Source organism: Heterocephalus glaber, unplaced genomic scaffold, assembly GCF_053883595.1.
Source record: "Heterocephalus glaber isolate CG9 unplaced genomic scaffold, H.glaber_assembly_v1.0 deba00001610, whole genome shotgun sequence".
NCBI lineage: Eukaryota > Metazoa > Chordata > Mammalia > Rodentia > Bathyergidae > Heterocephalus > Heterocephalus glaber.
Window position 1 is genome coordinate 15,354,968 of NW_028258381.1, and position 139,709 is coordinate 15,494,676.

Below are 139,709 nucleotides of genomic sequence, written 5' to 3' on the forward strand. Positions count from 1 at the left end.
GTGGAGCACTGTACCCAGGAGTGACAGAATGCATATTATTTCCCCGCGCATACGGAGCATTGCACTATCTGATCATATGGCTGAGCCGTAAGTTTTGACACGTTTTAAAAAGATCAGAATTATTCAGATCATGTCCTAGGAATAGAAAGGAACTTTTTTACACTTTTAAGGGTAGCTATAACAATTTTTTTTTTTTTGTAGCACACGCCTGTAGTCCCAGCACTCTGGGAGGCTGAGGCAGGAGGATCACGAGTTCCAGCCCAGCCTGGGAAATTTAGCAACTTAGCAAGACCCTGTCTCAAAGTAAAAGAATAAAAAATTTAAAGGGTTTGAGATGTAGCTCAATGTGAAGTGTGAAGGGCGTTTGTTTTCTTTCTTTTTGAGAGGAAGGTGTTAGGGTTAGTTACTGGCCAAGCCACTTAATTGCCCAAGCTGGGCTTAAATCCACGATCCTCCTGCCTCTGCCTGCCAGGATCACAGGTGTGTACCACCATGCCTGGCTGGGGAAAAAACAGAAACCTTCTTAATCATGAAATATTAATAACTCCTCCCCCACTGAGGTTCAGAATGAGATGAGAACACCTACAGTCATCCCTACACCTCTAGGCCCCCTCATCCCTCCTCACCCACAGGGACACATTTCCCAGGTCCCCAGGTAGGTCTGAAACCACAGATAGTACCAATCCCTATAGATGCTATTTTTTTTTTCTGGCTTTTTGGAGACAGTCTCACTATATGTTCCAGGCTGGCCTTGAACTCACTATGTAGTCCAGGCTGACCTTGAAGTCAGGGTGATCCTCCTACCTCAGCCTCCCGATATAGACTCTTTCTTCCTCTATGCCCTGCAGCATTGCATACTCCAGAGCCAGTCTGTCCCTTGTAGTCAATGCCCGGTCCTCCTTTGTGACACTCATGCTGTAGGGCCATTATTAAGTAAATGAGGGTCACTGGACACAGCTGATCCATTCACAGGGACAGTTACTGAGGGACTGGCGGGCAGCAGCAGTCCAGCACTGATGCCTGGATAAAGGGACAGGAAGGAGTAGCAGGTGGCCACACTGCTGACTGAGGACTGTGGGCCACACCTCACACGCTTCCCTTGTGCCACCCCCTGTCTGCCTGAAAACAGTGGCCTCCACATTGGTCTGTGTTTCTGGTTGTCTATAGGGAGGCAAGTCCAGTCCCAGTCAGTCTGAAATGTCCTGGTGGGGACAGTGACATCACTTCCTCCTCCCAACCCTGTGCCCTTCTACACCCCCAGGGCCCGAACCCGGCCACTTCCCCATGGGCATTTCTCTGCCAGGAGCCAGGGCTGCTCCAGACCCCTCACCACGTGCTCCTCCAGGTCCCTCCACTCACCCCTTCCTCAGTTGCCGCCCTGATGCTGCATCCCCAGAGACCCTGACTCTTTCCTGCCTTGGTGACTGTGCCAGGCTGCAGCTCTGTCCTCTGCAGTTCCCTGGCCTCCAGGCCACATCTGTTCTGGTGCTGTCGGACTTGTGGGGGGGAACCTCTCAATCCTATACCCCAAAATTGAGGTAATTTTGCTGTCCCACGCCAGCTCCTTGGGATGTTTCTCTCCATTCCAAGGGCTACCAGGTTCCCAGTTCAAAGCACCCTTCCTATCCTGCTGTGGGGAACACGAGTTGGCCACCAGGTGAGGTGGCTGGGACTGGGGTTCCAGGTGCAGGGCAGAAAGGGTTTGGCCTACCTGCGGTGACTCCTCCTGAGGTGGTGGCAGGGCCAGGGAGTGAGAAGGTGAGGATTCAGAGGGTTCCTGGGCCTGCAAGCTGGGGACCAGGACCTGCCCAGCCCCTACAGACCCCAGGGACCTTTGGGAGCCAACATGGAAGGAACTTGTGCTGCAGGAGCCTTGGAGCTGTGGGGACGTGAGAGGCCCAGCCTGGTGACCTAAGGTCAGGGCCACGTCAGAACCTAGCTGGCTGCTGTCATGCACCAGTATGACTCTAGGCCCTGGGGCCAGTGTGTGACACTTTGGCTCAAGTCCTATGCCCACTCAGGCCAGAGATGCAGGGGCGAGCTGGACCAGGCTACAGCCCAGCCTGCTACAGACACCGGCGGGGTCTTTTACAGGTGCCTGGCACCAACACACATCATGGCCTTTTTCTTGGGCTCCCGAAGGGGCCCTGCATCCTTGGCGGCCGGCCAGGCTGGGGTATGGACACAGAGGCGGAGCAGGGACCAGGGAAAGGACGGGGTGTGGGGTCTAAGGGCCAAGGGCAGGTCAAACACAGGCCGGAGCATGGCAGAGCCCACTGTGCCCTCAGATTGGGGGTCCTGGGGCTCATCCATCCTTCTCCCCAGCCACTGGCCCTGCCCCGTGCCAGGGCCTCTGGAGTCAGTGTCATTGCTGGAGATCCTGGGGCCCCCCGAGAGTGACTGGAGGGGCTGCAGAGTGGCCTGGCTGGAAAGGCTGCTGTCACCAGGGTCCAGAGTTGCCTAGCAGGTGGTTTTCTTGTCATCCTGGATTTGGGCCTCCTGCAGGCAGTGGTCTAACACTTCAGTATGCAGAGCCTGGATGGCATGTCCGGCACACAGGAAATGCTGCTTAGGCTGTCACCTCAGCTGCTCCTGTGCTGTCCCGACTGCACCCGGCCTGCTGCTTCCCATTGTTGTGGTGGCAGAGATGCTGGTTCGTCCCTGAGCCCGGCCTTCCCGGTGCCATGTGGCCACCATCTCCTCCTCTGTGCTCTGCCAGGCTGTCCCCAGCGGGGGGCAATTTGGGTGCCTTCCAGCTTTCTTGGTTATAAATAGCGCTGCCGTGCATATCTTTATCACAAACTCCTTCTTCCCCTGAAGCCCTGAGAAACAGAGCCCCCGGGCACAGGCAGCCAGGCCTCCCCAGCTCCTGTGCCATTCTGCGCCGTGTGCCTGGACACCGTCTCCTCAGCTCGCTTCCCTCAGGCCCCATGGACCTTCTGCTCAACGTTTCTCAAGTTCACATACAGAAAACAAGCTGTAACAAAAGCTAAGGGAAAAGGCCACCAGTGTTCATGAGCTTCCCACACCCTGGAATTGAAAATCTCCTTGTGTACCTGGGGCTGGGGGAGATGGGTGGCCCTGGGGGCCAGAGAGGCCCAGCCCTGTCACCTCATGAAAGGAGTTTGGTTTCTTTGCTCCCCTCTTTCTTAACGCTTTCATTGACTTGTTTAAAAAAAAGTAGAATGCAATGAATGTATTAATTCTTATTATGCGAAGCTCACCATGGTGTTCACATTTATCCTGTAGTTTTAAAAAACATTTTTGGAGTCGATGTAAGTGATTTACACTTATATCCAGAACAAATTCCACCTCGCCTCTTTTTCCCACCTCTTGGTAGAATTCGCATGGTTCAGTTCATCCCTTGCTATTGGCCGGGAATTAATTGGACCAGTCCCCTGTCCCCAGGCACCCAAATCCCCAAATACTGAGGTCCTGTCTATAAAAGGGTGTAATAATTGAATAATACCTGCACAATCCTCCCATCTACTTAAAATCACCTGGAGATTGCTTCTAATACCTAGCACGATGTAAACACTGTGTAAATACTTGTTATACTTAAGTATTGCGTGGGGAAAAATGACAAGGGAAAATATCTGTATGTGTTTGGTAGAGACATAATTTTTTCCCGGATATTTTTGATCCAAGGTTGATTGAATCTTTGGATTTGAAATCTTCAGAATCAGAGAGCTGGCTATATTCTTTCATAATCTGTCCTTTTTTTTTTGCCTCTTTCGTTGCTTACTTTTCTGGTTTACTTTTGTTACTGATCAGACTTGTCAAAGAGGTGTCTATTTTGCTGTTTAAAAATTGGGAGAGGGGGCCGGAGATTTAGCTCAGTTGGCACCGCGCCTGCCTGGCAAGCACATGGTCCTGACTTTGATCCCCGGTACCAAACAGTAACAACAACAACAACAACAACAACAAAAACCTGGGAGAGGGAAACCAGGTGTGGTGGGGCACCCCTGTAATCCCAGCACCTGGGAGGCTGAGGAAAGAGGATCACTGTGAGTTTGAGACCACCCTGGGCTACATAGTGAGTTCAAGGCCAGCCTGAACTACATAGCGAGACCATGTCTCAGAAATCCAAAAGAAAAAAATGTTGGGAAGGGGGACCTGAAAGGGTAGCTCAGTTGTAAAGGGCTTTCCTAGTGTGCATAAGGCCCTGGGTTTGATCCCAGCAGGGCAAAATAAATTTTAAAAAGTAGAAAAGAAAGTTTTTCAATTGGTATCACCAATTAGCTGTTTGCTTACTGTTTCTATCATTCATTTCTGTTGGTGCTGTCAGACACCCCCTTTACCTTGCTTGGAGTTATTTTGCTTATGTTTTCCAGCTCTGCGAGCTGTAACCCTTTAATTCTTTCTACCTCGTTCGTCCCCTGATATATGAGCACTGGCCACGCTGTCTATGCTGAGTATGGCTTCAGCCCAGGCCCTGGCTGGCCATACAAAATGGCCTCACTTGCGTCTGTTTCTAAGCTTCCTTTTGCAGTTATTTAAATTTCCTGCTGAGTGGATTTACTTGGCTTTCCTTTAGTTATTTTGGCTTAATTTTTATACCATCATCAATGATTGTTGCATTTGTAGAATATTTTGAGATTTCCTTTGTCTCCTAATACTCCCTCCATTGCTAACACTCTTCCATGTGGCCGAGAAAAAAATGAATTTCCTGTGCAGAAGAGCAGTATCAAATACATTTTGTGTAATTTTTAAGTCGATGTATAATTTACCTCCATAATCACATGAAAGGCACATGTAAATTACATTTACATAAAATGCACTGGTTTTAAGTGTACAGTCTGCCAAGTTTTGCATAAACTATACACTTGTGTAGCCATAAAAAAATAGAAAACATTTCAAAGAGAGTCCCCTGAGCCTGTCTCATCAGTTCTAGGACCCCTTGGCCCTTCGCAGTGATGGCCAGCAGGGTGACTTCTGTACCATAATTACTGCAGGGATTCCGCAGGCCTGGGAGCACGCCACGTGGGTTTTCTGTGTCTGGCTTCTTTTGTTCAGCTTTATGTCTGAGCAATTCATCCACATTGTAAGCGTATCAGAATCTTTTCTTTCTCTGCACCAATTTGTTTTCTGCAATTCTGTTTACAGACGTTTCCGTTGCTCCTGAGTTTTAGCGCTATGAATAGAGCTACTATAAACGTACTTGCACACACTTTTTTCCCTTTTTTGGGATGTGCTTTTCTTTCTTTTGGGTAAATACCTGAGAGAGAAACTGATGGTTCATAGGGAAAGTATCTGTTTAGCTTTATGAAAAAATTGCCGAAGTTCTCCCCAGTGGCTGCCCCAATCCTTAGCGTTTGCACCTGTAGTGTCAGCCACAGGAAGCGCAGCAGCCTGCAGACACGAGCTCTGATCACGAAGCCCAAGCCCTGGAGGGACGAGGACCTCCATGTGTCCCTAGGAGGCTCCTTCACTTGCTCAGTGGTGCCTTGGCAGCTAAGTGCAGCTGCATGATCAGATGCTGGCCGGTGGGGTCACAAGGCAGGAATCCGACCCACAGCTGCCATCACCCTGCTCATCTCCGTCCCTGGTTGGAACAGGGATGGGATGACTGGAGCCCCAGGGAGGGGGTGACCCCCAATACCAGGGCAGAATGCAGAAGGAGCTGAGGCCTCCTAACCACCATGGGAGGGCTCTGTTCATCTCGGGTCAGCCCAGCGACTCCCCAGGCCTCTGTGACATGCAGCCTTCGTGTGTGCGGTGGAAGCATGGGACAGCATGGGAGAGGCTCTACTGCAGGTCTGATCCTGCAAGCATGCAGTTTCCATGACGACAGTCCCAGCATGTCCACTGTGAGGGGAACAGGAGCTCGAGCTGTCCCCTGCCCCCTCCTGGCCATTGCACTGGCTCCCCTGGCCCAACCACTCCCTGCAATGGAGAGGCCTAGGTTGGGGGCTGTGCTGGGACTGTGCCTGGTCCCTCCAGGAGGGTGGAGGGGACACCAACCAGAACAGGCACAGTGGCTCAGATAGGAGGGGTCCACCTTGCTAGGTAGCCAGTGGCCTAGGTGGGGTGTGGAGAGGTGGTGCTGAGCTCCCGCCTGGAGGGACTGCATACAGCTGTTCTCAGTTCTCCTCTGCCTAGGCTTCACCATCTCCAGACGTGGGCTGCCCACTTCTGCCTGGGGCCTGATGAAAGGGAGCAAGTCTGGGGTTCCCGCCTGCCCCGATGACTGGCAGGTTCTCCATTTACCTGTTGGTTGTCACAGGGGCTCAGATCCCTCAGGGGACTTAGGTGCAGACAAAACATCCACAGGGCACAGCGGCGTCTCTGCTGGCACTCCTGTCTCCACTCTCTTCCTGTCTGGCCTCAGGGTCTTTGCACGGCAGCCTCTCTTGCCAACACCCTTTCCTCTTGCCCTCTCCTCGTGGGCCACTTCCTGTCACTCAGACCTCAGCTTCCACGTCGCCTTCCATGAACACTCACTCAGAAAGCACAACTTTCCCCTTCATACCTTTGGCCTGCAGTCGACTGTGGCTCAAAGAAGCTGTGAAAAGCCCAATGGTGGGTAAAGGGGCACCATAGTATAACCAGTTTCACCCATGCCTGACTGTTTTTTGTTTGGTTTTTTTGGTACTGGGGATCAAACCTGGGACCTTGCACTTTCGAGGCAGGTGGTAGAACCACTGAGCTAAATCCCCGGCCCTTGCCTGCCTGTTTTACTGTTGGTCTGGGGTACGAGCCCCGCAGATGCAGCTACCTTGTCCATCTCCTCCCGCCGTGGGATCTGGTGCCCAGGCACAGCTGGCAGAATTGGCACACAGTAGCTGCACAGGCAAGACTGGGGTGATGTGAGCATAGGAGTGCGGTTGAAGGCACGAGCTAAGAAAGCAGATCATAGACAAGCTCTGTGATCCATGGCCAGTCAGTTTCTCCATGCCTCAGTTTCCTCATGTGTAAGGGGAAGAACTGATCGCCCCATCTCCCTGTTGGGAGGGTCGGAGGAGGCAGACGGTGGACCTTAGAATAGTTTCTGGGGCATGTGGTGAGTGCACTGCAAACTATAGCTTTCGTCTTCGAGTTGCCACTGCCCTCGCCAGCACCACCACTCTCACCAGCGCATCACTGTCACTACCACTGACTACCATCGCCACCTCCATGATCACCAGTACTGTCACCAGCACTGCCACTACCAGCAGCACTGCCATCAGCACCTTATGTGCCTGCCACGGTGTCCTGAGTAGGCTGCCATGTCCAGGGCCAGACGATGGGGACCAAGGGACTCAGGTCTTCCTGGGCTTGGGAGAGGTGGGGCAGTGACATTTCCCCATGTGACAGCAGCCCCTGGAGTTGGGGGACAGGGAAGGCTGTGACTTTCTTTGGAAGAATGAGCCCCATGTGCAGCACTTTTGGCTCTGCAGATGTGATGCTTGTTGCCATGGTGACTGTCCTAACAATAACCTCCCAGAACTGATATTCCCCACAACCGCCCCAGCTGCCACCTGGGAGGGAGAGCCCTCCTTGCTTATGACAAGGACAAGGTGGGAGGCAGAGCTGACATGGGGGTGGGGGCGCAAGAGGACCTTCCTGAGGGGCAGGGGGAGGGCCTCTCTGACCAGAGTCAAAGGCAGGTGCAAGGGCTCCTGGGGACTGGGACCAGAGTCATAGCTGGAGACCTGTCACTGAGACGGAGGAGGCCTCTGGGGCTGGCAGTGGGGCCTGGGCAGAGATCCCGGCCCCCGGGCCGGTCAGGCAGCTTTGCATCCTGCCTTGAAGGTTTCAGTCCAGAGGAGGGGCCGTGGGGTCCCAGGGGCTAAGAGTAGAGAAGGAAGGAGCACCCTAAGGACTCCAACTTTTTGTGGTCCTGGGCAGCCTCCCTGCCCTCTGAAAGATGACCTCACAAGGCCACCCAGCTGTGCACAAGTCTTCGGCCACAGGAGGCCATGTGAGTGTGTGAATGGGTGTGCACTGTGTGTTTCTGTGTACATTTGTGTGTGTATGACAGTATACGTATATTTGTGTGTATGTGTGTTTGTGGGTATGTGAAAATAAAAGGCATGGGAAACTGGGGTTTGAGTCCTGGCCACCTGTGGGCTGTGTGACCATGGGCAGGTTACCGGGCTTCTGTCTCTCTTGTCCCCTCTAGTAAAACGGGGGTAATAATAACAGGATTGAGAAGTACACGAGGAAATCCTAGTAAAATGGATGCAGGCACTGTCCTCAGTCAGCTGTTGCTGGGTCCCAGCACTGTCCCAGCTGGACTCCTGGTGGGAGGTGTGGCTTGCTCTCCTCTAGTCAGACACAACCGAGAATAAACTGCCTGTCTGTGGCTGGCCAATTGGGGTGGCCCAGGGTTTCCCATGTGTCTGTTCCCGGGGCTGAGGTGACACCAGGGTGCCAATGGGAGCACCCCTCCTGCCTGGCCTGCTATGCCCAGTGGAGGGGGGGGGCCCTTTGGCTGCTCAGCTGGGGACTTCTGCCTGGGCCCCACCCTGGGCCCCGGGGGAGAGGGACTTTCGGCCTGCAGCCTTGTGCCAAACGAATCCCCTCTGGGAAGGGTCCAAGAAGCCTCCTTTTCTGCTCCCTGAAGGATACTTCTCATGGTCCCCAGGGAGCCCTGGGCTGAGGGCCAGGCCGGGAATCTGCCCCTGGGCGGCAGCAGCAGGCACATCCACAGCTGGCTTGATACTCCTCCTCTTCCTGGCCTCCAGGGCACTTTCAAGAGGGGCTTGGGAGAAGGAGTGTGGAGTGGATCCTCCTCTTCCAGGACTAAGGGAGGGCAGGCAGCTGAACCAGGCCCAAGGGACCCGTGTGTCCCCTATCTGGGCAGGCTGGCTGTGAGCTCTCACGTCCACAGTCCCTCCCAGGGCAGCCTGTTTCCCTGGCTCAAGGCCTGTGGGCCTGGACTGCAACTGTCCATTCTGGGGACCCCAGGGACCCCAGCCACCCGTCCTAGGAGAAGCGAGGAAGGGACTGGGGCCATGGGGAGGGAGCCCAGCCTGGGAGGCTCCTGAGCGCTGGGGACCGGGAAGGGTATGAGGAGCCAGTCTTGGGGAGGGCGGCACAGGAAGGCCGGCCCCTGCCTGTGGGCTCTGGTTCCTCTTGTCCTGGCGAAGGGGGGTCCCTGTGCACGGTCCCCGGTGAGCGGGGGAAGGGGGTGCGGGGCTCCAGGCGCTGGCGGGCCGTGGGTGGGCCCGGGAGCCGGGCGAGCGCGGCGTGCGGGCGCAGTGCGGCGCGGGCGCGGGTGTGCGCGCGGGGTGCGGGCTCAATGCGCGTGCCGGGCGAGGGTGCGGGGCGGGGCCGGCGGCGCCCGCGCTCCCCGCGCGTAGGTGTGCGGCGCGCTCCTGGCGGGGACCGAGCGCGCAGATCTCGCGTGCGCTCGCCGCCCAGCCCGGCCCCCGCCCGTGCAGCCACCGTGCCCGCGAGCGGGAGCCGTGTCGCCGCCGCCGCCCGAGCGCCGCTGAGCGCACGCAGAGCCCGCCGCCGCCATGGCCACCACGGTGACCTGCACCCGCTTCACCGACGAGTACCAGCTCTACGAGGACATTGGCAAGTAAGAGCCGCGCGCGGACAGGGGGGCGGACCGGCCCGGCCCCCACCCGGCCTGGGTCCCGCGCGCGGCCCTGACCGGGACTGGGGCCGCAGCAGGTGTCGCCGGCGCCGGCAGACGTGACGCATTTGCGGCGGGAAGGTCGCGGCGCGGAGGCAGGAAGGGGGCGCCCGGGGCGCGCGCGGTTCCCACACCCGGGCTGTGGCAGGGGCCGCTCCTGCCAGGGTCCCCTGATTCGTCTGGAAGCAGAAATTGAAGAGGGGGGGCGAGATCGGGTAGCCCAGGCCAGGCACCCGGGCAGGGAGCAGGGCGCGGCGGGGACCCGCGTGGCTCCTGGTTTGGGGACCATCGAGGCAGGTGGGGGGCGCATTGGGCGGGGACAGCGAAGGGGCGCGAGGGCGGCGCAGGTGGCCGTGGGGAACAGGTGCCTGGCGCGGCGCGCGTCCGAGGGTCCCTGTGTGCCCGCGCCGAGTCGTCTGTTCTGGGCAGGTGACTGCCGGCCTCCCTTGGTGGCCTCGGACCCGGGGGCGCGCTCCCTTGCCTCTCCTGAGAGGCCTCCCCTCGCTCCTGTCCCTGCTGCGCGGCGGGGGCGCTGGCGCGATTTCCTCTTACACATCCACCAGCAAATCCGTTTTTTTCCTTTACTAAAAAAGCGCCTGGTGCACCCTTGTGGTGGCGAGGGACGCTGATCACTGGTCCCCGAGCATGGCCGGCGGAGGGCTGCGGGCGCCTTCCCTTTGCCTGCACGTGCAGAGGATTCGGGTCAGGACCTGCGTGGAGGGAATCGGAACTGATGGTCGGGTGTGGGGCCCGGGGCACCTGGCACCTGGCACGCCGCCGGTCTGCCGGGGGCCTCCACCCCGTCTAGACTTTGGCTCCTCTCGGTGGACCTCGGAGACGCGGGCCTGGAAGACCTTCCCAGAGCTGCCTGGGGCTGGCTAGAGGCCAGTGGGGAAGAGGGCGAGGGCTTAGGAGTCCTCAGGAGGGGATGACCCCAACTTAGACTCTGTGCCCTCCGTGCGGGGACAGGTGGCTCTAGTGTGTGTGACAGGCTCTCTGAGGAGGGCAGTGGGGGTCTCTCCCTGGGAAGCTTCTAGGCATCTTCTCTGTGTGCCAGGGCACAGGCTCGGACTGACCACCTAGTTGTCCTCCCAGGAGCCCCTCTCTGGGGACCCAGCAGTGGCCACTGCCACCTACATGGGAGAGGAGGCCAGGAGGGTGACTCTGGGCAGGGACAGGTGAGGGGCTGGCAGCAGCTCCCCAGGCAGCAGACAGAAACTTGTGGGGAGGCCGCACTGTGCCAGGCGAGAAGTGAGGCCTGGCATCCAGGGCCACTGTGATAGGGACAGGAACAGAGGTGTCCCAGCTAGGACAGTGGCTCCCCCAGCAGGCTCCCATGCAACCTCTGATAGGCACTTTGCTTGAGGGGATGGGGCACCTGATGCGGCCCCCAGGTCCTGGGCCATGAAGCCTAGTTGTTGACAGCCCCTGCCTGGGGCACAGTGGTGTTGCTTCCCAGCCCCAGGTGGACTTGTCCAAGTTTATTTAAAGCCACAGCCCTGGCACCATGTCAGGATGAGCTCCCTTCTTGGCCGAAGGGCCAGGTCATGGCCACAGCTGCTGGCTGGTCCCCTCCCCTGCCCCGTCCTCCTGATCTTCCCCTGGGGCTGCCCAGGGCAGCTGTGGCAGGGCAGTGAGCGTCCTTCCTTGCCCAGGAGCAAAGCAGGGGGGCCCTCAGCCGGTGTGGACCAGCCAGGAGTGCCGTTTATGCTGCTTTCATTGCGTGGATTTAAAAAACCTCACAATTCTGTGAATAATAAAAGAAACATTGCTGTCTCTTCTACCCAGAGGTGAAAACCTGTTCATCATTTTGGCTTTAAGTCTTCTTTTTAAGTTATAAGATGTAAAGCATTCTGCATAAATACTAGCCTGTTTCCTGTGCAGCTAGGCATATGTGCCCTTCCTTACTGGCTGTGTTTGGGACATTTGCAGACAGATGGAAGTGGCCACACAGATGTGCAGAATTCTTTCATCTTTTCTTTGAAGTTTCTGTGAAAATCCAGACCAGGTTTTCTCGCTCAGCCTCGGCTTACTGACCCTGCTTGCGCCTGTGCGTGGTGACCTCAGACCCCGGTGGCAGTCCGCAGCGGGAGCCCGAGTCATCCCTTCCACTCTGGGTGGAAATTTGGGTTTGCCTTCTGCTTTCCACTCTCCCCTGCACGTGGCCATCACTGTGCATGGGTTTGCTGGTGCAGGATGAGAGTTTCTTTGGTGTTTATCCTTGGCAGGGGCTGCTGGAGGGGTCCGGGCCACTGTGGCCAGCTCTGGCCATGTAGGGGACACCCCTGCCCCAGCCCCAGTGCAACATGTGTGTGTGGTGGGCAGGAAGCTGCCTCTCATTGTGGATTCAGGCTTTTACTTTGGGGGAGTTGATGATCTCCTCAGAGGAAGGCAGCTCCCCTGAGGTTTTGGATGCAATTCCAGCGGTTCACGAACCCTTCCTGATGGGGGGAGACCAGGGCCGTGGCCCATGTGGTCTTAGCATCTAATGGGTGCTGATTGATTCAAAGGGTTGATTTTATTTGATGTAAGCTGTCCAGGAAGGGACTCCCCAGCCCTGTTTACCAATAGGCACCTGAAGCTCTTTGTGGGGAGGTTGGCAACTTGCTCACATCCAGGCAGCAAGGAAGAACTCCGACCTCCGCCCAGCAGGTCTCCTGCCAGGCTTCACATGGGCCCAGAAGTGACCTTGATGTGTCCTTGACTCCATCCAGCGCCCTTAGTCAAGTTGGTGGAGAATGCCCCGTGTGCTGGTGTATGTGACCCGCGCCGTGCTGGGGGCAGCGCTGCCTGCTCTTGGTGCTTTCTGTGAAGGGCCTGCTCTAAATCGCCATGGCCTGCTAGGTAGTTAATAGATAAACTCAGAAAATCTGAGCAGATCGATTTTGGAGTCTCCCTAGCTCTGAAGGCGGTTGCCAGGGAAGAGAGGAATCCGTGGAGGAGGAATCTGGTGATTGCGGTCGTGTTTGTTTTCTCCCTGCCTCCCTGAGCACACCTGGCCTTCCTGCCTCAGGGCCTTTGCCAGTGCTGTCTCCATGCACACCTCTGCCTCCCCAGCCCTGACCCTTGCACTGGGCCTCAGCCTCTGAGAGGAAGGGGCTGTGGCCCTGCCCAGCTGAGTTCACGGGCAGGCACGGGATGAGTGGAACCTGAGCCTTGGCTGTGGCCTGGCTCAGAGGAGGCCAGAGTCCTCCTGGTCTTGATTCCTTAATGTAGGGTAGGTGAAAAAGAAGTCGCACGTGCCGAGGTTGCTGGCAAGATGCGCATGAAGGTGCTGCTAGTTTAGTTACTATTTAATGGTATTTTTATACCATAACCTACTTTGCTGCAAGCTAAGAATACATCTGCATGCTTGTACCGGACTCTTTCTTTTCTGGTAACAGTTGCTAGCAAGGACTTTGGTGGTGCTTGTTATATGAATGCGCTCGGTGTGTTAGGTACCAAGGTCACCCCAGCTGACAGGAGACTGTGGCCGGTAAAGGTCGCACAGGGTCAGGATTTGACTGCACAGTCTGCTCCTTGGCAAGGCCGAGGAACCTCCTCTGTTCTGTGTCTGACAGCGCTATTCCTCTGCTGGCTGCCTTGTGGAGGGCTCGTGGTCTATGCTGACCTCCTGCTCCCAGGCCCAAGCTGGTCCTCTGGCTCCTGCAGCTCAGGGCACTGCCCACAGCTCCGCAGGAACGTGGCTTTATCCACACCGTCTCTCCATGACAACTAACGCTTTGACCCCATTTGAGACCAACAAAGCTTGAAATTTTTATTCGATTAAACAAATTACTAGGACAATGTAGTATTATCATAAAAAAAGAAGTAATAGAGAAGTATGTGCCAGAAAATGTGACCTTTTACACTCATGTTCCTCACCCCCTAGCGGAACTGGAACTGTTTATTTTAATGTCAGTATCAGGATATGTGTGTGAGTGTATATGTAAATACACATACAAGTATTTATCCTGTTTATTTGTGTGTGTGGGGGGGTTGAGACAGTCTCACTGTGTAGTTCAGGCTGGCCTTGAACTCATGGAAATCCTCCTGCCTCAGGCTCCTGAGTGCTGGGATTACAGGCATGTGCCATCATGCCCAGCAGGATTTATATATGATTTTAAAACACAGATGCATCACCATGCATAAGACCCTGAAGTTTGCCCAGATGCTACTCCAGAAACACCCCCTACCAGTGACTCTTATGTGCGTGGGCTGCTAGGTGCTTAGCAGAGGTGTGTTTGCACACATTGGCCATATAGTATTTTCAACACCAAAATTTAGGACCTGTCCTCTGACAAACAGCAGAGAGCGAGAGGCCCCTGTGTTTGAAGTCTGGGCATGATGGTAAGTGGAAGGCCATTTCTCAGTGGCCGCAGGGTTAGGGTGCAGAGGTGCATGCATGCCTGCTGAGGTTGAGGTTGGTATCACTGAAGGAACTGAGGGATATATTCCTGCCTTTTTTCTCTCTGGAGTTCTGCAAGAATGGATGGAGGGAGATGCAGAGCCTGATTTTCTTCTTCTTTAAAATAAAAAATACACGTCTTTTTCTAATACTCCTTGTTCTCTTATTCTTACTCCATTGACCTTTTAAAAGCCTGGATGGAGCTACCTTGAAATTAAAAGTAATTTCATAGAAAAGACCATGCAGTGATAAATGTGAAAACTTCATCCTCAGCTGCTGGGGACCTATGCTTTACGGATTGGCGTAACAGTCCTAAAAGATCCTACACAACTGAAGTTAGGAGTCTTTGTTCAACCAGGTACGAGCTTTGGTTGAATTCTAGAGTGGATCATCGACAGCCAGACTGCAATTGGACAGTGTTTTATGGGTGTAGTGGTGTCCACACTGCCACCACGGTGCTGACCCCACCCTGAGCTGCATTGAGCCCGAGAGGGATGGAATGCTCTGTTCTGTTACCGTGCACATCTGGCAAGTGCCCATTTCTAGCACAGCATGGTAGAGCCCCCACCTCTCTCCCTCAATTCGTCCAAGTGCTTGAAACAATGCCCTGCACACAGTGGGCGCTCAGCAGTGGCTCAGTGACAACCCAGGCCACTCAGGCCTTGCAGCTATGGCCCCTTCCCAGAGCAGTGGCACACCTGCCCCATGCAGATGAGGGACCTTGACAGTTGCCTGGGGAGCCTGCTAGCCTTGCCCCCCTGGTGCAGTGCAGCTGGAGGGCTGCCAGCGTCCTCATGCCTGTCCTGGAACTGCTTTCCAGGAGGGCTGAGCATCCTGCCAGTTTCGTGATGAAGTTCAGCACTTTGCTTCTACTCGCTGTTGAGGGACAGCCCAGTTCTCACAGTCTGAGACTTTGACAACCTGTTTGCTAGGGGCTTTCTGGGTTGAGTAGGAGCAGGACCTGCAGGAGGGGTTTGGAAAAGCTCCCAGCTGGCTCCAGGGACAACTGCAGGGGCCTGAGGCCATATCTTGCCTCTGCCTGCACCCCACATCCCTCACTTCCTGCAGGGCCTCACTACTAACTAGAGAGGGAATTTGCCTTTGTTTTCTGTGTGCTCACAGTGACACTAACAACTCCTCCTTGTCTGGAGCTGAATGTTTGGATGTGAAGTGTGGCCACGAAGGGGAAGGGTAGATGTAGCGTGATCAGAAACTATGGTGAGGGGCCGGGGATTTAGCTCAGTGGTTTTGCCACCTGCTGTGCAAGCGCAAGGACCCGAGTTCGATCCCCGGTACCAAAAAAACCCCCAAAAAACAAAGCAAAACTATGGTGAATGTTTAAATCTGAAACCAAATGGATTACAGTAAGAGACACATTGCCGTGGCTCTCCCTAAAATACTCCACCTCACTTAAAACACACTTATCCCATCATTCTTGCCACTTTCTGAAGCAGTTCTAGAAGTCCTCTTTTATGAGTGTCTTTAGTCGTGCTGTCATGGCTGCTTCAATGTCCTGAATCCATTAAAAACTTTTCTCTTTCAAGGTCATTTTGACTCTGGGGAAGAGCCAGAGTCACACAGTGCCAGATCCGGTGAATACAGTGGATGAGGACATAGCATCATGTTTTTATGAGCTGCCTTTCTGTTGGATGGCATTTGACAACAGCATTTACCATATTTTTGATCACATCTTGGAAAGACACTCACAAAAGAGGACTTAAGAACTGCTTCAGAAAGTGGCAAGAACAATGGGATAAGTGTGTTTGAAGGGAGTAGAGAGTGAATTAGTAACTTCAAATTTTCCCACAAAAAATGGCCAAGGTCCAGATTACTTCAGTGGTAAATTTTACCAAACATTTAAAGAAGAATGAGTACATGTTCTTCACAAACTCGCCCAAAATAGAAGAAGAGCACATTCTTCCCTGTTCATTTTATGAAGTCTGTAATACTCTAATACCAGAACAAAAACATTACAAGAAAACTCAGACTAGTATCCTTTATGAGTACAGATACAGCATCCTTAAAAAATACTAGTGAGGCTAATCCTAGCCACATATGAATAGGACTATACATTATGAATAAGTAGGACTTATCCCATGTCCAGAAAGCAACCTGACTTGGTTTAACATATAAAAGCACTTCATGTAACCGGGATTTAGCTCAGTGGCACTACACCTGCCTGGCAAGCGTGAGGTCCTGAGTTTGATCCTCAGTACCAAAAAAAAAAAAAGCGCAATTTATGTAATACACCATATTGATAGAATAACAAAGAAAGTACATGATCATCCCAACAGATGAACAAAAAAGCATTCAACAAAATCTGTTACTCTTTCATGGTAAAAAATGCTACAAACTAGGAATTGAAGGGAATTTGTTCATCTGACAAAAGACATTTATTACAAACCCTACCTAACATATTTAATGGTGAAAGACTTCTCTCTAAGATCAGAACCAAAGCATGGGTATGTATTCTCTCCAGTGCTATCCTGCATGATAGAGGGGTTCTAACTAGGGCTGTTTGGCAAGAAAAAGAAATAACAAGATTGGAAAAGAATAGGTAAAACCACTTCTGTTTGTAGATGACATGATATTTCTTACAGAAAATCGTAAAGAGGCCGGGGATTTAGCTCAGCGGCAGTGCACCTGCCTTGCAAGCACAAGGTCCTGAGTTTGATTCTGGGGGAAAAAAAAAGGAGATAAAAGAAAATCGTCAAGAATCTACTAAAAAACTATTACAATGAAAAAATATATTGACCAAAGTTGCAGGATACAAGATCAGCATACAGAAAATCCATTTATTTCATTAACCAGCAATGTTTTGTCTCAAAGTAAAACTAGGAAAAACAATTCCATTTAGAGCAGCATCTAAAGGAATAAAGTATTGAACGTTAAATTTAAAAGATTTATACTTTGACCATTAGGTAATCTCAATCTTGGTATACCAGGAAGAACAACTGATTGGCACAATTATGTCACCTTGGCTAAAGTAGTGCAGTCGGCAATAAAGTAGCATCAAACACAGCCTAGAAGATGACAAACTGTGGTAACTATTAATTTGCCACCTTTAGCCATATGAACTAGATTTGTGGTTATATAACAAAATCTAAAACCAGTAAATAAGCCCTCAGCATGGTGATATTACCCTTAGGGGAGAAGATTTAAAAGGGGTAAGGGGGAAAAAATAGAGAAATAGAAGAAGAGGAAGAGATTAGAAGCAGGGCTGGAGCACAAAAGAAGATCACACAAACTTTGGGAAACTGATGAAGAAGACAAGAGGGAAAGAGAGAACAAAGAAATAAAAACAACAGAACAACAACAAAAGTAGAAACTATGTTCACACACATATAAAAACAAGAGCAATTAAGAAAAAACAAAACAAGAAGAAAAATCAGAAAAGAGAAAAAAAGAAGGTAAGAAAAAAAAAAGAAAAAAAGTCCAATTCAAAGCATGTCTCTGCTGTCACTGGTAGACAACGTGGGCAGACAGAGTCCAGATCTGAGTTGATTAATCCCAGCAAGCCAGCTGTAGCTTTACGGTGGTGTAGTGGATAATTGCAGCAAGCTTGTACCTTTAGTTCCACTGAAGTTCAGGCTGGTATCTGGCTGTGAGGATGGAACCAGATTTTTTGAGTCTGCAACAGTCCATGTGCCTCCTGCTGGCTTGACCTTGGCTCCCTGACCTTCTGCTGACTTGAACTCTGCACATTCACTGCAACACTGGGAGCCACTAGATGGAGCCAGCCTGCAGCTGCTCTGAGTTCTGAGCTCAGTTGGCCCCTATCCAAATTAGCTACTGGCCGATTGCCCCCTCCTAGGTGATGTCTGAACCTGAATAATCACCAGGTACTGCAGTCAGCTGTGTCCACTGCTCCTTTCCATTGCTGCATTTTTCTGTGGAGGCCTTTGGGGTCACCAGTAGTCACTGTGCACCTGCAGGTTTGACCCACCTTTCCCACACTGGGAGTCCAGGCTCAGGGAGAAAGCACTGCCTGCCACCTTCCTTTCCTTCATTGACGCCTCTGTCTTCGCTCTCCCCATGGGCTTCAGTTCTTACTTCAGATCCTTCCTGGGTCCTGGGGACCCACTTTCCTCCTCATGCCACTATATTTCAGTGCCCTAAAGGATTTATACTTTTAAAACTACAAACCACCACTGAGAGAAATTAAAGAAGACCTAAATAAACAGAAAAGTGTCCCATGTTCATGATGGAAGACTTATTAGATGGAAGTGTTCTCCAATTGAAATTGGCATACAGATAAAAATTCCAGCTTTTTTTTTCTATTTTGCAAAAATTGGCAATTTTAGTAAGAAGAGATCCTACTTGTTGATTGTTTGTGGTAGTTCATGGGCAACTGAGGTTTTTTCATAAAATCTTTTCTGACACCAATGTCTTCAAGAGTTCTACCTAACCTCTCTTCCAGTCGATTCAGCATTTCTATTTTAATATTTAGATCTTTAATCCATTTTGATTTTCGTTTAGTGCATGGTGAAAGATATAGATCTAGTCTTAATCTTTGACAATTTGAAACCCAGTTTTTCCAGCACCATTTATTAAAGAGGCTATCTTTCCTCCAGTGAGGGTGTTTGGCTCCTTTATCGAAGATAAGATGGCTGAGCATGTCTGGAGTTGTTTTGGCATCTTCTAATCTGTTCCACTGGTCCTCCAGTCTGTTTCTTTGCCAGTACCATGCTGTTTTTATCACAGTAGCTTTGGAGTATAGTTTCAAGTTGCTTCTGCACAGGAAGAGAAACCACCAGCAATGTGAAGAGACAACCCACAATGTGGGAAAAAATTCTCACCTACTGTTCCTCAGACAAAGGCCTACTATCTCGAATCTATAAAGAACTCAAAAAGATCAGACCTCCCAAATTTAAAGACCCAATCCAAAAATGGGCATCTGAAATGAACAGACATTTCTCAGGCAAAGAAGTAGAAATAGCAAATAAACATATGAAAAAATGTTCACCATCACTGGTCATTAGAAAGATGCAAATGAAAACAACGCTGAGATTCCACCTCACTCCAGAAGGAATGGCTGCTATCATGAAATCAACCAATAACAAATGCTGGCAGGGCTATGGGGAAAGAGGAACCCTGCCCCACTGCTGGTGGGAGTGTAGACTGGTACAACCACTGTGGAAATCAGTGTGGAGATACCTCAAAGAACTAGGACTGGAAGCCCCATTTGACCCAGCTATTCCCCTGCAAAGAATTAAAAGAATCATACCACAGTGATACATGTGCACCCATGTTCATAGCAGCACAATTTGTAATAGCTAAAACTTGGAAGTAGCCCAAATGCCCATCAACTGGAGACTGGTTAAAGAAAATGTGGTTTTTTAATAAAATGGAGTGCTACTCCTTCATAAAAAATGAGAAATTAGAGACATTTATAGCTAAATGGATGCACATTGAGGCGATACTCTTAAGTGAAGTAAATAGGACACACGTGTAAATACTAAATAGTTTCTCTAGTGTGAGAAACTGAAAGTGTAAATAAGGACTAAAAGGTATAATAGATAATGTGAAATAGGAAGAAAAGGGGCAAAGGGGAAGGGGAACTGCGAGGGGTAGGGGAAAGGAAAGAAGGGAATGGAATTACTATGAGAAAATGAAAAAATGGAAACAAAGTCTTTGTAAATAGGGGGGAATGGAGGGGTTGAAAGGAGGGCAGGGGAAGGGGGAAAAATAACCAAGAGAGATTATGTAAAGGTGCAAATTTCCAATGATGAATGTCATTATATTGTATACCTAAAAGGTACCAATGATTAAAATGAATAATTGATAATGCAAAATAGGAAGAAAAGGTCCAAAGGGGTAGGGGAAGGGGAAAGGAAAAAAGGGAAAGGAAAAATTTTGAGAAATGGAAAAAAAGGAAACAAAGTCTTTATAAATAGGGAAGGGAAGGCAGGGGATGGGGAAAAAATAAGAACCAAGATACATCATGTACAGGTACAAGTTCCCAATGAGAAATGTAAATGTATTGTTTACCTAAAATGTGCTAATAAAAGAATTTAAGGGGAAAAAAATTGGCAATTTTGTCCTAAAGTTTACATGGAAACCCAAGGGACACAGAATAGCCAAAAGAATCTTGTAAAAGAAAAGCAAATTTGGAGTGCTCATAACTGCATAGCTATAGCAGTCAAGACAGTGTGGTATTGGCAGAAAGATAAGGACATGGTTTAGAGGGATAGATTGAGTCTGGGATAGACTATGGATCTATGGTCAGCTGACTTTGACATGAGTTCCCAGAAAATTTGGTGGGGAAAGAATAAAGACCACTCAACAAATGGAAAATTGGATATCCACGTGTGAAAGAATGAACCGGGACCCATACCTACTGCCTACAAAAATTATATCCAAATACATCATAGACTTACACAAGGGTACTAGAGCCATAAAACCCTTAGAGAAAAACATTGAAGTAAATCTATGTGACCTTGGGTTAGGCAATGATTTTTTTTAGATATGACACTCAAAGCATAATTAAGAAAAGAAAAGCAGATAAACTGGATTTTATCACCATGATAAACTTTTGTGCTTCAGAAGACAACATCAAGAAAGTGAAAGAATAGCCTGTAGAATGGGACTAATTATTTGCAAATCATGTGTCTCCTAAGGAATTTGTGATTGGGACATTTTAAGGACTCCTGTGACCTAACAGTAAAATAGACACCCCAGTTAGAAAATGGGCAGAGGGTCTAAACAGATAGTTTGCTAAAGAAGTTGAACCAGTGGCCAGCAGCTCCTGTAAAGATCTTTGCTAGGGAAACGAAGATCAAAAGCATGGTGAGACCCCAGCTCACTGTTACTGTGAGGGCCATTAGGGCAACCACTGGAGACGTGCGGAGGTGTGGCCATGGGAGAGAGTACCCCGCTCCTCAGCGTCCCCGTGGGACATGGAGCCATATCCACGTGCACTTTGTCCATAGCTTGCTCTCCATGACAACCTAAACCTGGAAACCACTTGAAGGTCCATCACCCAACACAGGGGTAAAGAAATGCATTCCGTCTGTACAGTGGGATATTTCAGGCATAAAAAGAAGTGAAATACCAATCAGTACTGACCTGTGCTGCAACATGAGTGGACTTCCAAATACTGTGCTCAGCAAAAGAAGTGGGTTTCCATCCCTCCTCTCTTTTTTTTGTTTTGGTTCCGGGCTTCAAACTGGGGACCTTGAGCTTGCGAGGCAGGCGGCAGAACCACTGAGCTAAATCCCTGGCCCAAGAAGCAGGCTTCTGAAGGTCACATGTTGTATGATCCCATTTAGAGGAAATATCCAGAACAGAGAGATCCTCGAGGCAGAAAGTGAAGCTGGGGACACAGCAGGGAAAAAAGGTGGGAAGTGACTGCTGATGGAAGGAAGTATGTGGTTTTGAAATTTTTACTATCAGTACTACTACTATTACTATTTTGCATTGTGGAAGATTGAACCCAAGTCTTTCACATTGTGCTACATTCCCAAATATTTTTTTTTAATTTTTTGAGGCAGGGTTTCACCAAGTTGCTAAGTTGCCTAGGCTGGGCTTGAACTTGTGATCCTCCTGCCTCAGCCTCCCAGAGTTCTGGGATTATAAGTGTGTACCACTCCACCCAGGTAGAAGTTTGTTCTTGCAGGGATGAAGTATCATAAACTCAGGTTGTAGTAATGGCTGTAGAGCTCTGTGAATATATTAAAAGCCACTGGATTATATGGGCTAAACGGGCAAGTTGTTTGCTACATGAATTGCAGCTTAGTAGATATTGAAGAAAATGTAAACTCTGCTTAGAAACAACAGAAAGCACCGCCCTCATTGAACTTTGACCTGAGCACATGGGTTTCTTTTTCCGGGACAAGGTGGCGCTGTCCACGCTGCTCTAGGCAGTCCGAGGAGCAGAAGGACTGTACGTGGTGAAGGGCCCACTTTACAGAAAACACAGGATTTCCAAGCTTTCTCCACTGAAGAGACCTGTAAACAGTGACGACCCAGTAGCAGTGAAAATGCATGCATCTCAAGTTGTGAGCTCTCAATACAATCCCATTCCTCACCAAAATGAACCTTATTTGCCAGCGCTAGTGGTCCATGGAGTATTTTCTTGTTACTTTGAAAAAAAGAATTCAAGTTAATAAATGCCAAAGAGGAATAATGGTATTAGATAGTCACCATTTTGGTTTTTGTTTGTTTGTTTGTTTGTTTTTTGGTACTGGAGATTGAACTCAGGACCTTGTTATTATCATTTTGTAATCTTAAAGAAATCATGACTTTGGGCCAGTGGTTCTCAAAGTTTAGCATGCATCAGAATGGGAGAAATGCAAGTTAAAACTATACTTAGATACCATCTTACCCCAGAAAGAATGGCTGTCATCCAAAAAAACCTACTAATAACAAGTGCTGATGAGGAAATGGGGGAAAGGGAACCTTTCTACATTGTTGGTGGTAATATAAACTAGTACAACCACTATGGACGTCTATGTGGAGACTGCTCAGAAAACTAAAGCTAGAAATTCCATTTGACCAGCTGTCCTCCTTCTAGGAGTCTTCCAGAAGACATATTACAGGAATACGTGTACACCCATGTTTATAGCAGCACAATTTATGATAGCTGGATCTTGGAAACAGCATATATGTCCATTAACAGATGAATGGATAAGGAAAATGTGGTATTTATACACAGTGGAGCACTACCCTACCATGAAAGATAAACTTGAAGCATTTGTGAGTAAATGGATGCAACTTGAAACTGTAATGTTAGGGAAATAAGTCAGACACACAAGCTCATATATCACATGGTTTTTCTTATATGAGAAACACTGTACACGCACACACACACACCCACACACGCACACATGAATACGGAGCAAAATAGAAGAGAGATAAATAGGAAATAGGGAGAAGTTCAAATACTTCCCCAAATTATATATCTGTTGTTTTAAAAATATTTAATACATATACTAATTTTATTTATTCTATAAGTTTATCTTAGTTCATTGAAAAGAAAGTTTTGTTATTAGTTTCTTTCTTTTATTAGTTTCTTTTTTGTAAGAATATTTTTGGTTTATGTCTTGTATTCTAAGTAGCTACTTTGAAGATAACAATGCACGGTATATTAACTATTGTTATGAGAAATTTTGAGAGGCAGGATATATCATGTACAGGTGCAAATTCTCTATGATGAGTGCTACCATTATGTATGTCTAAAATGTACCAGTAAATGTTTTGCTAAAATAAATAAAAAATACTGCTGCTTTAAAAAAAGAACAGAAAGCTCTCACACGTGGGTCTCAACATCTGAAGAGCTGAAAAATGAGTTTAAAAATTAACGATCACCAATACCTATCCCAGGCCCGGTGGCCTTGCTGCCAGAAGGGTCACAGTGGCCAGGCCTGTCCTTTGAGCCTGCATCTGCCGCCACAGACAGAGCCACCATGCGAGGCCACCTGACACAAAGCCTCTGACCCTCGCCTGGTGACCAAGTCTCCAAACTTAGCGTGGCCCTGGGCCTCTACTTGTGAGCTCAGGGCAGGGTCGAGTTCCCTCCCATGGGCTGGCGATGTCTGGGGCTGGGCAAGGTGACACAGGCCACACTGTCCTTCCCAGAGGCTGCGTCCCTCTGCAGGTCCTCCTCCAGGTCCCCTGTAGAGGCCCAGCTTCCAAACCTGGCCACTGGGGCCTCACCCCACGTTTGGGCTCCCTTTCCTTCGTCCCTGAGGACTGTCCCAAGCAGGGTCTCCTGAGCAAGACCGGGGCTGGGCCTGACCTGCTGCAGGATGAGGTGGGCCGTGGGGTCCCCTCACCCCAGCCGTACCCTCTTTTCCTCCTCTGAGGAGGCTGGATCAGCATCCTGCTCTGGCAGAACAACTGCTGTGGGGGGACGTCCAGGGCACAGGTGTGGCTGCCCTGAAAGGCACCCTGAGATCAGGGAGATGGGCAGATGGCGCGAGCACCACTCTGTTGCCCAGAACCCCTGCCAGGTGGTGGGACAGAAGAGGATCACCCAGGGGCTGCCCGTCACCTCAGGCTGGCAGGAAGTGCTGCCAGCCAAGGGCCCTGATTGTCCCTGGACTTCCCGGTCTGCCTTTCACAGCAGTGAGGGCCCACCTGGCCTGGCCCCCTGTGGCCCCTTCCTGTCCCCTGCCATAACGAGGGCCTGCAGGGGCTGCTGCCCCCATCTGGAAGCCCTGACGGCAGTCATAGCCCAGGTGCAGCGGAGGTCGGGTGCGCTTGATCTTACATCTCAATTTCCTGATCGACATTCACCAGCTTTGGTCTTGACCAGTGGCCTCATGACAGACATCCCCAAGTGGCCTCTGCTGGGGGAGCCGTGCCACACTGTCCCTGTCTCTTGGCAGGATGGCTCCAGGTGCCTTGGGTGGGGAGGGCTGGGGGGACAGGGCTGACTGCCCCTGTGTCCAGCTTCAGGGGATTCAGAGGGGTGTGGTGGGGGCAGAGCAGCCTCCTGTCAGCTCATTTTTGTTGTTAGTCACCAAAGGCTAAGGTTTGATTGGCCACCTGGTGCTAAAGGAGTCTTTAAAAACCTGGAATTGAAACCAGGGCCTTTGCACTGAGTGACATTTTTTTCTTTGAGACAGTCTCGCTAAATTGCTGAGTTCCCCAGACTCGGGATTTGAACTTGCCACCCTCCTGCCTCAGCCTCCGGGAGTGCTAGCACTACAGGCCTGTGCCACCACGCCTGGTTGAAAACTAGATATTAAAGACAGGATTTCAACTATCTTCTTCCCTCCCTCCCTCCCTTCTTCCCTCTTTCCCTTCCTTCCTTTCTTTTGGAAGCAGAGAATTGAACTCGGGGTCCTCTGCACTGAGGTACACCTTCAACCCTTCTTTTATTTTTTATTTTGAGACAGGGTTCTTGCTAAATTGCCCAGGCAGGACTTGAACTTGCAATCACCCTGCTGCAGCCTTCCTGAGTGCTGGGATTATAGGTGTGCACCACCATGCCTGGCTGCTTCCTAATGTTTCCAGCAGTATGGTCACATACCCTACCAGGACATTAAAAAAAAAAATAGTGCTAATGTACATGTAATATAAAAGTTACAATCCTGTTTGTAAGTGTGCATTTCAATGTGGTTAAAAACACACACCTTGGGTGGCTGAGGCGGGAAGATTGCTCGTTTGAGGCCAGCCTGGACAACTTAATAAGACCTTGTCTCGGGGGAAGGGGAGGGGAAGTAAAAAGAATGAAGATGCATTATGCACATGTGCCGACTCCCTATGAGCAGTGTAATCACGTACAGCAGACATGGACTAATAACAATAAAAGTTAGGGGAAAAAAGCACTCAGAAGGGCGGGGGTGGGGTAGCTTGGTGGTAGCACTTGCTGAGCAGGCGTGAGGCACCTGGGCATCTGGGTTCCATCCTCAGCTTTTCTGTACAGATGTGGTCTCGTTCCGTCTCCTGGTCTGCGGCATCTTCCCCAGTGGACACGTTGTCCCTGTGAAAGCCTGAGGCCCTGTCCTCCCCAGCCCTGGCACCCCCTTCTCTGTCTCTGCCTTTGACCCTGAGGCCCTGTCCAAGTGGGTTGTCCGGTGCTTGTCCTTTGCAACTGTCCTGTCTCACTGGCATGGCGACTGTGCGGGCACGCTAGTATGGCCTGCGTCAGAATGTCCCTCCTGAACAATAGCCCATTGTGTGTGTGGACGCACTGTGTGTATCCATCCATACATCAACCCACACTTGGTTAGTGGAATTCCACTTCTCAGCCATTGTGAATAACACTGCCTTACTCGTGGGTGTAAAAGGACCCTTTTTTTGGAGACAGGGTCTCCCTATGTAGCCCAGGCTGGCTTTGAACTCACTGTGTAGCCCAGGCTGGCCTGAAACTTGTGGCAATCTTCCTGCCTCAGCCTCCTGAGTGCTGGGATGACAGGTGTACATCACCATGTCTGGTGTAAAAGAACATTTTAAGGGGCATGATAACTGGTTCCATCTGCTTGTGTGGCTTATCGCCATTGTGTGGTGTGGCCTGAGGCTGCACGTGATACCTGCGAGTGTGTGGGTCAGGTAACTTCCTGGGTCACTTCTGGCTCCTGTGCTGCTTGGGTGGAAACCACATTTGTGTCCTCCCAAACCTGCTGCAAAGCATGTCTTGGGTGTGAGGTGCCCACAGGCTGGGACCAGGACAGGCCCAGCAGACTGTACGGAGAATAAAGCAAGAGGCATAAACTCTGATCCATCAACAAAAGCTAAGTCCTGAAAACTTCACTTGACAGGGAACTGAACCAAGTGGGCACCGGCGTCATACGTGGTTCTGGGGGTTGAGTTGGGAGCGTTCACATCCCCCACCCACGGCTAGCAGGTGTCACATCTGCTCCCCTTAGTCCTCCATGAGCCACCATGACTGTGACGGCCACCCTCTTCCTGTCCCTGTGTGGTGACTTCCTGCTGTCCTGCCCTGTCAGGAGGGCACAGCAGGCTTGGAGCACTGCCTTTGAGGTGGCTGCTGCTGTCACTGTCACTGTCCTCGTCCTTCTGTGGGAGCCACTGCTGAATCCCGCAGCCGTCTTCTTCCGGGTCAGTGCACTGGGGACATCCACATCCCCCACAGGGTCCCATGACACAGGCTCTGTGCAGAATGCACCTTCCTGCCGCCATGCTGCAAGCCAAAGAGGGGAGGCCGAGGCTGCTGTGGGGGGTGCAGAGCCTACACTGGCCAAGAGCCCACCTGTGCCCCTGCCCAGGGTCACACGGATGTCTCATCTCCTCCCGAGGTCCTGCTCCCTGCCCTGTGATGCAGGGGGAAAGTGGGATGCAGCAAGGGCCCTGCAGCTGCTGGCTCAGAGCTCCAGTTCTGGGGTCCCCGAGAGTGCCGGGGCTTCCTGCCAGGCCTGGAGCTCAGCTTCAGTTGCAGCTGCTCCAAGGGGGCCAGGCCTGGCTGTGGTGAGTCCATGCCCCTTTGGAGGTGACACAGGAGACATGTGTGGTTGTGGTGGGGGCCCGTGTGCAGGATGGGCAGTGTTGGGTCCTGGCTGAGGACACAGCCACTTGGGAGGGCACTGCCCACACTCCATGTCTCAGTGCCCTGGCTGGACCCCCCTGGTCCTACCAGACCCAGCGGGTGGTGGGGACTGATGCCTGGAAGAGGTCCCCAGCCCTGTGTGACAGCAAGTGGGACTGGCCTCGGGTCACCTTGCAGGACCTGCTGGGGGGACAGGGTAGGAAGGAGGGTGTGAATGTGAAGGGAAGGGACTCAGGCAACAGCCTAGCCCCCCTCTGGCCCTTGGGGCATGTGACCCTGCCCAGGCAGCGCGGCACCTTCATCCTTCAGGGCTCAGATGGACATGGGGACAGCAGCTGCCCCACACCAGTCACTGGAAGTGTCCTCACATGAGCACAGCCCCCTGTGAGTTTGCACTCAGGGACATAGAAAAGACACAACTCTGTCCTTGGAGCATCCACCTTCCTGCTGTGGGGGCAGAAAGATGTGGCTACTCCATGACCCAGATGCTCTGTGCATCACAAGGCCATGGAGCCAGGCACGGTGTTGGGGCTGCAGGCGGGGTGGAGTGGTTCCCTCTCCTGAAGGTCAGCAAGGAAGTCGCCCAAACTCTACCAAAGTATGGAAGCAGGCTGCAAGCAGGCAGCTCAGACAAGGACTGAAGCTTCTGGCTGTAGAAAGAACACAGATTTGACAGAGTTGGTGATGTTGCTCTTCTGAGGCCCTCAGGGGCTTCTTCAGGTGACCAAAGTGCTGAAGCGGCCACCATGCCCAGACTTGCACCCAATGCCCCTGTGCCAGGGAGCAAGGCCCAGGCGGCAGCACCCATGATCCTCCGAGGATGGGGTCAGACTGGCCATCTCATGGGGCTTCTGTAGGCATCAAAGGAATTTCAGAGCTGTGACCAAGCTGGAACCTCATCTGGTGCCAAGGGACAGATGAGAGAGTCCACTGTGGTCTGCTGCACCTCTACCTGCAGCCCACACCTGCTTCTGTTCACACCGCCCCAGTTCACACCTCCTCCTGCAGCTCACACCTCCCTTCTCACACTCTCCACCTTATCCTGTGTGGCCGCTGTGTGATCAGACCCTCAGCTGGGCAGAGCGGTTTTATGATTACAGATAAACTCCTCTATAGAGTCCCATGTATCCCTTCACCACCCCACTCCATTTTTGTATTTTAACTAGATTAAGGAGAAAGATGTGTTACAATTGATAGACTAATATCAATATGTTATTATTGTTTTGGTGCTGGGGATAGAACTCGGGGCCTCATACACCCTAGGCAGTTATACATTAATTTAAACCCATAGTCCTTACATTAAGGTTCGTTGGTGTTGTATGATCTCTGGGTTTGGACAAACGTATAATGACATATGTCTTCACTGTGGTATCATACAGAGTGTTTTCACTATCTAAAATTCTTAGTGCCCCTCCTGTTTACCCACCTGTCTTCCCCCCACCCCAAGCCCTGGCAACTCTCTGTCCTCTTTTCCAGAATGTCCTAGTGGGAATTGTGCTGTATGCAGCCTCTTCAGATTGGCTTCTTTCACTAGCATTAGACATGTAAGGTTCCTCCTTGTTTTTCATGGCTCAATAGCTGCTCATTTTTTAACTGCATACTATTCCATTGTCTGGATGTGCCGCATTTAATTTACCCATTCGTGTATAAAGGACATCTTGGTTGCTTCTGAGCTTTGGGAGTTATGAATACAGTTGCTGTAAAGATTTGTGTTCAAGGGCCGGGGATTTGGCTTAGTGGTTTCGCCACCTGCTGCGCAAGCACAAGGACCCGAGTTTGATCCCCAGTACCCAAAAAAAAAAAAAAAAAGATTTGTGTTCAAGATATGGGATGTAAATTTCCACCATATTTGAGTAAATATTGTGGAGTGCAATTGCTGGGTTGTGTAGGTTGAATATAGGTTTAATTTTGTAAGAAACCACCAAACTCTTCCAAAGTGAAGTGCCTTTCTTTGTTCTTGCCATCTGTGAGTGGCTCCACATCCTCACAAGCATCCAGTGGCATTCAGGTTTGGGTTTTGACCATTCTAGAAGGGGCATAGTGATGTCTCTTTGTTGTCTTAACATAACACAGTGAGCATTCATAGGCTGCCATCCATATAACTTCTTTGGTGAGGTGTCTGTTCAGATCATTTGCCCATTTTAATCTTTATTTATTTATTTATTTTTGGTACTGGGGATTGAACTTGGGACCTTGAGCTTGCAAGGCAGGTGCTGGAACCATTGAGCTAAATCCCTGGCCCCATTTGACCATTTTTAAATTGGGTTGTTTTGTAATGTTGAGTTTTAAGGACTTTTTGTATATTTTGGAAACCAGTCCTTTATCAGATATGTGTTTTGCAAATATTTTTTCCAGTCTGTGGTAACTTATCTTCTCGGTCTCTAAACAGTCTTTCATGGCACAGAACTTTTAAATTTTGATTAAATTCAAGTTACCATTGTTTTCTTTTGGTATTGTACATAAGGTTCATCATCAAACCCCAGGTCATCTAGATACTCTTTTATGTTATTTTAAAATATATTTTAAAGAACTTTATTGTTTCACATTTAAGCTTATAATCCATTTTGAGTTAATATTTGTTAAAGGTACAAAAGAACTGTGTCTAGAGTCTTCTTTAAAAAAATAGGGATTGTGGGCCAGGGATTTAGCTCAGTGGTTTTGCCGCCTGCTGTGCAGGCGCAAGGACCTGAGTTCGATCCCCAGTACCAAAAAAAAAAAAAATGGGGATTATATTGATTTTGTAATTCCGTTGAGTAGTCCTCTCAACAATGGTGAATCATCTAATCCATGCATATGAGATGTCTTTCCATGTATTTATGTCTTCCTTAATTTTTTTTTTTTGGTACCAGGGATTGAACCCAGGTCCTTGCGCTTGCGAGGCAGGTGGTGGAACTTAATTTTTAATTTTATAATTTCTTTCTTTCTCTCCCTTTTTTTCCCCATCAGTATGTCCAGTTGTTCCTGGAACTCAGACTTTGTTCTTTTTTCCTTCAGTATTGTTTTGGTGATTCTGTATCATTTTCCTCCCCATGTAAACTTTAAAGTAAGTTTGTCTATATCTACAACATAACTTGTTGGGACCACCTTTAATCTGTAGATGAAATTGAGTAAAAACTGACATTCTGACAGTAGTGAGTCTTCCTATCCATGAACATGGGGCACCTCATCATTTAGTTTGTCTTTATTTTCTTTTATCAGAGTTTTGTAGTTTTCTAATATGGATCCTGTACATACACTGTTAGATTTGTACCTAAGCATTTCACTTTTTGTGGAGCTAAAGTCAATGGTGTTATGTTTTCAATTTCAAATTCCAGTTGTTATTGCTAAAGTTGACTTTTGAAATTTTTTTTTTTGGTGCCAGGGATCGAACTTGGGACCTTGCACTTGTAAGGCAGGAGCCGGAACCACTGAGCTAAATCCCCTGCCCCATTGACTTTTGAATATTAACCTGATGTCCTACAACCTTGCTGTGATCACTTACTAATTCCAGGAAAGTTTTTATTGTTTTTTTGGGAGGGATGGCTTCTGCATAGAAACATAATTTGCTTATAGTTTTATTTTTTCCCTATCTGTGTACTTTTTATTTTCTTTTATTTGTCCTATTACATTAGCTAGGACTTCCCATAGGAGGTTGAATCATAGTGGTGAATGGGGGCCTCCTTGTTTCTTCCTGATCTTGGTGGGAAAATATCCACTTTATTACCATTTAGTGTGATGTAAACTGCAGGTCTTTGAATATACATATATATTTACTTAATAAGTTGTGGAAATTCTACTCTCTTCCTAGTTTGCTAAGAGGTTTTTATTGTTATTTTGATTTTTTGAATCATGAATTTGTGTTGGATTTTATTAAATGGTTTTCCCTATAACCATATGTATGATCATGTGAGTTTTCTTATTTAGCTTGTTGATGTAATGAACTATATTAATTATATATTTATTTTTGGGTGTTGAGCCAGCCTTCCATATGTGGGATAACTCCCATCCAATCATGGTTTATAAATCTTTATATACATTGTTGGATTCAATTTGGAAACATTTTGTTGAAGATTTTTAATTTTTTTGTGTGTTGTTGAAGAGTTTTGAATCTCTGTTCATAAGAGATATTGATCTATAGATTTCTATTTTACAAATGGCTTTATCTAGCTTTAGTATTAGTATTATGCTGGCCTCATAGAATGAGTTAGGAAATGTTCCCTTTGCTTCTATTTTCAGGAAGAAATTTTAGAGAATTTGTGTAATTTCCTTAAATATCTGGTAGAATTCACCAATGAATCCATCTGGGCCTGACACTTTCTGTTTTGAAAGATTATTAGTTATTCATTCATTATTAATTATTTCATTGAGAGATACAGCCCTAGTCAGAGCATCTGTTTCTCCTTTAGAATGTCTTTCAAGGAATTGGTCTGTTTAATCTAAAGTTATCAAATTTGTGGCCATAGTATTTTCATAGCATTTCTAATTATCCTTTTAATGTCCAAAGGATGAGATATGATGAGTCTGCTTTCATTTCTATTATTGATAATTTGTGTCTTTTTTTCTTGTTAACCCAGATAGTTGTTTTTCAATTTAATTGATTTTCTTTTGAAGAACCACTCTTGGCTGTTGATTTCCTGTATTGATTTGCCATTTGTAATTTCATTGATTTCTGCTAGAGTTTTTATTATTCCTCTGTTTCCTTTGGATTTCTTTTTGGTTTCTTAAGGTGGAAGCTTAAATTACTGATTTTAGATTTTCTTTTCTAATATGTGCATTTAATGCTAGAAAATTTTCTGTAAGGACTACTTTCAGTGCAATTTGGATACATCCCTTCTTTTTTTTTTTTTGGTACTGGGGATCAAACTCAGGGCTTTGCACTTGCAAGGCAGGTGGTGGAACCACTGAGCTAAATCTCCAGCCCTTGGATACATCTTATTTTCATGTTCACTTAATTCAAAATATATATTTAAAATTTTTAAATTTTATATTCTTTTTTTGAACCATGTGGTATTTTAAGTTTGGTGTTTACTATCCATGCATTTTGGACTTTGCCTGGTATCTTTCTATTATTGATTATAGTTTAATTCAATTGCATTCTGAAAGCATACTTTATAGGTTTTCTACTCGTTGAATTTAAGGTGTGTTTATGGCCCAGAATTTGTTCTGTCTTGGTGGATGTTAATGTGAACTTTGGAGGAATGTGCTGATTCTGCAGTTGTTGGCGGGAGTATTCTATGGGCAAATGTCCCTTAGGTCTGGCTGATTGGTGGTACTGTCTGGGTCAGTGGTGTCCTTCATGACCTCCTGCCTGCTGGACCTGTTTCTGAAAGAGGGAGCTGAACTCTAGGCTGTGCTGGTGGACTTGGCTAATTCTCATTGCACTTCCACTGAAAGTTCTTGCCTCATGCACTTTGATGCTATGTTGTTAGGTGCATACTTGTTTAAGATTGTTATGTCCTTTTGGAAGATTGACTCCTTCACCATTAGGTAATATCCCTCCACAATTTTGCTTGTTTTTACATGTTTATCTGAAATTAATATAGCTACCCCAGCTTCATTTTAATTAGTGTTGTTATGATATATCTTTGTCCATTCATCTACTTTATTTTTATTTTTATATTTATTTATTTATTTATTTTTGATATCGGGGATTGAACTCAGGACCTTGCGGTTGCCAGGCAGGTGCTGTGCCGCTGAGCTAAATCCCTGGCCCCATTCATCTACTTTAAAAAATTGTAGTAAAACACACATAATATTGCCAATTTAACTACTCAAAATAAAGGGGTGGGGATTTAGCTCAGTGGTTCTGCCACTTGCCTCACAAGCACAAGGACCCAAGTTCAATCCCCAGTACCAAAAAAAAAAAAAAGCTCAGGTAAATATGATAAAAATAATATTTGAGTGTTTACATCATACTATGCATTGGTTTTTGATTTTTACAAAAGCTCTTAAAAGGTACTGTTTTCATCTCCGTTTACAGATGAGAATTTTTCTCAAGATCACATAATTTGCAAATGGCAGAGTCCAGAGATGGACAGTGAATTGTCAATACAAACTATTGGCCCTATAAGCTATTGTTTTCTCTAAGTTTACGCAAATAATTCATTTATTTATATTCCAATGTATCTAGTCTTTTCATTTATTTTTTTCTTATGTATCATATACCTAACAAAAACTTAGCATTTTTCCTTTTTTTCTTTCCTGTTAGTGGAGATTGAACTCAGGTCCTTGGCCCTAAGCTAGATCCCCAGCCCTTTTTTTATTTTGAGTTGGGGGTCTCACTAAGTTGCCCAAGTTGGGCTTAAATTTGCATTCCTCCTGCTTCAGCCTCTCAGGATGCTGGAACTACATTTTGACCATTTTTAAGCATACAGTTTGGTGACGTTAACTACACTCATGTTGTCATCCTTCTGTCGTCACCAGCCAAGTCCCCAATTTTTTTGTCTTCCCCAGCTGATTTGCTGCACTCAAAAAACACTCCACATTCTTTCCTTCCTCCAGGGCCCAGGAACCCAGTTCCTCTTTCCCTCTGTGAATTGGTCTCTTCTAGATCCCTCATATAAGAAGAATCTGTAGTATTTGCCCTTATGTCCTATAGTATAGTATCTGTTAAGTTCATCTACATTGTAATGAATGTTAGGATTTCCTTCCTTTTTTGTGGCTGAAGAATATTTCATTGAATGCACATACCAGCACACTTTGTGTATCCATTCTTCAGTTGATGAACAGGTGGCTTGCTTCTCCCTTTTCGCTCTTAGGAATAATGCTGTTATGAATATTAGCCAGGCATGGCTATATATTGGCCCAGGCAATATATTGGTACATGCCTGTAATGCCTGCACTCAGGCAGAGGCAGAAGAATCACTGTGAGTTTGAGGCCAGCCTGGGCTACATAGTGAGCTCAAGACCAGCCTGAATTGTATAGCAAGACCCTAGCTCAAAAAAAAAGTATTGTTACACAGCTAACAGCTTTAGTCTATGCCTTCGACTCTTTTGGCCTCACCCTTTGGTCATTCTGTTTAACTCTGTGAGGAACTGCCAGAGTCTTTTCACAGTGGCTGCATTGTTTACATTCTCACCAGCAACATGCAAGGGCCAAGTTCTCCACCTCCTCACCAACACTTACTTCCAGTGAGTTTTTTTCTTTTAATTTAAAAAAGTTTTGTGGTAGTCTTCCTGAGAGATGTGAAGTGGTATCTCACTACGGTTTAAGTTGATTTCCCTCATGCCTAGTGGTGTTGAGCATCTTTTTGTGTACTTGTTGGCCACTTGATATCTTCTTTGGAGAAATGTCTGTTCACATTCTTTGCTTCTTTTTAGAATTGGCTTTTTGATTTTTGTTGTTGACTTTTATGAGTTCTTTTATAAAAATCACTTAGATACATGGATTGCAAATATTTTTTCAATTCTCTGTGTTGTCTTTTCACCCTCTTGATAGTCCCTGATGTTCCAAAGTTTTGTATTTTGGTGAAGTTCAGTTTATCTATTTTTCTTTTGTTTCTTGTACTTTTTGTGTCATATCTAAGAAATCATTACCAAATCCAATACCATGAAGATTTCTACCTATGTTTTATAATTTTAGCTTTTAAATCTAAGTCTTTGATTTAGAGTTAAGTTTTATATATGGGTAAAATAAAGGTCCACCTGTATTCTTTTGCATGTGGATGTTCAGCTTCACCAGCATCATTTATTGAAAAGACTGACCTGTCCTTTCCCTATTGAATGGTCTTGGCACCATATATGGGAGAGTTTATTTCTGGGCTCCATTTCACATGTATGCAGGTGTGTGTGTGTGTGGTATGTTGAGGGCCAAACCCAGAACACCAGGCAGACACTACCATTAAACCATACCCCCAGCCCTTTAAGGGTGCAGTTTGGTGACATTAGGTACATTCATGTTGTCATCACCAGCCACACTTTCCCTTGTATTCTGTTGATCTGTCATTTTTTTGTTCAGGACTGGAGATTGAATTCATGACCTTGTGCTTGCCAGGCAGGCGCAGTGCCACTGAGCTACATCCCCAGCCCCTGTCATCTTTTCTTACACTAGTACCATATTGTTTTATTTTCCCATATTGTTTTGATTACTGTAGCTTTGTAGTAAGTTTTGAAATTGTGGAATATGAGTCCTACAACTTTGCTCTTTTTTCCCAATATTATTTTGGACATTTCCTGTCTCTTGGGATGCTATATAGATTTACAGAATAGATTTTTCTATTTCTGGGGTGGGGAGAACCATTGGGAATTTGGTACATTGCTTTGAAAAATACCATGCCTTTACTCTTAATCTATTTGTGTCTTTATATTTAAAGTGGGTTTCTTGTAGGGAGCATAGAGTTGGATTTCTAAATCCAATTCAGTGTTTTTGTTTTTTTGGGTACCGGGGATCGAACTTGGGTCCTTGTGCCTGCACAGCAGGCAGCAAAACTGCTGAGCTAAATCCCCGGCCCTCAGTCTTTTTTTTAATTGATGTATTTAGATTCACTGACATTTAATTACTAATATAGTGGGTTAATAGCTATCATATTCGTTGTTATTTTCTGTTTTCCTTTTTTGTCTTTATTTTTCTTCCTTCTGTGGCTTAATTGGGGATTTTATGAGATTTTCATTTTCTCTGCCCTCTCAGCATATCAGTAATTCTCCTCATTCTTTTCTCCCTCCTCTTTCTCCTCCTCTTCCTCTTTTTCCTTCTCCCCTTTCCTCTCTCCTCTTCATCCTCCTTGGCTCCTCTCATCTCCATCTTCCTCCCCTCTATGGCTGCCTCAGCTTATGATGTGCATTTACCACAATTCCAAGTGCCCCTCAACAACAGCTGCTTCCCAGAGAGTGAAGTAGTGCAAGGTCCATATGGCATTCTTCCTAACTCCTCCCTCTCCTGTATAATACTGCTTCCTCTCTCATGTCCACAGGCTGTAATCCCCAAACACATGATTGCTGGTACAGTATTTTGAAGAAGCTGTTATCTGTTAACTCAATAAGAATAAGAAAAAATATTTCACATCGTCTTTGCTTATTCCTTCTCTCCTTTACTCTGTAATGATCCAGGTTTCCAACCCATGTCATTGTCTTTTTGGAAGAATTTCTTTGGACATTTCTACCAAGGCAAGTTTAGTGTCAATCCCCTCAATTTTTGTTGGAGAACACCATTATTTCTCCTTTACCCTTGAAGGATAATTCTACTGGTGATAGAATTCTAGACTAGTGGTTCTTTCAACACTTTGGATATTTTATACTGTTCTTGTTTGCAAGCTTTCTGAAGAGAAGTTCTGATGAGATTCTTATCTTTGATCAAATATAGGTAGCATGCTTTTTATTTGTGGCTTCTTTAGAGACCTCTTTGCCTTTGACTCTCTGCAGTTTGAATATGATAGTCCTATTTATAGATTTTTGGGTACATATTCTGTTTGGGATTCTCTGAGCTTCTTAGCTCTGTGCTGTGGTATCTGTCTTTAATTTTGGAAAACAGTTATTATTCAAATATTTCTTCTATTTCTTTCCTCCTTTTTTTCTTCTTCTTCCAGTATTCCCATTACATGTATGTTACATTTTTTTGTAATTTTTCCAAGTTCTTGGATAATTTGTTTGGTTGTTTTCATTCTTTCTTCTCTTTGCATTTCTGTTTTGGAAACTCGGTTGGCGTTTTTCCTTTCAGTATATGGATGTCATCAAAGGCATTCTTTATTTTTGTTGGTGGTCTTGATTTCCAGCCTTTCCTTTTTGTTCTTTCTTAATGTTTCCATATCTCTGCTTTCATTCCCCATCTGTTCTTGCACATAGTCCAGTTCCTCCATTAGAGCCCTTCACATATTAATCACAGTTGTTTCAAATTCTCAGTCTGATGCTTTCAATATATCTGCCACATCTGAGTGTAGTTCCAGTGCTTGCTCTGTATTCTAAGACTGCTTTTTTCTTTTTGTATGCCCTGTAGCTTTTTGTTGTATATGGAAGTTGGATATGATGTACCAGGTAAATGAAATCTGGCAAAGAGGCTATCAGAAGTGGTGGCGGCTGGGGGCGGTGGGGAGAAAGCATGCTGTAGTCCTGTGGTAACTCTCAGCGTCTACAGTCCTGTGGTCAGTGTCACTGAGTTAGTGGGCCTATGCCATCAGGCTGTGATTCAGTCTCTCTTTTCCTCCCCTTCTGTGGACAACTAGGAGGGGCTGAGATTGAGTATTTCCCATCTCCTTAATGTATTGGTTCTGATTAATGAGCATCTCCTGAGGGCAGTCTTTGTTCAGAAGAACAGAATGCTCTGTTGTACAGTGGTGCCTCGGATCACAAACTTCTTCCTTTTGGTGGATTCTTCATCATTGGAAATGTCAAATAAGTTGTCGTGTTTCAACTAACTGCTGGTAAGATTTCTCTGATTTGTGGATCTTTCTTGTACCCCCTCGGGGAAAGCTTTCTTCTAGGGCTGCTATGTCTGGGGCTCCTTCAAAAGCACACATTTCAGTGATAAAACAGTAATGCAAGCAATCAAGTTCCCGACAGCAGCACCTTTTCACTCAGGAGCCCACACGGTCGCACTCACACGTGCATGGACCACAGCAGCTACAACACCATGCTGCTCCTCTGGAGGCGTGGGCGGGCTCTTTGTGCGGATCACAAACTTCTTTCCATGATTCTGGTCACAAACTGAATTGGACAAGAACTGATCGTATTTCCCCATAAGTCAGCATTGAACCATTGAATTTGATTTGGTTCATTACCAATTCGATTTGCAACCAGAATCGTGGAAAGAATTAAGTTTGTGAACTGAGGTACCACTGTATTTAAAAACGAATACATTTTCTTTATCCATTCATTTGATAGACATAGAAATACTGTTCTGCCAAAGTCTTTTGTAGGAAAGTGGATGCACCTTGAGGTACCTTGAGTGAAATAAATCAGACCCCCAAGCTTCAGTATCACCTGGCTTCCCTTATCTGAGAAACCCAAAGTGTAAATAATTTAAAGAGTAAAATAAAAGATGGCTAATAGGAAACAGGGAGATAGATCTTTGGCAAATGGGAAGGAGATCTAGAAGTAGAGGGAGAGGTGTTCTAGAGGTAGAGGAATTGGGCTGGAAGGAAAGGGGAAGGAGAAATAAAAAGAACTAAGATGTGTTATGTCCATGTACCAAATCCCCATGCTGAATGTAATCATTCTGTACTGCAAATGTGTGCTTTCAACAAACCAAAATAAAACAAAAAAACCAAGGATTACCTTCTGCTCCCTCTGCCTGGAGCCCTGGTTTTTCCCCCAGTGGGGCTCCTGGAAGTGAACTCTGTAACGTGTGAATGTGCCCGATCAGGCAGGCTGAGCGCCCTGGAGTTTCACCTCTTGGCTGGGCCGTGTGACCCCAAGCCTCCAGCTGTCACCCCCTGGAGTTTAGGTTTTCTCCCCACACTGTAGGAGGGGTGTCTCTGTGCCCTGTACCTGCCCACCCCCGTTCCGGATGCAGTTTTCTGTGACCTCAGTTCTTTGGTGGCCCCAGGAGCACTGTTGGTACCACTGTGTCCCGCGTGTCTGTGAGGGAGGAGAGTCAGCTGCCAGGCTTCTCCTGTGGGCCCAGAAGACATCTGTGGCTTTGCTTTTCACATCCTGGTCTTTGCAGAATACCACACAGAGCTCACTCTTCAGGGTGGGGCGGGGCTGGTGCCTGCTGTCCTAACATACAACACAACCTGGGTGTGATCCTGCCCTGCACGCTGCTGTCCCCAGCCCTCGGTGCACAGCAGGTGAGGGCGTGGGCCTCAGGCTTTCTTTGCCATAAACTGCCTTGTGCTTCCTCCTGCCATGGTCCCTGTGGCATAGCCAGGACAGGAGACCTACTCAGCCCACCATGGAGATGGTGTCCCCTGGGGTGGGGGGATTCTAGGTCACCTGGAGCTGGGGAAGAGAAAGGAGCAGCAGCCAGGAGCCAGGGCTGCATAGGGTGGGTGCAGACACAGGGCTGGCAGAGCAGGGCCTCCTGCAGACATGGGGTCTTTCCAAGAACCCTGGGTGCATGCCTCAGGAGCCCTCTTGCTATACTATGCATACCCTTCAGCTATCTGTCAGTGCTAGGGACCTGTGTCCTGGTTGTCTCCATTTGTTCCTCCTGTCCTGCTGTGAGGATGGACAGACACCTGCCATGTCACTATGGGGGCAGGGAGGGCCCTGGAAGAGAGGCAGAGAGGCAGAGACTGGGGTATCATTTCTCAGAGATGGGAAGGACTTGCTGGTGCCAGAGGGAAGGCGTGAAACTACTGTCCTGGGATGCCCAAGGGTCCCAAGTGTGGCAGGGATGGGTGTCGGTCCCCAGGGGGGCATGGGGCTGTGAAGTCCTGCGTGGTCATGGCTCCGGGTGAATGTCACACTGCTCCCATGTCTTGTGTTGATTGCCAGCACAGGGGAAGAGCTCCAAGGCCCAGAGAGGTAAGGGGTGGCTGTACCTCATGGCCACTGCGGGGTGGCCCGCAGCACAGACAGCCACGCTAGAAGCTCCTGAGAAGTCCTGCAGTGCCAGGGGAAGGACAGAAGTGCTGTGTCACCAAGGATCCCCTGATTCTTTGCCCAGAAAACCCCTTTGATACCTAACGTCTGTTGCATCCAGAGGAGCGGTGGCAGCGGAATGTAATTTGGGGACTATTTCCTTGCTGCAGGCAGTGGCAGATTCCGCAGGCAGAATTGGGGGCCCGCATTGTTATGGCTGAATCACATTTCCCTAAAGCTGTATGTGAAACCCTGGCGCCCAGTTCTTCAGAACACGAGCCTATGTTAGGAAAAGCGCAGTTGCAGGTGCAATTAGTCAAGTTAGGATGAGGCCATACTGATGTCATCAAAAAAGGGGGAACCGAGCAGAGACTACACAGAGGCCCCCACATGTGACCGTAATGGCAGAGTGCGGCACTGACCACCTGCCAAGATGGGGGAAGCGCAGTTCTCCCCCCAGTACTGGAGATTGAACCTTCATGCCTTCAGGGCCTTCACAGGGAGCTTCTTTATTTTGTAATTTGAGACAGGGTCTTGTGAGTGGTGAAGTTCCTCAGCCTCCTGGAGTGCTGGGATGCCAGGTGCTGCCACACCAGCTAGAAGTTTGTTCTCAGAGGGATGAAGTGCCACCCACCATGCCCAGCTCTGGGGAAGCTGTGTGAACTGAGGCTAAATGTAAAAGGGGAAAATGAAACAGAAGCCCACTGTCAGCGCTTGAGTACAGCCGGTGATAGTTGGGTGTCGTCTCACCCATGACCCTGGAAAGGCTGGGAGGTCGCAGGCAGGGGTCCGATTCTGGGGAAATACTGAGGGGAAACAGCAGAAAAGGAGCGGCAAGGACCCTAAATGTGTGAGAACACACCCCTCACTGGCACGGGGGACGGCAGGACCAGGGCGATCACCAGCGGCCCCTCAGGTTAAGAATGACAGTGACTTCACTGTGTTCCTCAGCTGCAGACGCTGTAGACGCAGGAGCAGCAGAACCGCAGCCCATCCACGGGAGAAGACCCTGCAGTAGCCGCAGCACTGTGTTTCACGCTGAAGTCTGTTTCCACCAGATTGGTTGGGTCACTGATAAGATCTAGAAGGGCAGGCACCTGTCACCCTAGCTACTCTGGAGGCTGAGGCAGGAGGATTGCATGAGCCTAGGAGTTCAGGGACAGCCTGGGCAACATAGCAAGACCTCACCTCAAAATAAACAAAGAAATACACCAGGTGTGGTGGTGTGCACCTATGATCCCAGCACTCGGGGAGGCTGAGGCAGGAGGATCACAAGTTCCATCCCAGCCTGGGCAACTTAGTGACTTAGTGAGAACCTGTCTCAAAAGAAAAGTAAAAAGAGGTGAGGATGTAACTGTGTGATAGTCTAATTCTCAGTACTGCAGTAATAATAATAATAATTATTATTATTAATTATTAAAATACAAAAAGCCCTCTCTTCCTTCATTCTGCCAGAGTTCATTGTAATCAGAGGTAGGAAAGCTTTTTTTTTTTTTTTTTTTAAAGCTAACACACAGACAAATAGGAACTTGGTTACGTTTTTAAAAACAAAAAAGCCCTTGTTGTCCCCACCTGGGGCTGAGCAGCCAGAGTGGCCCGGGTGGCCTGAGGCTGCCCCAGAAGAGCTGGGCAGTGATTCACAGCAGGAAACAAGTCCCCCGGCCCTCGTGGGGCCTTGAACAGAGCCCCACATGGGAAGTGTCTGTGTGCACAGCACGCAGAAGGTGGGGTCTTTGCTTTTCCTCAAGGGCCCTGGGTGTCCCTGAGCCCCGAGCTGGCCAGCGGCCTCTCTGGAGATGAACAGGGTCACTGGCACGGCCCTGGGCCATTGAGGCAAGTGGCTCCTCCTCATCCTGCAAGCAGACGTGTCTCAGGGAGACCACAGTCTGCCGGTTGGGTTGTGCAGGTGGTGAGCCGCCCTAGCCAGAGGTGGCAAGGACTCTGGTCAGGCCACAGAAGGGTCCGAAAAGCCCAGCGTTCCCAAGGAGGAAGCGGCCAGCATGGATACAGCGGAGAAGCTGTGGAGGCGGCGTCCCTTGGGGGTACCGTGTGCACCTGATCCAGCTCTCCCGGGGCCATGCTGCCCTGGGCACCGGGACTGGGGCTTCCTGCAGGTCCCCTCATCCTATCCAGGTGTGGCCCTGGAGTGAGTGGAGGGGTAGTCATTGTCCCTGCTGACGAAGTTCCTGGTGCAGCAGAGGAGGGTGCCAGAGCAGGCTCCCCGGTGACCCCATCTTCACCGGAACGGAGGCCCAGCTGAGAGGCCATGATAGGCTGTCCCCACCCCGTTTCAGCCACAGGTGAGATCCAGAGCCCCCCTCCTCCAGCTGCAGCCTGCAGAGGCCGTGCTGGGCAAGGCCCTGTGCTTCTCCATGGAAGGTTGAGTGACAGGCTCTGGGGACGGCTGGACAGTGGGAGCCACAGATGGCCACAGGTGGAGGTTCTGGCGTGGCGCTGAGGCTCCTGGAACCCTGGGGCCAGACACTGGCTCTGATGGGAGGAGCCACCTGCCCAGCTGCCGTGGGACCCGCCCCTTCCTCCTGGAGACCTACCCCCGTCTGTACTGCACTAACCGCTCCCTGAGCTGTCAAGATGCCTCCTGGGACCGCAGATCCCGCTGTAAACGCAACAGCCTTCTGGGCCCTCAGCAGGGCAGGGGCTCAAACAGCTTTGGCTCCATTAGCTTTGTCTGGCCTTAATCCCCCATTACAGGGTTGGTGCCCTGGGGTCTTCATGATCTGAACAAATCGTTTTCCCCCAGTTTTGATGGCATTGTGAGCCTGAACTTGGGTTCCTCTTGCCCTCTGGTCACCTACAGTGTTCAGGTCACTTCTGATTCCTGTACCCCAGGCTGAACACTGCCTGCCACCAGGACCCAGGGTGGGCATGTGTGGAGGGGAGGAGAGGAACAGGCAAATGTGTAACTGTATCAAAGTAGAGAAATGAAGCTGAGACTGTGTGAAAGCTATGCTCCTTTAGAGACCCTGCTATTTCCGTGGGGTCTTGAAGGATGCATAGGAGTTGGCCTGTGGCAGGACAGGCTGTGTTGTCCCCTATGACTGTGAATTCAGGCGAGCAGGAACTGTGAGTCCTGGCAGGGCGGTGCTGGTGCTGGCCTCCGCGTTCTTGGAGATCCTGGAGATTCAGGCCTGCATGGTGCGTGGTGAATGTGCTCATGGTCCCTTCCGCCACTGGGGTGAGGGAAGCAAAGACAGCCAGGCAGCAACTGAGTGTATGCTCACTGGCAGCACAGCACGTGTCATTAGGGGGTACCATACCCAGCTGGACAGAATTATTTACTTTTCCAGGAGAGCAAATAGTATGTCTTTTACACGGATTCATCTCAACAAATTGTAGTAAAAAAGAAATCGTGTTTCCTGTCCTAGATGGTCTCCCTGTCTGGGTCCCCGCTGTGCTGGGTAGGGGGCCAGGCCCTCTGGGGTGCAGGGGCAGAGGGCAGAGGAGACACCCAGGGTGGCCAGCTGCCTGGACCCTGCCCCCTGCAGACCTTATCAGGACCATGAGTCGCTTTGACCCACATTCCCGAGCTCGCACCTAGCCTGCAGGTGAACCAACATCCCTCAGCCCCTCCCGGGCCTCCCTGCCTCTGCATGACTTGGGGACGGTGGGAGACCACGGGGGAACCACCCTCTGGTTCAGCGGCTGAATTACAAAAGCACCTTCCTCCCTCTAACACCAGCCATGGGTCCCTGTGTCCGGCTGCACCGATTCCATCCACTTGCCCTCTGAGGAGGACTCACTGGGTTCCATAGACTTGGCATGAGCACCCTGGGCTGGACCCTGAGTCCAGCTGACCCCAGGACGTGGGGCCCACGGTTGAGGGGGGCTGGAGGGGCACAGGCCTCTGAGTATTTCCAGGGGATTAATCAGCTCTCTCCCCCATATCTCTGTCCCCCTCCCCGATTTCCTGCCTAGGGGGGCTTTCTCCGTGGTCCGCCGCTGCGTCAAGCTCTGTACTGGCCATGAATACGCTGCCAAGATCATCAACACCAAGAAGCTGTCGGCCAGAGGTAGGTGTGTGTGTCCCGAGGGCCGAGCCGGGCAGGGTGGTGGCTGGGGGACTCCGGGGACAGGCTATGGCCAGGGCACCTGAGGGACACGCCATCACTCCTGGCCAGGGTTTGTGGGACCCCGCCTGGCCTCCCCATCCCTGGTCTGCGACCTCTCTATCCTCGAGCTGAGAGGACGGTGCTCTCGGTTCAGTGCTGCTGCCATCCTGCCGTCAGGGGGGAGCCCGTGACTTCCAGCCTCAGGTGGCCGTGGGGCAGCGCTCTGTGACTGATTGAGGTGTGCTGGACTTGAACCTGGGCCTTCACAATGAACTGCATCCTCAGCCCTTTTTTAAAACTTGTGATCCTCCTGAGTATCTTGGATTACAGGTGTGTGCCACTGGGCCAAGCTGGAATCTTCAGTGAGTCTTTTTTTTTTTGAGATGCTAGAGATTGAACCTGAATCATCCCCAGCTTTTTTTAATTTTCATTTTGAGACAAAGTCTTGCTAAGTCATTGAGTTGCCCAGGCTGGGGTCCAAGTTGCAATCCTCCTGCCTCAGCCTCCTAGAGCGCTGCATTCACAGGCCTGCAACACTGCACCTAGTTTAATGGAGTCCTCTAAGTAGGGGGTCAGCAAACACAACTGCCCTGAAAAGGGGCAGGTGGGGCCAGCAGGTACGGAAGGAAAGGTCCAGCACGGTGCTGGCCTGGGTGGCCTTGTGGAGCAGACTGGTCTCTGCCCCTTCGGGGGTGGTGTTCTGACCTGCAGGAACCACAGCAAACAGAAGCAGAAGGTGGTCTACAGCCTGCTCCCTGGGGCCCGGACACAGCTCTGAGGGTGGGGTGTGGGCCCAGGCCTCCTCATCCCCAAGGTGGGGTGTGGCTGAGTTCAGTGTGGCAGGGCAAGGCGTGGAGCAGGCAGCCACCTCAGTGAGATGGCAGTGCCAGCGTGTCTGTCACCTCCCTGCCCCCCAGGACGCAGCCAGCAGCTCTGATGAGCACCTGAACCCGCATCTAAGCAAACTGGGACAAGGGGCTGGGCCCCCCCATCCTGGCCGGGAGACAGGGTCCCTCAGGGGGGCTGAGAGCTGCCTGCTGTCTGCGGAGTCTGTAGGCCTTGGTCAGGCAGCCGGGCCCACCCTGCACAACACACTGAGCCATGTACTGGGCCGTGGGGGCAGTGGGTGTTTCCTCTTCTTGGGGCCTTCTTGGGACCCAGGCTGGAGTCCTCCCGCCCTGGCCTCTTCTGCCTCTCAGCACTGAGTGTGCCTGGGGCTGGTCAGGCCCCACACTGGGCTCCTGCTCACCAGAGTGTCGGGAGCAGGGACACAAGTTACCAACTGCTCTGGATGGGGTTGTGCTTATGGGTGTAGGTGTCTGTGTGTGGACAGACGTGTCTGTGTGTGCATGGCGAGGTGTCTGCATGGGCAAGCACATGTGGTGTTGACACAAATGTGCGCGTGTGTGAAGGTGTCTGGCACAAGTGTGTGCCTGTGCACGTGGAGGTGTCTGCATGAGTGTGTGGGCTGTGTGCATGACTGTGACTGGAGATGGCTGTGCACAAGGTTGTGTGCATGTGCAAGTGTCTGCATGGATATGTGGGAGTGCCAGTATGCACACAGTGTGTGGCTGAGGTGCGTGTGTGTCGGTCGGTGTGCATGAGTATGCTAGTGTGCAAGTGGAGGTGTCTGTGAGCAAGTGTGTGTATGGGGTGTCCATCAACAAGCATGTGCATGTGGAAGCATCAGTCAGTACATGTGTGTCTGTATGTGGTGTCTGTGTGCACAAGTGTGTGTGCAGAGGTGTCTGTTGCCTCGTGCGTGTGCATGAGTCCATCCATCCATGAGCACTCGAGTCCCTGAGCTTCCGGCCAAGCGTGGCGCTGTGGTGGTGCACTGGGCTCTGCAAGGCCCTGGGCTCCCGCTCAGGAGGATGCTTCCGGTGCCCAGGGAGCCCACTCCGCCTGAGAGTATCAGGGCTGGTGTCCTCTTGGTGCTGAGGCGCCTGTCACCCGGAGCAGCAGGCAGGGCTACAGGGCCTCTGCGTGCCCAGAACCGGGGGACTGTTGAGTCTAGGCTGCGGGATGGGCACAGCCGTGTGTGCTCCCCGCCCCTCTGCCTGGGGTGCTATGCAGGGGTGTGGGGGACCTAGGCCTCAGAGGGCAGATTGCGGTGGCTTGCTGCCGATTTGGGGCCAGGTGTGGAGTCCTGCCCCTGTGGCCACCACTGACCATCTAAGGGGTGGCCTTTTTGTCCCTGCACCCAACCCCATTCCCCCCTCCCCTCCTGAGTCAGAGGTGCCCCATGTCTGCTCCCCCAACCCAGGTGTGACTGCAGCCCCCTCCACCTCGGAGCCAGGTGACCCTTGTGCGGCACTGGCCTCAGCTTGGCCCTGCCAGGTACAGCTCCTTCTCTGCCAGGCCCAGGGGACCTGAAGGGACAGTGCTTGCTGGGCTAGAACCAGGCGTGTCCATGCTCTTTGGAGGTCGACACTGGTGGGGACGCAGTGGGACACATTCCCAGGTCTGGGGGAGTTTCCGTGGAGCTGCACTGCCGGCTCATCTGCCCTTATACTCCCTCCTGCTCCAGGGTGTGTCCCTGAGCAGCCGCCTCATCACACCTGTGGTCCTGATGTGGCCACCAGCTATAGACTGTGGCACAGCCTCAGACCTGGCACCAGAGACCCGAGCACCGGAGCCAGCGTCCCCTGGGGGCGAAGCCAGCACTGGCCTTGCCTTCACTGCAGGGACCCTGCCTCAGTCTCCCTCCTGTGCGACCAGGCTGCCTGTGGGAGTTGGTGGTGACAGAGCTGGATGGTCCTGGGGTCCCCAGGGGACGACGTGAGGTGCTCCCCTCCTGGTCTCCTTCAGCACAGAATCCTGCGTCGCTGTCTACCTCAGACCAGGGCTCTGTCCTCTGCCCTCTGATGCCAGGTCACCTCCCTTAGGGACCCCGGCTCCTCTGACCCCCAGATCCTGGGCTTTGGTGAGGGCAGGCGACCCTCACCTCTGGGACCAGTCAGTAGGCTCAAATTTGGACCAATCCCAGCCCTGAATTTAGGCAAATCAGCAGGCTTTAATATGGACCAATCATAGGACTGCAGGTGCTTTATAAGCAGCAACCCACCCCCACCCTTCCTGGTGGCCCTGCTGAGAGAGAGGCCTTGGTGAGCTGCTGAGCCCCCACATGGCAAAGTGAGCAAGAGCTGCAGGGTCCCTCTCCACATTCCACTGTCCTCCCTGGCCAGGTGACCACGGCACCTTGCTTCTCAGGACCCCAGTGCTCCTTCAGCTGATTTCCTCGAGGTCTCCCCACCCCCGCAGCCCCACGTCCAGCTGGCCCAAGTTCTGTGCTTCCTCCTCCTATAATAATGGGGTCGGGGCTTCTCTGTCAAGACCCTACAAGTGGGTGGGAGGATGGGGACCCAGACAGCAGCACAGGAGGGGATCCCCTACCCGTCTGCCCACCCCTGAGGGAGTCCAGTACAGACGTGGGGCTCTCCTCTTCCTCGGGCGTCCCCAGGACTGCAGGGTGTGCTGTGTCCCCACACTGGCTGCGTCCAGAGCCGCCCAGGGCCCAGGGGAGACGCATGGATCCTTGAAGCCTCGGCTGCAGGAAAGAGGTGGTGGTGACGGACACAGAAGGACCACAGCCTTCTCGTGGCTGCCGGTGCTCAGTCGGACCCGCTACGCCAAAGACAGTAGCAGTTGGATTTTAAAATTTAATACTTAATTAAATAGAGGATTGTGAGACATTCAAAGTCTGAATGTACTGAATAATTAGTGATTATTAAACTACCGCTAACAAAAGCAGTTGGAGGAACATTAATTGACTGGAGGTAGAAAGATCATTAGGCATGTGAGTCTTGTTAACCCCCACCCCCCACTGTCGCACGGAACGGCTTCTCCCAGGGCGGGTTTCAGGCCTGCATGGACAGCTGCCCTGTGCAGAGTGAGTGGGTATCAGGCCCCAGGCAGCAGGTGCTCAGGTGACCCCTGGTTAGTGACCACACGTGGGAGCCCCCAGGGATGGGATGAGCTGAGCCAGGGATGAGGGGCTTCAGGCCTCACCTGCACCCTCCCACTACGGGCCTTGCCCTGGGGTGATGGGAGGAGCTGGAGTGGGGAGCCTGTACTCCAAGAGGAAGAAGCTGGCAGGGGAGGCCTGCACTCAGCCCAAGCCTGCCTGTATTCAACCTTTGAGCTGCAGCCTGCGGAGCGCCTGCCAGTGGCCCTGCAGCCCAGATTGACCCCTACCCAGGGGAATAGAGTGCAGTGACAGGATCTGCAGAACTGGGTTAATAAGGACAGCCCTGCAGTGCTGGGCAGCTGAGCATGCGCAGGAAGCCATGCCTGTCCTCCCGGGGACCCTCCTGCCCCCTCCTGGCTGTGCCTCCTTCCTCCCCCTTCAGCCCCCATGGCTGGCAGGCTAAGGGAACTGTCAGGAAGCGCAGGATGGGGTACCCCCTCTGAGACCCGACCATCCTAAACCTGTAACTGTGGTTCTGGCGCCAGGACTGGGGTTTATGGGGCGGCCTAAGGCACTCTGCTGCCACTGCTGAGGGAGTTAGAGGGGAGGTGGGTCCCAGGGGCACCCCGAGACCATCCTAGGGTGAAGCCTGGCATCAAGAGGAAACCAGGCAGGGGCTGCCGGGCTTAGCAGCTTGGTTCAGTGTCAGATAAACATGAAAAACATGGAGTATGAGTGTGTTCCATATTGGGACACATGGGTGTGCTTATACTAAAACATTACTTTTAAACTTTACCATCTGAAGTTCTGATTTGCCTGGGTGCCCCATGTTTTATGTGGCAGGAGGCAATGAGGTGGTGGAGAGGATGGTTTTGTTTTGTTTCTTTTTTTGGTACCGGGGATTGAACTCCGGTCCTTGTGCTTGCAAGGCAGGCGGCGGAACCACTGAGCTAAATCCCGGGCCCTAGGATGTGTTTTTATAATAGGTTCGTAACTCAACCGGTGACATCAAAGCTTTCTGGAAAGAGGCCCCGGAGGAGAGTAGATGTCGGGGGGCAGCCATGGGTGTCCTGGTCTGGGGGCCTCCCTGTGATGTTGGGGAGAGAGGCCCCCTGAGTTACCTGCTCACTGGCTCTGGCTGTGGGTGTGAACAGTTCCAAGGACCATGGGCGGCGTGGGTGCAGCCTCAAGCTCGTGTGCCCTGGGACCCCTGGGTGCAAACGTGTCCTGACTGTGCAGGAGCCGTGTCCACCCCACTGGGCAGTGGAGGGCTGGAGGCAAGGGGCCCTGAGCTGGCGGGACTGGCCCTGCTATCAAGAACCATCCCCGAACTCAGGGCCTTCCTGAGGGTCAGCTTGCTGGCTGCTCTTGTCACTCACCTTGGGGCTGAGGCTGGGAGGCTGAGCTTCATCACCTCAAGACCTCACAGGAGGGATTCTGGGCGCTCCTGCCTCAGTCTCCTTTTAAAATGGTACAAGGTTGCCCCAGTGCTGCCTGGATTCTGAGGGTGATGCTACCCACCCAGAGGGCCCTGAGACCACCCTTGCCCACCCCCACCCCAAGAAGTGGGCAGCTGGGATGCAGGCTGATGGGGACTGGGTCACCTACCCCTCTGTGGCACTGCGGAGCTGGGCCTGCAGGGCCTCCTGGCTGCAGAGCTGTGAGGTGGCTCAGGCTGGGGGGGGTGTCATGAGGGTGTCAGAGACTAGAACAGCCCTTGAAGGGTGAGGGAATTGCGAAGACCTTCTGTAAAGTAGCAGATGGTTCGAGGGCTAGGCTGCAGGCACAGAGTCTCAGTGGCACTGTCATCAATCAGGTGAGGATGCTTTTTAGCTTGATTCAGATAGAAATTAGGAGTCAAAGTGCCATTGCAGGTCTCTGTGACTAACAACTTCAGGTATTATAGCTCTTTCTTAAAGCAACTGCTGTCCGCACTATTCACAGGAAGGCTCCTGGGGACTTTCTGGGACCACTGGAGTGAAGCTTTATTTGAACAGGACCTATGATGCAAGACAGCAGAGTACACCAGAAGAAGCCCCCCCCCCCACCAGATCAACCCAGGAAGGGTGGGGGTGGGTTGCTGCTTATAAAGCACCTGCAGCCCTATGATTGGTCCATATTAAAGCCTGCTGATTTGTCTAAATTCAGGGCTGGGATTGGTCCAAATTTGAGCCTACTGATTGGTCCAAATATGAACCTGCCTCTTGGTCCAAATTGATCTAAACTCAAGCCTTCTGATCTGACCTGCTGATTGGACCAATTTCAGTTCTATTGCTTAGTTCAAATTTAAGCCCACTGGGGTCAGGGTAGACACTGTGGGAGCAGCTGTGGGGTCCAGGACTGAGGAAGTTATGGTGGCAGAGACAGGAGCTGTGGAATTGATGGGACCAAAACCAGGGAATGGTGAGGAGGGCTGACTATGCTCATCACCGCTTATTGAGGTTTGCGGAGGTCAGGGGAGTCAGTCGTGGGCCTGGCCCCTTCCCTAAACTCTATCACTTTAGGGCTGGGCGGTTTCCCCGCTGCTTCTGCAGAGAGGGAGGAGACCTCCTCTCAGGCTGGCCCAGCAAGCCCCAGGGCTGTCCCAGTTCCTCCTGGGGACTGAAGGGAAGGGTGTGACTGCTGTCAACTGGACCACACCCCCTCCTTTGTCACAGGAGGAGGGGAGGGCTGGCACTTCTGTCTCAGCAGGGTCTCCTGTTGTCCCTGTCTCTTCGCTGGTGTAGAAAGGCTTTAAAAGGTGGGCCGCAGGCTGAGCTGGGCCCCTTGGTGACATCCAGGCACCTGTCCAAGTGCTGGCAAGGACGGGGCATGTGAGCAGACCGGGGGCAATGCAGTGGTTAGGCCCAAGGTGATGGGGAGGAGTTGGGGGCAGCAGTGTAGCCTGGCTAGACTCCTGAGTCCTTGTGAGTCTGGGTCTGTTTTCGGGATTAGGGCTGTGATGGGTGGATCCTGCACCCAGTGGGCCCGGGCCGAGAATGTGCTCAGCCTGTGCCTCACTTGGGGCACTGGGGTCATGGTGCCGAGTCCCCTGCTGTCCTCAGAGGAGGCTGGGTGGTGGTTGTGGAGAGGCAGCATGGGGACCTGTGTGGGGGAACCTCCGCCCACCCTGTGTAGACTGGTGGGAGAGGAGAGAGCTGAGGCAAGGCCCCCACGCCACGATTGTCTCCACCTGGCATTGACAGAACTGAGGCCTAAACGGCCCCGTGTTGAGGGGACTCTCCTCCCAGGGGTGAGGGACCAACGTTGCAGCCAGCGTTGGCAGAGGAGTTGGACGTCAGATCACAGCCCCAGGCTCGGAGGCGCCGCACCACGAGGGCCCCCTGCTGGCTGCTCTGGATGGACTGAACGTGCAGGGCTGGGGGTGCAGACTTTTCAGAGCAGAGAAGTGGCCCGGTGCCCACCGAGGGATGTGTTTGGTCCATCTGGATAATCTCTTGGTTTGCGGGAAGCCACAGCGCTGCTCAGGGACCGCTGGGCTCATTGCCTGGTCCCGGGTGAGGAGAGCGTCATATCCGTGGAGACATGAGGTGGGAGGGTCATGGCTGAGCCTCTGTTTCTCGGATAGGAAAGCAGCACACCATTCAGGCCTTAACTTCGGGCCGAAGCCTCGGCCTCACACCAAATGCCATGCTTGGCCGAGTGAGCCAGAGTTCCAGGCCACATCTCTGCCTGGAGATGGTTCTCAACCTGAAGAGAGTGCTGAGAGGGGATGTGACTGCTGGGACAGTGGCCCCATGGAGAGGCAGCAGTGGAGACCCCCGCCTCATGGCCCCGGTGTAACCACATGTGCCCGAGGCCTGCATGCTGGGTCCTCGTGTGACGCCTGTGCACCATGGGGGGCGATGTCCCCATGCAGGGGGCAGGGTGCACCCCACAGGGGTTGTCCCGTCCCTCAAGAGCCTTGCGCCCTCTGTTTGTCCCAGTGGGGTGGCAGGCAGCTGCAGGACAGGCATGCAGACACCTCCCCTTGGCATGTGGCTGCTGGCTCCCACTGTCGGGCTAATTGCTGGTTGCCTCTTTCCTTCTTAAAACAAAACACACACCGGAAGCCACAGGGAGGGCCACCCTGTACCTCCTCAGCTGGCTGCAGAGCTCCCCCCTCAGGAGGTAGCTTAAACTGACACATGCTCTTAGGGACCCCATGCTGGACCAGGGGGAGGGGAGTGTCTGTCCCCACCTCCCACCTCCTCGTCACCTCCACCTTTGCCCCCCCCATCTCCCTGACACCCTCGGAGAAGCCTCGTGGGAGGACCATGGGGAGGTGGCCCCTGGCTCCCGCGGTATGTCCAACCCTGACAGGGCCCAGCCCCACCTCCACCTGGCCGCCTTGCAGCTGTGCCCACTGTCTGGAGTGGCCTTGCCTGGGGGGTGCTCTCCAGGAGCTGAAAACACAGTGCAGAGGTTTGGCTTTGCAGTGGGTTCAGTGCTTCAAGGGGCCTGCTGGCTGTGATAAGGACACCCGAGCCATCCGAGGTTCCAGAAATCTCTCAGGCCCCTGGGTGGTGCAGGTGGCTGAGGCAGGTGGGAAGGAGGCAGAACCCACCCCTCCCCTCATGTGACAGTGCGGTCACCTGGGCCGACAGCCCGGCCCCGTGCTGAGGGTACAGGAGGGATCCTGGCCCCACTGCAGCTGCAGAGTTGGATGGACACAGGCCCAACTCCTTGGGGATGGGTACAGCAGTGCGGGACATGGCACCTACCCTGCCCTTTTAACAGGGAAACTGAGCCCCCCAGAGGGATTCAGATGTAGCTGAAGACCTCTGGTGCTAACAGGGCCTGTGGGGGCACTGCAGCTTCTTGAAGTGACAGGGCCCACTGTGCCCCAGGCACTGCTCAGACCCTCCACACAATAGCACTTAGAGTTCAGCACAGCCCCACGCCGTCCCTGTGGATGGGGAGGGGCATCACTTGTCCCAGGCCATGTGGCCGCAGGCTCAGGGCTCCTCCTGGGCTTGGGTCCCCACAGTCCCAGGGCCCAGGACTGGGTGTGCAGACAGCGGGAGGCGGGCCCTCCCGTTCATGGGCCTCTGTCTCCCCTTCCTGCCCTGCTCTGCCCCGCCTGGTATCCTCCTGTGACAGCCTGCAGCTGGCAGGGCTGGGTGCCACCCACGCTCCTCCTGTCCCCTGCTCGCTGGCTCCTCTCCCTGCCTCCTCTTGCTGCCACCCCCTCCCCTCCCTGCTGTGAGTCACCCTGCCAGGGAGGATGGCTTCTGTGGGCGGGGAGCCTCTCAGCTCCACCCAGACGCCCTCTTGTCTCTGTGGAAAGGAAGAGGAAGTGATGGAGAGTGACTGGAAGAGATTTACCAAAGGGTCCCCTCAGCTTGTCCTCTGGGGTTGTGGCCATGGCCTCTGGGTGCTGTTCACACAGGATGTGGGAGTCCCCGAGGCCACTGTGTCTTGGGACATTGAAGGGGGCTGTCCCCCAACCCCAGCCCTCCACACCTGGCCTCTCAGGGCACGCTTGGAATTAAACAGGTTGTCATCACCTGTCGCCTGCGCAGAGCAGATGGTGCCATTATGTGGCAGGTGCTCCAGGGCAGTCACCACTGTGTGCCTGCGCCTTGGCCTTGCACAGCTTGGGGCAGCCCTGCCTGACGCCTTTAAGGTGCCAACGCCATGACAGCCCAGAGATGCTCCCACTCCCCTCCTTGACTCCTGGGTGCCTCAGGCCAAGCTCTCCAGGGCCTGTGGAGCAGCAGTGGCTGATGTTGGGGGGCTGCGACCCTGTCCCTGAAAGCTGGCTTGAGCTGAATTGATGTGATGGCCAGGCAGGCGTAACCCAGAGTGTGTCCTTCCTGTGTCACCACAAGTGGCTTGCTGTGGTCCTGCTGCTGCAGGTGGGCCACCAGAGAGTCAATGAGGGAGAAGGGTGGTCTTGTCATCCGGCTGTCACCTGCCCTCCCGTGTCTCCCCTTCTTCCAAAACACTGGCCTTGCTGTCCCCATGGAGGCCATGTTTGTAGCAGTGGATGGGCCTATGCTGTGTGTGGAGGCCACTGCCACCCAGCAGCCTGCAGTGGAGACCTTGTGGTGCTTGTCTCGGAGCCCCCCAGTGACCAGAGGCCCTGGAGGCCCTTGTGAGCTACAGGCTGTGCCTGGTGCTTGGGAGCCACCGACAGCCCTGCGTGAGTCACTCGGGTGGTTGGCCGGGGTCAGCTGGGGCCACCACCCCTCCCTTGTCCCTCTGTGACCTGAGCCTCTCACTCCTAGCCCTCGGCGTCACACACGAGGCTGACCTTGTCCCCCCCAGGTGCAAGCAGATGGCCGGCGACCAGTGCTGCGCATGCACTGTGCTCCTGGGCTCTGGGATGTGGGCCGAATCACCTAGAAAAGCTTCCGGCCTCGGCTTTCCCCGAGGGTGGAATCTCGGGGCACTGTGCTATCATTAGAATCCAGGCAGGCGGATGGATAATTGCAGGCTCTGATCTTTGAGTAAAATTGTTTTTGGTATTTTTTTGTTTGGGTTTTTTTTTTATAAGCGCTCGGATGGTGTAAATGAATGCTGTAGTCTATCTGTGGGCTGCGTCTCTGGTAGGAGGATTAAATAGCATGCGTTTCCCCGAGTTTCTCTGCACCAGCTCCTCCTGGGCAGCAGGTGTGTGGTGCATGGTGTGTGTATGTGTGTGCCTGTGTGTGTTTGTGTCTGCCACAGTGAATGAGCCCGTCACCCTCCGGCCTGGTACCAGCCCACACATGTGAGCCTCGTCACCTTGGGGTGTAGTTCTCTCTGAGCCTGAGCTCTGGAAGTGGCTGCACCCAGGGCTCGCTCTCCACGCTTCACATCAGTGTGGACACCTGGCTACTTTGGGGCCACCATGAGCACTGCCCTGTCTCCAGGTGCCTCAGACCCCACTGTGGCAGGGACTTGCTTGGTGCAGATGAGGAAATGGGGTGCAGCAGCACCTCGGGGTGGGGCCCATCTCCACCCACCTGGGGGCTCTGAGTAGCTCCAGGTGGGTGCCAGGCCCCTGCAGGGAGGCAGATGGGAGCAGGCGTGCAGCACAGGGAGGATGAGGGCCTGTCGGGGGGCAGGAAGGAACACCTGCTGGATGCATCCCAGACAGGTCGGCCGCATGGCTGCACAAGCAGCCTGTGTCCCTAGACCACATTACTCGCGCCCCAAGGCAGCTGAGCCCGGAGTCAGCCAGACCAGGTGGACAATTTTCCCTGTGCACTGCCAGGGACCGGAGGCTGCAGCCCGGGCTGAACGCCTTCTGAGCGTCCTGAATTGGAGCCCGCTCTTCCCTTGCTGATGGGCTGTGGAAGTTCCCTTGGGGAAGGCGGCTCCACTGGGGCTCGGTAGGCATGGTTAGCTGTCTTTCCTGGCGGGGGGGCTGACGGTGTGGGGGTCCAGGTCTCAGCGGGAGGCAGCAGCTGTCCTGAGTGCTGAAGATTCGCACTTTTCCTTATAATCCCCACGAGGGGTTGTGCCCCGGGGATGCCCCTGGTCATCCACCTGTTTCCACCCGGTCCTAACAAAAGCCCAAACTGGGTGATCCTTTGGGTCACCTTTCCCTTGGGGATCACCTTGGTGGCTGGGATATGCTCCCACTGTGGTATGGCCACGCTGCTGTCCCCCTTCACTCACCCATGGGTTCTTGGTTTGCTGTTGCACATTCTATCTCCCTGTTGTGCACATTTTAAATCCTCCTGTCAGCTCTGTGTGAGATATGAAAGTTTTGACTGATAAGTTGCGCCATCCTCTGGGGGTCTCGTGGAGGGACTGCCCGAGAGGCACTGGCCTCTGGGACCTGGGGCCCAGGTGGGCAATGGCCGGCTGTCTCTGTGTCTCCCCCTCCCAGAGCCAAGCAGAGCATTGGGGGAGGAGGAGGGGGGGGCTCAGAGCTCCGGGGTCACAGCCTCACCCTGACTTGGAGGACACACTGTTATGCAGACCCCACTGCTGCCTTAGAAGGACAAATATGCGCTCAGCAGAAAGCCCTGAAGAGATGGAATTAGGGCAGATCACACACGGGCACTCTGTCCTGAGTTACACGGGAACTTTCAGCCCTAACTTTGTCCACCCGCTGCCACCCCTGGCCATCTCTGCCCTGCGTCTGCTGCTTGTCCCTGCCCAGCGGTGCTGGCTGATAGCCTAGCAGGGCCCACACCCTGCCTCTCCCCTCTGCACCAAAGCCAGCTGGGTATGTGCCCCAGATTCCAGGCAGCAGAGGGCGTGTCCCTCAGTTCTGGGGTCTCCACCATCCTCTCTCAGTTGGCAGTGGCCGCACACCCCTGTGGGCCTGTCCTGACACAGTGGTCGTGGGCCCAGCTGCTGAGGCTCAAGGTGATGTCTTATCCTTTTGTGTCCCCAGATCACCAGAAGCTGGAGAGAGAGGCCCGGATCTGCCGCCTGCTGAAGCACTCCAACATCGGTGAGCGGCCCCCAAGGAGGGCAAGTGGGCATTTTTGAGGATGTTCATGGGGTGTTTTGAGTCCAGAAGCCGGGGCTGGTGGCCTGTCCACTAGCTGGGCACACCAGGAAGAGGGGGCAAGTGAGCGACCTGGAAGCCCCCTGCCTGCAGCCAGGTCAGATGGAAGCGAGCTGTACTGTGCTGCAGTGCGCCTGGAAGTCCTGGACCCCAGGAGTCCAGCGGCATAGCTACCAGTCTCCTTCCTGCAGCCGGGCTCAGTCCTGGGTTCTTGGAGCTGTAGGGATCCCATTGGAGATCCAGGAGATCACCTGGGATCTCCCAGGCGCTAGGTCCTGCCACCCTCACCTCCCAGGTTTCCATCTGAGGGTGTGCACTCATGCGCCTGTGTCCCACTGCCTGTCCCCCCAAGCTCAGGCCTTGCCCACACTGGGGGAGCACTGGAGAACCTTGCGTGGTGACTGCCCTCCCCTGTGGAGCCCCAGGGGTGTGGGGATTTACCAGCCCTTGGAGCTCCATTCACTTTTGCCAGGATGGCACTTAGAAAGCTGTGTTTAAAAGGGACACCAGGGACACATCGCTTCCAGCCCAGGCGCCAAGGGAAAGAGGACTGTCAGCCCCTGGTGTGTGGCGTACCGGCTGTTCGTGGGATGTGTGTTGTGGTTAGTTCTTGAACAAGACGTCTCCCTGCCCTGGCTGGATGCCCGGTATGGATCTGGGTTGGTTTCAAGCAGAGTCTGGCCTGAGCTCTGAGCCTGGGCCTGGGAGCAGTGACCATGGGGGTCCCCACCAGAGCTCTGTTCCAGTCAGGGCTGGGCTCGGGAACAGCACGTTCTGGAACCCAGAAGTGAGGGTTCACGAGGAACCTTCTTTGTAGATTGGGGTTCTCTGAGGGGCGGGAGGAAACTTGTAGGGGAGACGGCAGGGTCCCTGCCTCAGGAGCCTCACTCCAGGGCCGCCAGCCCCACCTCCGAACAGAAAGCTCCCTGCAGGCCGCCAGGCACTGAGAGCAAGAGCCCCGCTGGCCAGGCTGGGGCAGGAGCAGCCAGTCTTCACCTGTGCCAGAGGCCTGTGCCTGGCTCCCTGTGGGACCTGCAGGAGGCAGGGGCAGTCACGCCAGAAGCCCCCGCCTATCTGAGGCAGCTGCATGGAGTGGAGTGGCGGGGCCAGGGGCCTAGGGCCAGGCCCAGCTCCAAGCTGAGGCAGACCCTTGTTTGTGGAAGGAAATGTAAGAGCCCCCCACTTCCTGAGGTCGTTTCCTAGTATTGTGGTCATCTGGGGTACAGCAGAATGACCCCCAAACCTATGCCAGCCAGCACGGAAGACCCCAGCTTCTGTGTGTTCAGGGACGTGGCGATGAGTGGGACCGAGGGGAGAGTGCATGCGAGCCCTTTGTTCAGGAAGCCCTGGGAGCTTCCAGGCAGCAGCAGTGGGTCCCATGGTCCCCTTCAGGGCCCCGTCCAGGGATCAGCCCAGCTCCTAGAGGCCCCGGATTCTCCCCAGAGGAGCCTGGCTGGGGCCAGAGCCTTCAACAGATGCACATAGCAGACAGAGACAGAGACAGAGGGACAGTGAGAGACAAAGGCTAGGAGGAGTGTGAGGTAGAGAGCTAGGGAGAGAGAGACAGGAAGTACAATAAATACCTTTTTAAAATGATGACAAAGTGTACATAGTATTAGTCGTTAAATACACTCACACTGCAGCGTACCTGTCGGCACTGTCTATATCCAAACCTTTTTGTCTTTGGAACAGAAACCCTCAAAGAGACTCATGAAATGATCTGTTCCCATTAACCAGACTCCCCTTCCCCCTCCCTGCACCCCTCTCTGGCCCCGGAACCCCCTGTTCTGCCTCTGTCTGTGAATCTGGCCACTCTGGGGACTGTGTAGGAATGGATTGTATAGTGTGTGTCTCTTTTGTGGCTGCTTATTTCCCTCTGTATGGTGTCCTCGGGGTCCACGTGTGTCATATGTTTGCCAGTATTTCTTCCCTTTTAAGGCTGATTAATGCCCGGCAAGGAGGTGCCACATTGTGTATCTGTTTGTCCCTTGGCCGTTGTGAGCAGGGCCTGGTATGTGAGTCCCTGCTCAGTCTTGCGGATCTACACCCAGGAGCAGGCTGGCTCGGTCCTAGGAGACTCTGGGTGACCTCCAAGGAACCATGTGCCTTTCTGTGACAGTCCAGGAGCTGACACTTTTGCCTGGTCAGTTCAAAGCCCACACACAGGAGGCCAGGGAAGTTTGCATGTGTTTTCTACCCACCACGACCAGCACAGAGGTCGTGGGCCTGGTGTCCACTGAGGGGCCCAGTGTGAGTGGATTCACAGCTGCCTGAGCCCCAGTTACACACGCGGGCCTGCTGGCCGCCCCAGCTGCTGGGCCAAGGGGACACTGAGGCAAGGGTGGTTCTCTGTTGCTCAGGGATGGAGGAGGCTGGGCAGTCGGAAGGTGCTGGGCGTGGCCTCAGCAGCACCTGGTACAGGGCGAGGGGCTAGACCTGGCTGGGTCTCAGAGCCAGGGCACCATTGCCTTCGGGGCCTGGGCCCCAGGTTTCCATGGTGTTCTGCAGTAGCAGAGTCCCCGGGGGAGAGACCCCAGCTGGACAGATGAGGGCAGGTGTGGCCCTGCTATGGGCCTGACTGCCTTTGGGTCCCCTGGAATAAAGAAACCCTCAGGTGGCCAGGGATCCCAGGTCAGGGCTACAGCCCCTGAGAGTTTGGTGACGGGGTCCTCAGCCTTAGAGTCCCCGGGGGTCCAGAGTCCCCAGGGGCTGAGTGTGGTGGGGTTGCCTCCCCCCGCCCAGTGAGGGTGACAGAGACAGTCTCCTTGACAAACATGGAGTGCTTATCCTGAGCCCAGGTGGCCTGTGCCCCATCTGGATGTGAATCCCAGTCAACACTATCCCCAGGGAAGGTTCCAGAATCCACAATTCTGGATGTTTATGGACCCCTGCCCCATGCTGGGCGAGGTCCCAGGAGGACACCCTGCCATGGGCCCCATCTCTGTTCCGAAGGCACTTCCTGTGGGGCAGACGGGGTGTCCAGAGAACAGGTCCCAAACCTACCACTGCCTCAGGGCCTGGGGGACAGGGAGTAAGCAGAGCAGGGCAGGCAGAGTCCTCAGCACCCCAGCAGGAGCCACGAGACCCAGCCACTCCAGGATCCCCTCTGCACACAGCTCAGGCTGATCTAGCCGGGCCCTGGAGGTCAGCGAACCTCACCTCTGTGTCTCGCGGCTGAAACTAGTGTCCCTCCTCGGTGGCCTGCTAGGAGCTGAGGGGGCAGCTGAGGACAGCCGTGAAGGACCCCTGGCTGTGGGCCCTTGCGATGTAGCCCTAAGGAAAGGGTCCCTGACAGTGGGGAGCTCCAGAGCACAGCAGAGAGAGGGGTGGGCATCCCCTGGGGCCCTGTCCCCCCGACCCAGGGCACCCAGACTAGTCCAAGACACCACGAGGACCTTATTTATGGCACCTCTGTGTACAGCATTATTTGCTTACTGTTGTTATTTAAATAGATTTTGTGACAGTTCACTTTTGTGCTCAGCCCTGTCTGTGAATTCACAGGTCTCATGTGTTAGTTAGGTTTTCTTCTAAGCCATTAAAATAAGCACCTGACTATTTTTAAAATGTTAAAAATGTTGAAGATAGAGTGGCATCCGCACCTCCCTGACTTCCCGCTCGGATCCCTGGTCTCCCTGCTTCCTGGTGAGGAGGAGGGACCCCCAGGCCATGCCCCTCGTCCCTGGCTTCATCCCACTGCAGCAGGAGAGAGTGCGGCGCGGGGCAGCCCCTCCGGATGAGCTGTCCCCACAGCACCCCAGGAACTGTGTCGATGACACCTCGGCCTCCCTGGAGCACGGATGGCAGGAACAGGCCCCTTCCGGGCTCCACAGGGCAGCCGTGAGCAGCGTGTCCCCATGTGTAGGCGGCTCCAGGGACTTTGGCCGCACCCTGGGGCCCTGGAGAAGCAGCTGGTGGGCATTAGGGACCTGCAGTGTGTGAGGGGGACACAGGCCAGCCTGGGTGGAGTGCAAGTCCTGGTGGAAAGGAGGGCCTGGGGACAGAAATCAGCTGAGGGGGAGCCTGGGGCGAGAGTCACAGGCAGCCTTCTGCTGGCCCTTTCGGTGTGGGGGCCCTCCCACTGGGGAGCCGAGGGGACACCGGCCCTGGGAGAGGGGCCATGCACTTGTGTCCGGCTGGCTGCTGCCCCCCTGCCTGTGTCTTTCTGTCCTGGGCTTGGAAAAGCACCCCAGGTTCCTATGTGGCCCTGGCCCCTCAAGCTGATCCTCTGTCACTGGCTTCTCACACGCAGACAGTGATGGGACAGTGACATGTCCCAGAGCTCCCCACAGGTGCAGCGCATCCACGACAGCCGAGAGGAGGCGCTGTCCACCCACTTCACAGAGGAGTGGAGCAGGCAGGAGGCTGGGGTCCTGTCTGAGGCACAAGGTGGCAGAGGAGGGGCGGCCCGGCTCTGCCCTGGGGGGTGGGGGTCCCAAGCCCCGGCTGAGGTGGGAAGGCCTTGGTCCGGAGCCAGAGGAGCCAGGGGAGCCAGGGGTCTGTAGGGCAAGGCCCGGAGCCCAGAGGGCACATCCACATTTCTGGCCCAAGGACGCCATCAAGCTGGTCACTGGGAGGACCAGAGACAGGAGGGAGCCCCAGCAGCCAGTTAGAAAGTAGGACAGTGCCAGAGGGCCCCAGGAAGGGGCTGGAGCTGAGTGGGCTGTTTGTTCCCTGGGGCACTGGGGGCCTGTAGGACAAGGAGGAAGGTGGCAGCTCTTCAGCCCCGGGCAATGCAGCCAATAGGGCCTGGGGGCCAGGACAGCAAGGCCTCAGGAGTCCTTGGCCTCTGTGCCGAGGAGTGGAGGGGCTGGGGCCAGACTGACCCTGCTCATAGCCTTGCACTGCTGTTTGTGGGCTGTGTGACCTTCAGCTGATTACTCAACTTCTTTGTGCTTCAGCACCCTCAGGGTTAACACTCACAACTCAGAGCTGCCAGGTTCCAGCACAGGGCCCAAGACACGTCACCCCCAGAGTGTTCCCTGCTCCATGCAGGCATCTCAGCCTGCACAAGCTGGCCACCCTGTCCTCATCTGCCCCTGCCCTGCACCGGGCAGGTCCAGAATGAGGAGCATAAAGCATTCAGGTCTTTGCAGGCAGCCCAGAAGCTAGTGCCACAGAGGAGACAGGAGCATTGGTCCTGGGGTTGGAACTCGGGGTCTCCACCTTGGGTGTGCTGATGGCCGTGACCACTGCTAGGGAGGACGATGGATCGTGGGCGCCTTGCACCCCATGCCCTGCTGTGAGTTCGAGGCTCCTACCTGGGCTCGGTCTCCTGTGTCCTTGTGGTGGAGGAGAGGAGAGACAGGCTGAGGGCAGGCAGGGTGGTGCTGCCTGGGGTCCCTGGGAGGAGGCTGGTTGGGTGGGTCGTCTGGGCTCACGGCTTCTCTGTCCCACAGTGCGTCTACACGACAGCATCTCTGAGGAGGGCTTCCACTACCTGGTCTTCGATCTGTAAGTGTCAAAGCTCAGGAACTGTGCCCTCTCCCTCTGCCCTAGCTGGCACAGGGTGGGGCTGCAGCCTCCCTGGCCCCATATCCAGCCACTCCCTGAGCACGCCCTGGTGTGCTGCCTGCTTCCTGGCCACCTGGCCTCCCTTGGCCCTCCTGAGTCCTGCAGGCTGGGACAGGACCGGCACCCTGTGTGTGCCTTCCTTAAAGGCTGGCAGCACTCTCTCGCCCTCTGCCCCGCACCTTGGCACATGGGACGGGGCACTGTGGGCTGGCGTAAGCCTGTGTGTTCATGAGTGGGAAAGCACGTTCTCGTGTGCACATGTGGGTGTGTGAATGTATGTGAGCATGTGGGCACATGAGAGCACCAGGGCATACGTGTGGGGCATGTGTGTGCCTTGTGTGAGCGTGTATGGGTGTAAGTGTGTTTGCATCTGTGTGCAGGTGTGGTTTGTGTGGATGCATGCATATATGCTACGTTTGTGTGCCTGTGTGTGCACCCATGTGCACGTGTGTTATGTGCGCCTGTGTACATGTGTGTATCATGTACATGTGTGCACGTGTGTGTGTGTATGTGAATGTGTGCAGTAGCTGAGGAGAAACGCCCAAGCCAATTCTTCCTCTCGCTTCCTGCTGCATTTAGAAGCGGTGATCTCATCTCCTTCGCTCTTGACAGCTCCCGCTAAGCAGTGCTATACTTAGCTGTTGGTGAATCGGGGCTGCAGCCAGACCCTGGGCTGGGGGCCATAGGCCTTGGCCTGCCCCTGTGGCCTCTAGGTGGCCGTGGACAGGGAAGCCCAACTGTGGTGCCGTTGCTATGGTGACCCCTTCACAAAGGCTGCCCTCTCAGCTCATCCACAGGAGTGGGGGGCACAGGCCTGAGCGGCCTCTGCCTGCATGGGGCCAACCCTGCAGGCTCAGCCACCTTCTGGGTGTCCCACAAGATCCTGCCTTGCACTGCCAGCCAGGTGATCAGACCTGGGCTGCTGCCCGGCCAAGGCCATGCCCTGAAAATCTGCCCTGAGGCTGAGTCAGGCTAGGCTGTGTCACCCCGAGCATCCCCACACTCCACCAGCCTCTTTTCCAGGCAGGGGTGACCCTGTCCGGGGCCCCTGGTGGCCAACAGTTGGCTGAATGTGTCAAGAGCTGGAAGGTGAGAGAGAAAGGTGTGTGCACATGCGTGTGCCTGTGGGAGGCGCCGATCTGAGGCCTGGTAGTGTAGGGACAGAGGCTGCGGAGGGTCGGGAAGGCCTGCACACCCTCCTTTCAGCCCGCTGTGGCCTTTGGGAAGTGTCACCTGCAGGCACCCTGATGCTCTTGCAGTTCAAGGCTCTGAAGATTCTGGAGGCCGCCAGGTATCCCTGCCCCCCGTGCTTGGGGCATCACAGCACTGGGACCCAGAGGAAGAGGGACCCCTGTGGCTGAGGCTCCGGCCTGGAATTGCCACAGGTGCCCCATAGTCTGGGGCAGTGGTGTCGGAGGTCGGGCCTCACAGACTATGTGGCGCCCAGGGGGTGAAAATGGGCTGAAGCCCTGGCCCAGGACCCTGAGGCCTTGCCACTGGTGTGCGAGCCAGCCATGCACACGGCACAGGGGATGCCTGCCCCTCCTGCTCCCTGCTCTTGGTGCGCACACCTACACATGCACGCCTGCATACGCATTCTGTCCTCATATTGCCACTTCCGCATTATGGATGGGAACAGGTCCCACGGCTTGCTGGACCCAGTGCAGGTACCCTGAGCCCAGAGCTGCTGCCCCAGGATGGCCACCCCCGGATGGTGACCCTGCTTTGGCTAGTAAGCTTCTTCCAGAGGCAAAAGGAGACCTTAAAAGCACCTCCCCTGCGGGTTTTTTGAGGGGCCCTGTGGGATCCTCAGGGCCACTGCTGGAGCAGGGGATGCTAACATGCAGCATAGACTTGTTCTTATTTTTCTCCAGTGCTGGACATAGCACCCACATGTGCCAGAATTGCCGTTCAACAGTCCCTGGTTCACCCTGACTCCGTGGGTCACCCAGCTATGGGCACAAGTATGAGAAAGACCCAAGCCACACCTTCCAGAATGAACAGAAAATGCTGAAATGGAGGGCTGGAGCAGGAGGGGCCTGGGAAGAGCCCCTGGATCCCCTTTGCAGGGAGATCTCCCTTCCCAGGGTGGGAGCCTCTAGGTAGTGTTTCCCAGCAGATTTAGAGTCCCCCCAAGTTCCCTGGGGACTTTTTGGGTCCTTCGAGGGCCTCTAGACAGCAGCTCTGGCCCCAGGGCCCATCCTGGCCACATCCTGATGGCCACATACTTGTGGGGACCCAGGGCAGGAGGCTGTAGGGCTGACACACACACATGTGCACACACTGAACGCCTCTGCGCTCCTCAGAGAGAGGCCTGGAACACCTTCAGACCTTGGCCCACCAGGAAGATCCCATCCAGGCACTGGATCTCCTGGCCCTCCCCTGCTGGGGGTGCAACTCTGCCTCTAGCGTCTGAGGAGGGGGAGCCAGATCTTTTCAGACCCAAACTTAAGAGTAAGAAGGCCTGGGTATGCCACCGTAGAGCCCTGGCGCAAAGCCTGTGCTGCCCACTCCGAGGAAATCACAGATCTCTGACGCTCACTTTCCCATGCATAGTGGAGTATAGTAGCGCCAATGGCAGAGGACGGTTGTCAGGCAGAAAGGGCAAATGTCATCCTGTGGGAGCAGTGCACACCTCATAAGCCATCTGTCCTCAGGGACGCCATACTAGGGCGGAGGTGGTGATGTTGGTGATGGGAGAGGTGGTGATGGTAGTGACTGTGGAGACAGAGATGGTGCTGAGGTGGCGGCCGTGGATGATAGTGGAGATCGTGGGGAGGACTGCATGACAAGGGTCTCCGGAGTCCATGCCCTGTGTGCTTTCACTGCAGGGTAACTGGAGGGGAGCTGTTCGAGGACATCGTGGCAAGAGAGTACTACAGCGAGGCTGATGCCAGGTGGGCCCCTGCCCCACGCCTCGCCCGGCCCTCACACTGCCCCACTCCTGCCCTCCTGTAACCCACATGTGGCCCTGGGAATCCGTGTCACTTCTGTGGGTGGGCTGCCAGCCTGCCTTCGGCCCTGACAGTAGAAGGGGCAGGGACAGGTTGTGGGTCTTTGACCAGCATGGCGGTGTGGGCCGGGCTGTGACCCTGCCTGCTGCAGTGCGTGGGGTGCTCTTCATGGGGTGGCTGCTGGGGGAGAGTGTGGGTGTCCCCAACCCTTCCTTTGGACGTCCCAGCTGTGGCCCATGACGAGTCCCACTTGGCCACCCCTCCTCAGAGATGAGCAGTTGCCAAATGCTTTTCCTAAAAAGACGGCCAGGAGTCCCCTTCCCTGGTGTCCTCTCAGGGCCACCTGCCTTGCAGCCTGTCCCCGCAGAGGCAGCGGGGAAGGGTGCTGCCGGCTGCCCTTCTGGGCCCCATGCACCTTGCATACCGCACCTGGGGGCAGTGAGGGCCAGAGCGGACCCGAGACTCAGCAGAGGGCAGGCCACCTCCCCTCTGCACCCAGGGTGCCATCCACAGGGCTCAGCCCTGGCCCCTGGGCTTCCAGCATGGGGTGGGTGGGACAGAGGGACGGGGGTTCCATCCCACCAGGGCTCCTCATGGACCTCTGGGTTGGCCTCAGCAGGGCAATGAAGAGGGACAGTGGCCGTAGTGATGGCCGTTGGTGGCATTGCTGCCAGGGACCAGGCTGACACTGTCAGCCAGGGAGGTGCAGCCATACTGGCCCCTGGCTGTGCTCAGGGACAGCTGGGGGCCTGGTGGGCCGTGTCCACTGCTCAGCCACAGAAACCTGCATTCAATAGAGAAAAATGCTACAGTGATCTTCATGCAGAGGAGTTAGGGATGCTTTGAAAATTTGTATCTTGTCTGTTTAAAAATTCTTATGTTTCCATGCCTGCCTGGCAAGTGCAAAGTCCTGAGTTCGATTCCCAGTACCAGAAAAAAAAAATCCTTATTTTTTTCCACCCCAGTACTAGAGATCGAATTCATGGGTGCCTTATCACTGAGCCACACCCCCTGCCCTGTCTGTTTGTTTGGTACTGGGAATTGCACCCAGGGCCTTTGCACTGAGCTCTACCCCCTTTTTCATTTATTAATTTTGAGGCAAGAATCTCACTAAGTTGGGGAGTTATCCGGGCTGAGCTCGAACTTGTGGTCTTCCTGCCTCCGTGGCAGAGTGCTGGGGTCACAGCTGTGTGCCAGTTATGTATTACTGTGTGTCTGTTATGTATTACATTTCTCATCAAGAGAATGAATGTTGGTTTCTGAAGTAGCTTGCTGTGGCTGGCCCTTCGTCACAGGCCTTGCGCCCCTGTGGGAGGTGTGAGCGTCCTGGTCCCACTTAGCAGGCCGCAGGCGCCACGGGCTGGCCAGGGAGAGGGACTCCTGGGGTAATGAGAAGGGCTGTGGCCTCACACTTGCCCCAGACCCCACGGGGCTCCAAGCACTGCTTCTCCAGGGAAGGGCCCTGTGTCTTGCCCAGTGGCTTGAAAGCAGCCTGTGCCCCGGAGAGGAGCAACCTGACTTTTTCTTTGTATTCTGCCTGCCTGAGAAGCAGGAAGTGGAATAGACCCCCACGCCCCGCTTTGGGGTGCCTGCTGGGCAGGTAGACTCGGGGGTCCCCTTGGCTCCTCCAGATGCTTGCTGTCTGGAGGGTGTCTGAGGGTGGGCCGGGTTCTCTGTGGGCCCCATAGATGCCAGGCCAGGGCCAGGGCCCAGCAGACTCTGGCCACAGATCAGCCCTGGGCCCTGCTGGGCAGTTCGTGGGCCTAATGCCCATGGACAGACACTACCTGGGCCTGGTGCCCCCTGACCCCTATAGCACCCATCAACCCAACCTGCCCATCTGGACCCTCCCTGACCCTGCCACCTGTGTCCTCACTGCCCCCGAGGCCTTCACAGAATTCCCCCAGCCAGATGGAAGCCAGAGGTGGCTGCTCGGAGGAGCATGTACCTAGGCACACAGTCTCAGGGGTGAAGGGGGCCCTGTGTGCCACTGCCCTTCCAGAGTCTAGGCCACTCTGTGCCCTGCAGGGAGGACCTCTGGCCTGGCGTGCTCACAGCGCCCTCTCGTGGCCCTGCTGGGCCTGCTCAGCTGCAGCACCAAGCCTCCTGGATGAGGCTGGGGCTTCTGGGGGCTTCAAGTGCTGGAAGCCTTTGGCAAACAGCAGAGTTGCAGAGGGAAGAGCTGCGTGTCCCTGCCAGGCCCCTTGCTCCCTGCCTGTGCAATGGCAGAGCCACACCTCCCCCAGGGCACTTCTTCTGGGTCACCTGGCCCAGAAGAGATGGGGCTCCATCCCACCATGCACCCCTCATTTTCTATTTGGGATTCTGGGCTCCTGTGAGGGTGCCAGGACCTGGACATCTGTTTTAAGTTGCATAGGGAGGGAGAGGCCCCAGGGAGCCCCAGGGAGAGTCCTCTTTTGGGCTGCCTGAAAATGTGACCCCTGCCCTTGCCTGTGGGGTAGCCAGACCCTCAGGACTTGGCCTGCACAGAAGAGGGGTGTCTTAGTTACTTTCTCATCTCTGAGACAAAATACCCAACACCCACAAGTTAAAGGAGGCAGGGTTTATTTCAGCTCAGTGTGTAGAGGTTTCAGTCCATAGTTGGTTGTCTCCAAGGCAGGGCAGCATGGCAGACGGGCATTGCAGAGGAGAAACAGTCCATGGCAGGGTAGACAGGAGTCAGTGGCGGCGGCAGCAGCAGCAAACCTGCCTTCTTTCTCCCTTTATATTCCAGCCAGGCTACAAGTATCACCTCCTTAATCCACATCCACACACCCTAATCTAGCCACTTTTGAAACTACCCACCTATGACTGAATGAGGCTTTGGGGGACATCTAGGTACAAGCCATAAGGAGAAGACACAAGACAGCCTGTGAGCAGTCGTGACTAATGGAGTGTCCGACTGGGAGCCTGCCCCACAGGCTTCACTGGAACTCACAGTGGAGCATGGAAATCAGGGATCTCAACTCGCCCTAGGTTGGAGAGTGAGGTAGGGAACAGAGCACCAGGGCAGGGTGGCACGATCTGGATGCTCACAGGTCTGGCCTGGGCAGGTGAGTCGAGAGTCCCCAGGTGCCTGCCCAGTGCACCCCTCAGATGTGTTTCTACAGGGCTGCTCTCAGGAGGAAGAGGAAACAAACGTTCTGAATTTGTTTTTTTGGGGAGGTACTGGGGATCGAACTTGGGACCTTGTGCTTTCGAGGCAGGCGTCAGAACCACTGAGCTAAATCCCCAGCCCTCTGAATTTGTTTCTAAAAGGGAAGTGGGATTTTTATTTTGGAGTTTGTGGGAGAGTTTGAGGGTTATCCAAGTCTTTTGCAAAACAGAGAAAACAACATACAAAATATTTAGAACTTGTTTTAAGCTTAGAAGCCAGTCATGGTGGCATATGACTGTAGTCCCACCTACTTAGGAGGCTGAGGCAGCAGGATTACTTGAGTTTAGGAGTTCAAAACCCAACTAAGCCACATAGCTGATATCTCACCTCAAAAAAATAAAAACAAACAGAAAACAATCTGACTTGTGAAAGATGGAAGGGATCTAGGGAGATGCTGACTGTACTCAGAGGGGTATCCCCAGACTGAGAATAACATCCAGAGGCGGGCTGGGGCCCACATTGCTGCTTGGGATGGTCTCCCTGTCTGTCTGTCTATCTCTCTCTAGTGCTGGGGATTGAACTGCACATGCTAGGCAAGTGCTCTACTACCGAGCTACTCCCTGACCCTTGTGGATGATTTTGACCAAAAAGTGACTTTCTAAACCATGCAGACCGTAGAGCAAAGCCTCAAGAGGGGTTGGTTCTGCCAGGGAGGAGGCCAGGGCTGCTCTGTGTGGCTGTCCTCTCCTCCTGCAGGCTGTCATGGTCCCTGTGATCTGACACAGTCCGGGCACTTGTGTTCTTCTGGGGCATCCCGAATTGCTTAACCAGCATGTTCATTCGAGGCACTGGTGACCGCTCTCGGGGGGCTGTGACATACATGATAAGTGGGCTGGGCGAGGGCAGGGCCCCAGCAGCAGCGGCTGCTGCCCATGGACGCGCAGAGAGGTCTTTCAAGCTGTTTGTCTTGCCAGGAGGGCAGTCAGGGAGAACATGGGGATGAGCGGTGCCCCACGAGCTGGAGAGTGGCATCGGGGGACAGGGGCCACAGAGCGCCTGGCCCCGAGCTGCAGCCAGGACATGAGAAGGTGTCTCAGGAGCTCCAACTCCTGCTGCAGGGTGGACTTGGGGGATGCATGGCCAGGTGGAACCTCCACTGGTCTGCGGAGGTGACACCTCCGAATGGGAGGCCTGCAGGGCTGGGTCGGCCACTAGACAGCTGGAAGGAAGGCTGGCATTGAGGCCCAGGACACAGCAGGGGCTGGAGTGACCTCAGGGCCTGACCCTGATCCTATGTGTGCAGCAATGTATGATGGGCCTGTTGGCCACTAGGAGGCGCTCTGCACTCTGCAGGCCTGGGGGCAGTGCCCGGGCCACAGCCTCAGGCCTACAGGGGACTGACCACCACTCCAAATGATAGATCCAAAGACAAGGGATGGCACCAGACAGAGGAAGGTATCAGCGAGAGTAGAGGCTCCTGACCAGTGATACCCCTTTGGGAGCAGCAGGAGTGGCAGAGGGGAGACCTAGGGCAGTGGAGTGAGCAAGAGATTGTGGTTCCAACCCTCAGAGCTCTGAGAAGGGGCTGCCAGGGCTCTGAACCCCACCAATGTCAGCATCCCCTCACCCCATTAGGATGCAGAGGGCTGCATCTGCACCCTGCAGTTGGGCTGGGTGGGACCCTGTGCCTGGGGGCTCCAGGCACTGTGTACTCAGGGCCTGGTGGCAGGTGGCCTGAGGCAGCTGGGAAGGGCCCTCCCAAGGACTCATCCTGAAGAGGGGGCTCCCTGTGCTGGGGAGCAGCAGTGCCCAGGAGCTGAGCTGTCACCCCAGGGCTGGCAGAGCCCAGCTGCCCAGCACAAACCCCCTAGTGAGCATGCCTTTCTGTGTGAGCACACCTGGGTTAAGGGAAGTCACATGCACACTATGTGTTATCGCTGCTCCAGGGCAGACCGGGGCTTCAGCCTGGGCTCACCACACTCAGTGGCACCCACGCTTCTACCCTGCCCACTCTGCCCTTCTCTGCCTCCATTTCCCATCCTCCTGGCCCGCCCTGCCCTCGCTGCTGCCTGCCTTACAGAGTATAGGTCGGCCTGGTGTCTCCAGCTTAGGGTCAGTCTGGCCAAGATGACCTGGGGTGGGACACCGGGAATGGGTGTGCCCTGAAAGTCTCGTCTCTGGGCCTGGGCCTGGCCCTGCCCCCGGAGCTGACCTGGGCCAAAGGGGAAGGCAGGGCTACTGCCGGGTGGCTGCAGTCCCAGAGGCCCTGGTTAGCATCTCCTGGCTGGACTCCCCGCATCCTCTGCATGCCCCCAGGCCACACAGCCCACCCCAGGCCACTGCTCTAACCTGCCTGCCGTTTGCTGCAGTCATTGCATCCAGCAGATCCTGGAGGCCGTACTCCATTGCCACCAAATGGGGGTCGTCCACAGAGACCTCAAGGTGAGTTCCTGGCCTGCTGTGTGCGGGTCTGCTGTCCACACTGTGTGCTGTGTGAAAGGCTGAGCATGTGCAGTGAGGGACGTGGGAGGCGGCCAGGTGTGTGTGCTGTGTGCCTGCATGGAGGTCTGAGTGTGTGTGTGTGTGTGTGTGTGCACAGCCCATGTGTAAGGGCATATGTGTACCATGTGCATATGGGCATTTGTGCACAAATATGTGCAGGTTTGTGTGTACACACATGAGAGTATGTACACGTGTGAGTGCATAGTCTTGTGTACATGTGTGCACGTGGAGGTATGTGTACACAGAAGCACATGTGTGCATAGTCTGTGTGTGTTCATAGAGGCACAACATATGCCTGTATGTGGGTACACAGAGGTGCGTGTGTGTCTGCATGTGTGTACGTGTGTGTAGAGGTGTATGCACAAGTGCTCGTGTGTGTGCGCGTATGGGGTTTGTGTGCACGTGTGCATGCACGCAGATGTGTGAGGAGACGTGGAGTCGCTCGTGTCATGTGGGGCGTCTGCACACCTCTGCCTGGTGCCTCCAGGGCTGGAAGGGCAGCGTCAGCAACCTGCCTGTCCACAAACGTGCACTGAGGGGCTCACTTTCTGGACTTCTACCAAGAGGAGGCCCTGGCAGGAGGGGAGACCTGGGGCTGGTGCTGCTGGGGGCAGGGAGGTGTGAGCTGGCCTCAGGCGCCTTTCCTCCCAGCCTGCTCTCTGGGGCTCGGCTCCCCCGAGCTGAGCTGTGGGCTCCAGGCTCTGTTGCAAAGGTTTGTCACCCCCGGGCGCAGGGTGGCTGCAGCTTCTCCCTCCTGCCTCTCCTCCTTCCCTCCAATCTCTCCTCCAGCCCCAGCTCCCTCGGGGCCTGCTCAGCCCACTGCTGCTCAGAGGCTGGTGGAGCTGGGCCCAGCCCTGCAGGTGCAGGACCAGTCTTGTCTTGAGTGTCCTGCTGATCGGGACTCACCCTTCCCAAGGCCGTGACTGAGGGGTGCTGGTCTTGGCAGCCACCTCCTCCCAGCCCTGTCCCTGCCTGGGCTGAGCCAGCGTCAGACAGTGTCCCTGAGAGGAGGGGCCGTGCATCAAGGATGTCGCACTTTCTTCCTGGGACCCGTGGTGTATCTGGCTAACTGAGGTGGAGGCGTAGAAGTGGAGTGGGTGCTCTCCACACCCTCAGTTCCTGGGGTGGATGGAATCCTTGCTGTAGTCCCCACAGCTCCTGCTGCGGGAGCAGAATGTCCTTCCTTTCCCAGAAGTGGCTGAGTGGTGGGCTTGGCTGAGAGCCGAGGGCATCGGTGCCTTCTTGGAGTGTCCAGGAGGCAGAGTGGAGCCTGGGCGGAGGCCTAGCTGCATGGCCCTGGGCCAGGCCATCCTGTGCATCCCTCTGGGTGCCGGGCCACCTTGCTCAGGGTTTCCTGAGGCCTAGGTGCACTCAGTGCCCGCGTCAGGCCCAGAAGCAGAGCCAGGCAGCCCGTACTGTCACACTCTCAATGTGAGGTCAGAGTGGGCTGCTGGAGCCCCTGCCTGGCTCACGTGGACAGAATCCAGATGGACAGGCCTTACCCCTGTGCTCTGCGTGCCAAGGGAGCCCTTGGGGTGCTCAGAGCGGCAAGGAGAGCTTGAGCACTCAGCCGAGCCAGATTCGTGTGGGGCTGGTGCATTGCATCGATTGCAAGGACCATGTGTCTCATGTTAAATTCTCAGGTGACCACACGGGCAGCGGGCTGGGTGGAGGCATGTTGTCTCTTTGGTGGCTCATTGTTAGTGGCAGTGTGACCCGCAGCGGTCCTGTGTCTGTGGGACTGGGAGAAGCTCAGCTGCTGATGGAACCTGTGAAAGTCACGGCCTGGAAAGTGGACTGGAGGGTCAGACCAGGGATGGCAGCCCCTGGGCTAGGAACAAGTGTCCTTGGCTTGAGCCAGGGCACTGCCCCAAGTGGGCCTGAGCCATCTTTCCCCAGCCACTCAAGTGGGCAGGTGGGTAAAGCAGGGCCTCCTGCCTGCCCATGTGCAGGGCTGACCGGAGCCACTGGGCCTGGCGTGGATGTTCTGGGCTGCCCTGGGCACTGCAGCCCCCGGACATTCCTCCTTGCCCTCAAGGGGCACTGTCCAGGCTGGAACTGCACAGCCTCTAGCAGAACCCCCCCCCCCAACTGAATCCCTGGAAAGGGGAGGCTTGCCCTCCCCTGGCTGTGGGGACCACCATGCTCACTCTCGCTTGTAAGGTGAGCTGGAGGTTTTGGCTTGTCAGGCCCCCAGATTCCTGGTCTGAGTTGCAGGGGATCCAAGCTTGAGCTAAAAGCCACCTTCCCTATGGAAGGCTGGGGCCACTCACTGTCCCCAGGGAGAGCTGGGCTGCAGGGTGCAGGCCTGGACTCACCTGTGCCCGGGCCACCATGGACGGGAAGGTCAGGCCTGTGAGCCCCTCTCCTGCAAACCTGTCCCTCTGTTTCCTCCCCTCCTCTTCTGTAACTCCTCCGGGCTTCACACGGTGCTCACGGCCACCTCTCTGTAGCCCGAGAACCTGCTCCTGGCCAGCAAGTGCAAAGGGGCCGCAGTGAAGCTGGCAGACTTCGGGCTAGCCATTGAGGTGCAGGGGGACCAGCAGGCGTGGTTCGGTGAGTGCCCGCGGGGAGGGCAGGGTGTGCAGGCGGCCCCTCGCAGCCCTTCACAGCCCCTTCCCCTTCGGCAGGCTTTGCTGGCACGCCAGGCTACCTGTCCCCGGAGGTCCTGCGCAAGGAGGCGTATGGCAAGCCCGTGGACATCTGGGCGTGTGGTGAGACCCATGAGGGGCCCGGGGCGCCTGTCTTGGGGCAGGTAGACCTGCTCACGTGACCTGGGTCCACCGTGGCATCCGCCTGCACAGCAGTCTGGCCCCAGTGTGAGGGTTGGTGGGGGGTGCCCAGGGCTGTCGGACCCTGGCCAGGACACCCCTGGGTGGGGGCCTCCTTTGTGGGCCGTGTGCTCATGGCCCTGTCCCGTCACAGGGGTGATCCTGTACATCCTGCTGGTGGGCTACCCTCCCTTCTGGGATGAGGACCAACACAAGCTCTACCAGCAGATCAAGGCCGGGGCCTACGACGTGAGTATGTGGGGTGGGATAGGGGACCCGCAGTCTCACCTGCGTCCTGCCCTTCCACACTCGGGGTGCCCCTGTGGAGGGGCGTCAGCCTCAGCCTGCATGCTTTTCCCGGTCTAGTTCCCGTCCCCTGAGTGGGACACCGTCACTCCTGAAGCCAAAAACCTCATCAACCAGATGCTGACAATCAACCCTGCCAAGCGCATCACGGCCCACGAGGCCCTGAAGCACCCGTGGGTCTGTGTAAGTCGACCTCGCTGTCATGGAACAGGCCGCTGCCAAGGGGGCAGCCAGGCTCCGTTCCTCACACCTGAAGGCACCCCGGGTGGCCTGGGCGCTCCTGGTAGCCTCTGGCCTGGGATCCGCTGCTAGTTTTTGAGGACCAGGCTTGAGTGAGGGGTGCATAAGGAGAAAAGGAGGCTGCTTCCTCCTGTCCCCAGTCCTGTCTGTGAGGGGCCAGGAGCAAGTAAAGCAGGAGACATCAGGCCTAAAGTCACGGTGGCTCTCTGAATGTGGGGCCCAGGGATGCTACCCACCCAAAGTCCTGGGCCTCCCCTGACTCACTGGGGTCGCCCCCTTGGGAACAAGACCATTGTTTCCCATGCTCCTTGCCGCCCGTGATGTCCCTCTCCCTGCAGCAACGCTCCACTGTGGCCTCCATGATGCACAGACAGGAGACTGTGGAGTGTCTGAAGAAGTTCAATGCCAGGAGGAAGCTCAAGGTGAGTGCTGCCCAGCCTGGCACTGCAGAAAGTACCACACACCCTGCATTAGGGAGGGCTGGATGGGCTGGTTCTCCCCAAAACCCTGAGGATGGCAGCCGCCTGCCTTGGGCCTGCAGGGAAAGGAGGGGCTGAGGACGCTGCCCTGGTGACAGGTGGTCCTGGCAGCTCCTGAGTCTGGGAGTTCTTAAAGCACTTGGGAGTCATGGGCAGGGGCAGTGGGCAGGCGCAAGGTCCTGGGCAAGCTCCAGTTCTGGACATTGGCGATCAGAGGCAGCTGCTGGGCTCCAGGCTTCCTCTGGAAGGCTGAGAGCTCTGGGAGGACAGAGAGGTGCCTGCTTCTGGCCACCTGGGGAGGCTAACAAGGCGGCTGGGCTTTGTCTGTGTCTCTTGCAGGGTGCCATCCTCACCACCATGCTGGCCACACGGAATTTCTCAGGTGAGACGCTCTTCTCCAGGGAGGACTGATGCCACCTCGCCCCGCAGGCTGCGGCAGGAAGTCCAGCCAGGCCTCTGCCATCAGCTCGCAGCCGGCCCCCTGGGCTTCCTCCTGGGGCTGCCTCTGGGCCTCGCAGTCCCCCACCCTGTCTCCTCTGTGTTGGGTCCATGTCCTTTGCCCGACACCTCCATGTCTGTGCCGCCTACTGCCCTGCCTGCACACGTGTCTGTCCAGGCGTCTGTCCGGCAGCCTGTGGCCTCCTTGTGTCAGTGACCTGAGCACTGCGGTGCGCGTGGGAGGCGGCAGAGCGGGATGGGTGCGCGTGGGGTCTGCACTCTGACTGGGACGGCTCTCTGGAGCACTGGCTGCTCGGGTGGGCAGTGGTGAGTTAAACCTCGGGGGTCTGCTAGAGAACCCGAGGCCCAGGGTGCGGCAAGCCCCAGCACCCCGCCAGCCGTGCCCATGGCTTCTCCGTCCGTCGTCCAACACCGCGTGTGCGAGCGTCTGTGGCCGCCTCTCGTTGTCCGTTGCACCTGGCACCCCTCCTGTTCCTTGCTGTGATGCCATCCTGCCCGGAGCGGGCACACACGGTCACACCAGTGCTAATGTGGCTGTCTGTCTGCCGTGTGCCACACGCCTGCTCACCGGGCACCAGAAGCCCCCCGGGGTTCTGAGGAGAAAGGAGGCGAATGCTCTTCCGTGTCAGTCGGCCCAGTCTTGTCTCCCTCTCCTGAGAAAGGGACTCTGGAGCCACCTACACTTTAACTCTAATCTTCTTCTGCTTCCTTTGTCTCTTCTCTTTCCTCACCTCGCCCCCCACCCCGTGTGTGTCCACCCCCAACCCCTCGTCTCTAACCCGGCGCTAACAGTGGGCAGACAGACCACCGCTCCAGCCACAATGTCCACCGCGGCCTCCGGCACCACCATGGGGCTGGTGGAACAAGGTAGATGTGTCTTGCCCAGCGTCCACCCACTCCTGCCCACCCTTCCTGTTGGCATGCAGCCCCCTGCTGCACGCAGCTGCTGGCCAGGCCCCCAGAGCCGCCCCAGAGGCCCCCGGGAGCCCCTGCTCCCGCTGTGGTCACAGGCCGGCAGGGCTCACCTAGGACAGGGAGTAGCCACCCACCCCTCTTCTTGCCTGCGGGAGTGGCTGGCTAGGTGGCCCCTGGGGCGTGGGGGTCTGGAGACCCCCATTCAGAGTGACCCGAGCTTCAGAGGGAGCCGCAGAGCCTGCTGCCGGGGGTCTGGGCCCTGGAGCAGGGCCAGTGAGGCAGGGTGCTGCTCTGGGGGAGCCAGGGACTATGGCTGGTCCCCTTCAGCAGGCGGAGCTGGCGGTCTGAGCTGTGGAGCCTCCAGCAGGTCTGCCCTGGGGTGGAGGCTGGGGTGGGCAAGGCTTCTGGAAGACCTCTCTGATCCTTTCTGGAGCGCCTTCTCACCCAGTCCCAGGTCTGAGGGAGGAGGAAGCTCTGCTGACCCCTAAGGGCTGGCGGCCCAGGGACCTCCTCTGGGGCTCCACAGCCGCTCCCCAAGCTCAGGGCTGGCACAGGTGTCGGCTGAGCCACAGCTTGGACAGGAGCCTCCAGCGCCCTGGAGGGGGCAGGACAGAGGCCCCAGAGTGTGGGGGTCTCCCTGCCCAGGGCCACCCAGCTCCACCCCATGGCCCCCCAGGCCACAGCAAGGCCTTCACGGCCAGAGGACCCTCCTCTTGGGGGGCAACTTCGCCATCCCGGGAGGGCCCAGCAGACAGGCCCGGCCACATTCACAGCCACTCTGAGCACACGCGGAGGGAGTAGCTGGGTTGAGGAAAAGACGAAGCTAGAGGCTCCCGGGGGACCCGCTGCCCAGGGACAGCAGTGCAACACAGGCCTCCTGTGAGCCACGCTGTGCCCGGGGCTCCTGCTGCAATGCCCGCCTGCCTGCAAGTTGGCCAGGGCGGCGGTGCATGAGGCCGCCAGCATGTGCGGCTCCGCCCAGGCGCCCAGGCCACCCTGTCCTGGAGGGGTCAGTGCATGCAGACGCAGCCTGGCATGGCTGTCTGGGGGGCCTGTCCATCTAGGGGGCAGAGGTCCCGAGTACTCTAGGGACACACATCTCTGCCAGATGTCCAGCTGTGGTGGGGTCCCTCGTCCAGCAGAGAGGCCCTGGCTGCAGAGCGTGCTGCAGGTGGATGGCCTCCACCATCCCTCCAGCATTGGCCAGGCAAGAGTGCGGAGGGGACTGGTGGCCAGCTGCTTGGCTTGAGGCTGGGGATGGGTGGGTCTCAGCCTGGGTTCCGTCTGTGGCTCCTGCTGCACTTAATAAACGCTTTTACCGGAGACCCCGAAAAGGAGGCTCCCTGACTGGGGATGCCAGTGTGGATGGCGCAGATAGGGTCCTGGCCATGTGACTCTAGGTAGTCTGGGACAGATGTGGATGTTGGAGGAAGAGGTGGCCTGGGAAAGGCGTGGACAGGAGCTGTGTGCTCATGGAGGGCCGGGCTGGACACTCCACTGTTGCGCCCAGGACACACACGGGGACTGGCATAAAAAGGGCTGCTCGGAGGATGCAGTGTCTGCCCCGGCCTTGGCCACAGTGTGGCCTGAGTGCTCAGAGGAGTACATTCACCTGAGACTAAACAGTCCTTTTACTTCCCTTGGAAAACTTTTTAACACCCCCAGTAACGCGGCTTGGAAATACGGGTTTTCACAAACTCAGGGTCCTAAATGGAGGCCTCTAAGGATGAAGGACAGTCTTGTCTCTGCCACTGCTTCCCTGGCCGATGGAAAGGTGGGAGGCATCTCGCTGCCCAGCCAGGTCTTGGACCAATACTGGCTCTACTGGTGCCCATGCAGAATCCAGCTGGAAATATGCAGGGCTGCAGGGCTGCAGGGAGGGGGTGAGGCCCCTGTGCAACCTGCCCATGGAGATTGCCACATCTTTGAAGTCTGTGTCCCTAAAAAGGACAGGGTTCCTCCCTGATGCTCAGCTCCTCATGACGAGGGTCCTCAAAACAGGGCTGGGTGTCTCCCTCAGGCCCCAGGGAGAGGCCATTCCTTCTGCAGCCCGAAGCAAGCCGCCAGCAGAGAGAGGATCTCCAGGCCTGGGACTGCTGTGTGTTGGGGGGGGGCACAGATAAAGGGGCAGCGCCTGGCCAGGACTGGCCTGTCCCTGCGCTGGGGCACAGAGTCTAGCCAGAGAGGGGAGGTGTTCGGCTTCCCTGGCTGCAGGGCAGTGGGAGCCGCAGTCAGGGCTGCCCTGGGGCATCAGGGACCCCTCTCTGCGGCAGCCTCAGAGCGTGAAATCCAGAGGAGAACCCAGGAGTCAGGTTTGGGGTTAAATGTGTGGGTCCTGGAGACCTAACAGGTCCACAAGGCAGGGAGGCTATGAGCAGAGACTGAGTGCCCATCACCCAGTGCTGCGCCCGTCTTCGGGATCCCCAGCCCCACGTGCAGAGTGGGGAGCAGCCAGCCACGGTCACGTGGCAGGGAGGGAGGTGGTCAGCAGGCAATGGCAGGGCCCAGGCTTGGGCTGTGAAGGGAGCCTGGGGGCTGTGGTGGGTGCTGAGCCCCCAGGGTCCTGACTTGGGGAGCCGGGTGGCTGGGGATCTGCATCTCTGACTGTATAAGCTGACCCTGCTGTGCTTGCCGGGAGACTCTGTTTGAGGACGAAGCCCAGGTTGGAATGTGCCCATCTGTCTCCATGGCCCCGAAGAGGCCTGCCTTGGGGCAGCAGCAGGAGGGCCCAAGGTCACATGTGGGAGTGGGTGGGTGGGGGCTGCCTCCTCCAGTCCTGGGGTGAGGAACTCACACTCTACGCTGCCCTGTGCCGAGCCAGCCCCTGTCGCTTCCCTAACCCGCTGTGCCCGCAGTGCGGGGCCAAGACGGGCTGGCTTCGCTGCCCTGGGTGAATGCCTGCCCGACCAACAAATCTTGTTTTCTCTCTTCCTCTCTTTTCCTTCTTCATTCCTTCCCTTCCTCAACCTTTCCTTTTCTGTAAGGTAAGCTGACTTCCTTTTTTTGTTGTTGTTTTTGTTTTTGTTCTGTAATTAGAATTCTAACCTGTGCCATGGAGGATGTAGGTTCTGGGGGTGGTGAACAGGCAGAGCCAGGCCACTCAGACCTCCAAGGGGACTGCTGGGCTCACAAGGGCCACCTGCTGGGCCAAGCGTCCTGAGCACTGGGGACAAAGAGGCCAGTGCTGGCCCCAGGCATTGGCCCCCCAAAGTGGCCCCCAGCCAGGGGCCAGACAGTTCAGGAGGGCAACAGGGCGAAGGCCACTGGTGCTGAAGTCGCAGTCCCAGTGGGTGGCCAGGCGTCTGGCTGGGATAGGCCTCTGCGTGGCTGGGCAGCCAGGCCTTGATGGTTCCTTGGTGCCCTGCAGAGCTCTGGGGCTGCAGAAGATGACATGGGAGGGACCCGTCCTGGGGCGAGGGTTCCTGGCCAGGCTGGGCCTCCCTCCTTGCCAGGTTCTGTTGCTGCTCTGGGCCAGGCTCGGGGCCTGGGCCTCCCCCAGAAAAGAGCTGAGGTGGGTGGGGGTCGGGGGCGCAGGGGTCCCAGGCCCACTGCTCAGGGTGCCTCCTTCCCTCCCCACGCAGCAGCCAAGAGTTTGCTCAACAAGAAGGCAGATGGAGTCAAGGTGAGGCCCTGAAGCTCTGCACCCCAGCCAGCCTGGGAGGGGTGGGTGGCCCTTCTCCCCTAACCACTCCTCCGTCTCTCCACAGCCCCAGACAAACAGCACCAAAAACAGTTCGGCCATCACCAGCCCCAAAGGGACGCTCCCTCCTGCCGCCCTGGTACGGAGCCCACAGCCCTGCCTCCGTGCGCACCCCTCTGTCCGAGAGACCTGCCCCCAGTCTCCACCTCGCTGGGGCCCGGGGGTTGGGGCTGAGTCCCCAGAGGGGAGAGGCTGCTGTCACCCAGGCTTAGGCAGGTGCAGGACTCTGGGGAGCCCCTCTTTGGGGCCTGGCCCCTCACCTCGCCTTCTTGTGGGTCACCCTGCGAGAAGGCAACAAGAGGCTTCTGGAGACAGATGAGGCAGGGACGAGGGAGCTCCCAGGCCCCCAGGGACCTCATCCCTGGCCTCTGAAGGCCGGGCTGGGCTTCAGGATACTGGCAGCATAGCAGCCCTGAGTGCAGGGAGAAGGGTCCAGTGGTGTGGGGTGGATGCCCAAGCAGCAGCCAAACGCGGAGCCAGGGCCCACAGAGCTGGCAAACCCTGCCAGGCTCAGGGCCCCTTGCCAGGGAGGGGAGAAGCACTGCAATGCCCCTCCTGCACCCTGAAAAGTATCTGGTAGCCCCGGGCCGCTGGCCCTGGGGCTTGTGTGCAGGGGAGCACCACTGTGGTCGTGGTGCCAGATCCTTGCTGTGTCACCCAAGTGCCCGTGCTGTCCTAGGGTTGTACAGTTTGCTGGAAGTGTGCTTGGTGTCCCCTCGAGGTCCAGCTGGCTTCTAGGAGGTAGCCGAGCCTGCCTGGAGCAGTGGGCTATGGCAGGAGGGTGCCAGGCACCTGCACCTCGACACTCCGGCCTCACAGCCAGCCCCACCTCGGACTCTGTCCATCCATGTGCCACGCCCACTCCATGACATCTCCAAGCCTGTGTCCCTGTGCTGGGCAGGGCCCAGGCAGCACAGCGAGGACAGCCCTGAGAGCTCCGTGCTTGGGTGGGCAGGCCAATGGGCACTGTCTCAGCCTGGGGCAATCTGTGGTTCCACCTGCCTGCTCCTCCACCCGGGGGCCATCGCTGACCTCTGCTCCTCCATCCCTCTTGGGCCATCTTGCTGACCGCCTGCCGCCTCCATCCCTGTCCCCTCTGCTCTGCACTCTCTCCGGTGGATTCTGGTCACCACCCACTCCTCCTCTATCTCCCTGGCTCTCCCGTCCCCTGCTTCCTTCTTTCTCACTTTCCCTCTTTCCTTCCTCTGTCTGCCGCCTTCTATAGGAGCCTCAAACCACCGTTATCCATAACCCAGTGGACGGGATTAAGGTACTGCGCCGCTCTCTCCTCCTCCCCCTTCCTCGGGCAGGAGGCGCCGGGCCCAGGACGAGGGTCTGGACGGTGGCCTGGGGAGGCAGCTGCTCAGAGTGGAGGGCAGGTGTGTGGTGACAGCAGGACACGTGTCAGAAAGCCAGCTCCCAGGCTGCACCACATCAGCACATGGGCAAGCTCAACTGGGCTCCAGGGCGCCCCTGATGCTGGGGGCCGGTCCACTTCTTGAGGACAGTGTCCCTCACTTCCACTCCCCTCCTCCCCAGCCCCCTGTGTGGCCCCAGCGCTTCCTGCTGAGTGGACCCCCTGCTCTCTCTGCTGTGCCATCTGCTGCCATCACATCGGCATCATCATGGGCCCGGGGCAGGGCTGGCTCTTGGTGGCACTGGGAGGGAGGGCAGAGGCCAGGCATTTCCAGGACACAGTCATGCGGGACGGGCAGGTCGGACTTCTGCCCAGGCCTGGGCCCCCTGACGAGCGGCCACAGTGCCTCCAGTGGCCCCTCCCTTCTGGCCAGTGCCTCACCATGGCCATCATCAGAGGACACCGTTTCTGAGCTGGGCATCAGGGCCAATAGCACCCACAGTGCTGGGCACCAAAGCCATGGCTTCCTCCTGTCTAGGTTTCAGGCATCCCTGGGGCTCTGTGTGTCTGGAGGGGCCCCTGGACAACCTCCACAGCTGGGCCGACCCTGTGCCTGAAGACCGCACTTCTGACCATGGGCCTAGAGCAGGGTCCAGCTGGGGTCCAGGGCAGGGCCCGGATCTTCTGGGGCCTTCGCGGTTGTGCCCTCCGAGGAGCGCAGCAGACCTCCTGGGCATGTGGCACACAGCCACTTTTTCTCTGAAAAGCCTGGACCTGAGGATCTCGCCTCTTCTGGGGGAGAGGATGTGGGTGCCGGGGACCTGAGCAAGCCCATTAGAAAGCTGCTTGGCCTGCCTGGCAAAGGCACAGGCCTCTGGCTGCCCCTGTGTTCCCAGGAGTCGGCCGAATCCCACTGTGTCTGGGGTCACGGGATGTTAGCTTCTCCCACTGGAGGGGCTGCTGAGCACCTTGGGTCTTGGGGACATGGGTGGCCATGTGGGGACATCATGAGCCCCAGGGGCGCCCTTCTCCAGTGTCCGCACTGTGAGGACCTCCAGGGCTGCGGTCCTGTTGCGAAGGGCCTGTCCCTGAGCGCTGATGGAGCGGCTGGGCTGGTCCCATGGCTGTCCACACCCCGCCTGCCCAGGCCAGGTCTTGACCCTCACCTCCCTGTCTCCTCAGGAGTCGTCTGACAGTACCAACACGACCATGGAGGACGAGGACGCTAAAGGTACCTGCTGGGCCGTGCTGGCCGCTCCTCGGGGCAGGGAGCCTTCGGGGGTCCCGCGTCCTGTGCCATAGGGATACGTGTGGTGGCTCAGAGGCCGGGGGTCAGGCAGTATCCAGGGAAGGAGCCCCAGCTGTGTGGTGAGACCTGCTCTCTGCTCCAGCCGGAGTGTGTGTGTTGAACTTGCTCCACACCCCGTTCTTCTCTGGTTCCTTAAGCTTGTCATTCTGTCCACCTTGCACGGGTGAGTGACCGGGCAGCTGAACCCGCTTCCGTGCATCCTTTGCCAGCTCAGGAGCCCTGCCCTGCTGTGGGCTTCTGTGCCACCCTGACCTGGGGGTCCCTTCCACACTGGCCAGGAGTGACCTCTGGGCATCAGCAGCTGGTTCCCCCGCCTCTCTGCTGCTTCCTTGCCTCTCTAAGATGGAGCCTCACGCCTCCAGGCCCCAGGGTCAGGCCCCCACTTAGGGCTAAGCTGCTGCCTTCAGGACATCCCCAGGGGACAGAAGACAGGGTGAAGTAGCACATGAGGGTCAGAGCCTGGGCAGGCAGCAGGGAAGGGCAGGCCCAGCAGCCATCAGGCCATGTAAGACTGTCACTCCCACTGCCTGGCTTGGTCTCATGCAGCCCTCGCTCCTGACCCTGGGAGTGGCCCCAGGGGATGACCATCCCCGCTCTGCCTCCCAGCCCCTTGGTGCCCTGGGAGTCTGCAGGCGTAACCTCCCTCCTGCCCTTTCTGGCCCCCTAAGCCCGCCCACCCCCGTCTCCCCTGAGTGCCCACCACTCACCCGCTGCCTTTGGGCTGCTCCAACCCCCAGCGGCCCCGATATCCTGAGCTCAGGGAGGAGGGGCTCAGGAGCTCCAGAAGCGAGGGCCCCGTCCGTGCCATCTCTGGCACCCCTTACCCCTGTTGGCCCCACATAAGTGCTGCAGGGGTCACTTTGGAGGACCTAGCAACCCTCTGAGGGACACTGGAGAGCCAGGCCAGCTGAGTGTGGGCTGCTGACTCTGGCTGTTTCCCTCACCGCCCACACTGGGGCTCCCCAGGGCTGCCTTTGCTCAGCAGGGGCCGCCTGTGTGCCAGCTTGGCCAGGGGGAGGCTGCCCTGCACTCCTGTCTGTCTGCTCGGGGCTCCTGGGCTGTCCCGGGTCCCCTGAAAGATGTTCTTTGGCCCCATGGTCACCAGGGCACCCCCTTCCTGTCAGCTCTGCCACCTCCTCATTTGTCTGTTTGTCTTCCGCTCGTGTGCTGTCTGTTCTGCCCCAGCCCCCAGGATCTCTGATATCCTGAGCTCAGGGAGGAGGGGCTCGGGAACCCCAGAAGCTGAGGGCCCCCCGCCCTGCCTGTCTCCAGGTCTCCTAGGCCCCCTGACCGCCCCGTGTAAGTAGTGGTGCCCGGCCTGCCGTCCCTCTGCCATGCTCGCTGCAATGGCCGTGTGCACAGCTCCCTGAGGGCCAGGCGCCCGATGGCATTGCCAAGGCTTGGCTCCCTCCTGCCCTCCCGCTGCCCCTGCACGCCGCCCACCTCATGCCATCTGCCGGCTAGCGACCTCCCCACAACTGGCAGCCGGCCCGTCCCCCAGGCCCCTCAGGCTGCCTCGCTGGAGATGCTCCCACCCCCCGACCTCACACCCAGACACCCTGTCATGGTCACCCTGCCCAGCAGCCTGCTCCCTGGGCTGTCCCTGGTCCCCAAGTGCCCCTAACCCTGAGAGGTGCTGGGACAGTGACCCCAGCCAGGAGCCCTTGCGCCGACTGGGGCTGCCCATGTGTCAGGGCCGTGCTTCCTCTCAGATGTCCTTCCCTCCCGCCATCCTCTGCCGCCTGTGCCATGCAGTGGCCCCTGGCTTCTCGCCACCCAGATTGCTCTCCTCAGAGGGCGCCTGTGCCCACTCGGCTTCAGCTTCGCCCGCGACCCACAGGGCTCTGCCTCCAGCCTGCTGCCGCTGCGTTTGTCCTTCCACTGCCAGCATCCTCCACATCCTCCCCATCCTCATCCATCCTGTTCCCTTCCATCCCCTGTGCCGTGTTCCCATGTCCTTCTCTGTCCTCCATGTCCCCCTCCTTACCCATGCCCTTCCACTTGCTGTGTCTTTGTCCATACTCTGTGCCCCCTCCATACCCCTGTATCCCTTGTCCCCCACCAGTCCATTCCCCCACGACTCCTCTATCCCCTTGTACCCCCTCCTCCCTGTCCCCATGTCCCCTCCCCACCCTCCCCCATCCTTTTCCTTCCCCTCCCCCTTCCATCCCTGTATCCCCCTCCTTTGCCCCCATCCCCCTGGGTCCCCTCCCTCTCTGGCTTGGCTCTCAGCCTGTGGATTCTCTCCTGCATGCCCCCTCTCTGTGTTCACATCTGTCTATTCCACCCCAGCCCCCAGGATATCTGACATCCTCAACTCAGTGAGGAGGGGCTCAGGGACCCGAGAAGCTGAGGGCCCCCTGCCAGTGGGACCCCTACCCTGCCCATCTCCGACTCTCCCTGGCCCCCTGCCCGCCGTGTGTAAGTAAGCTGCTCGGAGGGGCCACAGGGCCAAAGCAGCCAGGCTGGCTCGGGCCATGTGGGGCCCCAGGGTCCCTCTGCCAGAAGCACAGGAAGGAGCCATCTGGCCTCCGCGGGCGCAGTCTGCGGTCTCCAGCGTGAGCGTGGGTGTGGGGCTACGCAGTCCTGCTGACCTGGAGCATGCACCCTCCCCAGGGCCGCAGCTGTGTCCTGGAGGGCAAGGGAGTGGGCAGGGCCACAGGTCCAGCCCAGACAGCACTGTGGGAAGAGGGATTCGGTCCTGGCCTTCAGAAGCTCTGGTGTCCTGGCTGCCTGCATGTACTTCGGGGTGCAGACTTGGGGGGCAGCCAGGGCTCTGGGCGGGCGGGAGAGACAGGCGCAGGCGGGACAGCCAGTATCATTTACAGGGATGGATGACATACCAGGCCGCCTCTGGGGAGACACAGGCTGGGGGTGGCGCTGAGGTGCTGTCAGAGGAGAGGGCGCCGGGCCAGGGGCTCAGAATGGCAGGGCAGTGGCTGGGTGAGTACGGTGTCCGGGGCCCAGAAGGTGGGGTCCGTCCTGCACGCCCTGGGGCATGGACAGCCTCTGGAGGGACACAAACCCCCCAGAGTGCTCACGGTCCACTGCTGGCTTGGAGGTACTGAGAGGTGACCAGGTTCTTGCTGGTGACGGGGGACAGCAGCAGAGCCCACAGGGAGGCAGGGGGCGATGCTCCCAGTGTCTGGAGAGTCAGCTCCACCTTCCCCAGGTCCATGGCATCTCGTCTGATTTCAAGGGGCCCCGCTGCCCTTACAGAGGGCCAGGCGAGGGGGTGCTCTAGGGCAGGACCTGTGAGGGACACGGCATGACTGTCACCAGGCAGTGCAGACTGCCCATTTAGGGTCCATCCCGAGCTTGACAAGGTTGATGGGGCTGCAGGAAAGGGACTGTGTGTGGGTAGAGAGGGGACTTTGCGTGGCCGTCTGGGAGCGGGGCAGGGTGGGCAGAGGGGGAGCTTCAGGAGAGCTGCTGGCATGTGGCCAGCCCCAGCCATGTGCTAGGTGGGGTGTGGGTCCCCCTTCCCTGAGACGCTGCCTCACCTCAGGCCCAGCCCTTCGCACCCATGCCCCCTAATCGGGGATTATGCATGATCCTGGCTGATCCCGGCTGATCCCCGGCAGCTGCCCTGTCTCCTGTGGCCACGGTGGCCCTGAAGGAAGGGACTCAGGGTGGCCAGGGCCAGCAGTACACTGGCCCCTGGGGCCTCCCTAGGCTGCCCCCTGCGGCCTCCCTAGGCTGCCCCCTGCCCCCACCATGGGCAGCGTGAAGCCAGTTCAGCCCTCCTGGGACTCCATTCAGCATTTTCCCTGGAGTTGCTGAGGGCCAGGGGGTGCAGCTTGTCCTCAGCTCGGTCCCCCAACCTGGCCTGGGGGCCCCTTTGTGCTGGGCTCCCTGCCCCCTCCCTCGTGGGTCCCAGATGCTGAGGACACAGAAGCACCCGCATGGAGTCTGGGAAGACAGAGCAGGGAGTGGGTCACACTGAGGTCTGGGCAGCAGCCACTACAGATAAGAGATGACCAGGACCGCTTGCAGGCAGCCTCCAACCGTCCCTAGCTGCAGGGAGCCGGAGGCTGCGACCACCAGGCCTCTTTCCCAGCCTCCAACGCAGTCTCCACCTCTGGCTGCTGCACTTACTTCATGCTGATTTCCGTTTTTTAATTATAGTTTGTTTAAATACACTCAGTATTAGTTCATTAAATGAAAAATTAGTTTCGCTTAGCACAGGTGAGTACAGAATGAAAGCCGTCTAGTAATAAAAGCAGTGTCACTCAGTTCTGCCATGTTCTGTGCACAGAGCTGCCTCAGGGAAGGGCAGGGGTGAGGGCCCCGAGGTGCCAGGGCAGCTGGTGCTGAGGTGGGCACTGCCCTGGGCCTCAAGTGCCAGATGTGCTGCATGTTTGAGACAGAACCCTGATAGTGTCCCAGCACTGGGCCCTGGTGTGGGGCTGGAGCAGGACCTGGGGGGAGGGGCTTCTGGAGCTCACAGTCCAACGCATACATGCCCACATGTTCTGCACACATGTATATACGTGCATGCACATGCATTTGAGTGTGCTACATGTGCACCCTTGTGCACAACCACACATGTGTACTCATGCGCATACTCATGTGCACACACATGCAGACGTACCCATGTCCTCAACCCCACCATCGAGCACCTCTGCCATGCTGCCCGGGTGCTGCAGACCCCAGAGCGAACACAGCTTGCCCATTCCCAGGCAGATGGGCACCTGCAGCAGGCACATCTCTGCAGTGCACCCCAAACTCTGAGGTGCTGGAGGGGTGGCGAGGGGCAGCCCCACCACAGTGCTATTCTCTCTGCTTCTTCCATGCTTGAACTGTATTACAGTTGCAATCAGTTGTCATTAAAGCAGCTAGGGGGACTTCTGGCGAGGGCCCTGGAGGGCAGGGGCCAGCACTCAGAGCAGCGCCGGGCCTGGCACTGCAGGATGGTTGGGGTGAGAGAGTCCCAGACTGGACGCAGGCGGGGACACCACTGGGCATCTGAGAGCCAGGTTGTGGGTGCCAGGGACTGTGCTTGCTCTTCCCACTTTGGAGCCTGGGGCATCTGGCCCCCAGCCTTTGCTCAGTGGGACCCCCAGTCCAGATCCTGCAGGCCTGCACGAGCCTACTAGTGACTCTGCCTGGCCTGGTGCTGGCCCCTAGTGCCCTGACATCAGACCCTTGTTGAAGAAAGGAGGTACGAAGTGAGTAGGGCCCAGGCAGAGGACAGGAGTGGAGGACATGGGAGTGGCAGGCCAGAGAGGGTGGCCCATGGGGCTAGCGTGGTAGTGACCACAGGCTTTCACCCTTTCTGCATTTTCTAGACATTCTGTAGTATGGATAGAGTATTTCTGTCATTTAAAAATTTTTACTTAAGGGCTGGGGATTTAGCTCAGTGCTTTTACTGCCTGCTGCACACGCGCAAGGACCCGAGTTCGATCCCTAGTACAAAAACAAAAATCTTTTACTTAAGAAAAACAAGATAGAAGCCGTTGCACTTGGAAGTGAGGAGGGAGAGCAGGTGATGGGGCCAGTCCGGGCATGGGGTGTCAGGACCCAGGCCCTTCCTGGAGAGGAAGTGTAGGAGCCAGGTGGCCCCGTGTCCAGGGTGGGCTGGGCTGGTGCCCATGCTCACTCTACACCTCCCGCAGCCCGGAAGCAGGAGATCATCAAGACCACAGAACAGCTCATTGAGGCCGTCAACAACGGCGACTTCGAGGCCTACGCGTGAGTCCCGGGGGCTGGTGGGGCCTGTGCGGGGTGCGGGTGGGGGGCGTGCCCCTCCTCACTCAGGTCTGCCCCCCAGGAAAATCTGTGACCCTGGCCTCACCTCCTTTGAGCCCGAAGCTTTGGGCAACCTGGTTGAAGGCATGGACTTCCACAGATTCTACTTCGAGAACCGTGAGTGGGGAGCAGGGGTGGGCAGCGTGGGGCGGGACACACCGGGGTGGGCATGTGGAGGGCACGTGGGCAGCGTCCACTCATGAGTCCTCAGTGCCGACCCCCGCCGCCCACAGTGCTGGCCAAGAACAGCAAGCCGATCCACACGACCATCCTGAACCCCCACGTGCACGTCATCGGCGAGGACGCGGCCTGCATTGCCTACATCCGCCTCACACAGTACATCGACGGCCAGGGCCAGCCCCGCACCAGCCAGTCCGAGGAGACACGGGTGTGGCACCGCCGAGAGGGCAAGTGGCAGAACGTGCACTTCCACTGCTCGGGCGCGCCCGTGGCCCCGCTGCAGTGAGGTGAGCAGAGCCGGGGTGGGGGGCAGCACCCAGGGCAGAGCCTGCTGGGTAGGGGTGGGAAGGCCCAGGGCACCTGAGTCCGCAGAGTACTGCGGTAGGCCTAGGCTGAGCTGGGTGTGGAGGTGCTGAGGAGCCTGTCTGCTGTTTCAGAGCGGAGCCTGGTCTCGGCGGACAGAGTCGGTGTCTGCAGCCTGGCCACCTTGGCCTCGGCCTGCCTGTCGCATGTTTGTGTCGCCTGGTCCCCTCCCCCGGTGCCTGTGTCTGCAGAAAAACAAGACCAGATGTGATTTGTTAAAAAAAAAAAAAAAAAAAAGGATGAAGACAACGACAACCCCACACACACATGCACACACACACATACACACAAAGATTGCCATCGGATGAAATGGAAAAAAACACCCTAAAAGGAAAAAGCTGTAAAAATCTGGCATTTGTGGGGCTGCCCTCCACCCAGGCTCCACGTGCGTCCCTTGCACTCCTGGTCGGCTGTGGGGACCCTCCGGGCATGAACGAGCTGCCGGGCCCCACGTGTGCTGAACAGTGTCAGTCTGTAGGTATCATCCTCACCCGCGCACTGGGCGTCTGCATCCTCCCGCCCGCGCATGGCCCGGCATGTGCTCGCCTAGCTGTCATGCGGTCAGGTGTCCTGGGAGGGCTGCGGGCCGCTGGCTGCTCCTGTCCCTGCTTTCCCTCCCTTTCCTTTCTCCCGAGAAGGGCTGGTGTGGGCTCCTGGAGCCTGGGACCCACCACCCAGTATGGACGGCCCCTGGCCCCGGGAGTGTGCAGGAGTCAGCCATCCTGCGGCCAGCAGAGGAGCCCTGGGGCCCCTGGGTCGCAGCACTGGTCCTTGGGACAGGTGTGGACAGGCACAACTTGCCTGAGACAATGTATTGGTTGCAACTCCAACTGCCCTGTCGTGGAGAGGGGCTCAGCCAGGAGCTGGCCCCCTACTGCTTGGGGCACCTCCCCGCTCCCTGCCAGCCAGCAGCACGGTCACTGTGGCTGTCCCTGTGCAGCCACGAGCAGACGCCACCACGCCGGACTCAGGAGCAGGCCAGCTGCCTCTGGGCTGTCTGCTAGCTGAGCTTGGGAGCTGCGCGCATGCTCGGGGCTTGGCTGACGCAGCAAGTGACAAAGGGTAGGGAAGGTGGGGCTGCCAGCTTTGGGCCAGGTGGTTGCTGAGGTGGGAGAGCTTTCACGACCTGGGCCTAGGGCAGAAGCGAGGCGGGGGCCAGCCTGGCACAGAGAAGGCCTGGAGAGAAGGCCGGCTGGGGACACGGGCACTGGGTGGAGGGCAGTCTGGGGACAGTGTGCTGCCACAGGATGCTGGTGGCCCTGGCCCTTCATGATGGGAGGCACCATGGTGAAGCGGGTACAATGTGAGGGCAGCGGCAAGGGGCGGTCGGGAGCCTCGACTAGAGTTCAGGGCTCTCTACCCAGTGCTGCCCACCTTCAATTCATGTCGTCTTCAACAAGGATTCTGTCTATCTTCCCCACAAATCAAGGTGGGGAGGGGCACAGAGTGGGGAATAGGACACAGGATTCCAAACTCCAAGGGGACTGTCCACCTCGGACGTCAGAGTGGATGCCACCTTCTGTCCACGCTGTGTCCAGGAAAGCCGTCTCCATCCATGGACACAGGGTAAACATCTGCCAGGCTCCGCACAGCGGGCTCCAGGCCACGGACTGAGGCAGGCTCACCACGGACAGCACTGTGGCCCCACGGCGAGCCACCCTGGTGTCCCGGGGCCTCCTCTCCCTCCCCACCCCTTGTTATCTCCACAGAGCTGCCTGTCTGGGATCATTTGGGATTCTTTTCTGGGGGATAATTCTTTTGCATGACCCTCTCCAAAGAGCAGGCCTTGCCTGCTCTGCTAGCTAGGTGTTCGCAGGTGGTGGCGTCGCCGCTGGCCAGCGCTGCAGGGCGTCGCGGCCCCGGTGCTGGCGGCCCTCCCTCTTCTCTTTTTGCTGAGTTTCATTGTCTTTTCTTTCTGAGCCTTGTAGGTGTACAAAAATTATTCTTATTTTGTTCTGTCTCGGGAAACTGCAAATAAAAGAAAAACAGGACAAAGTACTTGAAGTGCAGCTGGGTGCTTTATGCTGAGACCCTGTCAATCCCCTGGCCCAGAACAGACCCACTGGCACTTGCCCAGCGGTGGGTGAAGAATGAGGGGCTCAGTGCTTCTCTGGCGGCGGGTGGGTCATGGCCCACCTGCTGACCCCATCCCTCTGTCTGATACTCCCAAGTCCTCTGGCTCCTGTGCTGTCCACCTGGGAGGCCGGAACCAGAACTGGCCTCCAGCCCCAATACTGTGATCTCCACAGGCCAATAAAAGTGAAGTCAGGAGGAGTGGCCTATGGGTGGGAAGGAGCCTCAGCACCAAGACCCCTGAGTGTCACCACCCTATGTGAGTTAAGAGGCTTGGCCCTCTGGCCAGAGTTGGGTGGGGCCGGAAGGACACCAGGAGCTGGGGCCAGCACACCCAGCTGCTGGGAAAGGAGAAAGGCTCCCTCCCCAGGCTTCCCACTATATCTCCAGCCTACGAATGGGACAAGATCCTTTCCCTGTCACCTCTACTAGGCCTGTTCTACCCTCAGACTCTGCCCAGATGTCCCCCAGCTGGCCACTGTGCCCTGCCGCCTAGGCACAAAGCTTCCCTCAGGAAAACTTGCCCCTCGAGTCCTTCTGCAGCCTCAACACCTTTCTGCAAGTCACCCCGGGACCCTTCTGGCTTCCATGGCCACCTGTCAGAGTGGTGAACCCCACACCCTGCACCCCTGTATCCCAGGGGCTGCCACCACTGTTCTTATGCCTTGTGCTCTCCTGGTATAGAAGTATGGCTCTCGGCAACCATGCCTGTCTGGGGTCCAGGTAACTTCTGGTAAGATGGACATCCCTTCACCATCAGTTTCATCCACCAGGAGCCAGGGTCCTGAGGGATCCCCCAGAACTGGCCAAAGGTCCCCGCTGTCTCCTCCATCACAGACACCTTAGCCCAGTGAGGAGGCCCCTGTTGCCAGCTGCTCGGGCTCCGGGAGGCACACCTGAGCACGTGCTCTCAGGTACATGGCAGGCAGGAGGCAGATCCCAAGGGCCAGTGCAAGGAATCTAGGTCAGTGCCCCGACGCAGCAGTGAAAGGCACCGGATCTAGGGCTCTGCTCATCTATCAGCTGTAATCGGAGACTTTCCAGGTCAGGCCTCCCTCAGGAAGGCTGCGGCGATGGGCCTGAGCCTCCAACATGCATTATTCCTGAGGTGGCTCTGGGCTTGACACAGCGCAGGGCTGACCACCCTGCAGGCCCAAGCACTGGGCTCTGGTGAGGGCATTTCATTCATCACTTTAAGCTGTACCTACTCTGGGCGGAGACCCCTCACCCCAAGAAGGCTCAGGTTACCCCAAGCTCTGTCAGGTGCTGTCACATGGAGCCAGGAAGATGGGGTCTCTGGCCACAAGGATCCCAAGTGCAGGCCCAAAGGGAGGCCCAGCCCGCCGGCTGGGTACCGCGGGTTGAGGGGGCGGCAGTGGCCTCAGACTCCACCGCCCAGCTGCACAAGCTGCTCCCTGGGCTTGAGACCAGATTCCTTGCAGAGGTCAGCCGTGTGCACCCACCTTACTGAAGTTCCCACCTTGCCTGGCAGAGGCCAGGTGTTCTGAGCCCCAGGGAGGGATAGGAAGCCTGGGCAGAATCAGGGTCTCCTTCCAGGCTCTGTAGCTGCAGCAGCTTCCCAGGCTCCCGCTAGGACCTGAGAACCAGATGTAGGGCCAAGGCGCCTTTGCTCCAGGGCACTTCCTTGGCTAATAGTGCAGAGGGGAGGGTGGGGACAGACCCAGGCCCTGCAGCATGCACCCCGTCCCCAGGACAAAGCACGAGACCACTTTGGCATCTCAGAAGAACTTTATCCAGACAGGGACCTCTCACACAGGACATAGGGAAGTTAGGCAGCAGTTACTAAAGTACACTCTTGCCAAGCTTGGATACTGGAATACAACAGGCAGCAAGGAAACGCTGATGGTCTCCTCTCCTCTCCCCCAAACTCACCCCACCCTCCACCTTGTCTCCCCAGTGCCCCTCATTCCTGCTCCCTTGGGCTCCAGCTCAGGTATGGAAAGGGACAGTCCTGGGGAGGTCGGAGCCCTCTGGCAGCAGAGTCCCAGAGAAAAGGGGCAGTGGCAGGTAACCGACCCAGTGGGTAGGGTGACCCTTCCTGCCTGCACCTGCCCTCCAGGGAGCTCTTGGGAAGCAGGGCAGGCTTCAGGGATGGGGTGACAGCATCCCACAGTGGCTTCCCAAGGGAAGACCCTGTGGGGCACCATGGTCACAGCAAGGCATGAAGAGGTGGTTGGGACCCAGCCCCTCAAGTGGTTCCAGGGCTGGGCCTTGGGGCTAAGGCGGCTGCTGGGGTGGCAGCTCAGACCAGACCCAGGGGGGTGACAGTCTTCAGGCTTGGCACCTCCTCCAGACACCCATTGGAGAGACTTGCCCACGTGCACAACTTCCAGGCAGGTGCCCAGCCAGAGGCATACAAATCAGTTTTGAGTACAGCGCCTTTGATCCTGATGACCAGTCATCCTGGTCCTGGTGGGTCACTGCAGGTGCCTTATCCCGGGCAGCTGAGGGCACCTGTGTCTGGATCTTCCCTTGGGGCCAACACTCCCAGCTGCCAGCTTGACACACAGACCAGACCCTTCCCTGGACCTGTCCCTGGCCTACTCACATGCCCATCTCGGCTCCTTCCAAAGCCCTTGGAACAGCGGGGGGAAGGTAGCCAGGATGGGCCCTGCCCTCAGGAAGCCAGTCCCACAGAGGCAGAGCGCACAAAGGGACAGAACATGAAGCGATGCAGGGACCAGTGCCCCCTACAGGCCTGGTGGGAACCACAGGCCCACAAGCAGGCTCACCCCACCCCTGCATCTGCCCAGCCCACCCTGTCACCCCCCTTCCTGGAGTTAACACCCTTAGTGCACAGATGAAACCCAAAGGTGTCTGCCAATTATGCCGGGACCAGCTCCGAACTGGGCCCAGGAGCCTGCAGGAGGCAGGAGCGTGCCCTTCAGCATCTACAGGAGCCGCTCAGTGTTTATAGTTTCATTTTCCCAAAATTACACCGTTGGGGGCCTCAAATTCTTTGCAAAATTCACAAGAGACATATGAACTTGGACGTTCCCCACCCTTCCACCATCCCTCAGTTCCTCCTGGGAACTCAGTGTAAAAATGACAAGTCCGCCCGGCCCCAGGTCCTCTTAGGGCGTCTTCTCCAGTGGCTGCAGTTCTGATGTGAGTGATGGCGATGGTCCAGCCTCCATGGGGTGTGTCACATGACTGCACAGCACGAGTTTTGTTTCCGGGCCTTGAAAGAGACAAAGAGGAGCTGAAGGGGCTGAGGCGGGCAGGTCACATCTTCAGCAGGCATCAGGCATGGCAGCCGGAAAGGTGGACGGACAGAGAAACCAGAACCAGACAAAGGGCCAAGAAGGGACAGACGCAGGAGACTCATGGCTGCCCATCACAGTGCCCTCCTCGGCCCCAGTGCTAGTGTGGGATCCTCACCTTTCTTCACCCCCATTAATGCTACCAGAAGTAGGCAACCAAGAACACAAACAGGACTGGCTGTCTTAGCGTCCCCACTCCTGTCTCCTGCCCACCCTGGAGAACAGCCAGGGTCCCTGCTCACATCTGCAGGCCCAGCTATTACAGCCTCTCCTGACCCCACCGGCCTCTGTCCCTCCAAGAGGCACACACGTGTGTGCGCACACTGGGGTCGCTGTCTCCACTGCCACTTGACCACGGGCCGAGAGCCGGTCAGAGAAGGGGCAGCCAGGAGAAGCCGTCTGGACAATGAAGGGAAATGAACCCTCAGCTGAGGAGGCTCCCCAGGAAGGTGCACTGCTGGCATTTTAAAGACTCAGGACAACTGCTCAGCCAACAGGGGAGTGGGGATGAATGCCTGGGCTCAGGCTGGAACCAGCGTGCGTGGGGGCGGTGGTGGCTTCAGACACCGGCCAGCCTTGGCCACAAGGACAGATGGCACCTCAGTGGATGCAAACTAATGCTGGTGGGGGCTGGGGGGGGTGGGCACACTTGCCTTGGGCTCCTTTGCTCCCAGGAGTGGAACCCAAATCTACCTTGATGAAATAAAAACAAACTAAGGGGGACCTGCTAGAGGGAAGGGATGCCCAGGAGGGCCAGGCCACAGCTACTCACAGTTTTATAGAAGGCTTTAGAGTGCGTTCCCAGGACTTCTGATTTGGACACCAAGTCATCAAGCTTCTCGCCTCGCTCCAACAGCGACTCCATGGTGTTGTGCTGGACAAAAGACAGAGGAGTCTTGGCTCTGTTTGGTAAGTGACTGCTGACAAGAGCTCCTCCTCCTGACGGAGGCTCAGGGGCCGGGGACACCACTCTCCCGGGCTCCTCTCCAACAGACACCAGCTCTCAGCTAGGGACTGGGCCGAGGGTGTCAGCACCTGGCAAGATCCCCACAGGGACACAGCGGAACCCCTGAAAACTGTCCCCAGCAGACTCAGACAAGCCCGTCTGGAAAAGGTCATGCATATTCACATTTACACGTTACTCTCAGGCACACCCATGCTGTGTTTATGTGTGTGTGCACGCACACACACAGCTGGGGTTCCACAGGAGAAAACCAGAGCTGGGCGCTTTGGCTGGGCTGGGCTGGGCTGCACATCGGCCTCTGGAAGTTCATGTCCACCCAGAGCCACTGAATGGGGGCCGATCTGGGAGCAGCATCTTTCCAGGTGTCATTAGGTAAGATTACGTCACAGTGGGTTAGGGTGGGTCTGGTGCAGGAGAAAATGAGAATATAAGAAAGGCAGTCACAGGGCGGGGATTTAGCTCAGTGGTTTCGCTGCCTGCTATGCAAGCGCAAGGACCCAAGTTCGATCCCCGGTACCAAAAAAAAAAAAAAGAAAGGCAGTCACACACACAGAAGAAGCATGCAACAACAGAGACAGGGCTGGAGCAAGGCATCCACAATCCAAGGGTTGCAGCACCTGCCAGGAGCTGGTGAGGCCTGGGTCAGATGCCTGAGGCATCCTCCAGGAAACAGCCTGCCCATGCCATGGCCTCTGTGTCCTCTGGCATGTGGTGGCGCACGCCTGTCATCCCAGCATTCGAGACGCTGAGGCAGGATGATTGCTGCAAGTCTGAGGCCAGCTTGGGCTACACAGTGAGTTCAAGACCAGTCTGAATTACATAGCAAGAAACCCCCAAACTGTTCCCCTGTTGTTCTGAGCCACTCAGTTTGTGGGTGTTTGTTAACAGCAAATGTGGGCCACAGAGAGCTACCGCGCATTTAAGGTACAAGTCCAAATTGAAAGTGTTCTAAGCGCAAACAAGCCAGGTGTGGTGATGCACACCCATAATCCTAACACTTTGGGAGGCAGAGGCAGGAGGACCTCAAGTTTGTGCCCAGCCACAGCAACTTAGCAATTTAGTGAGACATTGGCTAAAGGTGGGGTGGGGGGAGTGCCCTTGGGGCTCCAGTGAAAGAAACTGGGCACAATCTCTAGTACATACTGCAAAAAAGTGAACTTTAAAAATCAAAATAAGGGGGCTGGAATTTAGCTCAATGGTGTCGTCGCCTGCTGCGCAAGTGCAAGGACCTGAGTTCAATACCCGGTACCAAAAAAAAAAAAAAAAATCAAAATAAATTTCAACTTTTATCATTTTAAAATATGGCTCCTATAAAATCCAGAAAAAAAAAAAATCCAGAAGAACATGACTCGCATGTATAGTGTGTCAGATTCCCACTAGGCGGCGCTGCGCAGGACAGGCCCAGCTTCCCTAAAAGAAAGCACAGCACTGCACTTGGGGCGCCCTGCTGGAAGGGTAGGGGATGGAGGGCCTCAGCAGCCAGTGGCCCCTTCTGTACCCAGACCACGCCAGGAGGAGGAGCTCACACTCGGACTAGCAAGGGATGAGGCCTCAGCAGGGTGCACTTTACCCCTGCAGGCAGCTATGCAACTGGGGAGCCAATGTAAAAAGCTGGTGGGAGTGGGGGAGGCAGGTAGGACCCAAGTGCATGGTATGCGTGAAGAAAGGTGCCACGGTAAAGCCCGTTACTCTGTACAGTTAAGATGCACTAGTGAAAAATAAACCAAACACAAAGTTAGCTGGATTAAGCTCTAGAAACCAATCCAGATTTTACAACAGCAGCTAGAACAGCGCTGATGGACACGGCTCGTCCGCTCTCCAGTGGAAAGAGTATCCTCTTTCGACAGCACCTGAGTGGGAAACCTGAAGACGGCACCTCAGCAGTCAGAAAAGCCCAACATGTTATGGAAGACAGAGAAGTTATGGAAGACAAAGCCACAGCCCTCAGTGCAAGGTCCAGAAAGCCACTGCTGCGGCCTCAGCTGCTGTTTCTACAATGCAGGCCCCAGGTCCCGCAGAGCAAGTTCCCGCCCAGGAGATGCAGTGAGAGTAGACATGGCCTGGGGAGCAGCTCGGGAAGATGCTGGGCACCACACGCTGGCCAGGGAGCTGCACAAACACATAGTGACGGCACAGCAACGGCAGTAACCTGCAGGAAGGCCTGAGCAGGGCACTGTGCACAGGCTGCGTGAGACTGTGAGGAGGATGTGCTTTATCCAGGGAGGATGGGGCTGCTGAAGATTGCTAGAAGGGGGCCGGGGATTTAGCTCAGTGGTTCCGCTGCCTGCCTCACAAGCACAAGGTCCCGAGTTCAATCCCTGGTACCAAAAAGAAAAAAGATTTCCAGAAGGGTAACAGGTTGATGGCTCGTGACTTGTGAACAATGGGAGAGGAGCCAGGTACAAAGACCATGAAGACCAAAACTGAGGAGAAAAACAGCCAGCCAGTATTGAAAGGAAAAAGGGAAGGCAGCCCTGAATCAAATTTCACCTAAAAACACAGGTTCCCCCCAGTACTCTGGGAGGCAGAGGCAAGAAAATCACAAGTTTGAGCCCAGCCTAGCCAACTTAGTGACTTAGCAAAACCCTGTCTCAAAATTAAAAGGGTGGCGAGGTATGGATGCAGCTCAGTGCAAAGACCCTGGGTTCAATTCCTAGCACACACACACAAAAGCAAGCTGCAGCTCAACTAAAAACAGGCCTGCAGGCCGGGGATTTAGCTCAGTGGTTCCACCACCTGCTTCACAAGCACAAGGTCCCGAGTTCAATCCCCGGTACCAAAAAAAAAAACGAAACAATAAAAACAGGCCTGCGTTGGGGAACCCGGCTGCCTGTCAGTGCAGTGCTTCCGTCTGCCTCTTCTGACCCAGACACTGCAGGGCCAACCTTGGAGCCTCCTAACTGCTCAGCAGTGAGCGGCCAGTTCCCAGCCTGGTCCCCTCCCAACAAGCGGTGCCAGGAACCAGGGGCACCGGCTGGCTTGGGCGCAGCCACAGGCTCATCCACCTGCCCCTCAGTTCCTGCCCCACTCTCGACCTTCCCACTCACCAGAATGATCTTGGTCTCATCTAGCTCAGCTTGCACCTTACTTATGGGGTCAGCTTCTCGGGGGTTCTAGAAAGAGCCAAAATAAAGAAAGAGTCAGGACCGAAGCAGCAACTTGGAAACAAACTCAAAAGAGGAAGCTGGACCAACATCCAAGGCAGAAAGGCATGCCTTGTTTCAACCCAAGGGAAGACTCCTGCCTGCCTGGAGCTGGGCCAGCCTGAAGCAGGTCCTCTGTCTTTCAGGGGAAGGCCTGAGAGACCAGGTCACCAGACCTGAACTCGCCCAGCACTGCCCTTCCCAGGTCCACTCGGCCTCCATCCTGGGTGTCTCCAAACCTACCTGGTATCTACTGAGGTGATCCTCCAGGGCCGTGTAATGGATGGTGGCGGGGGATCCTACGGGCCAATCTATCCTGTTGACCTTCTGGGAGAATTCATCTAGTACCTGCAAGACAACAGAGTCCCCAGTAGCCCCCAACCTGTGCTCCCCAGCACCCCGACAGGTTCCCCCTGCACCCCTGACCCTGAGTGAATCTCCCTGAATGCCCAGAGCCCAGGGAAGGAAGAAAATGCCATCCAATGGCAAAGGGAGAGTCAGGTATACTGTGCCTCTTCCCAAATGTTTCTTGTCATTAAAATACATCCTAAGTGAAGCCGGGGATTTAGCTTGGTGGCACTGTCTGCCTCACAAGCTCAAGGTCCAGAGTTCAATCCCCGGTACCAAAAAAACCCAAAAAAACAAAACAAAAAAACCATCCTAAGTATGTAGGAAGCAAAAGCGAAGCATGCCCAGGCTGGAATGAACTTTATCTGGGGAATGATGAAGGTATTTGCACTTTAAATGACAGATTTCCCAGGGAAATGGTACTGATCTTGTATTTTTCCAAAGTAATTTTTCAGAAAGGGGAACTAGGTACTTAGGACTTAAGCAACCACTGATCTCACGTGCCTGGAAGTAAGTGTCTTAGGGGGATAAAATGAAGCTTCTGTCTTCAAATTTATAATTAGCACCACACAAGGAAATTAAAGTATGGGTGTAGTGGTACACATCTACAATCCCAGCACTCCGGGAAGCTGAGACAGGACGATCACAAGTTCGAGCCCAGGCTGGGCAACTCAGCGACTTAGTGAGACCCTGTCTCAAAAAATAAAAAGGAGGGCCAGGGATTTAGCTCAGTGACACAGAGCCTGCCTGGCAAGCATGAGGTCCTGAGTTCAATTTCCAGTACCAAAAAATTAAAGAGCTGGGGAAGAAACTCAGTGCAAAAGCCCTGAGTTCAATCCCCAGTGCTGGGAAAAACCAAACAAAGTATGCTCAGGTGCCAAGCTCTGTCCTCACTGGGGAGAGGGCTGCAGCAACTGCAGGAGCAACATGGAGAGCGAGGGACCCTGGGCAGGAGGCTGGGAGGATAGCGCCTGTGTGAACCCAAGGTACAACAGGCCCTTCACAGAGGGGAGGTGCTGCAGCCCAGCAGCTGAGACACCGGGAGCCAGGGCAGAGTCAGCTCAGAGAGGGAGCTTGCAGGAGCCCAACCGTCTCTGGGTAAAGGCAGGGCAGAGGACTCTGAGCAGTCATCCTCGCGCTTGGCACTGTCCATGATGTCTGCCCTTGTCATCCTTGGCCAATGCAGCCAAACCACACACTCACCTTCTCCAGCAAGGAAAAGGCCACCCGGGATGGGTACTCGCTGTCCGCGATGACCACACCCGCAAGACCATCGTTCCTGACATAAACATGGCACAGATACTCTAAGGAGACAAGAGACCAACATGAGGGGTTCAGACAGCTTTTAATCCCCCACACCAAGGCATCACAAAGCTGTCTCCCGCTCTGTGGGTCAAACCAAGCCCTCTGAAGCTCCTCGGTTCTGGGTAGGGTATGGGAGGGCCCACAGTGCAGCTCCCTGTGCCACACCCAGAGCTCAGCCCACTGCTCAGGTCCAGCAATGCTCAGGCCTTGTGTACACAGCCAAGGTCGGAAAGGGACACCATGCGGGGAGGGGGGAGGTCAGGCCTGACTGTGTCTCGATGATTCACAGCCCTCTGAGGCTCTGTGTTGCTCCCAAACTGAGGGAACCCCAGAAAAGCATCCTCTACTTAAAAAAAAAAAAAAAAAACCTTTCAGAGTGACCTAAAGACAGAAAATTACCTCCCTGGGCCTCAGTCTCCCGAGCCATGGCAACACTGCTCAGCCTGCTCTACCTCCTGGGCTAAGCTATCCGCAGAAAATTAGCAACTGTTGGCTGAAGTCTCCAGCATCACTGCCCTGATACTGTCGGGATCAAAAGGTATGGTTTAGCCAGGTGTGCTGGCACACACTTCTAATCTCAGCACTCTGGGAGGCTGAGGCAGGAATACAAGTTCAAGCCCAGCCTGGGCAACTTAGCAAGACTCTGCCTCAAAATTTTTAGAAATAAAACAAGCGCTGAGGATGCAGCTGAGTGCAAAAGCCCTGGGTTCAATCGCCAGTACCACAACAAGTATGGTTGTACAGGGCTTTCTGCAAGACAGTCAATTCCCAGGACTGCTGAGCGTCAGCATTTGGAAAGGGCTCGGGATGACAGATCTAGCCAGGCCCCAAAGTAAGAGAAACATAAGGACTGCAGCTTATGAATGTGAACCTTCTTGTCCCCACGGATCTGACCCAGAAGACTCCATGCTCAACAACAAAGAAACAAAAGAGGCAGGAAAGTCTGTGACCCCCTAAAATCAGACAATGGTAGGGATCAGTAAGAACAGATGAGCAGAGGATGGAGAATCATCATCTGCTCTCTATAGCTGATGTACATTCCCAAGTAATTCAAACACAGGGTTGAAGTGCACACATCCTACAGTCCGAAAGGCAGTGACAGAGAACATGGAATGTTCCTGTTTCGTTGTTCCTTCTGTGATACTCACAAGCAGAGGGGTCCCATGTGGAGTAACATGTTCAATACTGATCCTTCTGCCAACGACTTAGTAACTCCGCATTAAGTGACTTGAGGTCAGCCCACAAGTGAGGTGGTCTCTGTTTCTGCCTGATGAAACTTGTGTAACTCTTTCCTAATCTGTGTAACTTACAAGTCTAAAACAAATGCTTACAAGCCATAATACAAAACTTGACTTATGAAAAAGAAAAAACAGGGAATTTTCAGATTTTTGGTCAAAAAATCAAAGGAGCACAGAATGCAGTGTTACCTCAACAGCACTGGGTGGAAGGCTTTTCTAGGGCTTTGCACGGGGGGTGAGGGGGGTGAGGGCTGCTTATTGCTCCGAGTGAGTCAGACCCTCATCTTCATTGAGTCCAAGCTTGGGAGGGAATTGTACCCAGGAAGTTTAGAATTCAACAGTGGGCACAGAATTCTGCATACATAGGAAGAAGAGGAGGGAGGTGGGAGGAGAACGAGTAGCAGAGGGGTAGGGTCCATGTCACCATGGACAGCATATGCTGCTGTGGCATGGAGACCAGACAGCACACACCTGGACCCACAGGGCCTCTTACCTTGCTGTTTGACAGAAGCTCTGCTGCCTTTTGCCGAGCGCTCCACAATCAGTTGACTTGTGAAGGTCATGAATTCCTGAACACTAAGAAACACAACACACACTTATTACATTCTTCTGTCACCCTGTCCCCAACACAGTATAAAGTGACCTCTAAGTTTACAAGATAGAGATATGGCCTCTTGGGTTCATTCCTTTCCCTTCCAACCTCAGTAACAGACACTGAAAGTGGACACAAATACAGACAAACATGAATCATCACCACCACTTACATCATGCCTATCTGACACCTGGCTCACAAAAACCCACTTCCAGACTTCCGGGGAAATTTCTTCAGGCTACAGTTAATTTAACAGTTGGTCAGAGTGGAAAAGTAGGAGGCAGCTCAAGGCCCTGGTAATTTCCAAGAAACAAACAAACATAGAATGTACTAGAAAAACACTAGTGGCAAATACTGCTGAGCAGCTCTACACCAGTCACTGCTGCAGCCACACGGCAGGCCTTGGCAATGCCACATGCTGCTGCAGTGAGTCCCAGCTCGGGACAAACCCCAAGCATTCTGGAAGGAAGGCAAAGAGAGTCCAGCCAAGACAAGGAAGTGCGCTTTAGTACAAAGGCTGAGAGGGAGGAAAAGGTTCGTCATGGCCCACAGAGATCTGGCCAAATGGGCCAGTCATTGGAGATGGTCCAGCCGAACAGGTGCTATGAAGGAGCCTCTAACTGGGGATGGAATATAAAGGGCAGCAAGGGCCATGAGACAGAGTCCTCAACTAGGAGTCCAAGTTGGGATCCCAGAGCCACTCGAGTGACGGAGACCGACTCTGGCACCCGGCTTCACACTCAGCAGGTGCCCAGACGGTTTCTGTACTGTGGCAGTGGAATCAAGCCCAGTGTGACCATTAAACGAACTCATACAATGCTTAGCACACAGTATTACTAGCTATTATTATCATGAGTGAACTAGATCAAAATAATCACAGGAAAGAGGAAAATAATCTTAGAAAAGTTAAGTCCTCAAGTAAGGAGGAACTTCCACAACTAAAAAGACACAACACTTAGAGGTGGACTGTACCTAGACAAAGGGAGAACTGCACTAATTGTGCGCATCGGTATACAAGGCCCAAAAGAGGTAGGAAAGTATTCAAAGGTTTCAAGCTTTTGGGTTGGGTATCATGGGACAAGAAGAACAGAAGGGAGGTGGTCTCATGGAAAACAGCTCAGCTGGAACAGCGGGGTTTTAAGAGACACTAGTAGAGACGTCCCCTTCCTGCTGTAGTTGTCAAGCCACCTGAGACTAGTGCAGGAATTCCAAAGAAGTGAGGTGTAAGTCCTACAGGGAAATTTCTGAGAATCTGCAGCACAGATGGAAAAAGAAAGAAAACAAAAACAAAGTTGGCACCAAAAGTTCCAATCAGAAAAAGGCAATAATATAAAAGCAGACTAGAGGCCATGCCAAACAAAGGGAACAATCAAGAACTACAAGAAAGAGCCAAGAGATGACGCAGCAGTTTCAATTTCTGGATATATGACAAAGAAAACTGTAACCAGGGTCTTACAGACTTTTGTACACTCTTATTCATAGTAACATTATTTGTAATAGAACGTGGAAGTAAGCTAAGTCTATATTGGCAGATGCATGGATAAGCAAAGTGCAGTGTAAACATACCATGAAATATTACCCGGCCACAAAAAGGAAGAAAATTCTGATACACTGACCAACAAAGATGAATACTGGGGCAGTATGGTAAGTAAAATAAGTCAGACACACACAAAAAATACTGTATGATTCCACTTATATAAGTTTCCTTAAATAGTCACTATGGTAAAGACAGAATTGTTGGCAGGTACCAGAGAATAGGGGAGGGAAGAGCGAGTTAGCATTTAATGGGTACAGAGTTTCGGTTTTAAATGGTTAATATGATAAAATTGTTAGGTGTATTTTACCACAATGAAAGACAAAGAAAGAACAAAGTTTCCCTGAAGCAATGAAAATTGAAAAGAGATTCCACCAAACTTTGAGTCAAGCTGACCACAGATACCTCATGGGATCCTTACCCTTTTGTGCCCCAGTCACTCTGCTCCCCACTAATGAATGGGGTAGGTGTAATACACAGCTCCCCGTAACTCAGTGTCTGAAACATTTAAAAGTCCTTAAGCCTTACAGATCTGACCCTTCCTCCCACGTCTTCAGTGTTAGAATCCTTTTGTGCCACTAGTGCCAGCCACTAAACAGCATACAATGGTCTGGGTTTGGATCTTAGCTCGTTGTGGTATAACCTCATGCAACCTCAATGACTTCACCCATTGAAAAACAATCAAACAACAACAAAAGCGAACAAACAACCCCACCAAGCTCTCTCATACTGAGTCGCTGGGAAGACCCTTGAGGAAATACAAAGATGTATCTCAACACACAGCACCCAGCCCCCGGGTCGGAATCAACAGTTGGGTGCGAGATGTTGGCTTAAAATGTACATTCCTGGGTCGCACCTACTAGATCAGGACATCTGGGCTTAAACCCTGGGAATTTGCACTATTTCAAAACCCCCTTCTACTCTTTATAGGACAGGAATCTGAAAAACTGAGACCAGGACAATATTCTGGGATGGCATAAGCCTTTTATAAGGGGATGCTGGATGAGTCCCAGGGCTCCGGTCTGCGAATCGAGGAGACTCCGGCCCTGGACTCGACCCGGGCCCCGCCGGCCCCGGCCACCGCCCGCTCACCTGGACCTCTGGAAGAAGCTGAAGGAGGACACATCGTACGCGGCTTTGAGCAGCACCACCTTAGCCTCGCTTTTGTACAGGACGCTGAGGCTGTACAGCTTCATGGCGCCGTCCCGGGCAGCCCACCCGCTCGGCCCGGCTCAGCTTCGAAGCCAGCACAGCAGCCGGCTGGCGACGGGGGCGCGCCGGGTTCCGCCTCCGGGCTCGGGGTCCACTTCCGGTTCCCGTCCAGAGAGGGTGAGGGGGCGTTGTGCCCCGGAAGCAGAAGGGGTGGCCGGAAGTGCAACGCGGCGCGGCCTAAGCGCTCGGGAGTAATCTCTGCCGCGGCGCTGGAGGGCGTCCTGTAGGACGGCTCAGGGAGCGCCTCTCCTGGGCTGGACTACGCTGCGCAGTCCCGTCGCTTCTCCTCCCCGCCGGGCCGTGAGAGCGATCATAACCTCCTAGCTCGCGAGATCCAGAGAAGCGCGTACGATCTCACTTTCCGTGGCTGTGAATCCGGGGCAGTTCGGGAAGCAGGTCTGAGTATAGGGCGGGACCCTCTCCTGGGCGGAAAGTGCTGTGCTGCCAGATTGGGAGGGGTCCCACGCGACCCACGACGCAGGACCCTGCGCCTCCACTGACCTCGCAGTCGCAGACTGTTCAGAAGGAAGCAGAAATTCTACTTCATTGTGCAAGGAGCAGTTTGGTGCTCGTTGACCTAATTTTGTTTCAATTGTTGAAAGCATCCAAGACCACGGATGGAGATGAGCGAGGCACAGTACCCCAAGGGTGCCACTCCTTGCCCGTTTCCCGTGTACGAAGTGTTAACATATAACCATAATGAACCTTGGTGCCAGGAATGACCTTGTGCGCCTGTAGTCCCAGCTACCCAAGAGACTGAGGCAGAAGGATCTCGATCCCACGAGTTCAGGGCCTGCCTGGCCAACAACATGGCAAGATCCTATTTAAACAAACAAACAAACAAAAATACTTTCAGTCTTTGGAAGTTGGCAATATGGTTACACAGTCATTCTGGGAGCATCCAGATGTAAAATGGGGAAAAGATGATACATTAGAAAGCCAACAGGTTTGCTCCAAACATTACTCTAAATCAGGGCTTCTCAACCTCCATCCCTGTTGACATTGTGGGTTAGATAATTGGGGGCGGGGGCGGTTGTTACCCTGTGCTTTGCAAGCAACACTCAGACCTTCTGCCCACCAGGAATCATTACCAACCCACCCCCACCGTAGCAACCAAAAATGTGTCCAGAGATTGCCAGATGTGCGCTAGAGCTGTGGTTTAGGAAACCCTTGCTCTGAATATCTGTGGCTAAAGAAGTTCTCTCCTGCCCATTGCACCCCCTGGCCAGCTCTCTTCCCTGGTATTCCCAAATGCAGAGATAGGAAGGGCTTTTCCACCTCTCCTCCACTTTGATGGTAAACATCAGGAACAGGCACAGCCACCCAAGTCGCGGACACACTAGGCCAGCAATGGCGAACCTCTTCGAGCTTTCAATGACACAAAAAGCCCACTGTGGCACGTGTGCCACATGTTTATCACGACTGCGCTAGGCTGACAAGCCAGGTGACTGGGTGCCATCAACCCAGCCCCATCTTCTCACACTGACACAGTTGCCCTACAGGGGGCAGGTGGGAGCCATCATTTCTGAGGAAAATCCCTAAAGCCTCTTGACCTTCAACACCCAAAGTTGTACTGAAGGACCAGGAGGACACTGCTTGGATGAAATTTGACCCATAATAGTCGCTGCTCTGTTTCCCTTACTCCAGGTACTTCCCTATGCTATCTCCTTTAATCCTCACAAAAACAGGAAGTCATTGCTACCACCTCACAGAAATGGGTTCAGGTTAAGAAAATTGTTAGTATGAGGCAGAGCTGCAGTTCAAATGTGAATACTGAAATGCTTAACTCCCTTGCAGCCCAGTACCATTCCTGGCAACCCCACACTCTCTCTGGCCTTGTTTGACCTTCTCTGACTTTCCTTTTTTTTTTAAGGCTGTTAAATTGGAAAAAATACCCTTTTCTGTAGGCATGTCGCTGGAAATGATAAAATATTCCAAGTTCTAGTCATAGTAGATGTCTAACAATTATCATTTGTATTGTTATCATTGATGACAAAAATGAGCGGTCAGAGTAGGTTAAAGGTGTCCTACAGACCCTGGGAGGAGATTTGAAAGTGGGTTGAGATCTGAATAAGACCTATAGATCAAAAAATTGTTTGCATGTCTGTTTGTTTTGAGAAAGGTTCTTACTATGTTGACCAGTCTGGTCTCAAACTCATGAACTAAACTGACCCTCCCACCTCAGACCCCAAGTAGCTGGAACTACAGGCATGAACCACCGTGCCTGGCTTTGTATTTATTTGAACTTCCTGACTTTGATCATTCTCTTAGTCACTTCTCTGCCTGGGACAAAATACCTGACACCTGCAACTGAAGGTAGGAGAGGCTTATTTTGGCTCATGCTTCAGTCCACAGTCACTGGCGGCAAGGTAGGATGGCATGGCAGGGGCCCTGGCAGAGAAGAGCTGCTCCAGGCATGTTGGCCCAGAAACAGAAAGGAGGAACCAGGGAGGAAGATAAACCTTATAGGTCACACCCTCAGTGACCCATTTTTCTGACGAGACCCCACCTCCTAACACCAAGCCAGCTGCAGCAACTCATAATCCAGTCACAAGCCCCAGGATCGGGGAGGGGGTCATCTAGATATAGACCGTAACAGTCAGTGTGCTGTGCTTGGGGAAGAGAATGTTTTGTTTTTAGGAAATACAGATAGGGGTAAAGGAACATCATGTCTTTGGCTTACTTCTTAAGCGTGTGTGTGTGTGTGTGTGTGTGTGTGTGTGTGTGTGTGTGTGAAAGATAAAGCAAATACAATGATGTAAACTTAAGGAATACATATGAAGAGTATCCAGGAATTGCTTGTTCTATTCTTTGACTGTACTCAAGTCCAAAGTTACAAAGATAGGAAAGATTTCAGGGGCAGGACGCTGAGGTGAGGAACACAGTGTACACAGCCTTGGGAGTGCATAGCTGTGGTCCTCAGGTTCCACTGTTGGTGATGGGCCCTGGAAGAAAAGCTACTTAGCATGCAGAATGGAAGCAACACTGTTCATGACCGAAAGCCCAGACCCTGTGAGTTTCCCCCTGGGCAGAGCAGCACTCCCTGCCATTATAGCTGGTGGCTGCCCCAGCTGCACAGCAGAACCCCAACAGGCCAGGAAAAAGCCGATCCAGGGGTGTACCCCAAGAAAGCTCAGTGCAGATAAGGAGCCCAGTCACACCATGGGCCCTGCTCCTACGCCCCCTCCTCCAGTTAGCCAAGGCCAGGTACCTAGGCTGTTTCACTCGTATGGAAAAGGAATGTTGAAAGGAGCCACCCATGTGGTCAGGCGTCTGTGACCTGACCAGTCATCAAGAATCATATGCACCTTTATTTTGGCAGTGCTGGGGATTGAACCCAGGGCCTCATGCGTGCTAGGCAAGTGCTCCACCACTCAGCTACACTGGTGGCCCAAGTGTACAGATGGGATGCCTTCAGACAGAAGTTTTAGCCAACCAAGCCCCAGGAACACTGCTCACCACCATGACCCGTCACTGAGGTGGCCCAGCTCCTGCTGGGTTCTCCAGGCCACGGGAAGGACACACGGTCTGCTGCCAAAGGCCTGAGGTCTGCCATCAGCTGTCAGAATGTCACTAGTAAGCTGGGTCCTGACGCAGTGGGAACCCACCCCTTACTCTTTGGCCGTTGGTTTTTTCTGTCCTTGATGAAAGAATTCAGTTGAGGCCAGGGATTTAGCTGAATGGTTCCAGCGCCTGCCTCGAAAGCACAAGGTCCTGAGTTCAATCCCTGGTACGAAAAAAAAAAAAGAATTCAGTCGAGACACATAGGTGGCCATGCAAAAGTCTAAGTAGAACTTAATTGTAAAGAAGATATAGTTATGTCTTCAAGTGAGAAGGTGGGCAGTGCCACCAACATATCTGCATTGACGGCAAGTTTGGATGTCTTTTTTTTTTGGTACTGGGGATCGAACTCAGGTCCTTGTGCCTGCACAGCAGGCAGTGAAACCACTGAGCTAAATCTCTGGCCCAGTTTGGATGTCTTTTTATGCACGCAAAGGTAATTCCTAGGGTTCTGGGAGCTATGGTGATTATGATGTTTATCATCATTTTTCTTAAAAGTTACTTTGGAATTGCATAATATCTTCCTGTCCTTTTTAGATGGTCAATCTTTTCTCAGGGGCTTTAATCATTAAAAAAAAACTTACAAAAGATAAATTCTTAATTTAAACCAGGTCCCAACCCAAACCAGGAGGATCTTCAAGGAACATTTTCTTTCCCAATACCACTGGGCTGTAGGCAATGGCAGCCAGGAATGCCATACACCTTGTTTTGAAGTTAGACAGCCAGGTGGCCAGGTATCAGAAGGGCTGAGCATAGTGTGTAACCTTAAAATGTCATTGTGCTCTGTGGGATCGCTTTAGGTGTGAGCCCTACCTAATGATTATATGTGTATTATACATTGAAGTCTTTGTTTCTTTACTTAACTGGGAACACATGCTGTTTTAAAACGGGGCCCACTAATGTCTAACTACATACCTATGAAAACAAAAGAGAGCCAGGGACACAAGTGGACCTGGACAGGAAATAATCTCAGCTGAGGAAGACAGAAGCCATGGAGCCAAGTAGGAGTTCTTGGAATTAGGAAGACAAGTGCCTCCTCCTGAGACTGCCTTCCCTTCAGGGGTGTCCCACAAGCTGCATTTGTCCTAGAGACACTCCTCCCCAGCTGGACAAAGGCCAGGAACTTGGGATTGGAATCCACAGCCAATGGGACAGGTCGCTTGTGCTGCTGATGCTGCTGGATGGCTGTGGGGTGCCTCACTCAGAACAGGGCAGAGAGTGCAGGAAAGACAAAGAGGGGTGGGCAGGAGGACCTGCAGGTGCACCCACTCCAAAACCTGTGTATACCTCCCACAGCCTTGGGGGACCAGGGCCCACTTGAGAACAGGAAGGAGGATTCAAAGAAAGGGTGAGTGCATGTTAGGGTTCACTAGAGGAACAGATGTAATACAAAATATATGTATGATTATACAAAGAGTTTAGTAGGTAGGCTTATAGGATGGGGAGTGGAAGGGCCCCAGTGGCTGTCTGCCCGATTGAGGTGGAAGAATGCAAAATGGCCATCTTTGTTCTGGAGAGCAGGAACAGCCTGTTGTAACTCAAGGACCTTGAGCCTGTCTGAGTCCAGGTTGAAAGCTGAAGGGACTGTGTTGGAGGCTGAAGAGTTTGCACTGGAAGCCTGAATGAAGTGGAGACAAACGTCCAAAGGCAATGGCAAAGATCAGAGCTCTTCCAAAGACGAAAGGCAGACTTCTTTCCTCTTTCCCTTTTTATTCCATTTGGGATTCAAGCCTCTCAGTTGGTGGCACCCACATCTGGGGTAGGTCTTCCCTCCTCAGTTTGCGACCTACATGTCGTCATCCATGGACACACTCAGAGCTTACTAATCTAGGCAACTGTTACTTAAGTCAAGAGATCTATCACAATTAATGATCACAGTGAAAAAAAGAGATGTGCTGTCAGGCAGTGGGACGCACCAAACACAACCCAATAAACAGTGGGAGCAACCACAGGGGACAAGTCCTCAGGAGGAAGCCACTCGACAGCGTGGAGGCCTCTGGTCCAGGCTGAGCCCATGCTGCTCTGCTGCCACGAGGTGCCTAGGCCTAAGCCAATCAGAACAAAATAAGTACTTGGCCCAGGCCTCAGCCAATCAGTGCTGGCCAACCAGTGGTCTCCTAGCTCACAGGGTCCACAAAACCTTGCTCCAGGGCTTCTGAAAGCAGATTAGGAGATTTGGAAGAAAGGTAAGACCATGAGCCATGTTCTCAGAATGGCTGGGTATGCCAGACACAAATGATTTCAGAAAAACTTAAGTGTTTTTTTGTTTGTTTGTTTTCCGTAGTGGGGATTGAACCCAGGGCCTTCACCCTGAGCTACATCCCAGCCCTTTTTATTTTTTATTTATTTTTTAAAATTCAGAGACAGGGTCTCAGTTGCCTCAGCTAGGCTTGAACTTGTGATCTTTCTGCCCCAGCCTCCCAGAGTGCTGGGATCACAGGCATATGCCACCTCACCTAGCTGTTGAACATATTTTTTTAATTTTTTGAAAGATATTAGAAGGACATTTCATAATTTGGGAGTGAAAAATGATTTTCTGAACAAGACATGAAGCCCTCAAATGAGAAAACTATGTTGAAATCCCTCAAAATGGATACTTTTGTATGAAAGACAGTGTTAATCAAGTTTTGTGAGTTTAGCCATAGACTGGGGAGATATAGCATATTTGACAAACAAATGATTAATAGATATTTTAGACAAATATGAAAATGGTTTCCACAAATCAGTAAGTAGAAAGTGGTTCAATAGCAACATAGGTATAATACAAACAAATTGCTGTTTAAAAAACACAATAACCAATAAACATCTGAAAGAGTACCCAGCATTTTGCAATTTAAACAGCAAGGAGGTCGTTGGAATGACATAGAGATTTGTCATCTCCAAGACTGGCCAGGATGTAGCCATATTCCTAATGTGGGCAGAAGTTCTAATAAATTGGTGAAGCCATTTGAAGAGGCAGTGTAGTCCTGTCTGCCAAAATGCAAACACACAGCATTTGAGCTAGCAGTTCAGCTTCTGCAACCATCTGGAAGAAACATTTGCACATACTGAATCAGTGAAATACTAAGATTTCTAGCACCGTTGGTAACAGTGAAAAACAAAAACTGCCTCCATGCCGGTCAATAAGAGGTTGATCCTAAAAGACCAGTGTCCATCTGGTGGGATCTCACTGCCACTCCTCCTTGCCCCCAACTGGACCTCAGGATAGCAGAGGCTCAGGGCTTGGTCCTGAGTCCTCTTGCTCTACCTCAAACCCTCCCATCTGTAGCCACCAGCCTCATGGAGTGCTGGAAAAATGGCCAGCCCTGATTAAGAAGTGCTGTAAGTGTGAAATACACACCAGATCTGAGTCCCTCACCAGAAATACCACATTTGGGTCCAGACTACAGACTGAATCCCGAGCCAGAACCTGGAGAGCCTCCAGCACCCTGGCCTCCTGCTCTGTCTGCCAGCTGACCTCTCCGGGGGTGCCAGGTGAGGCTGTATATCCTGGGCTGAGGCTTCATGGGCAGGGCAGGGAGGGCACACGTCCCTGTGGGCCTCTGTCCTGAAGTGTCGAGCCAGCTGGGCTGCTGTGGTTCAGGCTTCAGGGTGGGCTGGAGGGAAGGCAGTGAGAAGCTCCCGGAGGGGCCCTGCACACACACGGTGCTGGCCGCCAAGGCCTCTGCTACTTCCTTCTAGTCCTCAGACACCTCTGTTCCTTAGACGTGAATGCAGGAGACTGAGGCACTGGCCTGGGAACTGGGCAGGTGGCACTGTCTTTTTTTTTTTTTTTTGTACCGGGGATCGAACTCGGGTCTTTGCACTTGCGCAGCAGGTGGCAAAACCACTGAGCTAAATCCCAGGCCCAGGTGGCACTGTCTTATTAGGTTGGAGGTCACTGTGGTGACAAGGTGACAGAGCGGTCACCGTGGTGATGGGGATGGAGGCCTTTTGCCATCAGTCCCAGTTTTCTGCATGGCAGCTCTAATGACAGACTGGTCACCATAGTGACCATGGGCCCTCTCAAGAGCAGAGGCCCTGGAAGGAGAGTCCTCTACTCCGTACCTGGCTAGAACAGGAAGTAGTGAGTAATACAGGGCCAGAGAAGCAAGCTGGGGCGTGTGGGACATAGTCACCTGCAGCCTCGTTACTCAGAAGCTGTCTGAAACCCTCTGGAGGGGAGATACCTTTTCTGCTGAGTCTGTCGAGAGGCCATCAAGTCCTTTCTGCTCATCAGAGCCAGAGAAAGCCAACCTGCGTGAGGACGCACCTGAGACCTCCCTGGCCCTGCCTGGAGAATATCTGGCCTGAGGGAGCTGCCGAGGGGGAGGGGCTGGAAGAGACAATGAAAAGGAGGAAACTGTGAACTTCAAACCCTCAACCAGCCTGAGGTGGACCATCTTCTTCCGGAGGCCCTGGGCTGGCCGTGACCCTGCTTTGAGAAGCCAAGATATCTCTGCTTTGGAAGCCTGGTGGGGGACAGCACAGGGTCCCAGCTCCTCAGGCAGGCTGCTGTGCAGATGCTGGACAACAGAGCCAGGATGGAGGCCACCAAGAAAGAAAAGGTAGCTCTGCTTTTGCCGGGCATTCTGGAAGCATCCATGTGCCTGACCCCGATGCTCAGTGGTTCCTGAGTCTGGTTTACACAGGATCTGGGGTACCTTGTGGGGCTGGAAGGCCTCTGCCTCTGAAACTGGCTCTGCACCTGGGCGTCAGGCTGCCTGCGGGTCCTGGAAGCAGCCTCCACTGAGGAAAGGCTCTGAGGGGTTCAGAGCCCCAGCTAGGGTCTTAGGGAACTGGGGTTTTAGTAGGCCAGATTTTGAGGCAGCATCTACAGACGCTGACAGGTCCAAGGCGCCTAGATTAAGGCTTCTTCTCCCACCCAGGAAGCATTTCCCAGGAGCCTGAGAGCTGGGCTCCCTGGGGAGGAGGACAGAGCAGCCACTATTTCCAGCAACAAAGAGAGATTGAGGTGTCCTCTGAGCAGCCCTGGGCTGGGACGTGAGCACAAGAGAGATGGGGATGGGGCATTTGCTGTGAAATGCTGAGGAAGAACACACCCACACCTCCCCTGCTCTGTGGCAGGATTCAGTCCTTGGGCATGTTTTCCCCTGGGTCCTCTCCTCTGTGTGAAATGACGAGGTCAGCACAAACGCCTGATAGTGTGCGTCTGCAAAGCTAATGGTAGCAGAAGAGAGAAAAACAACCAGTCTAGCCAGGGGGCCAACACAGTGCAGGCAGTGGATGGCCAGGGGCCCAGCCAAGTCCCATACCTGCCTGCCACCGGAGCTATGGTTTGGATCAGAGATCCTGCTCAAAGGGGCTGCTTCAGGCCACCCAGGGAAGGACAATAGTGACTTTGTTGGCACAAGCAGAGGGCTGGTTAGAGATGGTGAGGAGAATGTATGGGCTGGAGATTTAGTGCTTTCCCCAGACTCGGAGAGAAACCATGGTGTGTGTGTGCATAGGTGCATGCATGCTCCTGGGTGTACAGTGAATCCCTTCAAAAAAGTCCCTGCAGAGCTGTCCTGAGTCCTGGTGCACAGCAGTTTGTAAGATGAGCCACCTCTTGGGTGCTCATACTCAGGCTCCAGGGCTGCCCACACCCTTCCCATTTCTGGGAGAGGTGGCTGGTTGTGGCCAGGCCAGCTGTGGAATAAGGCACCTGGAGCTCAAAACTGATACAAAATTGAAGGAGCACCAAAACTGTCAGTTATCAAGACAAACACTATTTGAACATGGTATTTTTTAAAAGTTTAACATTTCTTAGTACACGATTAAAGAACATAATAATCGTACTCATCATGGGGAGTCTGCATCCCTGAGATGAAGCCTACTTGGTTGAGATGTGTGGTATTTTTAAAGATTTGTTGCACTGTACTTGTCAGTATCTTGCTGAGGATTTTTGCATCTATGTTCATGAATGAGACTGACATGTAGTTGTTTTGTTTTGTTTTGGTTTGGTTTCTAGTTAAGTCTTTGTCTGGTTTGGCCATTGAGGTAATATTAGCTTCCAGGAATGATTTTGATAATATTCCTTCATTTTCCATTTCATTAAAGAATTTGAGGGCCGAGGATTTAGCTCAGTGTTTCCTCTGCCTGCCTCACAAGGGCAAGGTCCCAAGTACCAAAAAAAAAAAAGCCGGGGATTTAGCTCAGTGGTTTCGCCGCCTGCTGCGCAAGCACAAGGACCCAAGTTCGATCCCCGGTACCAAAAAAAAAAAAGGGGAAAAAAAAAAAAAAAAAGAATTTGAGGAGTGTTGGCATTTTATCTTCCCTGAAGTTCTTATAGAATCGGGTCCTGGGCTTTTCGTAGTTGGTAGGGTTTCTTTGTGGTTTTTTGTGCCTCAATTTCATTGCCTGCTATTGGATTAATTAGAGGTTTTATATCTTTTATATCTTTGGTAATTTGTAGGTATCTAAGAATTTATTCATTTTTTCTGGATTCTCCAATTTATTGAAATATAGGTTTTCAAAATAGTTACTAATGATCTGGATTTTGGCAGTGTCTGTTGTGATTTCATCTTTTTCATTTCTAGTTGAATTGATTTGGGTCTTTTCTTTTTTAATGAGATTGGATAAGGTTTGTCCATTTTGTTAATTGTTTCTAAAAACCAGCTCTTCTGTTCAATGATTCTTTTTGTTAGTTTTAGTTTCAAGTTCATTAATTTCTGCTCAGATCTTTAAAATTTATTTCCTTGTACCAGCTTTGGGTTTGGATTGTTCTTGTTTTTCTAGGAACTTGAGATGCATCATTAAGTTATTTATGTGGGCACACTTTGTTTTTGTGATGTGGCCATTTACAGCTATCAACTTCCCTCTTGGGACTGCTTCCATTGTGTACCATAAGTTCTAGTATGTTGTACTGTCATTATCATTTGGTTCTAGGAAATGTCTGATTTCTACCTTAATGTCTTCTGTGACTCACTGATTATTCAAGAGTGTATTGTTTAATCTCCATGTGTTTGCATAATTTCTGTGGTTTCTTTTGATGTTGATTTCTAGTTTCCTTGCACTATCATCTGGGATAATTTTGGATCATTTGTATTTATTTATGCATGTTTTATGGGCCAGTATGTGGTTGATTTTGGAGAAAGTTCCATGTGGTACTAGAAGAATATGTATTCAGCTTTTGTTGGGTGGAACACTCTGTAGATATTTATTTAGTCCACTTATATGATTGTGTGGCTCAACTCTGATATTTCTTTGCTGATTTTTTGTCTAGTTGATCTATTTGTGCCAGTGGGGTACTGAGTCTCCCCCATAACTGTGTTGATATGTATCTGATCTTTAATGTCCAGTAATATTTCTTTTTTATTTTTTATTAGTCCGTGTTTGCAGTACATAATCTTTACCTTGGTGTGGAGTTGGTGCATGTATGTAACACATCTTATTTCATTTTTTCATCCTCTTTCTTTCCCTGTCCTCCCCCGCCAGCCATCTCTTGACCCCTTCCCATTTGAAAAAGATCTCTCTACTTCCTATTATCTTTTATTTTTAATTTGGGTTTCTCATATAAGAGGAACTTTATGATATTTAAGCTTGTGTGTCTGATTTATTTCACTTAACATTATAGTCTCAAGGTGCATCCATTTTCCTACAAATGACTCAAGTTTATATTTCTTTATGGTAGGGTAGTACTCCACTGTGTGTAAATGACATATTTTTTTATCCATTCATCTGTTGATGGACATATAGGCTACTTCCAATTGTGCTGTTATAGACATGGGTAGGCATGTATCACTGTAATACAATGTCCTTAACTTTTTTTGGAAAATACCTAGGAGGAGACAAGCTGGGTCGAATGGAATTTCTTTTTTTTGGTACTGGGGATCGAACTTGGGTCCTTGCACCTGTGAGGCAGGCAATGGAACCACTGTGGTAAATCCCCAGGCCTGGAATTTCTATTTTTAGTTTTCTGTTTATTTGTTTGTTTTAGGTTTTGTGGGTTTTGTGGGGGGTTTTGTTTATTTGTTTGTTTGTTTTGTTTTTGGTACAGGGATCAAACTCAGGACCTTGCCCTTGGGATTTTTTTTTTTTTTTTGAGACAGGGTCTCACTATGTAGTTCAGGCTGGCCTTGAACTCACTATGTAGGCCACAGTGGCCTTACTCTCATGGCAATCTTCTTGTGTCAGTCTCCCGAGCGCTGAGATTACAGGCATGTGCCACTACACCTAGCTATTTTTAGTTTTTGAGAAATCTCCATATTGATTTCCATAGTGGTTGTACTATTTTACACTCCCACCAACAATGCAGAAGGGTTCCTTTTTCTCTGAAGCCTCTCCAGCATTTGTTATTATTTGATTTCTTGATGATGGCCATTCTTTCTGGGTGAAGATGAAATCTCGGTGTTGGGGTTTTTTGTTTTTTTTTTGGTATTGGGGATTGAACTCAGGACCTTGCACTTGTGAGGCAGGCAGTGGAACCACTGAGCTAAATCCCTGGCCCCTAATCTCAGTGTTGTTTTAATTTGCATTTCTCTAATGGCCAGCGATTTTGAGCTTTTCCTCTGTATTACTGGCCACTTGTACTTCTCCTGTGAAGCATCTGTTCATTTTGGTTGCCTGTTTTCTGACTGGGTCTTTTATTTTGGAGGAGTCTAATTTTTTTTAGTTCTTTCTTCTCTGTCTGAATAAGAGCAGGCAAAAATTTTATCCCACTCTGCTGATTGTCTTTTCACTTCGTTGGTTATTTATTTTACTGTGTAAAAGCTTTATAATTTTATGTAATCCTACTAGTTGATACTTGGTACTATTTCCTGTGTAAATGGGGCTCTGTTCAGGAAGTCCTTGCTTATGCTTATGACTTCAGTAATTTTACTTATTTTATCTTCCAGTAGGTAAAGTGTTTCTGTTTAGTTCTTTGGTCCACTTTGATTTTAGTTTAGTACATGGTGAGAGATATAGACTTAGAGTCAATCTTCTGCATGTGGAGAGCCAGTTTTCCCAACACCATTTATTAAAGAGGCTGTCTTTCCTCCACAGTATGTTTTTTGTCTCATTGTCAAAGGTCAAATAGTTAAATGTGCTTGGAGTTTTTTCTGCATCTTCTATTCTATTCAATTGATCTTCATGTCTGTTTTTGTGGATATAATATACTACTTTTATCACTATAGCTTAGTAATACAACTTCAATCTGGGATTGTTATGCCTCCCACTTTGCTCTTATTACCCAAGAATGCTTTTCCTATTCTGGGTCTCTTCTGGTTCTATATGAATTTTAGGATTGTTTCCTCTAGTTCTGTGAAGAATGCTGTTGCTATTTTGATTGGAATTATGGTAAAACTGTATATCAATTTTAGAAGTATGGCCATTTTGACTACACTGGTTCTGCTTAGCCAAGAACAGAGGAAATCTTTCCATTTTCCAATGTCTTCTTTGATGTCCTTTTCCAGCATACTGCAATTTTCACTGTAGAGGTCTTTCATTTCGTCAGGTTAATTCCCAAGTATTTAATTGTTCTTGGTGCTGTTTTGAATGGTATTTCTTTCCTAATTTCTTTCTCAGTTGATTTGTTATTAGTGTTCAGGAATGCTATTGATTTTGTGTGTTGATTTTGTATCCTGCTACATTATTGAATTTGGTTATTAATTTTAAGAGTCTTTTGGTGGACTTTTTTGGGGTCTTCTATGTAGAAGTTCAAGTCATCTGCAAATAATGATAATTTGTCTTCTTTCTTTCCTTTATTTTTTTTTTTCCTGCTTGATCGCTCTTCCTCTTGTTTCGAGTACCACATTGAACAGGAGTGGTGAAAGTGAACATTCTTGTCTTGTTCCTGATTTTAGAGAGAAAGCCTTCACTTTTTCCCCATTACTATATCATAAATGGCTTTTATCAAATTGAGATAAAGTCCTTTTACATGTATTTTTTTTCAGTACTTTTATCATGAAAAGATGTTGGATTTTGGCCAGGCTTGGTGGCACATGCCTGTAATCCCAGCACTTGGGAGGCTGGGGCAAGAGGATTGGTGCAAATTTGAGGGCAGCCTGGGCTACATAGTGAGCTCAAGACCAGCCTGAACTACATAATGAGCGAGACTCTGTCTTTAAAAAAAAAAAAAAAGATGTTGGATTTTGTCATTTTTTATCTGCATCTATTGAGTTGAACATGTGATTTTTTTGTCTTTGCTTCTTTTTGTGTGCTTGTTGTTTTGTTTTGTTTTGTTTTGTTTTTGAGACAGGGTCTCACTGTATAGTTCAAATTAGCCCTGAACTCACTATGTAGCCCAGGCTGGCCTCAAACTTGTGGCTATCCTCCTGCCTCAGCCTTCCAAATTCTGGGATTACAGGCTTGAGACACCATTCCCAGCTGTCCTTGCTTCTTTTTATGTGATATATTACATTTATTGATTTCATATGTTGAACTATCCTTGATTCCCTGGGATGAAGCCTACTTGGTCATGATGGATGATCTGTTTGGTGATTCATTGCATTCCATTTGCCGGTATCTTGTTGAGGATTTTTGCATCTATATTCATTAAAGAGAGTGGTCTGTGGTTCTCTTTTTTGGTTGGATTCTTTTCTACTTTTTTTTTTTTTGGTACCAGGGATCGAACTCGGGTCCTTGCGCTTGCACAGCAGACAGTGAAACCACTGAGGTAAATCCCTGGCCCTTCTTTTCTGCTTTTGGAATCAGGGTAATGCTAGCTTCCAGTAATGACTTTGGAAGAATTCCTTCCCTTTCAACTTCATTAAAAAGTTTGAGGAGTATTGGTGTCAGATATTCCCTGAAGTTTTTGTAGAATTCATCTGGGCTCTTCTTACTTGGTAGTTTTTTTTATAGCAAAACTTTTATTGGTACATTTTAGGCATACATAATGATAACACTCACTGTAGGGAATTTGCACCTGTCCAAGATATATCCCACCTCTTTTTTCCCATTCCCCTCCTCCCCGCAAGCCTCCTCCCCTCCCTATGTACAAAGCTTTGTTTCCATTTTTTCTGTGTATATTTTCTTGGTTTTGGTTGTTTTGGGGGTTTTTTTGGTATTGGGGATCAAACTTGGGACCTTCTGCTTTTGAGGCAGGCACCGGAACCACTGAGGTAAATCCCCGGCCCTATGTATATTTTTTTCTTGTCCCTTCCTTCCTTTCTCCCTCCCTCCTCCCTTGTTCCCCTTCCCATTTGAAAATTTTCTTCCTATTTCCTAGTATCTATTACACATTTTAGTCCTTATTTCCACTTTCACTTTCTCACACCAGAGAAACAATGTGGTATTTAAACATGTGTGTCCAATTTATTTCACTTAAGAGTATGGTCTCAAGGTCCATTCTTTTAGCAATAAATGTCTGAAGCTCATCCTTCTTTATGGCAGAGTAGTACCCCATTGCATTAAAAAAAACCACACATCTTCTTTATCCACTCATTGGTTGGGCTGTTTCCAAGATTTAGCTATTACAAACTGTGCTGCTATGAACATGGCTGTGCATATATTGCTGTGGTGTGATGCTTTTAATTCTTTCGGGAAGATACCAAGAAGGGGAATAGTTTTAAGTTTTTGAGAAATCTCCACATTGATTTCCACAGTGGTTGGACCAGTCTACAGTCCCACCAACAGTGGAGAAGGGCCCCTTTTCCCCCACAGCCCCTCCAGCATTTGTATTGGTTGATTTATTTATTTTATTTTATTGGTACTGGGGATCGAACTCTGGTCCTTGTGCTTTCAGAGCAGGCAGCGAACCACTGAGCCAAATCCCCAGCCCTTGGTTGATTTTTTGATAATAGCCATTCTTTCTGGAGTGAGATGGAATATCAGATTTTAATTTTTTTTAAATTTGCATCTCTCAAATGACCAGTGATGTTGAACATTTTTTCATATATTCATTTGCTGTTCCTACTTCTTCATCTAAGTGTCTATTCATTTCAAATGCCCATTTTTGAATTGGGTCTTTAAATTTGGGGGTCTGATTTTTTTAGTTCTTTATATATTCTAGATATTAGTCCTTTCTTTGTCCAAGGAACAGCTGGTTTAAAAAAAAATTTTCCGATGCTGTGGGTTATCTCTCCACTCTGTTGGTGGTTTCACTTGCTGTGCAAAAGCTTTCTAATAAGATGAGATCCCAGTTGTTGATTCTTTGTAGTATTTCCTGTTCAGTCTGGGTTTTGTTCATGAAGTCTTTGCCTACTCCTATGTCCTCAAGCATTCTGCCTATTCTCTCTTTCAGCAGATTTAGTGTTTCTGTTTTAATATTTAAATCTTTGATCCACTTCGATTTTACTTTAGTGCATGGTGAAAGACATGGGTCTAGTTTTAATCTTTGGCATGTGAAAGCCAGTTTTGCCTGCACCATTTATTAAATAGGCTATCTTTCTTCCAATGAAGCTGTTTGGCTCCTTTGTCAAAGATAAGGTGGCTGAATATGTCTGGAGTTGTTTCTGTGTCTTCTAATCTTTTCCATTGATTTTTCAGGTCTGTTTGTTTTGTTGTTTGTATGTTTTTGCCCACACCATGCTGTTTTTATCACAGTAGCTTTGTAATATAATTTCAAATCAGGGATTGTGATGCCCCTGGCTTGCCTTTGTTGCCCAGAATTGATTCTGTTCTTCTAGGTCTCTTCGGGTTCCAAATGAATTTTAGGATTGCTTTCTCTAATTCTGTGAGATATGCTATGGGTAATATGATCGAGATTGCAGTAAATCTGTATAACAATTTTGGAAGGACAGCCATGGTCAGTCACTATATTGGTTCTTCCTACTGAAGAACAAGAGATATTTTTCCATTTTCTGATAGTCTCTTCGATCTCCTTTTTCACAGTACTGTAGTTTTCAATGTAAAGGTCTCTTACTTCCTTCATTATATTGATTCCTAGGTATTTAATTTTGGGGGAATGCTATTGTGAAAGGTGTTGTTTCCCTAATTTCTCTGTCAATGAGTTTTTTATTTGTGTACAAGAAGGCTATTGATTTTTGAGTGTTGACTTTGTATATCCAGCTATGCTACTGAATTTGATTAGAGTTTTTTTATTATTGCTTCCATTTCATTGCCTGTTTTGATAATTCATATGCATCCAGGAATTTATTTCTTCTGGATTCTCCAATTTATTGCCATACAGGTTTGCAAAGTAGTTATTAATAATCTTTTTTTGTTTTGGCAGAGCCCATTGTGATTTCACCTTTTTCATTTCTAATTGCATTGATTTGGGTCTTTTCTCTCCTTTGTTTGATTAGATTGGCTAAGGATTTGCCTATTTTGCTTATTCTTTTGAAGAACAAACTCTTTGGTTCATTGATTATTTGTATTTTTTTGTCTCAATTTCATTAATTTCTGCTCTGATCTTTATAATTTCCTTTCTTTTACCAGCTTTGGGTTTGGATTGTTCTCGTTTTCCTAGGAACATGAGGTCCATCATTAGGTTATTTATTTGGACTCACTTTGTTTTTGCAATGTAGGCATTCATAGCTATCAACTTCCCTCTTAGGGCTGCTTTCATTGTGTCCTGTAAATTCTGGTATGTTATACTGGCATTTTCATTTAGCTCTAGAAGTAGCTTTCTTTTTTTGGGGTACCAGGGATCAAACTCAGGACCTTGTGCTTGTGAGGCAGGTGCGGCACCACTGAGCTAAATCCCCAGCCCCTGAAGCAGTCTTATTTCTTCTTTGACTTCTCTGTAACCCATTGTTTATTTAAGTGTATTTTTTTTTACTAGAAAGAGACTTTAATGAAGTCTTTTATAATCACACATCATCAATATTCAAGCTGCAGAACATCATGTTGACTGGATGAACATGATAATGATTTTATCAGTAACTCAGGCAGTGAAACTATAACCTTGCAAAAAACAAAACTAAAAACAAACCAGACTAAAAGGAACTTCATGTGTTTAGTCCCCTTGACTCTGGGGAGATACACAAAGGTATTCTCTTGGCTATTCATTAGGTGAGCATTTTATTACTCATTAAGTCATCTAGTCAGCAGTAAGAGATATTAACCTCTGACAATCATCAAGAAACTTACAAACTTCTGTTAAATCCATCCCTCCCAGAGAATAATTAAAAATGGCAAATGCAAAGAATATTGTACAATAAGTAGATATGTAGAAAATAATTAATATAGAAATGCAGACAGATTTAAACCAAGATCTGGGGAGGCTGGCAAGACAGTGATTAAAAACACCTACTATGGGCCGGGGTATTTAAGTATATTCTTTAGTTTCCATGCATTTGCATAATTTCTGTGTTTTCTTTTCTGTCAATTTATAGTTTCATTGCACTGTGAAGTGATAATATGCAAGGTATAATTTCAATTCTTTTGCATTAATTTAAGCTTGCTTTATTGGCTAGCATGTGGTCTGTTTTAGAGAAAATTCCATGTGCTGCTGAGAAGAATGTGTTTGTTGTTACGTGGAATACTCTGTAGGTATCTACTAAGTCCATTTTTTCTAAGGTTTTATTCAACTCTGATATTTCACTGTTGATTTTTTTTTGTCTACTTGGTCTGTCTTTTGTGATAATGTGGTATTGAAGTCCCCCACTATAATTGTGTTTATGTTTATCTGGTCTTTTATGTAATACTTGTTTTATGTAGTTGGGTGCACCATTCTTTGGTGCATATATGTTAATAATTGTTATCTCTTCTATTGGATTGTTCCCTTAATTAAAACATAGTAATCTTCTTTACCACTTTTGATCAGTTTTAACTTGATGTCCACTTTGTCTGAATATAGGATAGCTACATCTGCTTTTTTGGAGGGGTTCCCATTGCATGGAATATTGTTTTCCATCCTTTGATCTTTAGTCAGTGAGTTTGTTTTGGGGTTAAATGTGTTTCTTTTATATAGCATACCATTGAATTTGGTTTCTTGATCCATTCTGTCAGTCTGTGTCTTTTGATTGGGGAATTGAGACCATTCACATCGAGAGTTATTACTGATAAGTATTGATTTATTCCTGTCATTGCCTTATTTTCTTGTTGCTGATTTCCTATCTTTCCCTTCTACTTAACTGTTCATTCTACCTCGTGTATACATTCTATTACACCTTTTGTCATTATTAGCTTTATTGTTTATTTCTAGGATATCCTTCAGAATGTTTTGGAGTGTTTGGTGGTCATGAATTTCTTTAGGTGCTCTTTGTCATGAAAATACCTTATGCTTCTCCATCAAATTTTTTTTCTCCAGTACCAAGGATCAAATTCAGGATCTTGCACTTGCCAGGCAGGTGCAGCACTGCTGAGCTACATCCCTGGCCTGTTCTCCATCAATTTTGAAAGATAGTTTTGCAGAATAGATCAGCCTGGGCTGGAAATTGTTTTCTTTTAGGGCTTGACACACTTCACCCCAAGTTCTCCTGGCCTTTAAACTTTGTATTGAGAAGTCTCTTATAATTATAATGGATTTACCTTTATGGGTGATTTTGTTGTTTTTCTCTAACCCCTTTCAAGATTCTGTTTTTGTTTTCGATTTCTGAGATTTTTGATGTGTCATGAAGAGGTTGTTTTCTGATTGTGGGTATTTGGGGGTTATATATGCCTCATTTATCGGCATGTTAAATTCTTTTCCCTTATTTGGAAAGTTTTCTGCTACTATTTCAGAAAATAGTATTTTTTTTTTTTTAGTAAACAAGATTTTTATGCCATTTGTCTTTTGATTTTTCACTAATTCAAGTCAATCTTAAATTAGTCTTCTTTGTGTAATCTAGGAGTTGTTGGATCCATTTTTTATGTTCTGTTGCTGTTTCAAGATATCTTGAAAGATTTATGGTCATCCACATCAGCCCTGTCTTCTAGTTCTGATACAGTCCTCCCACTGGTCACTTCTGCAGCCCATATTTTTGACAGAAGTTTTAATCTCCTGAGTTTCTCTTTGGAGCCTTTTTATGGTCTCTAATTCTTTTCTATGCTGGTAATTCATGTTTTTGCATTGATTGTTTACCTCTGCTAGCTTTTTGCTAGTGTCTTCTGTAAATGTTAAGTTTATTGGGCCCAATATCTTACTACTTATATCTTCTGTGAGCTTGCCAAATGCCTTATTGATCTGTTTTGTTATCTCCCTTTATATCATTTCAAATAATTCAGGTCTGTGGCTTTCAGTTTCCTCCCCATCAATGCCCTATACATCAGCTTTGGGGAGTTGGGAGTTTTTGGAGGCAATTTGTTGCCCTGCCTTCTCATATTTCCATTTTTTTGTATGTTTGTTTTTTGTTTTTGTGTTGAGGCTTACAGATTGATTGTAGTGAAAAGCTTTGTTACTGGTGTGGAGACCTCACTAGTTAATTTCTACTTTTCAGTGTTGTCCCTGGGCATGGCTAACTATAGGCCTTTGCCTCTGTCCCAGGAACCAACCACCTCCATTTATTTGGGGTGGGAGGTTGCAGGATATTTGGCTCAGTACTCAGCTCTCCTGGACTGTACCACACTATTGTCAATGACCCTAAGGCAGTCCAGATACTGAGATCCCAAGAAAACCAATTAATAATATCATTATATCACCTTGGCTACAGTAATAAAATCAGCATCAATTACAAACTGAGTATTGAATACCCTTAAGGGCCAATAATGTACCATGCTCAATCATAAAAATGAGGTCTATAATTGTAATGTGACCTACAGTACAATTATTGACCCACTACTGACCTACAGTAAATATCTACTAAATGGAACAACTTTACCTCAATAACAATAGAACAGTATTCAACAGTAATAAAGTCAACTAGCTATCTAGAGTGTCATAACTCTTAGTAGTTATACTAGTAAATGTAGAGGGGGGCGGGAACTAGAGAATGAAAAAGAAAAATTTGAAAAAATAATCAATCTGATATGATAAATAAGAATCAAGATATACAAATCTCCAATGATGAATGTCATTATATTGTATACCTAAAATGTACCAATAGAATTAATTTTTAAAAACGGTTCTGCAGTTTGAACTGCAGTTTTCAGAAAAAAAGAAAACAGAAAAAGATAAGTTACTGCTCCTGTTGGTAGATGGGAAATGCAATCAGCCCTCTGGTCTCTCCTGGATGTAGGCCATGGGGAGAGGGTTCAAGTAGACTGTTGTACTAAATGTCAACGGCCACAGAGTCTCGTTGCTCCCTTCTCTTCCCAGGCATTGTCCTCATCCAGGATCAGGGTGGTTGGTCAGTTATTGCCTCTGCTGCCCCATTCCAAGGGGAAGCAAAATATAGAGCTGGCTTGGAGTTGGTGGATGGTCTCGCCCTTGCATCATGGGAGCCATACCTGTCTAGAGACACAGACAGACCCAGCCATGTCTCGGAGCAGAGGGGGCTTCTGTCAGCAGGTGTGGGCAGAGCCCAAGGCAGGTGGGTCACGTTGCCATCCAACCCTGAGCAAATGGAGACCCTGTGGGGAAGAGGGAGGGACACTGGCTCTCAGGGGACAAGAAAGTGTCTGCCCTGCCGTAGGAGCACTGAGGCCCCGCCGTCAACACCAACACCGAGTGGCAGTTCACTGGGCAGGTGACACCGGGCTGCAATGGCCTCCTCCTCCTGCTCCTCTTCTTCTTCTGTAGTACTGGAATTAAACCCAGGGCCTTAGCACTGAGCTGCATCCTGAGCCCTTTTTATTTTTTACTTGGGGACAGGGTCTTGCTAAATCACTAAGTTGCCCAGCCTGGGCTCAAACTTGTGATCCCCCTGTCTCGGCCCCCTAGAGTGGTGGTGCCACAGGGAGAGCCATTGCTTGCCCCCCACCAGTGAGGGATCCTCATCTCATCATTTGCAAAAGGACCTACCTCCAAGGCTGATTTCTAGGACCACCATTTGTTAACATTTCTTCTATCGTTTAAGTTTTCCCCTCAATTTTGATAATTTATATTATTTGAAAATCTTCCATATCCTATCTATTTATAACATCTATTGATGTAAGTTTTGCATAGAAAATTCTCTGTAATGAAATCCCTTCTTCATTCCTGAAGTTGTTTAATAATGTCTTTTCTGCTGTGCTTCATCAGAATACCAAGTGCCCATCTATTTTATTCATCTAGTTATCTATCTATTGCTTTGTTTATTTATATATTTATTGGTATAGGGGATTGAACCCAGAGCCTTTGCATTGAGCTACATCTCTAGGTTTTTTTGGTTTTTTCGTTGTTGTTGTTGTTGTTGTTGTTGTTGTTGTTGTTTGAGACAGGGTCTCACTCAGTCTAAATTGCCCAAGCTAGGCTAGAACTGTGATTCCCCTGCCTCAGCCTCCCAGAGATTATAGGTGTGCTCCACCATACCCAGTTTATTGGGTTTTTGCTTGTTTATTTGTTTGTTTTATCTTAAGAAGAACTAGGTTGGGATTTATTGATCAAATCACAGTTGCTTCTGTTTGTGTGTTTTCTGTATTGTTTCTATCTGTATCATTATGGATTCCTTTATTCCAATTTTCCTCTTGTTTACTGTATCTTCTCTGTGTTGGAGTTTTTGGCATCTTGAGAAAAATGCTTTGCTCACTGATTTTCCACTTTTTTTTTTGGTACTGGGGATCGAACTCAGGACCTTGTGCTTGCGAGGCAGGCGGCGAAACCACTGAGGTAAATCCCCAGGCCTCCACTTAGTTTTTATTAAGTGCATATTCAGGTTAGAATGTTTCCCTGCATGGCGCTTTGTCCATCAGCCACACTTTTTAGCCAGGCTTTCCTGGTCATTCATTTATAAAGAGTCTGAAATTCAGCCGAGGGTGGTAGTTCAGGACTGTAAGACCAGCGCTCTGGGAGACTGAGGCAGGAGGATCACAGGTTCAAGCCCAGCCTGGACAACTTAGTGGCCCTGCCTCAAATAAAAAATTTTAAAAAGGCTGGGCTCAGGGTGAAGCCCCAATAGGCCTGTAATCTAAGGCAGAGTCCCTCTTTGACCCAAATGCCACTTGAACAGTGCCTCCCCTTCCAACGTGCACAGCATTGCGTTGCAATAGTCTCCGCATTGCCTCAGCCTTAGGGGCCGACAGCCCCTCTGTGTACCTGGCTCTGAGCCTCCTGAGATGCTCATACTACTGTGAGTCCTGAAGTCCCCTCTCTGGAATGTGCTTCTTCTACGCCAAGGGCTGCAAGAAAGAGCCCTAAGAAGCCCTGACTCATTGCTCCAGAGAAAACCTATCAGTTCCCAAAGCCCCCGTAGCTTTGTCAGTTTGGAAGTCATTTGTCTTTTTTGCTAGATGCCAAGGTCCCTAGGAGTTAAACACTAAGTGGACCCTGCTTGTGTAGGCAGCATGTGTACTAAATTGGAACAGAGCCAGGGTGGTGGTGCATGCCTGTAATCCCAGCACTCAGGAGGCTGAGGCAGGAGGATCACCGTGAGTTTGAGGCCACCCTAGGCTACACAGTGAGTTCAAGGCCAACCTGGACTACATAGTGAGACTGTCTCAAAAAACCCAGAGAGAGAGAGAGAGAGAGAGAGAAAGAGAGAGAGAAAGATTTAAGTTTGCTTACAGTTTTAGAGACTTCAGTCCATGGTCTGTTGACTATTACTTTAGCTCTGTGGCAGCACATGATGGTAGGAGCATGGGGTGGAGCAAAACCATTCATCTATGGCTAGGAAGAGAAAGAGAAGAGAAAGGAGCTGGACTCCCATGATCCCCTTCCAGGCCATGCCCCCAATGACCTAAAGACTTCTCTCTAGGCCCTACCTATTAAAGGCTCTACCATCTCCCTGGGGCACCATCCTGGGGACCAAGCCTTTAATTAACACATGGGCCTTTAGGGGACACTTAAAACCTAAATTATAGCTGTATCCACTATAAACATTCCCGTGTGGAAAGAGAAAGAATGGAAAACAAGGGCATGCCCTAATCAACAACAAAATCTCACTAAGCAGGCCCCTTGCTTGGATATGTGTGTTCCTAGAGGGGACACCAGATCCACCTCCAGGGTGGACTGAAATTCCCACCATCTTCTGGTCTTAACGCACACATTGTCACATCCTTTGGCCACCATCTCATCTCTTTGCTCACAGGAAGCAAAATGTGCCAGGAACCACAGCAAAGTTCTCCTGTCTGCTTTCTCTCTGCTTACCCTCCTCCCCCTCTTAAGTAATGGCAAGACCTGGAGGGGAGCAGCCCCACAGATTAAGCTCCAACACAGCACTGCGTCCCTTTGCTTACTGACTTGTCTGAATGGGCCTTTGCTGAAACCTACCCCGGGGCGGAACTCTCACTTTGGAATAGCCCAGACCTCAGGATCCCAGCAGGGCTGAAGCGATAAGCACATCGGTGTGACAAGTGGTGATTCCATTCAAGGAGGAAAAACCCACTTGCTCAATGGAAATAGATTAGCTGATTAATTATTCTTTCTTATGAAAGGTGTGATGAAATGCGTACCCATAAAAGTTGCCATATGAACCACTCTTAAGGCTACAATTCAGTGGCATTAGGTACACTCACAGCATTGTGCAACAGCCGACCATTCCCAGAATGATTTCATCATCCCATTCAGGAACTCAGCAACTTCCCACTCCCCACACGTCCTTAGTAGTCACTATTCTGTTTTCTGTTTCTGTCAATTTGCCTGTTATATTTATATAAGTGGAATTCATACAAAAGTCCTTTTACTTAGCATAACGTGGTCAAGGATTAGCCACGTGATAGCCTATTCAGAACTTCATTCATTTCCACCGCTGACCAGCATATACAACAAGCTCCTTATTCACTCCTCTGTTGGTAGACAGGTAAGTTCTGTCTGCCTTTTGCCTATTGTGGGTAATGCTGCTGTGGACACTGCATTATCTGCTTGAGTTCCTGTTTTCAATTAATTAAGAGAATATACTTAGGAGTACAACTACTGGATCACATAGTAGTTCTATGCTTAATCTTTTGATGAATTACAAAACTGTTTTCCATAGCAACTGAACCATTTTACCTTCTCACCAGCAGTGGATGAGGGACCCACTTTCTCCTTTGCCAATTTCTTCATCTTTGCCAATGCTTGCTATTTTCTGGTTTTATTCCTTTTTTAATACAGCTGTCCTAGTGGATGTGAAGTGGCAGCTCATGGTTTTGATTTGCCTTTCCCAGGAGACTGATGATGGTGAATATCTTTCCAAGTACTTTTTGTCCACTCCTAAATCTTCATGGGAGAAATGTCTGTTCTAATCCTTTACCCAATAAATTCGGTTGTTTATCTTTTGTTTTTATCTTTTTGGTTGGGTCGTAAGAGTTCGTTATATTAAACCCTGGATATTAAATCCCTAACAAATAAGATTTGCAAATATTTCAATTCACAAAGCTTTAATTGGGGGAGAGGGGCATATTGTGACTTGTGGTGAGGGTCTTGCTATATCCCCTTTCCTGTACTCAAGCAATCCTCCTGCCTCAGCTTCCCAAGTAGCTGGAACTACAGATATGCAACGCCACACCCAGCTCTTAAATGCCACTGAAGTCTGATTTACCTGGTTTTCCTTGTGCTGCACATACATTTTGTCTCACTCTGAAAAAATCATTGTCAGGGATAGGGGTGTAGCTCAGTGGTAGAGCACTTCCCTGGCAGGCACAAGACCCTGAGTTCAATCCCCAGTGTTAGAAGAATACTCATTACCAAATCTAAGGTCAAAGGATTTTTTGTCATAGTCCAAACTCATTCTTCTACACATCTAATTTTCCTAGCCCTATTTATTGAAGAAATTGTTCTTTTCCCCATTAAATGATCTTGGACCTTTGCTAAAAACCAAGTAATCATATCTGAGATGATTTGTTTCTGGACTCTTCTATTCCATTGGTCTATGCGTCTGTCACTAGGTCAACACTTTCTAGTAAGTTTGAAATCAAGACAAGTGACTCTTCTGTCTTTGTGCCCTTTTTTTCCAAAATTGGTTTGAATATCCAGGGTCTTTTGAGATTCCATATAGATTGTAAGATAGGTTTTCCCACTTCTGAAAAAAAAATTTGAGATTTCGGTAAGAATTACCTAGAATCTGAATGTCATTTTGGGTAGATATAGCATCTCAACAATATTGTGTTCTAATGCATGAACACAATGTCTTTCCATTTACTTTGGCCTCCTCTACTTTCTTTTAGCAATGTTTTATAGTTTTTCAGTGTACAAGTCTTTCACCTCCTTGATTAAGTTCATTTCTAAGTATTTCCTTTTTTTTTTTTTTTTTTTTTTAGGTACCAGGGATCAAACTCGGGACCTTGCAGTTGTGAGGCAGGCGGCAGAACCACTGAGCTAAATCCCTGGCCCTAGTATTTCATTCTTTTTGATGCTGTCATAAATGGAATTGCTTTCTTAGTTTCTTGTTTGGGTTATTTTCATTAGTATATAAAAAATACAACTAATTTGTGTGTCATAATTTTTGTATCCTACAACTTTGTTGAATGAGGTTTTTAGCTACAACATTTTAGTGAGTGATTTATGACTTTCTACATGGAAGTTCTTGTCATCAGAAATACTTTTACTTCTTCCTTTCTGTCTTAGTCCATCCTAGATACTATAACAAAATACCATAAACTGGGCAATGTATAAGCAACACAAATTTACTTCTCACAGTTGTGCATTCTGGGAAATCTAAGGTCAGCTGGTGAGGGCCATTCTTCACGCCACATTCTCATTGTCCCCTGACCCCCTGGTGGAAGGACACAGAAGCTTTTGGGGGTAGGGGACACTTTTTAATGGCATTAATCCTATCCATGAAGGCTCTGCCTCTATGACCTAATTATCTCTTCAAGTCCTTACCTCCTAATCTCATCACCTTGGGGATTAGGATTTTGGATATGAATTTTGAGAGGACACATTCAGACCATAGCACTTTCCAGGTTGAATTTCTGTTTGTTTTCCTTCCCCAGTTGGTCTGGTTAGAAATTGCAGGGCTATGTTGACTAGAAGTAACAAAAGTGGATATTCTTGCCTTGTTCCTGATCTTAGTGGGAAAAACTTTGTCTTTTACCACTGAGTATGATGTTAGCTGTATGAGTTTCACCTATGCCTTTTGTCCTGTTGAGGAAATTCCCTTCTGGAGTGTTCTGATCATGACAAGGTGCTGGATTTTTCAGATACTTTCCTGAATCAGTTGATAAGGCCATCTAGTTTCTTTCTCTTATCTGATTAATGTGGTATATTACATTGATTGATTTTTATATGTTGAATCACCTTTGCATCCCTAGAATAAATCCCACTTGGTCATGGTGTATAATCCTTTTAACATGCTGCATATCCCTTTTGTTTGCTAGCATTTTGTTGGGAATTTCTGCATCTATATTCATAAGGGATATTGGCCCATAGCTTTCTTGTAGCTTTCATTCTCTGGGTTCAAAATCAGGAAAATTGAATGAATCAGGAAGTATTTCATTCTCTTTGGTGTTTTTGGAAGGGTGAGAAGACAGGTGTTAATTCTTATAAGGTTTGGTAGAATTCACCAGTGAAGCCATCTGTCTGGTCCTGGTGTCTTGTTTTGTTTTGTTTCTTTTGGTAGGTTTTTAATCACTAGCTCAAATTCCTTGTGACTTGCTTTTAGGTTAATCAAATTTTTCAAAATTTCTTCCTGAGAGCTTTGGCAGTTCATGTGTTTCCAGCAATTTTTCCCATTTCACCTACATTATCCAATTTATTGATTTACAGTTGTTCACAGTAACATTGATAATAATGTCCACTTTTCTGTTGATGACTTACGTAATTTGGGCCTCCCCCCTCTCCCTCTCTCTTTCCCGCTCTCTCTCTCTAAAATCTAGCTAAAGGTTTATCAATTTTGTTGAATGTTTCAAAGAACCAACTTTTGTTCTCCTTAATTTTTCTCTCTTGTTTTCTACTATTTCATTTATATTCACTTTTATGTTTTTTATTTCTTTCCTTCAGCTAGCTTGGGATTTAACTTGGCCTTTCTAAGGAATAGTTCTTAGAAATGGTTTTGAATTATTTTTTCCTATGATTGCACTATATTTCCCTGTTTCTTTGTATGCTTTGTAATATTTATAGAGCTAGGCATTTGGAGTAGCACAATATGGTAATCCTGGAAATCAGATTCTCCCTCTCATATTTTGCTTGCTGAGGTCTGCAGTTGTCCATTTGTATTGTGATTTTTCCGAACTATTTCTGCAAAGCCTGTATTTTTTTCTGTATGGTGACTGGTGTTTCTGTTCTGATGTTTCTGCAGTTAGCATTGAGCTGAAAAATAATGACTTAAATGTATAGATTAAAAAACAAACAGAGCCGGGGATTTAGCTCAGTGGCATTGTGCGTCTGCCTTGCAAGCGCAAGGTCGTGAGTTCGATGATCCCCTGTACCAATACAAACAAACAGAAAACCCAGCATGTATATCTCTAAGTCTCTGACAGCTTTCACCAGGAAGCTACTGCAGCCCCAGGGCCAGAAACAAAGACAGGCTATGGTCTGGTCCCTTAGGGATCCACCAGATCAACCAAAAGCCACAACCCAAACTAGAAGGTGAGATCCTTTCTGCCCACCTTGTTCCATCCAGCTGCCAGGAGCACAGAAATGGTCGCCGTGACCCCAGAGGGCTACAGATGGCAGATGGTAGCTGGTTCAGCTCTGTCACCCCCTTACAAACCATCATGAGCCTCTCCCTTCACCAGGCCCTCCTGTGGGTGACACATGGGTCAAATCAGAGCCCAGTTTCTAGAGTAGTTGATTCTTTTTTTTTTTTGAGACAGGGTCTCTCTTTGTAGTTCAAGCTGGCCCTGAACTCACTATGTAGCCCAGGCTGGCCTTGAACTTGAGGTAATCCTCCTGTCTCTGCCTCCCAAGTGCTGGGATTACAGGCGAGCACTACCATGCCTGGCAGTAGTTGATTCTTATAAGATTTTTTAAAAAAAATAATTGAAAGCCTGTTTAGACGGAAGCACCAACCCCTGGAACTTCATAATCTTCTATTTCCAATGATGTCACCTCTGGTCGATCCCTTTTCAGACAGAAGCTTCACTGGTTCAGTGTAGGAGCAGCAGCAGAGAGGCTGTACCACTTGGCCTGCCTCTTTAGGGCCCTCTAAGGGTGGGAGTTTGGCATCAGACCTGCTGTAGGGACAGGGTCTGCCCATGTCCTCCACTCTAATCCATGATGGAACTTCCTTTGGTGGCAACAGCAGATACACGGAATTGAAGGACCCATGTGTGTTGAGAGCCTTTTCTGCATTATGCCGCTGCCCCCTCTCAGGAGCCCTGTGAGGAAGGTGAGGTGCGACAACCCTTTGCTGATGAAAAAACCAAAGTGCAGAAATGCAAGGGGACTTTCCCCCAGCCCCAGGGCAGGCCAGTGAGTGGCGGAGTCACCCTCTGGGCTCCTGCTGGGAACCTCACATACCTACAGGTGTAGCTTGGCCCTGGAGAGATCCACATCTGGTCAAGAAGACTGAACTCTTATAACCTGGAATCAGAATGACTGGGCGTATCCTGGCTGAGGGCCTTCTGGCTGGTGCATCCAGGGAAGACCCCTAACTCCCAGCTCAGCCTCGCTCTCAGTCTCCCCACAGCACATGGGCCCAGTGGACTCAGTGTCAGGGTCTGGCATCACACACTACCTGTGGCATAGGACCCCAGCATACTTTGCTGTCTCCGATCCCAGCTCCCCCTTACCCACTGTCCCTGGTGTCCTGGCCCTAAACCACCGCTGCCCAACACCCTCTCTTTGACGGGCCCCAGCCTGGCCCTCAGCCCGGCTCAAGTCTGCCCTGCAGAGAGCAAACACTTGCGACACTGGTGACCTCCAGGCCCTGTTGCATCAGTGGCCTGCGCTTGGCATCAGGTGATGAGGGGGCAGTTCAAGCACAGGGTGTGGGGAGGGCTGGCACTGCGGGCTCCTGGGCTTCCTTGCCCCACCTCCCTTCCCACAGGATAGGGGTCTGGGATTTTGGCCCATTTAACTGTGGGCCTCTATCCTTTACAGTTGGAACTTCTGAGCAAAAATAGTAGACAAGACCCAATCTTTCTAGTCTTGTCCTTTTCTTTGGTGCTGGGGGCTGAAGCCAGGGTGATGTGGATGCTAGACATGTGCTCTACCCTGGAGTTGCATCCCCATCCCTCTTTATTGTTTTGAGTCAGGGTCTCATCTAGGTACCCAGGGTGGCCTCAAACCTTCGATCCTCCTGCCTCAGCCTCTGGAGCAGGTGGGATTACAGGTGTGCACCATTGCACCTAACTCTCCCATATGTATATTTTCTATATCACCAACATGTATCTGTGACAAAACGGACCATACCATGTTTTCTGTTTTCCACCTGTAGTTAGCAGTATTATGGAACACATCACCTCCAGACTCAGTGACTTTAAACAACAAACCTTTGCCAACTCACAGGTCTCCGCAGGGCAGAAACTCAGAAGCGGCTCAGGTTGCCCTCAAGGGGCCTGGCGGGGCTGTGACTTCCAAGAGGTTCTACCACAGGCCTGGTGGGGATGCAGCCTGGGGACAGGGGCTTCCTCCTGGGTTAGATCTTCCCAAGGGCTTGACTGTCCAAGTGGCATGGTAGTGGCCTCCCCACAGTGAACAATCCAAAGAAAGACAGGAGCCACACGTCCTTCATGGCCCAGGCTCCGGTCCCTCTCCGTGGCTTCTACCAGGTTCCTTTAAACAGTTCCTTTAAACCAGACATGGTAGAACACACGTAATCCCAGCACTCCAGAAGCTGAGGCAGGATCATGAGTTCAAGGCCATCTTGGGCTACATAATCAGTTCAAGACGAGTCTAAACTACATAGCATGACTCTGTCTCAAAAAATTCAAAAGTTAAGAAATAAACAGTTCCTTTAAACAACCATCTATCAACCTCACCATTTTCTTTTTCTTTTCTTTTCTTTTTTCCCCTCACCATTTGCAATGACTGCACGTTTATTTAGTCAGCTCCCTATACAGCATTTGGATATGTGGGACCTGTGCCATTTTTTGATACCTGAAGGAATAATCTTGATATCCTTGACTGAATTTGTAACACTGTTTCCTTGAGATAAATGAAAATGAAAATCAGGCCAGGCCGGTGAGGCAGCTCCTTGAACAGATAGGTCAGGAAAGTCAATGGGAACCCAGAGCAGGGCCACTGTAATCCGCTCCTCTCCACCCCAATGGGGAGCTCACCACCTGCGAAAACATCCTGGCCCATTATCACATAGCTCTGGGGTTTTTTCTGGAAAGTTCTGAGCAGAGCTAGGTGTGGTGGCACAGGCCTGTAATCCCAGCTACTCTGGGGGCTGAAGCAGGAGGATCTCAAGTTCGAGGCCAGCCTGTGCAACTTGGCAAGGCCCTGTCTCAAACTAAAAAATATAACAGGCTGGGTCTGTAGCCCAGTGCAAAGGCCCTGGGTTCAATAACTAGTACCACACACAGCACACACACCAAGTTCTTGGCCATGGCCTCGCCACCCAAGGAAAGGAGCAAGAAGAGCTGGACCTGCCTTACTGTCAGCAGCATGGCTCCGGGGCAGCTGATCCCCGGCCTAGCCAGCTCCGAGCTCCGACAGGAGCCCTGCCCCCACAGCAAACAAGGGGTGCAGGGTCATCGACCTGTCACATGAGGTCTGGTGAGGCCGTCTTTGCTTTATTTTGGGAAAAGGATCAATCATCTCCGGGGGGACCACAGTGGCCATTGGCGGATGAGCCCAGCATCTCCACAAGGAACCCTCTGTACCCTGACCCACCTGCAACTGTGGCTAATTTTAGCAGGGCTTGGAAGGTGCCAGCCAGGGCAGGGTCTGTTGGGGTCACTCCCAGGCAAGCCCAAGGAGGGGCCGGGGGTGCATCTCCACCCCACAGGTATGTCCCGAGTCAGCCCTGGGCCTGAAATTTGAAGTGGCAAAACCTAATGACTGCCCCACTTTTGGGGGTTTTTTTGGATCAAGGTGCTTTGAGATGGGATCTTTGACTGACAGTTGAAGAGTGCTGACTAAAGCTCATATTTTTTACTTGGGGATCACTCAGGGCAGCCCTGGGGATGTGCACCTGCTCCTGCTCGTGTGGCCAGGAAGCTTCGTGTCAGTGGGCATGGGGGACCCTACACCCTCGAGTCACTGAACTCCCCTGAACATCTGAGCCCCGGATCCTCCACTGCCCATTCGGGTCCCCCACTGTGACCCAAGCCACCTTCCTACACACCCCTGGCCTTCTTAACACGGGTGACTCCCTCCCACCAGAGCACCATGGGGCACCCCAGTCTGTTCACAATGCACGCCAGGCCCCCCACAGCTGGAAACCCAAGGGATCCCCCTTCCCATCGCGACCGGATGGCCAGTCACCTCTTTCTGCTGAGCGTCCAGGAGTGGAGAGTGCACCCGCTGGCTCAGCCATGCCCCCAGCTGCAGTCTCATCCTGTGCTCTGTGGGCATGGCAGCCTGCCCCATAGCCCAGGGCCCTTGGCAACCCTGACCCCATGAGACTACTCTGCCCTTCTGGCCCTGCCCCTGACCCCGCCACAGTGGGCAGAGTATTTCAGTAGCTGCCCACTGAGTGCTTCAGCCAGAAGCACCTCAAGCCAGGCAGCCTCACCCGCCCAAGGTGTCCTCAGACACCACAGTGGCAGCCACACTCCAGCCTCAGCAGGCAGCGGCAGCTCCACTCCCCAAACCTCCCTGGTGGCTCCTCAGACAGACAGCCATGGACGAGGCCAGGAGCAGAGTCCAGGCAGCCTTGACGCTGGTAAGGGTCACCAGAGCCAGGGCCCCGGCCAGCATCCTCAGTTTGCAGAAGCCAGGTTGGGGCCGGGGGTGGCGAGCAGGTGGGGACCCCTCAAAGGTGTGCAGGCCTCTGGGGGGCCTGGATACAGCTCTCACCCTCCTCACAGGGCTGCCGCTGTCCCCTTTTCAGGAGCCCCAGGAACTTGGTGCTGGGCTGAAAAAGCCCCAACTGGGGCTATGCCCAGTGCTGCGAGCATGTGGGCAGCTGGCATTGCGCACACGACCACCCCAGCACCGGGGAGCGGAGGGGCCAGGCTCTGCTGGGGAGGCTCTGGACCCCTCGCCCAGATGTTCAGGAGCCTGTGGTCCCATGGGTGTCCCCCAGGGCTGGACAGAGCCCGCCACTGTCCTCACCGTGAAACCCAGCCCTCCATGGTGCCCTGCTTTTCACTACATTCTGGGGATGGGTTGGGATCTCAAAGTCAGCTTGCTGCATCCTGCCGGACCTCCTCATGGCTCTCCTCTGCTATCCAACCAGGATGCCTGGGTGACCTCCGAGGCCTTAAGGGCATCTCCATACTGAGGGCTGCCCAGTGTGTGTCTCCAGCGGGACATCCCCTAGCCACTCCCTGTGCCCTTATCCTCCCAAAACCCCAGCTGCATTCCTGCCCATACCCAGTGGCAGAACAGTGCCATCTTGGGGATGAGTCTGTTCTGTCAGAGCCCTTGTCAGACCCTTTCCTTTCTGATCTTCCCTGGGGATAAGTTTAAGTCTGGGGCCCTTTTAAAAATGACTCTTAACTAGGGGTCCATATGCATTAGGAGTGCTCTCGGCTACAGGAAACCAATCTACTCATTATCTGTGGCTTCAGTGGTTATTATTTGCTCCATAGCCTGCAAGTAGAGTTGGGGGGCCCAGCATCAATCTCTCTTCTCTGCCATCTGTAGTGTGCTAACGGCCTTGTCTCCTTATAGTTGCCAAATGGCTGCTGCATTGCCAGTCATCACACCCTCATACAGCCATGCTCACAAATGTGGGGAGCCCTGAACTTCTCCCTCCTGCTAAAATCAGTATTCCCTTCCTTTGCCATTGACCAGAACTGGGCCACATATCCAATGCCAAAAAGGATACAATTGCTGTGCTTGGCCAAGCCTAGTCTTGCCTTAATGTGCTACCCTACCACCTGAACAAAATCCAGGTTCTAAAAATCTGAGGAAGAAGAAGCAAAGGGGGCCAGGGATTTAGCTCAGTGGTTCTGTCACCTGCCTCAAAAGCACAAGGTCCTGAGTTCACTTCCTGGTATCAAAAAAAAAAAGAAGCAGCAGCAGCAAATGGCGTGTTGTCTCCTGGATGTAATTCAGAGCATCTCCAGCTCCTGTATAAGACAAAAGAGAGCAAGCTCCTATAAAGAGTGGATCTATATCCTAGCTGATGGTGCACTCCTGTAAACCTAGCACTCGGAGGCTGAGGCAGGAGAATTGCTGTGAATTCGAGGCCAGCCTGGGCTACATAGTAAGTTTGAGGCCAACCTGAACTACACAGTGAGACCCTGTCTAAAAGACAATAACAACAACAACAACAACAACAAAAAACCCCAACAACAACAAAAAAGTGGATCTATGGCTTTTATCAGAGTAGCTTTACTTTTTCTTTTTTGGTTAAAAATGCAAATATCTTTTGGGGTTTTGGTTTGTTTTTGTTTGCAGTGGTGGGGACTGAACCCAGAGCGCTGAGCTACATCCCCAGCCCTTTTTAATTTTTTTTATTTTGAGACAGCGCCTCATTAAGTTGCTAAATTGCCCAGACTGGGCTCAAGCTTGCAATCCTCCAGCCTCAGCCTCTCAGAGTAGTATGACTATATGCCTGGCTTGAAAGTATCTTCAAGATTTGCTTTGCTTACCACTGTCTAGAGTGCCCACGTGGCCTTTCTCCATGAATGTGCACTGCAGGGCAAATGGAACAAGCACGGGGCTGTGCTCACTGGGGACCCCAGGTTTGCCCTCACTGGAGTCCAGGCCTGTTCTCAGACACCCATGGGAGTGGCGCTGGTCGAACCTGAGCTTCCTGGCCTCACACTAGTGCACAGAGACCCGCCCCCTGGGCTCAGCCGCCACACCCTGGATGCCGTGCCTGGCTGGCAGACCCCTGATGGCCAGAGGACAGGCACAGTGGCTCACTCCAACCAGCCTTGCCTCAGCCACCCTGTGCACACCAGTGCTGGCTGGCCCCTCTACTCCAGAAGGCCCTAGAGGAAGGGCGACCAGGTCTTTGCACAGTGATGCCAGCTGCCCACCCTCCTGATGGGCTCCAGCCCTGTCTCACCAGCTCCCCGGGAAGTGCCCCTCTTCTCCCCTTACCCCTGATCTGAGGGCCACCAAGAGGTGCTGCCAGACATTGGGCCACAAGGATAGCACCAGGGACAAAAGCTGCTGGCCCCTCCAGCACACCCAGGGTAATGTCAAGGGCTGATCCCAGAACTCTTCCCCTTCAACTGTGGTGGGTGGCGTGGAAATATGGGTCACCCCAGCAGGAGACCCGAGTGCACACCCTTCCTGCAGGCGGAGCAGATCCTGGCAGAGTTCCAGCTGCAGGAGGAGGACCTGAAGAAGGTGATGCGGCGAATGCAGAAGGAGATGGACCGTGGACTGCGGCTGGAGACCCACGAGGAGGCCAGCGTGAAGATGCTGCCCACCTACGTGCGTTCCACCCCAGAAGGCTCAGGTACCGCAGGGATGGCACTGCCAGAAGCTCTGCTGTCCCCAGAAAGGAGCCCTGCACATGTGATAATGTCCCCAACTCACCCACCCTTGGCTCCACAGGTCCAGCCCTGGGATGCCACTGGCTTTTTAAATCTCATAATAGGGGACCTCTCTCCATGGTCACTTGGGGACCCCAGCCCCATCCCGAGTCCAGGCCCTCACTGGCTCCTAGGGCTCTGGCTAAGGCTGCGGTTCCCACTGACATTTCTCCAATGTGCCTTTGACCCCTCCCACTTGCCCCCAAAGTCTGGGCTGGTGACTCCACATCCCACTGTCCCAGGCCAACTGCCTGGGTCCCTCCCAGGCCAAGCCTGCCAGGCAATGCAGCCTGAGTGTGTCTCTCTTTGTCTGCAGAAGTCGGAGACTTCCTGTCCCTCGACCTGGGGGGCACCAACTTCAGGGTGATGCTGGTGAAGGTGGGGGAGGGGGAGGAGGGACAATGGAGCGTGAAGACCAAACACCAGATGTACTCCATCCCCGAGGACGCCATGACGGGCACCGCAGAGATGGTGAGCCGGGGTGAGGTCACCAGGAGCTCCGGGGCTCATCCACCCACTCACCCACCGGGCAGGAGGCAGCCCAGAGGCCTCAGCAGAGTCTCTAGGCCTGGCCAATGGGTCCCAAGTCCCATGTCCTTGTGCTGCAGGAGGGATTCATTGGGTTGGAGAGGCTGCAGGGGCAGAGACCCCCAGTTGGTGGTTCTCTGTCCACTTTCCCAGAGGAAACGTCAACATATAAAAATTGAGCAGGGTGTGATGGTGCACATCTGAAACCCCAGCACTCCGGAGGCTGAGGCAGAAGGATCATCATGAGTTCGAGGCCAGCCTGGGCTACACAGCAAGACCCTATCTCAGAAAATAAAACCAGAAACAAAAAATTGAGCAGCCCTAAGGGCCAGGTTCCAGGCAGAAGCCCCCACAAACACTGTCCAGCCCTCACCTGCCTACAGCTTGCTGTCTGTTAGTAGAACTGGGCAGCAAGGCATAGAGTGGGCACCCCAGGCCCTGGGGCCCAAAAGTGAGCTTGGTTCATCTGCAGACAGGACACCAGAAGTAGAGAAGGAGACAAAAGTCATAGCTATGGCCGGGAATGTGCCTCCACCTGGGCCTCACAGAGCAGCCAGCCAGGTCTGAGGCCTCGCCTCCTGTCCTCTAGTGGGGGACTGGGCCAATGGCACAGCCGGGGCTGCCATGGGGGAGCCCCGGGGCCTGAGTCCGGGCCAACAGCAGGAGGCGAGCTGAGGGTGGGCCAGGCAGTCCGGGTCCGACACCCTGGGAAGCACTGTGACCCCAGCCCAGTGAGGGCTACTGGCCGGCCCAGCCCTGCACCTAATGGCCAGCTCACTGTGTCTTCCAGCTCTTCGACTACATCTCCGAGTGCATCTCCGACTTCCTGGATAAGCACCAGATGAAGCACAAGAAACTGCCCCTGGGTTTCACCTTCTCCTTCCCTGTGAGGCACGAGGACATCGACAAGGTGGCCAGGTGGAGGGCAGGGTGGGGGAGCAGAGGGGCACACAGAAGGGTGGAGATATGGGCTGAATCATTGCCCTGGCACATGCGGGCTGTGAAGCATTGGAAAAGAAG

The 139,709-nt window shown here is 52.4% G+C and overlaps 3 protein-coding genes and 2 long non-coding RNA genes across 14 annotated transcripts in view; 3 read left to right on the forward strand and 2 right to left on the reverse strand.

The window, feature by feature from the left end:
* Positions 1-9,307: 9,307 nt before the first annotated feature.
* On the forward strand, positions 9,308-89,650 carry Camk2b (calcium/calmodulin dependent protein kinase II beta). 9 transcript variants are annotated; one of them, XM_004839914.3, is made up of 25 exons: positions 9,324-9,511; positions 43,282-43,376; positions 55,643-55,702; positions 61,156-61,210; positions 64,102-64,167; positions 69,691-69,763; positions 72,277-72,379; positions 72,454-72,537; positions 72,749-72,843; positions 72,961-73,083; positions 73,479-73,562; positions 73,959-74,001; positions 74,871-74,945; positions 78,578-78,615; positions 78,701-78,772; positions 79,919-79,963; positions 81,233-81,281; positions 81,966-81,972; positions 82,097-82,189; positions 82,534-82,658; positions 83,652-83,780; positions 86,978-87,053; positions 87,133-87,227; positions 87,344-87,577; positions 87,728-89,650. In XM_004839914.3, exons 1-24 carry the CDS (start codon positions 9,447-9,449, stop codon positions 87,574-87,576), a joined length of 1,983 nt encoding a protein of 660 aa, XP_004839971.2. In that variant the 5' UTR covers positions 9,324-9,446; the 3' UTR covers position 87,577; positions 87,728-89,650. The 9 variants fall into 9 exon arrangements, with proteins under 9 accessions (XP_004839973.2, XP_004839971.2, XP_004839972.2 ...); XM_004839915.3 differs by lacking the exons at positions 81,966-81,972; positions 82,097-82,189; positions 82,534-82,658; positions 83,652-83,780; XM_004839916.3 differs by lacking the exons at positions 79,919-79,963; positions 81,966-81,972; positions 82,097-82,189; positions 82,534-82,658; positions 83,652-83,780 and having other exon boundaries at positions 9,308-9,511.
* A 3,001-nt stretch (positions 89,651-92,651) lies between these two features.
* Ykt6 (YKT6 vesicular SNARE protein) lies at positions 92,652-103,434 on the reverse strand. The gene is made up of 7 exons (XM_004839923.4): positions 103,227-103,434; positions 100,502-100,584; positions 98,669-98,769; positions 97,361-97,465; positions 97,022-97,087; positions 93,783-93,884; positions 92,652-92,928 (listed from the first exon to the last, which is right to left on the reverse strand). The coding sequence occupies exons 1-7, from the start codon at positions 103,328-103,330 to the stop codon at positions 92,893-92,895; spliced, it is 597 nt and encodes a 198-aa protein (XP_004839980.1). The 5' UTR covers positions 103,331-103,434; the 3' UTR covers positions 92,652-92,892.
* A 3,205-nt stretch (positions 103,435-106,639) lies between these two features.
* Positions 106,640-135,136, reverse strand: LOC101722018 (uncharacterized). Of its 2 annotated transcripts, XR_002393224.2 has the most exons (4): positions 134,986-135,136; positions 126,256-126,357; positions 124,062-124,184; positions 106,640-107,073 (listed from the first exon to the last, which is right to left on the reverse strand). It is a non-coding gene; the product is annotated as an uncharacterized LOC101722018 (long non-coding RNA). The 2 variants fall into 2 exon arrangements; XR_015445442.1 differs by lacking the exon at positions 124,062-124,184.
* On the forward strand, positions 127,383-129,048 carry LOC147822619 (uncharacterized). The gene is made up of 2 exons (XR_015445443.1): positions 127,383-127,489; positions 128,928-129,048. It is a non-coding gene; the product is annotated as an uncharacterized LOC147822619 (long non-coding RNA).
* A 57-nt stretch (positions 135,137-135,193) lies between the features above and the next one.
* The window catches only part of Gck (glucokinase), a 9,726-nt gene continuing 5,210 nt past the window's right edge, over positions 135,194-139,709 (forward strand). The window contains exons 1-4 of the mRNA XM_004839925.4: positions 135,194-135,385; positions 137,923-138,085; positions 138,478-138,632; positions 139,480-139,599. Of these exons, the coding sequence (XP_004839982.1) occupies positions 135,344-135,385; positions 137,923-138,085; positions 138,478-138,632; positions 139,480-139,599 (480 nt within the window). The 5' untranslated portion in view covers positions 135,194-135,343. The remainder of the gene's footprint in view (positions 135,386-137,922; positions 138,086-138,477; positions 138,633-139,479; positions 139,600-139,709) is intronic.

Coding starts and splice junctions, on each gene's coding strand:
- Camk2b (XM_004839914.3), top strand. CDS start 9,447: ATGGCCACCACGGTGACCTGCACCCGCTTCACCGACGAGTACCAGCTC. Junction 78,616..78,700: donor AGAAGGCAGATGGAGTCAAG/GTGAGGCCCTGA, acceptor GTCTCTCCACAG/CCCCAGACAAACAGCACCAA. Junction 83,781..86,977: donor TGGCCCCCTGCCCGCCGTGT/GTAAGTAAGCTG, acceptor CACCTCCCGCAG/CCCGGAAGCAGGAGATCATC.
- Ykt6 (XM_004839923.4), bottom strand. CDS start 103,330: ATGAAGCTGTACAGCCTCAGCGTCCTGTACAAAAGCGAGGCTAAGGTG. Junction 100,585..103,226: donor AGCTTCTTCCAGAGGTCCAG/GTGAGCGGGCGG, acceptor TGTGTTTCTTAG/TGTTCAGGAATTCATGACCT. Junction 97,088..97,360: donor ATCACCTCAGTAGATACCAG/GTAGGTTTGGAG, acceptor GGCTCTTTCTAG/AACCCCCGAGAAGCTGACCC.